General features: G+C 38.8%; 3 protein-coding genes across 6 annotated transcripts; 1 reads left to right on the top strand and 2 right to left on the bottom strand.

Moving 5' to 3' along the window:
- The first annotated feature begins 1715 nt into the window (after nucleotides 1–1715).
- Nucleotides 1716–5698, top strand: LOC104591588 (Zinc finger C-x8-C-x5-C-x3-H type family protein). Of its 2 annotated transcripts, none has more exons than XM_010250475.3 (7): nucleotides 1716–2184; nucleotides 2340–2375; nucleotides 2687–2752; nucleotides 3476–3595; nucleotides 3947–4246; nucleotides 4908–5171; nucleotides 5346–5698. In XM_010250475.3, exons 1-7 carry the CDS (start codon nucleotides 1819–1821, stop codon nucleotides 5544–5546), a joined length of 1353 nt encoding a protein of 450 aa, XP_010248777.1. In that variant the 5' UTR covers nucleotides 1716–1818; the 3' UTR covers nucleotides 5547–5698. The 2 variants fall into 2 exon arrangements, with proteins under 2 accessions (XP_010248777.1, XP_010248778.1); XM_010250476.3 differs by having other exon boundaries at nucleotides 1721–2184; nucleotides 2696–2752.
- On the bottom strand, nucleotides 5434–8813 carry LOC104591981 (RPM1-interacting protein 4 (RIN4) family protein). 3 transcript variants are annotated; one of them, XM_019196811.2, is made up of 3 exons: nucleotides 8577–8813; nucleotides 7523–7714; nucleotides 5434–6309 (listed from the first exon to the last, which is right to left on the bottom strand). In XM_019196811.2, the coding sequence occupies exons 1-3, from the start codon at nucleotides 8583–8585 to the stop codon at nucleotides 6232–6234; spliced, it is 279 nt and encodes a 92-aa protein (XP_019052356.1). In that variant the 5' UTR covers nucleotides 8586–8813; the 3' UTR covers nucleotides 5434–6231. The 3 variants fall into 3 exon arrangements, 1 of the variants encoding a protein (XP_019052356.1); XR_016085553.1 differs by lacking the exon at nucleotides 5434–6309 and adding an exon at nucleotides 8209–8361; XR_016085552.1 differs by lacking the exon at nucleotides 5434–6309 and adding an exon at nucleotides 8209–8361 and having other exon boundaries at nucleotides 8524–8808.
- Nucleotides 8814–13201: 4388 nt separating this feature from the next.
- On the bottom strand, nucleotides 13202–124163 carry GSL8 (glucan synthase-like 8). Its single transcript, XM_010250479.3, has 51 exons — nucleotides 123664–124163; nucleotides 107434–107531; nucleotides 107092–107255; nucleotides 106864–106987; nucleotides 104034–104144; nucleotides 103566–103691; nucleotides 100678–100767; nucleotides 89247–89344; nucleotides 89046–89163; nucleotides 88245–88373; nucleotides 86871–86947; nucleotides 86684–86768; nucleotides 71353–71445; nucleotides 71160–71262; nucleotides 70918–71041; nucleotides 70588–70777; nucleotides 70427–70479; nucleotides 63094–63154; nucleotides 62897–62978; nucleotides 61793–61842; nucleotides 58365–58451; nucleotides 58071–58156; nucleotides 57942–57969; nucleotides 55307–55404; nucleotides 55126–55207; nucleotides 54873–55033; nucleotides 54631–54751; nucleotides 52176–52273; nucleotides 51960–52050; nucleotides 51711–51871; nucleotides 51503–51612; nucleotides 42893–43027; nucleotides 42566–42634; nucleotides 42305–42482; nucleotides 41831–41948; nucleotides 40665–40784; nucleotides 34378–34493; nucleotides 34209–34292; nucleotides 19589–19701; nucleotides 19298–19350; nucleotides 19031–19207; nucleotides 18876–18923; nucleotides 18260–18418; nucleotides 17833–17946; nucleotides 17646–17734; nucleotides 17366–17524; nucleotides 16677–16779; nucleotides 16042–16161; nucleotides 14524–14574; nucleotides 14213–14395; nucleotides 13202–13572 (listed from the first exon to the last, which is right to left on the bottom strand). Exons 1-51 carry the CDS (start codon nucleotides 123869–123871, stop codon nucleotides 13336–13338), a joined length of 5733 nt encoding a protein of 1910 aa, XP_010248781.1. The 5' UTR covers nucleotides 123872–124163; the 3' UTR covers nucleotides 13202–13335.
- Between the last annotated feature and the right edge of the window lie 7105 nt (nucleotides 124164–131268).

Genomic DNA, 131268 nt, shown 5'->3' with positions numbered 1-131268 from the left:
ACGATTAAAATGCCTTTGTCAACAAACAAAACATAAAGAGTAAAAGTCTTAATAGAGGAAAAATGCTTCTTATAAAAGAACATAAATAAATGCATATCTAGGTATAGCTATAGACTTGTCATGATACCTGAAACTCTGCGGTCGAATCCAACATCCGATCCAATTATCTCAAATTCGAATGATGTATTTATATAATTGGATCAAATTTGGATTTGACTCCATTTGATTCAATTAAAATTTAATTTATTTGATTTTAATATATAAATAAATTTATATAATTATATTTAAAATTTAAGATATATATTTTTATATGTTATATTATGTATATATATATATATATTATAATAAACTTAGTATGTTATATTTACATTAATTCATTTCATTATATACAAAACTTGAAATTTGAAAATCTGACCTGAATCTATTAGGATTAAAATTTGAATCCGAAGTTTTCAAATCTGATCAAGTTTTAGATTCAATTTATATGCAAGCTTTCGGACCTGATTCGGATGTAGTGGATCTGATCCATTTATAACCCTACTTGGATAAATATGGTCCTATCAAAAGAACGAGACAACATTACACTGCCATATTTCCTTTTTTGTCATAAGAACAATATAACATTATTTGGTTTATTATATTTCTTTGATCCTTAGCATGGTTTTCAAAACCTGGTCGGACCGGATCGGACGGTCGGACCAAAAAAACCAGGAACCGATCATTTGACTAGTTCTGTTTTCCCCAAAAACCAAACTTCCCCCCAAAACCGTTGATTTTGGTCAGCGAACCATTAAACCGAGCAGTTAACCATTCAAATGGTTTTGACCGTTTTTTACTTTTTTGAATTTATTTTATTTTATTTATTTTTTTGTCAAAATGGGTTGAGCATTCGGTTCAAATAGTCAGACCGTTGACTGGTTCGGTCACCGGGTCGGTTTTAAAAACCTCGATCCTTAGGCTGTGTTTGGTTGCAATGCAAATAAATTTGCATTGGTACAAAACCGTGGGAGTGCAAATGATTAAGTGTAAATTTTGACCTATTTTTGTTTCAAATTTTAGTTTATTTTATTTGATTGCAGTACAAATGAAGTAAATTAAGACATGAAGCAGAATAAAGTAAAATCCAAAACAAAATTAAACAAGAATTTGCATTTTTTACATTTGCACTCGTATGCATTTATATTAGTACAAATAAAATTGCACAACAGCCAAACACAGCCTTAGCATATGAGTAAAAAATCCACAGGCGGAGTGAGTTGTTTTGGGTAAATTGGGTCGTAAAGTGGTGGGCAGTATTGGATTGGACCACAAGTACCTTACCCACGACCCACACCCACCAACCAACTCGTATGGTCTTGGGTACTGGCTGTCTGACATGGAAAGGGTCGGAGAACGGAGACAAATCTTTCTTTTCTTCCAATACCAACCGTAAGATTGAGATATGCACCTCACGACTCGCGTATATGCGTACATGTATACAAGGAGTCCGGATCTGCTGGTCGCTAGCCTTGCTGGCTATTTCATCCTACCGCACATCGGGAATAACGGCAATGTAAAGTACAATCGATGTTCTCAATGTGCGGCTGGATGAATGTGCCGAGCAAAGTATGTGGTGGTCAGCAGATTCGAGCTAGTAATATAGGCACATACACACGTACTCTTCGTCAACCAACCATTATGAGTTATGACGACGTATATAGGCACATACCTAGCGAAAGAGATACTCAATTCCTTTGGACTCTCTCTCTCTCTCATAACACGCTTTTTCACTCCCTACCTCTTTCCCAAGCTGATTAGGGTTTGAAATGTGGAGGGATAATGGGAGATAATGAAGAAGTTTCAGTGTTGAAGACTGAGGAATCGCCTCTAGGGTTGCTTTCCTCCTCGCCTTCATCTCCATCGTCTTCATGTGTTCCTGATGATGTCCTCAGTAACACTGTCGCTGTCGAAACCCTAGAAGGAGAGTTTCAGAATTTAGCCTTGGAGGAAAACACTAACACTGACAATAACAATGAAGATAATGAGAATGTCGGGGGCGATTCCGATGTCAAAGAGGAAAAAATCAATACTTTTCAGTATCCCCAGAGATCCGACGAACCAGATTGCTCTTATTATCTTCGGACCGGGACATGTCGCTATGGATCAAACTGTAGATTTAATCACCCTATCAGATGGAAAAATCAGGTATTTTTATCGGTTTTGCACCTTTCCCTTCTTATTATCTTCTAACTTCGCCTACTTGTCTTGGTGAGATTGTTAAAGGTTCTTTTTCGTCCTTTCCTTTTCCGAACATATTTTTTTATGATGCTTAATTGATGCAATTAAACTACTTGTCGCAGGCATCAGGGTCATCGGATCCGCCGGAATCAGTTCAGGTTTGATTTTATTAGCTTTTATAAGCTCTTTGTTTATTTAGTTTTTGTATTATCTGTAGACGAAATTTCATGGAGACACTACGCAATGAGTTTGGTAAAGTAGTGGTAAGATGCACTGAGATGGTTTTATTCTCACCGCCAAGGGGATTGCTGTGACAAGGAAAATGTTTATTGGGTTGTAGTCTATGAGTAATTTGATCACTCCTGCTTGCGAGTATTCGTCTCTGGTTATTTCATTATACTGTTGACTTTTACTCTTTTGCGTATGTTAAATTTTTTGTAGTTTCTGTAAATGATTTTGCTCTTTCAAGGTTTCTAAGGAAAGGGAAAAGGAAAATGAAGGATCTCCAGAAAAGACTGGGCAGACAGAATGCAAGGTTAGTAGTTTTAAAGCTCGTATTTTGGCGGTTTCGTTTTTGCCGTTTTGGTACATCTTACACTTATTTGATATTATTTACCTGCTGTTTCTAAAAATATAAGCAATTTGACATTTGTATTGCACGGGTTCTTTCGTTCGAATATTTATCTCATCTAAGTGGTTCTTATATGTAGTGTCAATAATTTCCTAAGGATGCTGATAAAAAAACAACAATTTCTGAGGGGCTTGGCATGCTTTAATCAGTGAAGCTTAGTTCCTAGTCCTAAATTTATTTATCTCATCTAATGACGTTTTTTTAATGAAAACAGCAATCCTAGTGTTTTTTTGATAAAACAGGGGAACCTAGATTGTAGTCCTAAGTTTATTTTCTTGAGTGCTTTGTTGCTCCGTTAACTGAATCCTCTTCATATTTAATTTACCATGGTATGTTTGTTAGAGCAACAATGGCATGGCTCGTGGGATCCATGACATATATCATTTCTATGTACTCAAAGATATAAAAACTACTTATGGTTCTATTTATTACATTCTTTAACTTGTACCCCTTTCTCTTTCTTAAGCAGGAATGATTTTGTAGTTTTTCCTTGGTATTTCTAGCAAGGATCTATGATTGATATTTTTGTAAACCCCATTATTAATTTGTTCTATAAAGGCAATTTTCCATGATTCATATGTTCAGTAATAAAACTTGGCATATTTATTGTTCTGCTATTTGTTGCAGTATTACTTGAGGACAGGAGGGTGTAAGTTTGGGAAAGCTTGTAGATACAGTCATCCTCGAGAAAAAAGTGTAGTAGGATCTCCTCTAGAGCTAAACTTCTTGGGCTTGCCAATCCGTCCGGTAATACTTCTATTTTTATGCTTTTAATATTCTTAGTTTTTGGTAATTAATATTTTTAAGCATTGCAGGCAACTAAGAGACTAATGATTTCTGCAAAATGCAAAATTGCATGTATTATAATTCAGACAATTATGTTTCACTCCAAAGATGTTTTTTTCTATATACATCGTTTATGGGTTTAGTAGGGAGATGCCCATTCATGGAAGTAGAAGATGTTTGGGTATATTCTCCCAGTCTTCACTCTCGATAATTCAAATTACCCACAGCTGTGGTTGCAAATCAGTTGCTTGCACTAGTGCATAATATATACAAGATAAATATGTCTAATGAAGATATTTCTTTTTCCTACAGGGAGAGAAAGAGTGCCCGTATTATATGCGTACTGGTTCCTGCAAGTATGCAACTAACTGCAGGTTTCATCATCCTGATCCTACTGCTGTGGGAGGGAGTGATCCTCTTTCTGGTTACAATAGAAGTGGATCTGTCTCATTGCATTCATCAGGTGCATCACAACCAGCATTAACATCCTGGTCTTCACCTAGAACCTCAAATGATTCTGTTCCTTATATGGAGGCCTCCACACCCTATGTACCAGTGGTGCTCCCACCACCTCGAGGAGTTCATGCAAATTCTGAGTGGAATGGGTATCAGGTAACTATGTTTTATCGATGAAATTGCATTTTTCATGTGTATTTCAAAATTTAGAATCTTGTTTTGTTTTTTGGAAAATTGTGGTTTTCTTGTCCCCTATCGTTGGAAGGCATTTCCACGGTTCTGTCTTGTGTGTTTCTGCCCTGACACTTATGTTTGGATCAGATCTGTGTTGTTTGGTTCAGTGCATCTTTTGCTGTTCATCTTCCTTTGTCATTTGTGTTTTTGTGTTCCATTCAAAGTTATGGTGACTGCTCTTCCCACCTTAATTGGTTTTTGCTTCAGGTGACATGAAACAGATGTTTTGTTTTCTCTTCATTTTTTTTTTAATACAAGAAGCATAACGTTGTTGGACAAATTCAGACTTCAGAGCCTTGTAGTTATTAGTAAAATAATGACTTGTAATGTTTAATTGGATAGGAATGTTAATGGGGGGTTTTTCAATCTTATGTTATTTCTTGAATATTTTGATCAAAACCGATTTCATTTTGACAGTGCTTTGCATTTGTTTAAATAGATATCTATTGCTTCAGGGAGCAAGAAAAGTAGGTTTTTTCAGTACTAGTTTTAGTTATTTCATCAATTTTCCAAAGTTCATTTTATGGATTATGAATATTTCCCCTGCCAGTTTTTCCTATAATGACATTTATTTATTATTTAGGCCCCAGTATATCCACCAGAAAGGTGTATACATCCTCCATCAGCCATGATCCTGAATAATCCAACAAAGATGGTCAATCCTACCACACAACAGCAGACGCATGGTGAAGAATTCCCTGAGAGACCTGGACAACCTGAGTGTAGTTATTTTATGAAAACTGGGGACTGTAAATATAGGTCAGCATGTAAGTACCACCATCCGAAGAATCGAGCCCCCAAATCATCAGTTTGCACTCTTAGTCCCATGGGCCTGCCATTGAGACCTGTAAGTTATATTACTCTCAAAGCATTGTCATGTGCTGCTGTCCTTTCCATAACGTATTTGTGTGCATGGTTTTCAATTTTTATTGGTAATAAAAAAGCCCATTAAAATTATCACCTGACCTGCTTGCGTAGGTATATTTTCTGTTTCTGAACACTATTTCACTTGCCATTCCAGGACCAGAGCATCTGTACACACTACAACCGCTATGGCATTTGCAAGTTTGGGCCTGCTTGTAAATTTGATCATCCAATAAACTGTGCTCCTTCAACTTCTTCAATCGTATCCACCCCAAGTCAGCCACCATCCTTCGGTGTCTCCTCATCTCTGGACGGATGTGGAAATGGAGGCGATGCTTTGATCCAACAGTCTGTGTGAGAAATTTTGAATCCGTCGCCTTTCTCTAACAAACATGATAAAAGGGCATTGTGCCATTGTGTAAGGTATCGGGATTTTTTTTTCTTGGTTACTGAAAGCTGTTCTGAGGATGACATTACAAATATATGCATATACCTTTTGCTTTTGGAACATCATCACAATTGCAATTGCCATTAACCTTGCACCCCAAATAAATATCCAAACCTCTTTATTGTTTGCCACGTATTGTCTTGGCATTTTTTAGGGGCTCCATCTCTCCTATAAACATGCGCAGCTGCTGCCGCTGCTAATTTTACTTGGGGACATGACTAACACTACAATCAGGGGTCTCGAGGCCCAACAGCTCGGGTCATGTATGCCAAGGGAAGACCTATTTATATGACTTGTGGCCTGTAGCTGTAGGGGTGTCAATGCACTGGTTTTGGATTGGACCCATCCAAACCAAAATCAAAATCAATTCGGATGGGATTGGACAGACCAACAAGGCATTGAATTGAACCAGTCAAGACTTGATGGTTCAAAATATTTATTGGATTGGACCTGGTCCATCCATAATTAATTTATTTATATTGGGATCCATAATGAATTTATTTATATTGGGTTGGGCTGGATTGAGTCAATATCTGATCCATTGATAAAAGATAATAATATAGGTGTCAATGGATCAGGTTTGGTTAGAATTAATCTAAACTGAAGCAAATTTGATACCCCTACTGCGCCTGTAGTTGTTGGCTTTGGTCCTATCCCGGTTTGGCACCCGGACCTGCCAAATCATCCTTATTAATCAGATAGATAAGAATGGCAAAATATTTTTTTTAAGCGTTAAATAATAATAAACTTTATTTCATCCAGTCAATGCAGATACAAAAGCTAAACAAGGATTTTTTTTGAACAATTTCACAGTTTTCATTTTTAAAGTTAACATGTTATTGGCCTGCCTGAATGTTTATTGGGTATGTCAGCTTGGTCCAGACTCAACTGTAACTGACTTTTATGGTCTTCTAAATTTTAATGAACCAAAAATTGAGTGCAAAACTTATGGACTCTGCTAGTAGGGACTGAGCTTGCCGGGTAATCAGGTAATGGAGCATCCACGGTCCTAAAACAAAATGTCCACCACACCGAGGATAAGATGCAATGTTTACCCGCATGAATTTGGCAGTTTTTTCTTCCCCTTGAAGCTCCTGAGTCCTGGCCCCTGCTTTGCTACTAAATATGCATATTGCATTTGATTAGTATCCACTGTCCAGCGAGAGGAATGCGATACAACATACTGAATTCTGTAAATTTTTGGCCGTACATGATATTGACATGTTATAATGCAAATGCAAAATACATAGTTTTGCTTGCACTCTACATATTTGTATTTGTACTCCTTCCAACTGAGCCTAATCACAAACACTAAAACTAAAATCATCCAGCAAGAAAGCTAGTAAAACCATTTTCTTTGTTTCATCCTTTATATATATAACCAAAGCATGGGGGAACAGAAACGGAGGTCAACAGGAAATCAGAAGACGAGTTCACATCTGTGCCCCACAACGTCTTGCAGCACATCCTAGCCGTGTATTGAAAACATCTGCTGATGATAATACTAGAACCAATGATGCCATCATCGGGAGATGTTTCTCTGCAGGGATGTGATGTGGGACGTTGTGGGGCGCAGATCTGAACAAGACACCACCCACCCTGTCAAATCTGTCAAAAGGGGACATTTGCGAATGGGAAGGACCCAATTTGACAAGTTGTATACCAATCAATATCACTACAAGAAAAGTTGTTGACTTCTCATCTCTCCTACGAAGGTTCAAACACAGCAGAACCATCTTTTCTGCACCCAATTTGGATCAAACGTGTTGGAGATAGATTGGTTTTTTTAGAGAAACATAACAATGTAGGTATCCACCCAGGTGCTTAAAAATTAATGTATTCTAATTTCCTTACCAGGTTAAAAAAAAGAAGAAAAAAAAACATACCTTTTGGGGAAACGGAGCATTGCCATTTTTCTTGCAGGCGTCGTCTTTTCCTGGTGACACTGACCCCCCAGCAGTCCCACTGGTCTTCTTCTCATCTCTGGCCTTATTAAATATAACCGTGAACCCTTCGGCTGATGCGGGATTGTTGACATCCCACTCCCCGAATTTAGGCAACGGCAGACCCTTCCCCTCCTGCAATTACAGATTACAACTATAACCATGGTTACTCTGGTCCCTGCATGCGTTTGCAAGGTCAAAATTCTGCAGAATCTATCAGCATCATCATCCCAATAGAAAGTGCAAGTATTCAAGGAAAAGAGGAATGACACATTTAATAACGAGTGTTTTGAATCCTGAATTTGATCTCACAAAGAAGAGAATGCAACTCGAAAAGCAGATAAAATATTTCCATTTTGCTATCTTAAGAAGGTTTAACTATTGAGTAGAAAGAAAATAAACTATTCCTTTCCACAACCAGTAATGGAGAATGATGTTTCAGGCCACAGCTTACGAAGGTGTTCATCGTACTAATTAAATATTTTTCACAAGTGCAACACCTTTTGAACTACTTGATCACACCAAAATATCCTAAAAGGATTGTATTATTGAAACAATTTAAATAACCAATGCGCTGGTTCATATTCCATCTGATTGATCAATAGAATACTCCCATTAACATGCCCTACCTGTAAGCAACAGACCTAAACTTCAAAAGAGACACATTTTGAACCACAGCATCTCCCTCTTCATTTATTTTTGAAAGTCCACCATGGCACCGTCCACTCTATCAAAACCCCCAAATTCTTCACTGTTTCTTTCCAACTTTTCAGCCCCAAATACTGAAAAAAAAAAACATTTAACTATAAAAGAGGCCTGCATATTCATTAATATCTTCCAAGAAGCTAAGCTGTTCTTCCCGAAAATGAAATATCACCCTAAATCTCATTTTAACAATAGATAAATCATAAAATTGAAAGAAAAAGAAAAGGATAGATCAAAACCAGTTCCGATTGAGGCGGAATTTGATTGGAAGTTGGCGTGACGAGTGTCTTACCGACGACATAACGGAAGATCGAAGGAGCTTGGAGTCCCAGAGGAAACCGGAGACGAAGAAGGGACACAGGGGGAGAAAGAGAGCAGAAGTGGAAAAGGGGGAATAAAAAAGAAAAACAAAGAGACAAAGAAGGAAAATTTTGGTTGGACAGGCCAAAGTGGACAACGAGCCGGAGAGAGAGAAGAGAGAGGGAGGGAGAAAGAGCGAGCGAGTCTTAAGGCAAAAGCCCAGGACAGAGGAGATACGCTTATCGCGTAATACGCATTAATTAAACAGCGCTGGGTCCCACATGAGAAATGCCAAAGTCTATCACATCGCTACCCTCCCCTCCCTCGCTCCTGATTAAAATAAGTACAACCATAGGATCCAATACATTTTCTTGCACAATAGCTGGACACACATGGATATATGATTCTTATTGTACCTCTTAATATACTATATCAGTTTTAACTCTACCTGAAATCTGAATTGTTTCCAAAGTCCAATCTACCGGTTTTATAATTCGCTTCCACCTGAAGAGTTCACGAACACGTCACTTCAGCGTTTATTTATTATCTGGGGTCGTTGGGGTTTAGAGTCCATTTTGATTTCAATTATTTGATTGGGTGGAATTGAAATCTGATTTTGATTTTTAATTTTTCCTTTTTTTTTTAATGGGGATGAGAATCCATTCGAGTTGATTCGAATTCTCATTAATGGACCCTTAGTAAAGAATGACCTCTAAAGGGTTGAATAGTTTTTGTTTGGCACCCATTATTAATGTTATAAATTTATATTATTTTCATTTGATTTTTTTTTATATATAGATTTGTTATTTAATTCAAATTTATTTTCTAAACAATAAACCACTTTATGGATTCTACAAGTATACACATAGCATTCTTTTTTTAGATGTGTATGAACTTTACCATTTGGATATATATTGTGGTTTATTGTTTAGAAAATAAAGTAGTTTATTGTTATTTGAAAATAAACGAAATTTATTTTCCTATTTTTTATATATATTTTTTGAAATTAGACATACACATCTAAAAAAAGAATGTTTCTATTTGAGAGTTAAAATAACCACTTTTTAAATATTTTTTATTGAAAAATATGATACCACTTATTTGAATAATAACCTTTGGTTTTGGTTTAAGGGATTTATTTTAGATAGAGAGTTACGTATAAGATCCTACTCAATTTTGAATATCAACAAATCAAAATTGTTGATAGGGTGTCAATTTACCTGTGTCATCTTTGCAGCTAGGGTGTCAATTAGACTAGATTTGGTCCAATTCGATTCAGTCCAATGTAAGTCCATTATAAATGGACCAGGTCCAATTTAATCCAATGAATATTTTGAACTATTTTGGGCCAGTCTAATTTAATATCTGGATCATTCAATCTGTTTAAATTTGTTTGAATTTAGATTAATTTTAATCCAAACCTGATCCATTGACACCCATATTCATATATTTTATCAATGAATCAGATATTGGCTCAATCCAATATAAATTCATTACGGATGGACCAGGTCCAATCCAATCCAACAAATGCTTTGAACAATTAAGTCAGGACTTGTCCAATTCAATATGACTTATTGGTCCATCCAATCCATCCAATTTGGTTTTAGTTCGAATGGATCCAACCCAAAACCAGTCCATTTGACACTCCTTGCAACCCTACCCCAAATTAAATCCCCTATGTGCTCATATCCACTGTTTTCAAAACCGGATGGGATTGGATGGTTGGACTGGAAAAACCGGGAACCGGTCACTTGATTGGTTCTGTTTTCCTCCAAAACCGTTGATTTTGGTCAGTAAATCGTTGAACCGGCCGATTAACTGTTCGAACTGTTTTGACCGTTTTTTATTTTTTTTTTAATTTTTCATTTCTTTTGTCAGAACGGACCGGCCACTCAGGTTGAATGGTCAGACCATTCAAACCGATAACAGACCCTGACCGGTTCGGCCATCGATTCGTTTTTAAAAACCATGCTCATATCAAATGAAATTGCCCAGAAAGTACAGCCGACAGACGTGGATCTGTCATCCTTGTTGTAACTCGTAATGTACTAAATCAATTCTAACTCCATCTGACGCCACTTCAGCTTTTATTTATTTATTTATTTATTGGCAAAGGCAGGATTCAAACCCCGCTACAATTAATCAGAGACCTTATCAGTCGACAGTTTCAATAACTTAAGTCTTAAACATAATAATTAACGAGAGAATAAAAATTAATTACAAAGTAGAACAAATTTGAATGTGTTAACAATCAATATGATTTTATCAAACAAGATGGTGGACATGCGTAGAATGGAATAAAGTTTCAGACGTTCCACCTGTGCCGTGAGTTGGTGTAGTGCTTAAAAAATCGATACATATTAAATCTTTACCTTTTAACACATGAGTAGAACTCAAAAAGAAAATGTGACGAAATGATGCAAGAAAGAAAATAGAAGTGAGAGGTCCATCGAAGGTCGTCATATACGGTTGTTGCACGTAATGAGATATGCGAATTTGAAAGGATAAATTATAAAGACCTCCTTGTACTATACGGGACCTTTTTGTAACGGAATACGTTACAAATATCCCCTTTGACCGTTAAGTCAGATAACGGAATACGTTAAATTATAAAAATACCCTACTAAACTTATTTTATTTTATTTTTTTTCCTGCCCTTTTTCTCTTAAAACCTATTTACCTATTGTTTTCCCTTAATAGGGAATGGGGATGGCATTCCCAAGTGAGGGAGCACACTTGTGTAAAACGAATGGAGGTTTTTTCACTTATGTTTCTCATTCAGCCGGAAGTTGCAGCAGCATCGTGAGAGACGTTTGAAATTTTTGCTGTTCTCTTCGCTGGTTGGAAATGAAACCATTGGCTACCGTTTCTGATGACTGGTTTCAGCCGGAAGTTGAAGCAGCACCGCAAAAGATGTTTGGAATTTTTGCTGCTCTTTTCACCAATTGGCAACGAAACCATTGGCTACTGTTTCCGATTTCCCCTCTCTCGGAAAAGCTTTCAGCTAGAAGTTGCAGCAGCACCGTGAGAGACGTTTGGAATTTTTGCTGCTCTCTTCGCCGGTTGGAAATGAAACCATTGGCTACTGTTTCCAATTTCCCCTCTCTAGGCAAAGCTTACTACCGTTTCCGATAACTGGTTTCAGCCAGAAGTTGCAGCAGCACCATCTTTGCTTCATCCCAATCCACCTCTTTACCTTTGCCGATGACTGCCTGCCAACTGGTTTGGCCGGGTCGGTTCCACCAGCGACACAGATGGCACCGCTTACAGGGGGTTTGGGCGCATGATTCCACCGATGATTGCCTGCCAACTGGTTTCGGCCAGGCCAGTTCCACCAGCGACACATGTGCCATTGCTTGCAGGGGGGTTTGGGCACATGATGCGTTTGATGCAACCGGGGAGTCTTTGTCACAAAACAAAGTACAAGAGGGTCTTTGTCACAGACGCCATTGTACAGAGGGGTCTTTCTAATTTACTCTAAAAAAATACAAAATAAACAGAATTTGACCATCCATAAAAGAGTAAAAGACTACAAATTTAAAAACCAATCTTTTGTATTCACCGATTTCTGTATGGAATCTTGACTGGTGAAATTCACAAAACTGCTCCGACAACTATACTAGAGAAGAATCCAAACAACCTCAACTATAAACCAAGCAAAATGCGCGACTCCAAGTCAAAACCATTGGTCTCTACATTCCTCTCAAGTTTTAGATTGTTTCTATGGAGGCTAGTTACAAATTTAATTTATAATATGGTCAGATTGGCAGACTGGTAGCAATTGACAGGATTTGCTTTTTATGTAGGGTCGAGTAAGAAATGGTTTTACACTTGTTTTGTTCTTGTCCTTTGCTAAGGTTATTTTGGTTGCCTCCCCGTTGGAGTGCGTTGTCATGAGGCCTAAATTGGATCTGTTGCTTTCTTGTTAGCTTTATTGATTCAACCTCAACAAGAAACCGGTCACCTGAACAGTTCTATTTGATCCCAAAACAGCTTTTTGGGCAAATCCTATTGATTTGGGCAACATATCGCTTACTCGGATGATCAAACCATTGACTCATTGGTCCAGACAACAGTTTTTGATCATTTTTTGCTTTTTGTTCTAATTTTTTGTCAGAATGGATCGTCCATTTGGACCGGACAGTTGGACCATTTGACCTGGAAACTGGACCCAGAACGGTTCCCCGTCTGGTCTGATTTTAAAAACCTTGGTTTTTATTGCAACTAAATCATTCATTATGGATGCAAGTTGTAGATGGAAGCATTTTGAAAGTGTAGCAGTTGCAGAACTATTAGCCCTGAATATGGCGTTGGATTTTGCCAAAGAGTATTAGCTTGTTTTGATTTTGTCACATGCTAAGGTTGATACAGACTTTTTGGAATATGGCTCTCCATCTTTCTCTTGGGACACTAATGGTTGGGTAGATAATATTAGGACTCTCAAATTGTCTCTTAATTATTTTTAGTTATGCACCGGGTCCTTAAAGAGGGCTGCGCATAAGCTGGCTTAGTTGACTAAATTTTTTGTGGATTCTGTTTGACGAAACAGCTCTCCTGTTTGTTTAGAGCCTTTTATTTCTTTGTTCCGTTAATTAATGATATTTTACGCATAAAACAGAAGAAAAAGAAAACTTGCAACTTTGCAAATAAGGTACACGGGATATTATAACGAGTAAAGGATTCAAATTACATACTATTTAACTGAAGATAGGATTCCTGCATCTCTTTAGACTGGGCAAAAAGAATGATTATCAAAATTGAGTGTTGGCTTTGTTTCCAGCAAGGATGAGAGATATCTCCAGTCCTCGGCTGAATGCTTGGTTAAAGAGAAGGCGTGACTGGAAGGTGGATACAAATGGGAACCATGACAAAAACGCCACTGGAGCAAATATGAGCACGCCCATTCCAGCATCATAATATCGGGCAAACTCACGAACTGAGTCCCATAACCCCAAAGTCCTCGCAATGTTTTTCCATGTAATTCCCAGCTGCATAGAACAGAAAGTTAAATAGTTAAACAAACAAGACTGCTTGCATCGGCTGAGCAGGTTATTTGCATGATAAAGAGGGAAAGGGTATCCAATTTGGACAGACAATTATGTCTTTCCTCGGAGGTAATTACCAAGGAGCAAATGGAAGCAGTGCACACCAAATGAGTAAAAAAGGTTGTCAAGATTACAATGAATGAGGGGAAGAAGAAGCAAACAGTAACAATACACGCGCGTGCACACACACACAAGTAGGAAGAATGCAGTAGGAAAGCAATATCTAGGTCAAAATCAGTATCCTTATGGCCACACCATTAATTTACTCACTTTTAGAATTACCATTGTGTTGATTTTGGTCTAGTGATATCTCTTGGGTACAGTGGTTAAAAAGGTGTGCTTGGGACACATAGGCAAGGGGCATTTCAAGGGGTGTGCCTTGCCTAGGCACAAGTGCAGCCCCCTTGCAAAGGCTTGCGTCTTGTGCTTTTAAAACACTGCTTAGGTGTGACCAATTGAATGCTAAGACTCAATCATTCCTGTATGCCACATGTACTGCAGTGCAGGGGCAGTTGGTCATCTACAGTATCATAATATAGCCAAAACGAACATGGGCCGAACTCCATGGAGACCATTTACTTACGCATAGAATAGCCCAACCGGTAGAAATAAATGCTAGTATGCTGGCAAAAATGTCTGGAATTGACAGATCAGTGAATGCAACAACAAGACAAAGGGCTGCAAGAAGGCCCAAGGATGTGACTCCCTGTATAAATCGCATAACTAGCTGGAAGTTGGAAGACTTTTTTGGGCTGAAGGTGAATATCTGCACAGAAGTAGAGCATGTATGCTCATAAACCATCAGTTTTACAGGTTAAATCTTAGCAAAAATAAATTCAAAGACAAATGTTTTGGAGGCTGAAAACGAAAAACTTAAGCAAGTGGAGTACAAACCTTGAATATCATGGCAATGCCAACAAGAACAACCCAGGAGAACCCGTAAATCTGGAGAGGGGCAATTATCATTTTAAGGAGAAATGCAACAATTAAAGTATAGGTAAACTGTATGCCATTATTAGGTATTCTTATACCAGATTTTACCATAGCATCATATTCAAATCTAAACCCAACAATGTTATTTAACCCTTCTTCTGATATTTGGAAAACATGAAAAAAACTTTCACAATGATAGAAATGGGACTGCTTTCATTATTTGGGACAAGGTTCTAAATATCGATACGCCCGATATGCCGGTAGGGGCGTATCGGTACTGTTTTTTTTTTAAATTTTTTTTTGAACTTTTTTTTTTTTTTTTCAAATCCAGTTCAGGGGGCCGGTTTAAGGTTCCTCCACCCCCTGAACTGGTCAAAACCCCAATACACCCTCTGTAGGGGCATATCGGGGTGCTCCCGATACAATACGTATTGGCCGATATGTGTCGATTTTTTGAACCTTGATTTGGGACAATCAGACTCAAATAATTATGATGAAGAGACAGCAGAACTCATTTAATTTCATACATTTTTTTTAAGTGTGGACCAATCAGACTCCCCTTGGTTGAAGATGGAAATCAGAATTCATCATCGAGGATTTGAAAATGTGGACATTGACTTGATAATATCATAATTAGTATAATTGGTTTAAACAATGCTAACTCAGTCTTGTCAGTAGGACCAGAAAATTAAAAAAAAAAAGGCTGGAGAAGAGCAGCAGTGTGGTTAGCTCTCAAACTTTATAATCTTGATGATTCTCATTTATTTATAATTATCTAATGTGGATTAGATTTTAGTGATTCTCTGCTCAGTTACCAACAGACAAATCAGAAATGGCTGCAGCATCCCTGGTTCATAAAATAGAAGAAAGCATCCGTATTCTTTCTTCTTAGCCCAGGCAAAGTGAAAATTGGTAGCACAGTAAACATAAACAAATTTCCGTGGTCAATCCTGGAGAAGAAACTTAATGCATCTGTAATATCTATCCAATAAAGATTTTAATTCGTTTATAATTTATGAATCCCACAATACTGTAAGTTACTCATGCAGACATACAAACTAGAAAATTGAACCCGGTTTCATGCAATATAATTTGTATAAATAAAAGAACACATAAATATCACAATGAAGCAGTCAATGCATTTGAGCCTAAGGTCCACAGAGTAGTAAAAGTCAAAATATGCATGCCTAGAGATAGCAACATCAGCAAATAAAATGCAAACAGTCTGGTAAAAAAGGCAATTAATCAAAGTCCATCGCAGCCATCTGGAGTCTAGGGATGGGGTAGACTAGATATGAACCTTAACCTTTTTTTTGCACAAAGTGGCCACTCAACTCAAATATGTGTTCTCATGCTTGTTAGCCTGAGACTTTACCATAATACCAAGCAATGGCCCCTATGCATATATACTCTGGTCTCTGAGTAAAATACGGAACATATACATCTTTCATAATAAAGTTATAGTTGCAGGAAGAATACCGCCAGTGAAGTATCTTTTCCAGTGAGATGTAGTTTGTAGACTATGCCATATTGAAATATGAAAAATCTCAAGCTTAATATTGTTTCCAAGATACGGCCTCTCAATGTTTGGATATGCACCTGCAGATGGAATAAAAGAAATTGTTTAAATTGCATGATGCCACACAAGTCCTAGATAATGCTTAAGGCCTTACGTAACATGTACTTGACATTATGCTCAGTAAAAGAATAGTATTGGTAATAAGAAAGCTTAAGAAGCTTATGAATACAGTAGATTGAGTTTTTAGTCAGAAAGGTTACTTATCGTCGTCTGTAAACCACTAATTTCAAATAAATAGAAGATATTTCTGTACAAACATATCATTTTCTGATTGGTGTTCAAGCTTCCATATTGTAAAGATGCAATGCAAGGAGCTGCAAGGTGCCAACCAGCTGGTTGGTAAGGTCTCCTGCTGGGTGCCCTTCAGAAGATATCAAAAAAGGAGAAGATACAGCTCTAACGCACAAATGAGAATTAAAAAAGAAACCAAAATGGCATAGTAATAGGAATTTTTCTACATGGACCAATGAAAAACCATGTACAACTGTATCCTTATGTTTAGAATGGAAACATGGAAGCAGCAGTCTCTAAGTACCTGTTCTTCATCCCACCAAGATTCCCAGCTATCTTCTCCTATCACCCCAACTCCACCTCTATACAGAAGCCAATTGGTCCAATCATCAAAGTCCTCCACAGTCCTGTATTCCACATAAAATGTTCTTTTATTTGAGAAAAAATAAGGCAACAATATTGTATAGAGTGTTGGGCAGTCAAGAAACAATGTGTTGAAAAAAATGAGTGTAGCAGGCGAAGGAAAACTAGAAAGGAAAGGACAGGGTTGCAGATGCAGTCATTCAAAGGAACCTAGGAGTAACTCCAATAGGTGATAAAATGAGAGAAAGTAGACTAAGATGGTTTGGTCATGTCAGAGAAGACCATCTACAGCACCCATAAGTTACTGTTACAAGTTGAAGAGGCTAGAAGAGCAAGGCACAGACTGAAAAGGGAATTGATTGAAATAGTAAGATTTAAGTGGTCATAAATTAACAATGGATATGGCACTGAACAGAAAAGAATGGAAAAACAGGATTCATGTAGCTAACCCCATATAGTTAGGATAAGTCTTAAATGATGATGATCTGAGAAGAGAAGCACAAAACTTCTGTATGCAGAATGGTTTCAATGATGTAAAACAATCAAGTGACACTATCAATTTACCACCTATGTTTATCAAATTCACGGTGGAAAACCACATGAATTTATCAAATATATTATTGAACTCACTTCTGCCACTCAAATCCTGAAGGATTAAAGATATAAGGAGCAAAGAGCCACGATATGACAAGGAACCAACTACTGAAAGTTAGCAGGACAAAGGAAGCAGAGCCTCCATCTGTATAACCATATGCCATATAAACTATAAGAAGCAGCGCCACCTCAAATCTGCATAGACAAAAATTGGAAATCGAAAAGCAAATGTGCTCAGAACTATTATAGTGAAAGAGGTCAACAAAGAAATATTAAAAAAAAAGACAACCTATAATGTACAAAAAAAAGCACTCACGCCTTGACAAAGTGGCTCCGTGAATAAAGCCTGTAATTTTCTGCAAATTTGATGTGACGTACAACAAAGCCTCTACCAGTTGCTTTGTACTGTTGATGATATTTTACAATGTAAATATCAATATTATTATGTCCTCTAAAAAGTTGCATAAATTTGTAAACAAGTACAACAGAAAAGAAAAACATACTTTTGCACCTCCATGGAGTATCGTACGTCCAAAATAATGAGTTCTAGTTCCTAGAGAGAATGTGAAGAAAACAGAGCACAACTGAAGCTGCATTGTAATAAAACTGAAAACAGCCTGCAACAGTCAAGGCAACATTATGAAGAATTGGAATGAATATCATCCCTTTGATCTTTGGATATCTCAGATTGAGCAGCTATTTTCCCCAGAGAACGCCATTGAGCATAGGGAAAATTGCTTTGTTCATATCTTGACACTAGTATAACTTTTAGAGAATCTTATTCTACCATGCACATGAAATGTAGGACAGAGCACTCCAGGAAATGCAAAAAATAATGTAATCCTAAGATTCTTGTACAATTGTAGCTTATTCATCAATCAGTCAATGAAAAAGCTTATCGGCACTGAGGTGAAAATTAGAATGACAAACCTTCAGTAATCCTTGTTCAAGTATAAAACCCATTATCATTGGGACTGCAGTAAAAACTCCAATTTGGACCAAGAACTGAGCATTTAGAACAGCATCCAGTGCAGTATTACCCAACAATTTAGCTTCCCGGGTAATTTGATAATCAAGTCCAGAAAAAGCCTGAAACATTCAAAGTATCTTGATTAGGAGAAAAAAGAAGGGAAGTTATAATGTTTCCATTGCACAAGGAAAATAGGCCTACTTACTGATAAAAAAGGATAACAGGCCTACAAACACAAATCAAAAACAGGTCTGGAGTATGATTCCCTTTGTGGTTTTCTGGTTGATAGGGAAAGAAGAAACAGAAGAATTTTGAGAAAAGGGAAATAGAGAGGACGATGGCATCGGATCATTGATCTTGAACTGGATGCTTATATGCTGGAGTTCAATGAGTTCAATGAATTTTCTTTTGGTAGTGGTTCTTTGGCAGCTTTGAATTTAGTCAGGATGTATAGGTTTCACTCATATTTTGTTTTGCCATAGTACAAAACTTTGTCTTTGGCTTGAGATTATGAAAAACCATAACTTGAAAACATCATAATAATCAAAGAACAGATAGTAGAGTATGTCAAATTACCAGATAAACCCTTCCATATAAGAAAATGTACACAGTAAGAACCGTCATCTGCATCAGTTAATAACTTGGTCAGAAACATAATATGTTGCAAAGTTAACAGCCTGTGGAGTGAAATTTAGAATGGAAATAAAGATCAGCCTAACAAGAGTACATACCATTGTGCAAACATAATAACCAACAGTTGTAAAGTAGAAAGATAACATTCTGAAAAAGTCAAATAGTTGCCCAAGCCGATATACATCTCTACTTAAGACTTGTTCCCCATTCCCACCAGCAACTTTTCCCTCAAAAAGGGCAATTTGGTTCAGCCCAACATCACGCCCTTTTCCAACCTGCATGGATAGTTATGTTATCAATAAAAAAGTAATGGAAAGATCTATGCTTTGGATAGACAAATACAAGATTCTCAGAAATATGAAAACCTGAATGTATTCATGGTGTGTAATGTTACCCTGCCGTAATGTGGAATTGAAACCTGTAACATTCAAATTGTGGACATCAGTGATAATGGCACTCATGAATCAGGATAGGTATTGTTAGTTCGTTGAGACAAGTAGAAAACTATACATATAGTATCATCCATATGAAGGAGCCACGTTAAACAATGTATATCGAAACAACCTCATTGTAAAGTTAGGGCCATAACCAGGGATAGATTCATGGAATAACATATCAAAACACAGCACAACATACATGAAACATCTTTACCATACCTGCATATATGTCCTCACTGATGTTTATGACACGGGATGCTTTACTAATTCCACCTCGAGATATATGAAATATCCTGTCAAACACATCAGGATGCCCATAGTGCATGCGGACCCTGTAAGATGAAAAAAAAAGAATAAGACAGTAATTTTATCATTGTAAATCTTGAAGGTATGAAAACATCAATTCAACCAATACGAAAAAAATTGTAACTTGATTGGAAAAAAGAGACATTCGTTTCCCTTTCCTCTTAGTTCCGGCTTGGAGGAGAGAAGGTTCAAAGTATCAATACACCTCAATACGCCGCAAGGGGTGTATCGACACTTTGAACCTTGCACTCATATTTTTTTAGTTTTCTTTTACTAAAATATGCCAAGGGGTCAGTTAAAGGCTATTTAACATTTAAAAAGCAAACTTTTGGGAAAAGCCTTGAAAAAGGCATATCAGCCACTTGCCGATACGATACGATATGCCCGATACAGAGTGTATTGTGTTGAAACTTTGAGCCTTAGTCTGAAAAGAATTTCTCAGAGTTCTAAGGAATCCAACAATATCCAACTAAGCCAGGTGGATTGTGAGACCAGAGCAACTAATTGTGAAGAGCATCTCAACATAACTGCAGATATGGAGGAGAGTTGTGTAGAAATATGCTTCACAAAATTTGGGTTGGGACCATATTCTTGCCACAGCTTCATATGAGGTGTATTTATGGAAACATGCAGACATTTTGGTAGCTGACTGTACTTTCAAAATGAGGATGAGTGTTCAAATAAGGTTTTGAGAGGATGCATGGCATTCTGTAAGGAAACATTTTGATGTCTCCCCAATTATCCAAATCCAACCTAAGTCTGAACAGAGAGCTGTATAATTTATGAATGCAACAAAGAAGAGGAGAGCAGATAGAATGCACACCTTTTTGATGGCCACTATGAGGTACTTCTCCAACTAGACTAAGAGGATATAAGGGTGTGGTCTGATGATCCCAAGGGTGACTTTTCAATCAATTCCTTATGTAATAAGCTAATCAGAGGTTCAACAGAGGTAATGACAAGTTTGGAAAAGTTGTGGAGGGAACATAATGTCTCATAGAGTGGAGGTCTTTGCACGGTTAGTGGCTTTACAATAGAGGAAAAAAAAATCTCAGTCAAGATTAGCTCTGGTTGAGAAGGATTCATTTAACAAGTAAACATGTTTTGTGTGAGGAATATTGAATAGACTCTCCTATATAATGTTAGAATTCAAAAGATACTAACTCCTTTAATAATATATATGTTTTTCATAAACAGGATTCATGTAGCCGACCCCATATACTTGGGATAAGGTTTGGATGATGATGAGGATACTTTTTCCATAAATGATTCATGAGTCCATGTTTTTATCATCTTTCTGAGCCAGACTCTAGGGAACATATCAGATTCTGACGCATGTGTCCATGCTCACGTAACATTGATGAGAAGCTAGAATTAGGGGGGTAGAGCCATGGTTCTTCATTTGGGGGGAGGGGGCTCTAGATGGGGTCACTTCCTATTACCCACAATGTATATAAGAGGTGTTTTGAAAACTTTGGTGGGTTCATATCCTCCCTGGCAAGAAAAAGATGCCAACCAATTACTTCTCTTATACATCGTTTTAAGAAGGTATGGGGTTGTATCTTTTTATTCAAATGGATTGAAGACTACCAGACTGGTTTCCCATATGTTACAATCATGACCTTCGATTTCTTTTAAATCTGAAGGAGCGAGCTATTTTATGGAGAACTATTTTCTTTGCAGCACTATGGGACATTTGGGAAAAAGCTCACCAACTGCAGAGAATTTATAAGGATATCAGTTCTTTTATCATGAACTGGGCTTTAGCAGACTATTAAGTAGATAAACAGATCATACTTCAATACAAAGTGGCAAGGGATAGTGAGAAATTGAGCAGAGTTGTCATTGGCCTTTTTGTCATTATATTTTGTAAGGAAAAATAGATGTATCAAGGTCACCTCATCCTTCTTTTCCTTTTCTCTACATGTTACTATAGTTATTAACTTATTGCTAATAACAGTTAATTTTTCTCTTCATAAAAAAAAATAGTACTAAAAATCAGGGTACACTCCAAACTGGTAATGGCATGGTTACTGGATGAGGATAGGAGGAGGTGGAGATACAACAATAAGAAGAAACAATTCAAATGGATCACAAAGGACATGAACTGCGAATACTTTGGGTGAAAAGAATTGCTAATTCGATGGCCAATGCATTAGCCAAACAAGGGGTTGGGAGAAATCAACTATTTTGACACAGTTGTAACTTTTGTTTAAAATCTAAAGGGGAGAGATAAGAGGGTTTATCTCTCACTGATTTTCTATTTGTGCTATTACATCTTAATTGAATGAAATTTACAGTTATTGGTCCGAAAAAAAAATCAGGGTACACTGAATCAGAGACCAAGAGATATCTCAAGGTCACCTCTTCCATTACCTTGGTTCGATAAATCCACAACAAGGGAGAGATTGAGGAGGAAGTTGGATGGGTGCATATGGAGTTCTATGTTATAGGAGAATACTGCTTACACTAAAAGAGTGTTTTATAAAACACTTATAAAGCCAGTAATGTTGTATAGAACAAAGTTTTGGGAAGCCAATAAACAACATGTCCAAAAAAAAGAATGTGGAAGAAGTGTTAATGTTGAGATTAATGAGTGGGAAAACTAGTGTTTTTTTTTTTTTTTTTTGAGAAAGATGAAGTATAAAATAATGATAGGATCAAAAATGAATTTAGCACAAAAAACCTAGGTATAGCTCCAATAGGTGATAAAATGAGAATAAGTATACTTAAGATGAGTAGAAATTGCTGATAACAGTTTCAGATGAATGCCTTGTGAAGAAAAGTAGAAGAAGCTGAAAGGTTTCAATAGTAGAGAAGAAGAGAGAAGAAGAAAAGAGAGTGGGATGTCGCTAGAATTGAATAGATCTGGCCGCCAATCCCTCTTGATTATATACTTAAAATAAAAGAATGGAAGATTACAAGAATACCCTTAGTAGGGCGGCTACTTTAAGTAGCTGAACAGTCACAACTTAAAATAACATGAACTAATGGGCCTAAGGCCCAATAACTTCCTAACTTAACAACTTAAAAATAAAAAATAAAAGGCTGGGCCCAATAACTCAAAATCGGCCCAACTCAACACTCTCCCTCAAGTTGGGAGTAAATGTCACACATTCCCAACTTGTGTAGATCGTGCTCCAGCTTGTTCCTTGCAACACCTTTTGTAAGAACATCAGCAAGCGGCAAATCAGAAGCAATGTATGGGAGACAAACTTCCCCTTGAAGTCACCCTTTCTCATATGAAATGTCTGTCCACTTCAATGTGCTTTGTCCTGGCATGCTGAACTGGGTTGTGGGCAATGTTAATTGTTGCCTGATTATCACGGTATAGCATCATAGGTTCTTCTGCCTCAACACCAATCTCTCCTAACAAGGAACGGATCCAGAGAAGCTCTGAAACTCCATGTGCCATGGCTCTGCATTCAGCTTCTGCACTTGACCTTGTCACAACTGTCTACTTCTTACTTTTCCATGAAACTAGATTACCCCCAACAAGAGTGCAAACTTCTGATGTAGATCTCCTGTCATCAAGGCATCTTGCCCAATCAGCATCTGCATAAGCCTCTAGCTTCAACTATCCATGGTTAGCAAATAGTATGCCTCTGCCTGGGTGTTCCTTTAGATAAGCAAGAATCCTGTCAACAACCTCTCAATGCTGGACTCGTGGGGCATGCATGCATTGACTCACCACACTCACTGCATAGGAGATGTCTGGTCTTGTCATACATAAATATAGCAGCCGCCCCACAAGTCTCTGATATCTCCCAATGTCCTTTACCAACTCACATTCTGATGCATTAATTCTGTGATTCTGATCAATAGGAGTACTGGTTGCCTTTGTTCCAAGTTTCCATGTTTCTTGTAAAAGGTCTAGAACATACTTCCTCTTAGAAATAAAAATTCCATGCTTTGATCTTGCAACCTCAATGCCCAAGAAATACCTCAGCTCCCCAAGATCCTTAATTTCAAATTCTCTGTGCAAATTCTTCTTCAAGCTGTCAATCTCACTCAAGTCATTTCCTGTAACTACAATGTCATCTACATAAACAATCAGAACTGACACCAGGGACCCCCTCTGCTTCACAAACAAAGTATGGTCTGATTGAGTCTAAATGTAGCCAAAAGCAATCAAGGCCTTCCTGAACCTATCAAACTATGCTCTGGGAGACTGTTTTAAACCATAAAGTGACTTCAATCAGCATACCTTCCCCTTTTCAGCATCACTATAGAAACCAACAGGAAGATTCATATACACTTCTTGCAAATCCCTATTCAGAAAGGCATTTTTTACATCAAGTTGGAAAAGGGACCAAGAGTATGTAGTAGCAAGAGAGAGAAGGATCCGAACAGAAGTCATCTTTGCAACTGATGCAAAGGTCTCTAAGTAATCAATGCCATAGGTTTGAGTGTACCCTTTTGCAACCAGTATGGCCTTATACCTTTCTATACTTCCATCTGCCTTGTATTTAACTGTATAAACCCATATGCATCCAACAGTCTCCTTGCCCTCTAGTAGATCCACAATCTCCCATGTTTGATCCTTAATTAAGGCTTCCATTTCTTCCTGCATAAATGTCTTCCACTTAGGTTTGGAGAGAGCCTCACTGACACCCTTGGGTATAGAGACAAAGTCAAGAGAAGAAAGGAAAGCTCGATAAGAAGGAGAAAGTCCACTGTAGGATAGATATTATGAGATACAATGACCAATACACTTTCTCTTCCCTTTTCTCTGAGTGCAATAGGAAGGTTCAAGTCATCTGTAATGGGATTAGTAGAATCAATAGGAACTGAAACATTAGAGGGATCAAGAGGAATACCTGAGTCCATGTCAGCCGAATCTGGAGTCTCCAAGGAACCGATAGGAAGTGATGTGGGTTCTTCTACAGTGAAATCAATCTCCCTGTGAAGTCGTAGGTGCTGTCGTGAGTAACATTGAGAAGTAGGACGCAAGGCGGTGGTAAGCACAGGAGGATCAGACACAAGAGTGGACACAGGGACTAGAACCGAAAGAGGAATAGACTGCTCACTTACTTCCCCAAAACACTCCCCCTGAGAAGAACCCTTCGAGAAAAAGGATGTGGACTCAAAAAAGGTGACATCCATAGTAACATACCAACTTCCAGAGGTTGGGTCATAGCAACAGTACCCTTTTTGATTTTCTGCATACCAAGAAAAACACACTTCTTTGCCTTCGAATCGAGCTTCGAATGGTTAGGACCAAGAACATGTGCAAAGCAAACACAACCAAAAACCCCGAGAGGGATGTAGAACATCTCCCCCTTAGGAAAATGGAGGCTGAATGGGGTGTTGAATCCAAGTACATGAGAGGGCACCCTATTAATTAGAAAGACTGCTGTGAGAACTGCATCACCCCAAAGCCGAACTGGAACAGCATATGTGATCATCATACTTCTTGCAATCTCAACAAGGTGTCTGTTCTTCCTCTCTACTACACCATTCTGCTGTGGACTGTAAGAACAACTACTTTGATGGATTACTCAATACTCTGACAGATACAAAGCAAGGTTCTTCTCAAAAAATTCCTTAGCATTGTCTGATCTAAACACCTTCACTCGTACCCCAAACTGTCTTAGCACCATCTGATGAAACTATCGAATCAATGACGGTACCTCATCACAAGATCTCATTAAGTAAATCCAAGAATACCGAGAATAATCATCCACAAATAAGAGAAAATATCGATAGCCACCCATAGAAGGAACATGATATGGTCCCCACACATCAATATGAATAACATCAAAAGCAGATGACCACCTTTTATTACTAGCTTTAAACGAATGTCTACAATGTTTTCCAAGCTGACAGGTTTCACACTCTAAGCTAGACAAATTAATAGACTCAAATAACTTCGGAAATAAGAAATGTAAAGAAGGAAAAGACAAATGTCCCAAACGATTATGCCAAAGCATAATCTGACCCACAGACTTTGGCTCAAAATCCCTACTAACATGATGACTCTAATGATGAGGAAGCACATCTAGAAGGTAGATTCCATTCACCTCACAACCACTCCCAATCGTCCTCTTTGAAACCAGATCCTGCAAAACACAATGGCCAGGAGAAAAAATCACTAGGCAATTCAAGTTCTTAGTTAAACTACTAACAGATAATAAGTTAGTACTTAATCTGGATACATGAAGGACAGAAGGTAGGGAAATGGAACCAGTAATCTTGACAGACCCCTTTCCAGCAATGAGAACATGAGATCCATCGACTGTGGAAACTCTATCTTTGCTAGAACAAAGTTGGTAAGAAGAAAAAATAGTGGAACTATGGGTCATGTGCTCTTAGGCTCCAAAATCTATAATCCAAGGAGGTCCCTCCTTACCTATAGTGGAAACATAGTTTGCAGTGGCATGTGAACTACCTGTATGAGCAAAGGAAGTAGAATGTCCACCACCAAAACCACCTGTACCTAGTTGTCCACCTATTACCGGATTAGGGCTGACTATATCTCGCTGAATTAGTAACTGTCCATATCTCTCAAGTTTGGCCCTCACTGCAGCAGCTGCAACAGACTCCAAAGTAGCTGTAGTAGGGGGGCTAGGTAGGTCACCAGTGACTACCATGTTAACATTTGCCTTCATGTTTTTGAGTCTATTCGACACAAGGTGAGGATGAAGCTTCCATTAGGTATCTCTCATGTGTTTCTTACAGTAGTCACAAATCAGATCCTTCTTATCTTCCTTCCTGCTTTCACTACCACCCCGGTCTCCACTCTGTTTAGGTTTCACAGTACTGACCATGGCTGACTGTTCAAGACTCGAATTCCTCATCATCACATTCCTCCTATTCTCTTCCCCTAATACAAAGGCATATGCCTGAGAGAGAGTAACACTATCCTTGAAAAGGATATGTTGACTTGTTATGTCATACTCAGGATTGAGACCAGCAAGAAATTCAAAAACACTATTCTACTCTAAGAGTTTCTGGTAGGCAACAACATCCTTGGTGGTTTCCCAAACCAATGTCTCCAGATGGTCAATCTCTTGCCACAGGGTTTTAAGGGCCGAAAAATAAATAGCAATAGGTTTATCTCCCTGTCTGGTAGCAATAACCTGGTTCCTCAACTGATAGGCCCTAGCAACATTTTCACTCTGCAAGTAGGTTTCTACAACCCCATCCCAAATTTCCTTAGCTGTATTTGCCCACAAAAAAAATTTTACTTGTATGGGGCAGCATAGAATTGCACAACCAAGTCATTACCATATAATTTTCCTGTACCCACCGGGAACTGTTAGTCTCGGGTTTCACTTCCTCACCAATGATATACCCCAATTTCCCATGAGCACCAATGGCCATCTTTGTAGATTGTGACCATTCTAAAAAGTTTGTACAGTCCAACTTAACTGTAGTGATGATCCCAACCCTGAAAAGGTCTCCGACGCCTCCTCCCCCTTATCCTGTTTCACTTCCCGGTTTGTTTTCAACTCTGTGACCCTCCATTATTCCCAACAAAGGGTCAGGAAATCACTTTGAGATGAAGAAAAAAGAAATAATCCCTTTCAGGCACCACATACACCCTTCTGGAACCCTAGGTGGTCCTCCCACAAAAGATTCCCTTTTCGCGGGACGGAAGAAGAGAGAAAAAACAACCACTCCCTTCAGAGACCTCCACAATAGATGGGACTTGAACCACTCCCTTCAGAAAACTCCAAGGAACCCTAAAAAATTAGGGCGCCACTTCCTAGGTCAAAATTGAAGAGTCCTACAAAAATAGGACTCTCCCCCTTTCTGTAGTTCTTCCTGAATTTGATGGGAAACCCTAGACCAGCTACAGGGAAAAACAAATCCACCAAAAAATCTAAAAACTGGGCTTACTTGAGGTCTTCGATCAGCCTCTCATATCACCATGCAATCGGCCGATCTAGGGCTGCATGATAGAGCAGCTCAAGAAACCTTCGGCATGCTCTGATACCAAGTAGAAATTGCTGATAACAGTTTCAGATGAATGCCTTGTGAAGAAAAGTAGAAGAAGCTGAAAGGTTTCTGTAGAGAAGATGGGCCAAATGGCCCATAGGTTGCTTATTCCTTCTTGTTATTTATGTTTTTCTGTAATGGGCCTTATTCTGGGCCCATCCTGTCTATATTAAGTTCTTTCGTAAATACTTGCCCAACTAAGGGCCTCCTTGTAATTATTCAAACATATCTTAATAAAATAGTGTTAGGGTGCTGAGAGAGGGAAGGTTCGAAACTCTCATTCTCAGACCCTCATTGCTGAACTCTCAAGCTCTCCTCTCTTCAGTTTTTCATGGTATCAGAGCAAATCTGAACTTGAATATCCTAGGGCTGGAAGCTTAGTCACGTACTGCCTGATTCTTGGAGGTCATTGGAAGAGCCCAAGACTAGAATCTCTTGGAGAAGTGGTTCGGTGGCCAGGAAGAATCAGAGAAAAGAAAAGGGGGAAGGGGAACAACTCGGTTCTGGTTTGAAGATTCGAAACTGTAAGAACAGCTCGGTTCTGGTTTGAAGACTCGAAACTGTAAGTCGTACTCAGTTTTCTGGGTTATTTTCTGGTGTGTTTGGACTGTTGAAGTGTCCGAAAACTTCTAGTTGTTCTGTACTACCTTCGACTGTGTTTGGACTGTTGAAGTGTCCAAAAGGTTCTAGCTGTTCTGTACTACCTTCGACTGCATTAAATCAGGTTTAACCCAGAAATTTCTGGGCTGGTTTTCTCTTCTTCTTGGACTGTTAAAACCTGCCGAAACATCCTTGTAACAAGGCTGTGTATTGTTACTCATATTTTGGCTGTTTTAGGGGGCTGTAAGAACTGTTTTTGGGGGTTTTTTTCTTCCTTGACAGTTGGGTTGTCACTATTGCCCACACTGTGTTCGTGAAAAGTCCTGTTCAGCAATACCGATTGGTATTTACTCTTCTCGGCTGAGTGCATAGTGCCTAGGAGTTTCTGATTACTTCTTGAAGGCTGAACTTAGTGTATTGACTTCTTGTGGTCGGCTGAACTCAGTTCTTGCTCGTCCTCTTCCATTATACTTGTAGAAGTCATCTGAAATCACACTCGAAGTATTTACATGATGTACTCCTCAGAGGATGAAAACAAAAGTGGTGCTGAATATGGACATGTTCAGGGGACTCCAAGTGGTTCCCTATTAACTGTGACCACAGTTAAACTAGACGGAACCAATTAACTGGCATGGTCACAATCAGTGAAGATTTATGTTTGTAGTAGAGGAAAGTGGGGGTTCATTTCCGGGAGTAAGAAGGCTCCCCCAGAAGATGATCCATCCTACGAGAAGTGGATGCAAGAGAATTACACTGTCATTGGGTGGCTTGTGAACTCCATGCAGCCACAAATCAGCCAACACTACCTTTGGATGAATTCAGCAAAGGAAATTTGGGACAGTGTTGCAGAAACTTATTCTCAAAAACTCAATGTGGCACGAGCATATAAATTGAGAAGTGATGTAAAGAATTTAAGGCAAGGGGAGAAGCCTCTAGTTGTATATTTCTCCACATTGAAGTCTCTATGGCAAGAGATTGACCTAATAGAAGCTGTAACTTGGGACACAACCAATGATGCAGAGACCTACAGAAAGTTGGTTGAAAGGAACAAGGTTTTTGAGTTCTTAACTGGACTAAACCCAGAATATGATATCACAAAACAGAATATTCTTTCCAAGGAGTGTGTTTCATTGTCACAAGCTTATGCACTGGTGAGTAGTGAAGAGAGCAGAAGGGCAGTCCAGGTTCACGGGGCAGATATTAGTGATCACTTTGCCAATATGGGGGTTAAACCTAAAGGGAATGCTGGAACTTCTGGTGGCACAAAAAGGGAAGTCATATGTGAGTACTGCAAGAGGCCGAAGCACACCAAAGACAAGTGCTGGAAACTACATCCTAATCTTGTTCCCATTCGGTTTCAGAAAAAACATGATAGTAAGAAATCAGGAAGTGCAAATGTAGCTGCCGGGCCAGATAGTGAAGAGATGTCTACTTCTGCACAATTGGCAGCCATGAGAGCAGAATATGAAAAGTTTGGGAAGATGATCAGTCAGCTGGGTGATGTGACTTCTCCTTCCAACCCTTCAGGAAACTCTGCTTCTTCTGTTTTTGCTCATTCAGGTATAAGGGCTTCTGCCAATAATGCTACCACTTCAGGTAATCTCAAGATCCCTTGGATTATTGACTCAGGTGCTTCTGACCATATGACCAATCTTTTTACCTTATTTGTTTCATATGACTTGCTTCCTGAACGTGATAAAATCACTCTAGCTGATGGTTCACTTGCCCCTATCTCTGGTAAGGGAACCATCAAGGCTACGAATTCCTTGTTCCTACCTTCTGCCCTTCATGTACCTAAACTAAATACAAATTTGTTGTCTGTAAGCAGTTTAACCAAGTCACTAAACTGTTGTGTAACCTTCTTTCCTTCCTATTGTGTTTTTCAGGATCTGGAGTCTCAGAAGGTGATTGGGAGTGGCCATGAGGCGAACTGAATATACCTGCTTGATACTCCGGAACAATGCACTGATCATTTTGGGAATGTTGCTCTCGGACCTATTTCTTCAGAGTCTGTTAGTCGGATTATGTTGTGTCATCATCGTTTTGGTCATCTGTCTTTTTCTGCCTTGAGTCATCTTTTCCCTGAACTGTTTAAGGGAATTAGTTTGTCTAGTCTTCATTGTGAGTCTTGTGAATTGTCAAAGCATTGTAGAAACAATTATCCTTTGAGTAATAAAAGATCTTCAATTCCTTTTAATATTGTGCACTCTGATGTGTGGGGGCCTTACCATTTACCTTCCATGGGTGGCTATAAATATTTTATCCTGTTTATTGATGATTTTTCTCGGTTCACTTGGATATTCCTGATGAAATCCCGTGATGAAGTTCCAAGACTTGTGAGACAATTCCATGAATTTGTTCTAACCCAATTTGATACCAGGATTAAAATCTTCAGATCTAACAATGCAAAAGAATACTTTGAAAAGAACTTATCCTACTATCTTTCTGACATGGGGGTTATTCATCAAAGCTCATGTGCTAGGACCCTAGAACAGAATGGGGTTGCTGAAAGGAAAAATAGGCATATTGTTGAAGTTGCAAGAAGTATCTTATTTGCCTCACATGTTCCTACCAGATTTTGGGATGATGCTGTTCTTACTGCTACCTACCTTATAAACCGTATGCCATCCAGGGTTTTGGGGTTTAAGTCTCCCTTTAATCTTCTTCATCCAGACAAGGACCTTTTTCCTGTTCCTATTCGTGTCTTTGGCTGCACCTGTTATGTACATGTTCCAAGTGTCCAAAGGCATAAATTTGAACCCAAAGCTCAAAAGTGTATCTTCCTTGGTTATTCCCCCACACAGAAGGGTTATTGTTGTTTTGATCCAAAGTCCGGAAATCGGTATGTCTCAATGGATGTCACCTTTTATGGTTCCTCTCCAGAAGGACATTGTCCATAGGGGGAGGATTTGTCACAGGTGTTTGCTCTTCCTCTTCCTGTCCCTGTTGAGTCTTGTGGTGTGCCTGCTTTTCCTTCAAATGTTTCAAGGGTGGATCAGTCGTTCCATTCTCCTTGTCCCAGTACTCTATCTCCTCGTCCTATCCTCAATCCCAAGGTGTATCAAAGGCAAAGATCCAGAAATGTGCAGGTTGTTTCTCCTACAACACATGAGCCTCATACACTTCCAGTCACAGAAGAGACAACAGGTACTATTTCAGCACCTTTGGATTCATCCTTCCCTGACCTTGATATTCCCATTGCTGTTAGGAAAGGAAAACGGAAGTGCACTGCACACTGCATTTCCAAGCACCTTTCTTACAATTTGCTTTCACCTCCATACTTTGCCTATCTCTCTTCTGTTGCTTCTCATCCTATTCCCAGGTCTGTGTCAGAAGCTCTTAAGATTCCAGAGTGGAGGGATGCTATGAGATCTGAAATCGATGCCCTATACAAGAATGACACATGGGATGTGGTGGTTTTGCCTGAAGGGAAGGATCCAGTCGGCTGCAAGTGAGTCTTTACTATCAAATACCGAGCTGATGGCACCATTGAAACGTACAAGGCCAGGCTGGTTGCAAAAGGCTATACACAGACATATGGGATTGATTATTTAGAGACCTTTGCACCTGTTGCCAAGATGACATCTGTGAGGGTTCTTCTATCTTTAGCTGCTCACTTTGACTGGCCCCTTTATCAGTTGGATGTGAAGAATACATTTCTGAATGGTGAACTACATGAGGAGGTTTATATGTCTCTTCCTCCAGGGATGTATGGAACTGATATGAAAGGGAAGGTATGCAGGCTGAAGAAATCTCTTTATGGACTAAAACAGTCCCCTAGAGCATGGTTTGAGAGATTTAGAACAACACTTGTTAACTTTGGTTATGTGCAGACACAGTCCAATCATACTCTTTTTGTGAAGAGGAGTGGACCTCTAGTAGTATACCTCATTGTGTATGTAGATGATATTGTAGTGACTGATGATGATGTTTCAGGAATTCATGATCTAAAATCTTTTCTCCATACAGAGTTTGAGATTAAAGATTTGGGGGAATTGAGATACTTTCTTGGCATAGAAGTGGCTCGATCCAAGGATGGGATTCTTATCTCCCAAAGGAAGTATGTTCTTGACTTGCTCTCTGAGACTGGAAAGATGGGTGCTAGACCAGCTGCTACTCCTATTGATATGAGTCATAAACTCTCAGCCTCAGAAGGGACATTGTTAGAAGACAAAGAAATCTTTCAGAGACTTCTTGGGAAACTTTTGTACTTATGCATGACTCGGCCAGATATTGCATATGCAGTCAGTTGCATTAGCCAATTCATGCATGCTCCCCGAGACACTCATATGGCAGCAACAGAGAGAATCCTATGTTATTTGAAGGGCTCCCTAGGAAAGGGTATTCTGTTTACCAAGCATGGCCATATGAAACTTGAAGCATACACCGATGCTGACTGGGCATGAAACATTGATGAGAGAAGATCTACTACTGGGTATTGCAGCTTGGTGGCTGGTAATGTTGTTTCTTGGAGAAGCAAGAAACAATCGGTTGTTGCTCGGTCTTCTGCTGAAGCTGAATACAGGGCCATGGCACATGAAGTTTCTGAATTATTATGGCTAAAATCATTGATGGAAGAACTTGGAGTTGAATATGACAAGCCAATGATGTTATACTGTGATAATCAGGCTGCCATCAACATTGCTCACAACCCAGTGCAACATGATAGAACCAAGCATATTGAAGTTGATTGACACTTCATTAGGGAAAGGGTCTCTTCGGGTGAAGTGTGTCTTCCTTTCATCACATCTGAAGGACAGTTGGCAGATTTTCTCACCAAAGGCATTCCCAAGGCAAAACTTCAGCATGATACCAGCAAGCTTGGCATGATTGACATCTATGCTCAGCTTGAGGGGGAGTGTAGAGAAGATGGGCCAAATGGCCCATAGGTTGCTTATTCCTTCTTGTTATTTATGTTTTTCTGTAATGGGCCTTATTCTGGCCCCATCCTGTCTATATTAAGTTCTTTCGTAAATACTTGCCCAACTAAGGGCCTCCTTGTAATTATTCAAACATATCTTAATAAAATAGTGTTAGGGTGCTGAGAGAGGGAAGGTTCGAAACTCTCATTCTCAGACCCTCATTGCTGAACTCTCAAGCTCTCCTCTCTTCAGTTTTTCAGTTTCAACAGTAGAGAAGAAGAGAGAAGAAGAAAAGAGAGTGGGATGTCTCTAGAATTGAATAGATTTGGCCGCCAACCCCTCTTGATTTATATACTTAAAATAAAAGAATGGAAGATTACAAGAATACCCTTAGTAGGGCGGCTACTTTAAGTAGCTGAACAGTCACAACTTAAAGTAACATAAACTAATGGGCCTAAGGCCCAATAACTTCCTAACTTAACAACTTAAAAATAAGAAATAAAAGGCTGGGCCCAATAACTCAAAATCGGCCCAACTCAACATGATGGTCTGGGAAAATGCAAAGAATCCATCTACAGCACAATTAAGAAGTGATCTGTACAAAAGTTGAAGGGGCTAGAAGTGATAGAGGTGGACCAAAAAAAGGGATAGGTTGAAGTAGTCAGAAATGATCGAAGGCTCTATGGTTTAACATTTTGATACGGCACTGAAAAGAATGAAATGGTGGAACATGATTCATTTGAAAAAAAAAAAAAAAACTAACAAGGCTTGGCTTATTTTTTTTAGGAAACAAGGTTTGGCTTATTAATACCAAAGACAGTGTTATTTATCACATTCATCTTGAAGGGACAAAGAAGGGAATTAGGGTAAAGTATCAATAGCATTATTTCCAAGAAGTGACAGTTTCCAGTACACTAGCAAACATTCATGAATTAGAAACATAAATCTCAACAGTTTCCGGTGTACTAGCAAACTTCATACAGAACAAGATTTCTGAAAGTATGATTTGCTAATTTCATTTTTTTTGAAAAAAAAAATAGCATGAACAAATCCTCTAATGACTTCATAATGCAGAATATTGACTAGTTCCTTAATAAAATATACAAATCAAAGAAGTCACGGCTTACTTGAGAGGATTCGCTAGAATGCGCTGACCCAAGGTGACAAAGCTAGTTTCTTGGTTGGACATAAACCAAGCTAATGATGAAACACTGTTGAAACAAATTCAGTCAGCTATGAATAAGAGGTAATGACAATGACCCACAGGAATCATGTTGGCAGAAGTTCATATCCAACCTTCCAGTAAAGACATGCTCTCTTATACCAAGAATAGTTGGACGTCGAAGACCATGATTTCCTCGAAATTCCTCTAGAAGATTTCTCATTTTCATTGCTTCTTCAAGGTAGTTATCCTATATTAAAAAAAAAAGAACATTCAGGAATTTCTTTTGCATATGAAATGCCATAATATACCAGAATAAGCTGCGAAAAAAGTGTGGTGGTTTAAAATATTAGCATAATAGTGCATATAGTGTAGAGAACACTGATGTGGACCCCACGGCTGTGGTCCCCACTGTGTTCGTATGGCAGCACAGCATGTATTCTTTGTTAGTTATGTCAGTGTTAGTTGGTAGTTATTTCAGTTTTGTTGTTACAGCTTGTTATTTCAGCTTTATTATTAGTTTATTTGCCATGTAAGCATTAAGGGCAACTCAGCCTATTTTTACAACATATAAATATTAAGAGTGGGTTGGCAGATGGATTCTATTCGGCCCTTTATCTCCTTTTCTAAAACCCTTCGTGTGCTTCTGCTTTCTCCCTCTTTTCTTCTTTTTCTCCATCTGAAATCTTTCTTTTACTTTCGAATTCAAGACTGATTGTAGTCTTGATCGACTACTTGGTATCAGAGCCAATCTAGGGTTTCTCAAGTGTGTCTAATCCAGCCGACCACATGAGAATTGCCTAGGGCTGGAAGCTTAGAAAGAACTGTTCGTTGACTGATTCTTAGAGGTTACCAGAAGGGTTTAGCAGCTGTCCAAAGGCTTGGAGAGTGTTTTGGTAATCAAGAAGAATCAGAGAAGGTTAAAGGATCAATATTAGGGTTCAGGCCAAGATTGAAGGTGGCGATCAGAGTTTTCTGGGTAAGTTTTTATCTTTTCTTGAGACCGTCATCAGTCAAAGATAGGTTGGACTTATCTAGAAGGAGCGGTTGAGCTTTCCCTTATTTTCTCAGAGGTGATCAGAGTTTTCTGTTTTTTTTTTTTCTAGGGTTTGTTCTTAACCCTACGACCAGACTTGACTGTGGACCTATTTGGAAGGTGCGGCTGAGAATTGTTTTGTTCTCACAAAGATTTCTCCAAATTTTCCTTAACCCTAAATCTGTTTCAGCATTCCAGATTATTTTCTAAGTGAGTTCTAGACTTGTTTCAGCTTCAAAATCTGTTTTTGGGGGTGAGAACCTTTATCAAGAATTAGACTGCTTACAGTCAGAACTGTCGATTGGTTTCAGATCAGATCTGAACTGAGTTCATACAGAATTCTGTTTTTCCCCTTGTTTGTGGAAGACCTAGGCTGGCTGTTATCAGTTGTTTAAGTGTTGTTTTCTATTACAGTAGCTTTAAAAGCCTTTGATTGCTAATTCTTAACCAAGAATGGAGTTCAAGAATCAAGGGGAAGGTGTTTTTGTGAATAGCAATTCTGGTAATATGTCTGAAACTGTATTTCAGATTACAACTGTGAGGTTTGATGGATCCAACTACTTAGAATGGGCCCAATCGGCCATGATGGCTATTGGGGGTAGAGGAAAACTTAGCTACCTATTGGGAGATGTGAAAGAACCATCCAAAGAGGACCAAATGTATACTAAGTGGATTCAGGAGAACAAATTGGTTATGACATGACTGTGCAACTCTATGCAGCCACATATCAGCTGAAACTATATCTGGGATGTCATGAAAGAGACCTACTCCCAATCCCTTAATGTTGCTAGGGCCTATGAATTGAAGTGTGAGGTTAATAACCTCAAGCAAGGAGAGAAACCAGTCCCCGTTTACTTCTCTACTTTGAAATCTTTGTGGCATGAAATTGACCATCTGGAAACACTTGAGTGGGAAAGTCAAAAGGATGCACAGACTCATAGAAAGAAAGTTGAGACTAATAGGGTTTTTGAATTCCTAGCTGGTCTGAATTCTGATTATGATATTGTGAGACAACAGATACTAACAAGGGACAGTGTGACCTTATCTCAAGCCTACTCATTGGTGCATAGTGAAGAGACCAGGAGGAAGGTTATGATGCAGCATCAGCCCTTTCCACCAGCCTTGGCAGCAGTTAAGCCTAAGTCTGAGGGTGATACGGGAAGGGATGTGGAGAAGGAAGATAAGCGGGATCTAGTGTGTGAACATTGCAAGAAACCTAAGCATACTAAAGACACGTGTTGGAAGCTGCACCCTCATCTAGTCCCAGCAAAACTGAGGAACAAAAGGGTAATGCTCATATGGCTATTAATACTGATTCTGCCTCCTCATCGAGCACAAAAGACACGCCTCTAGACACCTTAGCTGCTGTTCGGGCTGCCCTAACAAAGTTGGAAAAGGAGGTTGGGAATTCAGCTCAGTCATCTCAGTCATCATCAGCTCCTTCCACATCAGCCTTTGCTCATTCAGGTACTCGGACCTCAGCTTACCATGCTTTAGCTCCAGGTAACACTGAACATTGTTGGGTAATAGACTCAGGTGCATTTCACCATATGACTAGCTTGCCATCACTGTTCACTACCTATCGCTTATCTTCTGGTAGAGATAAAGTGTCCATTGATGATGGTTCCCTTGTCCCCATTTCTAGCAAGGGAGACATCAAGTTGTCTAATACCATTTCCTTATCCTTAGTTTTGCATGTTCCTAAGCTTGATACTAACTTGCTTTCAGTCAGTAGTATTACAAAACATCAGAACTGTTCAGAAACCTTCTTCCCTAACCGATGTGTTTTTCAGGACTTGGAGACAAGGAAGGTGATTGGGACTGGCCGTGAGACGAATGGGATCTATCTGCTTGGAGAGAGTTCTCATTGGAAAGATCATGAAGATAAGAAGTCTTTTGTTTCTCAATCTGTTAGTCCGATTATGCTTTGGCATAATCGGTTAGGTCATTTATCATTTCAGTCTTTGAAGAGTTTGTTTCCTAATTTGTTTGAGTATGTTCAGATGTCAAATTTGAGATGTGAGAGTTGTGAGCTTGCAAAGCATTGTAGAACATCTTAATCCTTGAGTAATAAAAGTAGTAATTCTTTTGATGTTGTGCACACCGATGTTTGGGGCCCGTATCACATCCCTTCCATGGGGGGGTACAGATATTTCTTGTTGTTTGTTGATGACTATACCCGTTTTTCTTAGGTTTACCATATGCGTTCTTGAGACGAGGTTCCTTCTCTGACCCAGACCTTTCATCAGATGATTTTAACCCAGTTTGGGGTCAAAAACAAAATCCTCAGATCTGATAATGCGAGAGAATACTTTACCAAGCCACTGGCCTCTTATCTACTTGATCACGGGATTATTCACCAGAGTACTTGTCCTGATACACCACAACAAAATGGGGTTGCCGAGAGGAAGAATAGGCACATTTTGGAGGTGACTATCCGTTTCTGGGGCGATGCTATTCTCACAGCAGTGTATCTCATTAATCGAGTTCCTTCACGGGTTCTTGACATGAAGCCTCCGTTTACCCTTCTATACCCAGATGAAGAATTATTTATTGTTCCCTTTAAAACCTTTGGTTGCACTTGCTTTGTTCAGATTCTTGGACCTCATCGTTCCAAATTTGACCCTAAGGCCTCCAAATGCATTTTTCTCGGTTATGCACAAACTCAAAAGGGTTATTGCTGCTATGAACCTACTTCTAGGAGGAGATTTGTCTCGATGGATGTTACTTTCTTTGAGGAGGTTCCCTATTACCTTAGGGTTTCTCCTTAGGGGGAGAGTAGTGAGAATGGGGTTTGTGAGAGTGAGGTTAACTCATTTGAAGTTCCTTTACCCATTCCATTGAGTGATGAGGGATGTAATGGAGAGGGTTGTCAAACGTGTCAGGAGTTGAAAGTCTATCACAGGTGGTGGAGGTAGGTTGATTTCGGTCATCAGCAGTCCAGGCCAGCCCTAGTTCCTTCTGCGGATCCAGATCCAGGTACTATAGTCCCCTTATCAGATCCAGGTCCCACTAAGACACCTTCCACTGTTGCTACTTCACTTCCTTTGGATGACCTTGACCTCCCTATTGCAGTCCGTAAAGGGAAACGACGTTGCACCACATTTACAGCTCGCTGCATTTCCCAGTTTATGTCCTATGATCGCCTATCTCCCTCTTACAGGTCCCTTCTCACATCCATTGCTGATATTCCTATTCCCAGAACAGTGCAGGAAGCCTTGTCAGTTCCTAAGTGGAAAGATGCAATGAAGGTTGAAATGGATGCCCTTCTGAGGAATAATACTTGGGAGCTAGTTGACCAGCCCAAAGGAAAGAAACCAGTTGGATGTAGATGGGTATTTACCGTGAAACATAATGCTAATGGTTCCATTGAAAGGTATAAAGCCCGGTTAGTTGCAAAAGGATTTACCCAGACTTATGGTATAGACTACTTGGAGACTTTTGCTCCAGTGGAAAAGATGACCACTATTCGAGTTCTGTTAACCCTTGCAGCCAGTTATTCTTGGCCCTTGTTCCAGATGGATGTTAAAAATGCCTTCCTAAATGGAGACTTACAGGAAGAAGTCTACATGCAATTACCTCATAGATTTTATGATGTCGAGACAGGTAAGAAGGTTTTCCGGCTGAATAAAGCCTTATATGGACTAAAGCAGTCGCCCAAAGCTTGGTTTGATAGATTTAAACAAGCCCTTGAAAAATTCGGCTATGTACAGGCCCAATCAGACCATATAGTGTTCATTAAAAGAGTGGACTCTTCTTTGACCTTGCTTGTTGTATATGTGGATGATATTGTGGTGACAGGGAATGATAATAGTGAGATTGAGTCCCTCAAACAACTCCTTCATCAAGAGTTTGAGGTGAAAGATCTAGGTGAGCTACAATACTTCTTGGGTATTGAGATTGCTAGATCTAAACACGAGATCTTTATTTCTCAAAGGAAGTATGTTCTAGATCTATTAGCAGAAACTGGAAAGTTGGGTGTTAAGCCTGCAGATACACCCATTGAATAGAATCACAAGATCAGTACAGAGGGTGGAGAGCCTCTTGAAGACAAAGCTATGTTCCAACGGCTGGTTGGAAAACTCCTATATCTTTGTCTCACACGACCAGACATCAGTTATGCAGTCAGCGTTATCAGTCAATACATGCATTCTCCTAGAACTACTCACCTCCTTGCAGTTGAGAGAATATTAGCATACTTGAAGAGATGTCCAGGTAGAGGTATATTATTCAAGAATAATGATCACATGAAGATAGAAGTCTATACAGATGTTGATTGGGCTGGGAGTGTTGATGACAGGAGGTCTACCTCTGGATATTGTGCCTTTGTAGGAGGTAACCTTGTCTCTTGGAGGAGTAAGAAACAAAGTGTTGTTTCTCGCTCCAGTGCTGAAGCTGAATATAGATCGATGGCTAATGGTGGCTAATGGTGTGGCTGAAATCCTATGGCTGAAGTCATTACTTGAAGAGTTGGGTATTGATTATGAGAAACCCTTAATGTTGTATTGTGATAATCAGGCTGCTATTAATATAACTCACAATCCGGTACAACATGACAGAACTAAGCATATCGAAGTTGATCGACATTTTGTCAGAGAAAGGGTTTCATCTCAAGAAGTGTGTCTCCCGTATATCACCTCCAGCATGCAGCTCGCAGATCTTCTCACCAAGGCTGTTCCAAGGAAGAAGTTAGAGGCAGACCTATGCAAGTTGGGAATGACAAATATCTATTCCCAACTTGAGGGGGAGTGTAGAGAACACTGATGTGGACCCCACGGCTGTGGTCCCCACTGTGTTCGTATGGCAGCACAGCATGTATTCTTTGTTAGTTATGTCAGTGTTAGATGGTACTTATTTCAGTTTTGTTGTTACAGCTTGTTATTTCAGCTTTATTATTAGTTTATTTGCCATGTAAGCATTAAGGGAAATTCAGCCTTTTTTTACAATTAGTAAACATATAAATATTAAGAGTGGGTCGGCAGATGGATTCTATTCGACCCTCTCTCTCCTTTTCTAAAACCCTTCATGTGCTTCTTCTTTCTCCCTCTTTTCTTCTTTTTCTCCATCTGAAATCTTTCTTTTACTTTCGAATTCAAGACTGATTGTAGTCTTGATCGACTACTTATAGTTCACAAAATAATTGGGATATGCACCATTTTCTGTATTGTCATCAAATATAAGTTGTAAAATTAAGGTATACAAGGACATATTTGCATTAAACAAGAATATCAACCAATTGCAATCTCTTGGTCACATGTGTTGGTCCAGTTTATCCACAAAGGGAAAAGAAATGAATTGACAATGCTTACCAGTTATAAAAGATTGCATACAACCCAATTACAGAAGTTGAAGGAAATTTACTAATTACAAAGGAAAATAAGTCACCTGATTCATGTCGATAGTTTGAATAGCCTCCCCACGTGTGAAGATTATAGCATGGTTTTGGTTTTCGGGCTTCCCCTCTCCAAGCTTGGGGTCTCCAGGTAGCTTGATGGAATAGACTTCCTATAAAAATAACAGAACAAATATATCAACTTGAAAAAAAGAACAAAAGACAAAAAAAAAAAAAAACAGGAACCTAGTCCATAGAAACTTTATATTGGCCACTTAAGTATAACAAATAGAATTTACCAACACTATCGATTTTTTTATGCTTGTCTGCCGAGTAGCAAGAATAAGTTAACATGCCTCCAAGTATAACTATAAAAAAATACATGCTCAAGGCTTACACTTCCTGCGTTCCAAACTATGTTTCATGCTTCCAGGTAGGGGAACACCTCACCATGCCCCCGTGTTTTAAAACATTGATTTGCATCTTCTTGTACATTAAATTTTTCCATTTATATTTTTTTTAAGTCATGCCTTGCTTTGTGTAGGTGCACAACTTGCCTTGTGCATTGCACCTTAGGCTCTAGGAAACCTTTTGTGCTTCAGTTGCACATCTCATTTTGAAAATACTAGTTAATACTGGTTGTTCATGTAAATAGAAAGCAAAGGCACTGAAACACTGATCTTTATCAGACAGATTCTGCAACTTACTTTAACAATGAAATTGCTCAAGTTACAGAGTACAAAAGATATAACAATTTTAGATGCATAAAAGCATTGCCTTTTGTTAGACTTCTGCTAGGCAGATGTACTGTTTCCATTATATTGATGCCTCCTGTGATTACCCTGTGAAAATGTAGATTATTGCATTTGAGCATATATTAGCATGCATAAGATAGCATTAGGTCCATGCATCTGACAAGTCTCTTAAACCACAAGAGAATACATCACGTCTCCAAAATTTGAGGATTTGAATTTGCAGTCTAAAGTATGCCAGTTCTAACCACATGGATTATAAAGCAACCTGAGAATTTGGGAAAATTATGTGATTAGACAAGGAGGATATTTCTGAACCCCTTGTTGGCTTGTCATATTCTTTACTGTTCTTCACAGAATTTGTGCAGTGCAATTCAATAACAATCTTGCACATGCCAACTGCCAATTGCATACAATAGAACTGCTGGAATAGGGATAAATCATCACCAAGGAACACTTCTGTCTACCTGATCCTTTCCATGTGCATCAGCTTTTACTAACTTTGAATAGAATTCCTTCAAAATCTTCCCATCATTGGCACTACTCTCCTCAACATGTATGAAAGCAACTCGAAGCGCCTCATTCCTGGAAAGACACAAGTAAAAAATAAATAAACACCCAGAGGCACTAAAATATACCAATAGCTAATCTCTCACATGAGATTGCATGATAAACTTGATGCTCATGGAAATTGTCAAAGTGTAGATTATCAAGTAATAAGACACAAACATAAAACAGGCAGGGGATTCAAACTCAAAAAAAGTCAATAAATAATAGGGCTCCATCTTACCGTATATATTAGATGCTATCATTAAGAATATTTTAAATTTGATTTCCAATTAGCTGATTCAAATAGCATGAATAGAGTAAAAATAAAAGGTCATAGCAATCCATGACATGATGTGAGAAAGAAATCAAGGAAAAGTGGAGATGTAAACAACCTCTGTAACAAAAGAGCAATGTCAGCTGCCTCTGGAGCCTTCTTCTGTTTCTGTTGGCCATAAATTTGGCATGATACCACATAAGTAAACTTAAGATCTGCCTGTGCCCGGGATATGCGAGATATCTCAAATCCTTGTGATGTTGGGAGATTGGCTCTTGAATAACCATCTTCTAATTCTACAAGGTGAAAAATAATGTGTCAACACAAATATTTTTTTCCCCGCAGGGAGGGGGATCAAAATGATGGTAACAGAACATACCCCCCAATGCTCTCCTTTCTAGATAACTTTGTAGCATCAGAGCCCTTCTGTAGTACATCATTCCACGCACTGCATTTCGGCAGTGAAAGAAAAAAACACTATCAACAATAAATAACATAAAGAGGTTCTTTCTCATTTTTTCCTCACATCTTCTCCCCCTAAAAGAGTATGCCAATTATCAAATGAAAGTAACATCTAAGAACATATGCCAACAACAATTATAGATTAAACGCTTCACAACACTGGACAAAGATATCCTGAAGTTTCATATACATGATACATTCAAAAACATAAAAGAAATAAGATAAAATATCAGCCAGGTCTAACCAGTTCTAGCTAAAGTCTGGCCTCGATAAGACGCCCAAAAACGAAGTTCTAAGGAATCACTAGAGCTCTGCTGCAGATCAGCATCCCCAGTAGATTCACCTCGACCAATTCGTTCCAAGAAATTCTCCCATTCATCTGAGATGAAAATAGTGTCAGATAATCTACACTAGGAAACCAACAGCATCAATTAGTAAGAGCATCAAAAGCATATAAAAATATAAAAATATATATCTAATATTCAAGAAATTATACTTAATAATACTATTATACAATTTCACATTAGAAAATGCAAGAATAAATATTTAATAAGATAATGAAAACAAAGAAAATGCCAGATGAATGGAAAAAGAGCACTTTGATGCATGTATTTGAATCAAGGGCAATATACAAAGTTGTAATAATTGGTGTGGAATTAAATTCATGAGCACACTATAAAACTTTGGGAGTGAATAACTGAGCAAAGGTTACAACATGAAACAAATATTTCAGAAAACCAATTTGGTTTTATGCTATGGAGATCAACTCTAGAAGTCATCTTTTTATTAAGATTATAGATGGAAAATTTAAGATAGATGAGGAGAGATCTGCATATGATTTTCACTGATCTAGAGAAAGCATATGATATAGTCCTCGATAGAGGTAATGTGGTAAGTTTTGGAAAAGAAAGGAGTTCCAAATAACTATGTGGAACTAATTAAGGATATGTATGAGGGGTGCAAAAACTAATGTTAAATTGGACTAATCATAGATGAATTGACTAAACTTTTTCAAGGGGAGGTCCCATGGTAGTTAACGTTTGTCGATGACATAGTACTAATTAATGAAACTAGAAAAGGATTAAATGCAAAATTAGGGCTATGGCCAGCTGTATTGGAAACAAGAGGTTTTAAAATAAGGACTTAAACAGAATATATGCAATGTGAATTTAATAATAATGGGAGTACAAATCAGGGTAACCTAGGATTGGAGACCAAGAGATGACTCAATGTCACATCTTTTGTAACCTTGTTATTTTTTATAATTAAATGACTTCATTAGGAAAAGAGTGTGATACTATTACAAGCATCCCATAGAGAGGGGGAGGTGTGATCTCTCCCATATTAGTAATTACAATTTCTCAAAAACAACAAAACATTACAATTCAGTTCAGTAAAAATATTCTCGACTTGCCCCTTGTTTGGCAAGAATATCAGCCAATGCATTTGCTGACCTGTCTACTAATTGTATTCTTGTGGTCATGTTCCTTGTTATCCATTTAATTTTCATGAGTAGGTCCTTGTAGGTTCTCCACAAATAGAATCTCCTATTTCTACTAGGCCTGAAAACAAGGCTATAACATTGCTATCCTTATTTCTCAAGACCCCTCCTATACCAGATGGGCCTGGATCACCTTGACTGCTTCCATCAAAGTTCAGCTTTGTAATGATTTATGGAGAGTGGGAGAGAGAGAGAGAGAGAGAAAGAGAGGTACGATTGAGAGAAAAAAAAGATCCAACTGGCTGTCGCCAGTCTTCTATTTATATTAACTTAATAAAGGAATAGAAATTACAAGTATGCCCCTAGCGGCACATCTTAGAACTAAAAATAATAAGGAAAAAAGACAAGTAACTAACTGACAATATCCTAAGAAGTCAGCCTACTAACAACAGCTATAAAGTAACAATTAAATAAGCGTTACAACACTCCCCCTCAAGTTGGGCTGAATATGTCTATCATGCCTAGCTTGTCACATAACTCATTGTGCCGTGAGCATGGAAGCCCCTTTGTGAGAGAACATCAGCAAGTTGTTTCTTGGAGTTGACATAAGGAATGCAAATTTCCCTTTTCTCCAATTTCTCCCTTATGAAGTGTTTGTCCACCTCAATGTGCTTAGTCCTCTCATGTAGGACAGGGTTGTTGGCGATGTTTATTGCAGCCTTGTTGTCACAGTAAAGGGACATAGGACCATGAACAACAACTCCAAGCTCCCCTAGAAGATTCTTTAGCCAAAGGACTTCAGCCACCCCATGTGCCATAGCTCTATATTCAGCTTCCGCGCTTGACCTTGCTACCACACTTTGTTTCTTGCTTTTCCAGGTCACCAGATTTCCTCCCACAGATGTGCAATACCCACTAGTGGACTTTTTGTCATCCACAGCTCCTGCCTAATCAGCATCTGTAAAGACTTCCACCTTTAGGTGATTGTGTTTACTGAATAGTAGGCCTGTTCCGGGATATTTCTTCAAGTATCTAAGAACTCTCTTTGCTGCCTCCATGTGTGGTTTCTTAGGAGAGTGCATGAACTGGCTTAAGACCCCAACGGAATAGGCAATGTCTGGATGGGTCATGGACAAATAAATCAGCTTCCCCACTAACCTCTGGAACTGTTTCACATCTTTCAGGGGTTCACCAACACAGTCACCTAACTTGTGGTCCGCATCCATAGGAGTATCTGTCGGCCTTGCACCTAATTTGCCTGTATCTTGTAATAGATCAAGGGTGTATTTCCTTTGAGAGACAAAGATACCCTTTTCTGAGCGAGCAACTTCAATCCCAAGGAAATACTTCAGGGGGCCTAGATCTTTCACTTCAAATTTAGATGCAAGGAATTGTTTCATGTTCTGTATCTCTGAGCTCCAACTTCATGTAATGATGATATCATCCACATATACTATCAATACAACAACCTGTTCTTGACATCTCTTCACAAAGAGTGTATGATCAGATTGACATTGTTTGAAGCCCATCTGTTGAACTGCCATGTGAAACTTACTGAACCAGGCTCTGGGAGACTGTTTTAAGCCATAAAGAGACTTTCGCAGCTTGCACACCTTATTTTCACTCCCCTTGGCACAGAATCCAGGGGGTTGAACCATGTATACTTCCTCCTCTAAGTCACCATTCAAAAAAGCATTCTTTATGTCCAGTTGATGCAATTCCCAGTCAAGATTAGCAGCTAAGGATAGGAGAACATTAATTTAGTTCATCTTAGCCACTGGGGCAAAAGTCTCATCATAGTCAACCCCGTATACTTGTGTGTACCCTTTGGCTACTAATCTTGCTTTGTATCTTTCAACTGTTCCATCTGCCTTGTGCTTAACCGTGAACACCCATTTACATCCCACAGGGTCTTTCCCCTTTGGAAGATCCACCAATTCCCAAGTCTGGTTTTTGTGAAGAGCATTAATCTCCTCCTTCATGGCATCTGTCCATTCAGGGCATTTTAAGGCTTCTGCAACATTTCTAGGAATAGGGATGCAATCAACTGCAGATAGGAAGGCAGGGTATGAGGGGGAAATGTGATCATAGGAGACAAAATGGGCAATAGGGTGTTTGGTAGTGTATGACTTGACTCCCTTTCGTTGGGCAATAGGAATGTCAAGGTCATCCACAGTAGGAGCAGGGTTAGGGGGTGGACTTACCTCCTAGGAGTCTAATGGTGTCGGTTGCTCCATGTTTGGCTGCTCCATATCTTTATCACACCGCTGATCTCTACGACGTGTACATTGGAAGACATGGAAGGGAGTAAGGTCCAGAATAGAAGGAAGAGATACCTGAACCTGCTTCTCCTCTTCCACACTACTACTCTCCCCCTGAGGAGAAGAAGGGAAGAATGGCTCAAACTCAAAGAAGGACACATCCATAGACACAAAAAACTTACAACTAACTGGATCAAAGCACCAATACCCTTTTTGAGAGGAGGGATACTCCAGAAAGACACAAGGAATGGACCGAGGGTCTAACTTGCCTCAGGATGGAGACAAGTCATGGACAAAGGCACGACAACCAAAGACTCTCATGGGGATGGAAAATAAAGGAGACTGGGGGTACAGTAATTGATGAGGGGCCATGTAGTTCAGCACCTTGGAGGGCATGCGATTGATGACATAAGCAGCTGCAAGTATAGCATCCACCCAAAACCTTTTTAGAACATTCATGTGTAACATCATCCCGCGAGCTACCTCAAGGAGGTGTCTGTTTTTCCTTTCTGCAACACCATTTTGTTGTGGTGTTCTAGCGCATGAGCTCCTATGAATAGATCCGTGGGAGGCAAAGAACTCATTGAGCTCCCCATGGAAGTATTCCTTTGCATTATTGGATTGGAAGATCTGTATTTCAACATGGAACTGCGTAAACACCATCCTCTGGAATTCTTTCACTATCTTTGGAACTTCGTCTCTACTATGCATAGGAATTACCCATGTATAGCGAGAGTAATCATCGATCAATGTGATGAAGTACTTATATCCGCCCTCAGAGATTACATTGGTAGGCCCCCATACATCAGAATACACAACATGAAAATGAGCATTTGATCTTTTATTACTTGAGTGAAAAGTTGTTCTACACTATTTTCTCAACTGACACGTTCGACACATGAACTCTGACACTAAACATGACTTAAATAAAACTGGAAACAAAGACTTTATTATTTCGAAAGAAGCATGACGTAAACGACTATGCCACAAAAAAAAATTGACTCTTATTTGACTGACTATGTGACTCTGAGGATGACACCGAGAGACTAGCTTTGTTGTCGAGAATGTAGAGACCGTCCACTAGGCTTCCTCTACCAATCGTCCTCCCAGAAGTTAGGTCTTGAAAAACACACGAGTCAGCAAAAAATGTCATGTTACAGTTCAAGGAGCTTGTAATGCTACTAATTGAAATCAAATTTATAGGAAGTTGAGGGACATGCAATGCACAATTCAGGTTAAGGCCATGGGAAAGAGATATTGATCCTTGGCCTGCAATGGAGGAAAAAGAACCATCTGCAAGTCTCACTCTATCCCTTCTTAACAAAAGGCTATAAGACTGAAACAAGTTCGGCTTACCGATCATGTGGTTGGAGGCCCCTTAGTCAATGATCCAAGGGGAATCCGTGGGAGTGACATGGAATGCAGAAGTCGTATTACCTGAAGTAGATGCAAATGAAGTAGAGGGAGTACCAGTGACTGAGCTGTCCATTTGCCGCAAAGCCCTACCAAAAGATTCTAGGTGCTCTCTAAAGGAATTCATTATATCTTCCTTGGGGTCAGACTTATTAGGGTGGTTTCGAGTACTACCGGCGACCTGAGTATCTTGTGTTCATTTTCTTCTGACCTTGACCTTTCCCCTGTTCTTGATTCTTTGCTGCTCACTTGGGTTTCCCGTGGATGTCCCAACAAGTGTCATGTGTATGTCGTGAACGCCAACAATGGGTACAAAACAACTTATCTTTATCATCAGTCTTCTTAGTGTCACTTTTCTTTCCCATGGAGTTATTATTCATTGCAGCCAAAGCAACTTGTTGCTCCCCCTCAGCTCTAGCCATTACATTCCGCCTGCTTTCTTCCGATTGAACAAGGGACTATACCTCGTGAACCGTAGGCAACTCTTTGCTTCCTAGGATCTGTACCCTCAACGGTTCATATGCAGGGTTCAGTCCCAACAAGAAAGCAAACACGCATTGCTAAGAGACCAGCTTCCTATAGGCCTTAGCATCATCATCATGTTTCCACTTTATAGCCTGATAATGATCCAATTCTTTCCATATGGAGGTAAGGGCTGAATAATATGAAGACAAACTACGGCTTCCCTGTTTACATGTTGAGGATTCAGCTTGTAACTAGTAAACCTTGGCATAATGCCTCTGCTCAGAATAGGTAGTTTTGGCCTATTCCCAGATCTCACTAGCGATGTCTGCCCACATAAAGTTCTTCTTCACATCAGGTTCCATGACTGCAAGGAGCCAAGACATCACCATACTGTTTTCTTGGTCCCACCTATCATGTTCAGCTGTCTCACCCTTGGGTTCTTTCACCCTTCCATTAATGTAACCAGCTTTACCCCTTGCTGTTACATAGAGTTTTACGCTCTTAGCCCACTCCAGGTAGTTCAGACCGTTTAAAGGGGTAATTGGCATGGGAAAAAACATGTTTTCACCTCCCATACCCGCTGTGCTGAGGGTTGGTGTAGCCCCGGATGAAGCTGATTCATAATTTGCCATCAGATACTACTGAAAAACAATCCAAACACCACCCAACTACACTGCAGCCACAATCAGAATACCAATCCTCAAAGAATTTACTTCTAGGATGTGAGCAAGAGAACAAAAAAACACTACTGAAAACAACTCAGAGAAGGTTCAGTCAACACAACCAGTCATTAAACCAGCCCGGTAATCAGTTCAACACCACCAAGACAGACATTACTATCAATCTGACTGTAGTTCATACAGTCTAACCATCCAACATCCAAACAAATACCTATATAACCAACGAATGAACCCTACACACCATCGGCCAAAGAAGACTGAAACAAAAAACACACCTGTTCAGCACTTGTACGAAGATGCTAACCTGAACTTGACTTCACAGCATCGAACAGAGGAAGGGAGTCTGTACCAGCATCGCCCTTCTCCGACTAGGGTTTTCTTGGTATTACGACCAAGGAAAAAACCACAGAAACTGCCGCCAGAAAGCTGCTAGGGTTTCCACAGAAACTGCTAGGGTTTCGACCAGAAATCTACTAAGTTTCCCTATCTTCCACGTCCAAAACTTTTAAAGAAGGAGACCTTGCTCAAAACAGGAGGGATCGTAGGTCTTTTACAGCCCAGAAAACCTGCTCTGATACCATGTAATGATTTATGGAGAGTGGGAGAGAGAGAGAGAGAGAGAGAGGTACGATTGAGAGAAAAAAAGATCCTACTGGCTGTCGCCAGTCTTCTATTTATATTAACTTAATAAAGGAATAGAAATTACAAGTATGCCCCTAGCGGCACATCTTAGAACTAAAAATAATAAGGAAAAAAGACAAGTAACTAGCTGACAGTATCCTAAGAAGTCAGCCTACTAACAGCAGCTATAAAGTAACAATTAAATAAGCCTTACAACAAGCTTTACAAAACCTTCAGGAGGAGGTACCCATGCTACATTAATACTATCCTTGGAGGAGCTATTAGCCACTGCTGACCAATTCTTCCAAAGAAAAGGAAAAAGGTGGAAGGCATCCAAGGTTTTCAACCAATGTATTACCCTTGTCAAAACACACTCCTTGACTTCCGAAAGGCTTCTCTCCTTTTCTTGGAATGTTCTTGCTTTCATTTCTTCCCAAAGAGTCCATGATAGAGCTGCTCTGTTACATTTCCACATAATTCTCCCTCTCTTTGTGGGCCAAATAAAAGTAGACAGACCAAAAAGCAGATTTACTTCTGTTGGTAGGTTCAACAGGTGATAAATGGATGCGTGTAAAACTAGGAAGGACAACACCAAAAATGAAGTCATACAAAGAAACCTAAGAGTACCTCCAATCGGTGATAAAATGAGAGAAAGTAGATTGAGATGCTTTGGTGATGTTAGAAGACCATCTACAACACCTGTTGGAAAAGTGATTTGTTACAAGTTGAAGGGGCTAGAAGAGCTAGGGGTAGACCAAAAAGGACTTGGGTGGAGTAATAAGAAATGATTTAAGCACCAATAATTTAATGATGGATATAGCACTGAATAGAACAGAATGGCAAAACAGGATTCGTGTAGATGTCCCCATTTAGTTAGGATTTAGGACAAGGCTTGGATGATGATGATGAAATGAAAGAATACATATTAATTTTCAAAGAAATTTATATAGACACACAAAGGGTTCAACAGTAACCAAAACATTCTTGAGACACAAGAACTATAGCAATGACTATTGTTGGCTCTAATCCTCAAGGATCACAGTGGTGCATGCTACATGCTTCATTCAATCAACAATGGAATAAATGATGCCTTCTTACATTTTGGGTTTTAGTCCCTCATCTTCATTGCCCAGGCTGAGTGGGGTAAGAAGGTGAAGATGTTATGGAGTTGTATCCCATCAATTTGCTGGAACATTTGGAAGGAGAAGAACAGAAGGACTTCCGAAGACAAAGCTTGCAGCCTGGACAAGATGGTTGTGGCTGTGGGTAGATTAGTGATAGATTGGCTGCTGATTCTTCCAGAGTTCAATCAACTAGAAAAAAAAAAGACTTTGGTTTTAGGTTAGGAGAGGTCCTGGATTATCAGATATGTAATGTGGGGAATGTTCTCTAATCTGAAAATTGGTCTTTGTACTCGGGTGATGAATTGTCGCCTTCTTTTGTAACTTATTTTTTCTTTTTAATAAAATTTATTTTACTTATAAAAAAAATAAAGAAGAGAAACATTCCCTGGAAATACAAGGATGAAACACCATGCTGTTTGAACTTTGAAGTCTTGGATGTTTTGGTGTTTCCAATTCTATAACATCCTTCTTTCTATAATTTTGTGATAGATAACAGAATTCATCAGCATGGGGAAAATAGTAATAAAAGGAAAGAAATATTGGCAAACACAGAAATAGCATCAGAACGAATTCAAAAAATCCAATATCACAATATCCTTTTCCAATTTTATAACTTTTAGGGGATGGTTTCACATTTTCATTATTGTACATGGACAAACACTAAACAAGGCATTACCTTGTAGTGATTTCTGTGGCAACAAGTTAAATGAATTCATGGTAATCCAAATGTCAAATAAGAAAATAACAGACTTGACAGCACTCAGGTATAAAATAATAATTACTTGAAACAATAGCATTCCTTACAGAAGGGGAAATCAGCTTATGTACTGAGGTGAGAATAAAACTTACCTGGAAATATCTTCTGAAGATAGAAAATAATAGATATTCCATCCTCATTTTCCTTTTGCAATTCAGACAAACTATAGAGCACAGTCTCGCTGTAGTATGGGGTGAAGACACTATGCTCAAACAAAACAAGAAATTAGAAAAGCATCAGAAAATGACCATAAAAATAACAAAAACACATAATTCCATTAATTCATTTTCTGGTAAATACCTGAAAGGAATCATTTCACTAACAGGCTTTGCTGAAGGCATCTCCATGAATAAAGAGTTTGTAAAAAACTCTAACCTTCGCCTTGCTTCAAGATTCTTGGGAATATTAGCAGCAGAATCTTTCACTGTGAGAAGTAGGTGCAATCGCTTCACTTGCTCCTTCTGTGGTTAGGAAATCAGTTAATTGATTCAGTTAAATGCAATTGAAGAATAAATAACAATGTACAAAACAGATCAAGAAGATACATACAACATCTGGATCCTTTGGCCATTCTATCCTGGAAAATAGACGACCTTCATTTCTAGCTCTGGCTAAAATATTCCACGTATCAAATTGTTCCCTGAATGATGCAAAGGTTCACTATGAACTCTTGAAAGCTTGCATTACATGAATTTAGAGAGAGAGAGAGAGAGAGAGAGAGAGAGAACATATTTGATCAATTATTTTGCATGTATTCTACTGTACCTTAAATCAGATGACAGTAACTCATGTGTAACAACTTCATACACGTCATATACAGCTTTTGCAGCACCTCTAGATAATTCAGGAGTTTCATTTCGAATCTGTCACAGAAAACAAAGAACAGAAATGACATTTAATTTGATCATGTCTACATCAAAACCAAGCCAATTAACTTACTAATTTTCTGGGCCACATGTATAGCATTTCCCTCTGCACTTTTGGTTCTTTGAAACCTTGTAATTTCTTTCAATATAACTTATGCATACTTTATCTTTAGTTTCCATTTTGCCACCAATAAAGAGTATAATTCACTCATAATTAAGGATGGGCATTGCTGGGCCTTAACAGTTTGAGATCAGCATGAACTCAAGGTAATAATGAATTAATATGCACTAATATACAAATATAAAAAATGGAATATGGCATATATAATTAAGTAAATGTAATAAAATATGTTGACAAACAGACTCAATCTCAATATCTAGCACAAAAACATACAAAACATATATGCTTGGGTAGGGGTGTGTTTGCCTTATTCCAGCCCAAAGGTCAGCTTTGATATCATCTTTTGTTTAATACATAAAACATATAATATCAATAGGCCAGGCTGGGCAAAGGTCAGCCTGATTCCAGCCAAAATGGGCCTGCATGTTAACCCAGGCCTGGCCCTATCTTTTCTTATGCTTGGGTAGGGGCGTGTTTGCCTGGTCCTATGCTAATCCTTGCTCATGATCCCTCACTTTGTTCATTTGAGATTGTCTTGTATCAATTAATTAATCCAACTAATTTCAATCATTTTTTGGAAGTAAAATGCATTGTATTCTACGTCAAAAATAGTCCATGCATGCAGAGGTAGAATGAACAAAAACCATAGACAGGCAGCTCAACCCCTAAAGAAAAAACTAATCAGACATAGGGTGCAAAAGTTGCAAGACCATCAATAAATACAGTCAACTGTTAAGAAATCCAATGAATCTACACATCAACCTTACAAGATTCCCCCTGATATCAAATTTTCAATAAGATAGTTGGGGATGTCAGTGGATCGAGTTGAGTAGTAAAACCACATCGACTCAGACCTATCAAGTTAGGGTTGGATCAGCCTTAATTGGGTTTTGGGATAGGTTCAGGTTGAGGTGAACCCAAACCAAAGCCAACCAACTGAAATTGCAGCATTGAAACACCTGTATAGATAATCTTGGATGAATATATAGGTGTACTATATATGGGATGGGTTGGGCTAGTTCAGTATCCTATGTGTTTGGTTGGGTCAAGTTGGACTTGGGTTGAATATCCCAAAAATTAGTGCCAAAGCTGCCAGGCCACCATAGTAACATACAATGCAGGGGTATGTAAGGATGTCAGGTTTGACCATAAGTTTTGATCAACTGAAACCAACCTGAAGTCACTCCAACCGAACCCATCCCCTCCTATCCAGTGCTACAATGTCCAATGGGTTGGGTTTGCACAGGCAAGCGTCAAACCAAACCTGACCTTCATCCAATAGTATGGAAGAAAGTATGATCCTCTTCTACAGAAAATCTTGGGTATTAATCCTTCCACAAACATCTCTTCCCAAGCAAAGGAAGATCTAGATGAAAAGGTAGAGAGCGAAAGCTCTTTCGCAAGAAACAACAGCAACCACATAGCAATAATGCATGGAAGAAGGATTCATGTGTATACATGTGTATGCATGTATATGCAGGTGCATAACACACCTGCGTGTAATGTGTGTAATGCGCGTAAGCGAACGTGCTAATGTGCCTGCATCAGGCTTGAAAAACTGGTGTTTTCAACCTTGATGGGTGAATATATACGCAAAGTATGCACACTCACACACCTGCATCAGGATTGAAAAACTGCCTTTGTTGTTTTTGTTGTATTTTGTTGGAAAGGTGGTATTTTGTTGTTTTTGACAATATATGCAAAGGTGGTATTTTGTTGTTTTTGACAATAAAAAACTGCCTTTGTTGTGAACTGTTATGACAGGACTGGATTTGAATCCTCAGTCCTGTTGGTTAGCTCCAAGCGGGCATTTCACTCACTTTTTGTTGGAAAGACATGGATAATGGGGCAATTTCCTCCAACTTACACCTATAAAAATTATGAAAGTTAAGGCTCCAGAATAGACTATGCTCACTCTTACAAGAAAATTATTATTGAAAAAAAAAACAAAAAAAGAAGACCAGGAATCATTTCAAAGACAAAAGGGGCAATAAATCTCAAACACCAAGTGCCTCATAGTGATAGGAGAAAAGAATATGGAGAATGAGGATTGATTACATACCCAAGAAGGAAAGAAAAGAAGGAAATTTGTTTTTTAGGATAAGCAATAACCTGATATACATAATGCATGAGATACTCAGATGCACCAAGTAGAATATCAACAATACTGCTAAGCTAATTTCCTATAAAAAAAAACAGTGAACAGGATAATACAAGCAAGGATAATAAATACCAGGAGCCCAGTCAATGCTGTAAACCTATTTAACACCACTTGAAGCTTCTTGAGATTTAATGTTATAACAAGTGAGCCCTCCAATATACTGTTATTAATATCACGGAAGATCCTCTCAACCCTACATTCAGAAAGTAATGAGTCAAGTACATAATTTCCAAACCATACAAAACATAATTGGATTTGGACCCAGATGCATACATTGACAAACAGAAGCAGAGAAAATAGCAAAAGATTCATACCATAATCTCCCTTCACCATCAACCAGAGAATGCAAAATTTTTTCAATACTGTAATAGCATTCCTGAACAGCGTAGGCCATATATTCATCCTTAGATATTCGCTTCCATAGATCAGCCTGTGTATCTTTGCAGTCCACAGCTAAATCCAAAGCCAAAAAGATCTGGAAGATTGAGAAAAGAGTTATTAGCAACAAAAGGAAGTTGCTATTGAGATGTGAAGACAAGTGAAAGGTAATGCCTCAAGAAAGAATACCTTACTGCTTAAAAGAAACAAAGGCCATTGAACCAATTTCAAGCTTCCGGTGTTACTTGGGATGGTGAGCAGGTCCATCTCACTGTAAAGGGGAGAAATAACTGAGAACAAATAACGAGAAATATTAACAGTACCAAAGAACCCTTGCTCTACTAGAAACATGCTTGGATACATGATTTACCGATTACTAATATAATCTTCTTCACGCAAGCTTTTGATGATATCATTCCAAAAAGGAGAGAAGATAGCTGCATATGTCTTGTTCATGTCCTGGGAGTCCTAAATCAACATGCAACAGTTCATCCTTAATGGGTAAGAAAACATTTACATTAACTACAAAATAAAGAAAATAGCACTGAACAAAGCGGAATGGCAGAACAGGGTTCATGTAGCTGACCCCATATAGTTGGGATAAGACTTAGTTGAGTGAGCAAAATATAAAACAATGGAACCTGTGGACGTACCACATAGATAAAGCATCCAGCTGTATTTTTTTCTTGGTTGGTTGAGATGAGAAGCAAAAAAAATATTGAAATGAAGTACAAAAGGAGAAAATGGTATTGAGAGAACACCTAAGAAAACAATGTCTCCAAAGAGAATATACAAAATACATACAAGGCCTATACATCATCAAATAATTTTCCCTTCATGGTCCCTAAAAACTCCCATAACACCCAATTGACCTGGGTTGCAAAGAAGCTGCCATCAAAATTCAATTCGATGCCCCCCCCCCAAATCAGGTGCCTTAGCACACTGTAGTTATTTCATGCCTCCAAAAATAGAATCTATTGTGATACCTCTAAATTCTTCTCTAATCAGCACCCAATAGGCTGATTAGAAACGACTGATGATGCATCTGTATCTAGACATTTATTCTCAAAAATCTTGTATTACTCACACAATATGATGCCCCAAAGAACAGCTGACATTCTTGGAATGTCCCCAAAGGCCCTTCAATTTACAGTGCAGAATCATGTGAATATGCCTTGTATACAATGTTTTTTAGGTGGTTTCATAGCAATATTCCTGAGTTTCTCAAAATCAAGACACCTTTTAGAGGTGTTTGAACTGGTTCCTATCAAAGCCATATATTGGATATAGGACTTTGGCCTTCAGATGCATTTTAGTTGCCTTTCTTCTTAAACAGTGATATTCTATTGCAAATTCTTGTCTTGCCAGGTTCCTAATTGCCCCTGCATTTCCTCTACTAGTTAGTCAACTATTAGCTTAAATTTGATGGTTAAACCGTAAGGAATCAAGAACCAATAGAGGTAGCAATTTCTAGCCCAACCCAACCCATCCACTTGTAACCCACCCAAGCCCACCCATTTAAGATGTGAGTTCAATATGGGTTTAGTCACCCATTGGGTCAAGTAAAAAGAGTTGGGTTAAGTTGGGTTATGGGTATTTATTTGGGCCATCCACATTAAAGAAGGTTTCTTAGTACTACATGACTTTTTTTGGGTGTAGGTACTACATAAAAATACCTATTCTTTATTCTTCACTCTCTTCCCCCAATTTTCTCTATTCCTGCAATTTACTTTTTCTCTCTACTCCCAATTCCCTCTCCTCTCACTTCTCTCTCTCCCACCCATTCTCTCTCCTCCCTATTCTCCCTCTTATTTCTGTCTCCTACTTTTCCTCACTATTTCCCTCTCCTACTTTTTTTGGGTGTAGGTACTACATAAAAATACCTATTCTCTATTCTCCACTCTCTTCCCCCAAGTTTCTCTATTCCCACAATTCACTTTCTTCTTTCTACTCCTGATTCCCTCTCCTCTCACTTCTCTCTCTCACACCCATTCTCTCTCCTCCCCATTCTCCCTCTTATTCTATCTTCTCTCTCCTATATTCCTCTCTCCTCCCTCCTATGTTTCTCTCTCCTCTCCCTGCGTTCTCTTGTTCCTCTTTATCTACTTTCTCTCTCTAACTTTTTAATGAACTCTAATTTTAATGTTTGGATTGAACAAACCCGATAGGGACATGTGGCATTATACGAGAAACTGAGAATCTTTTTTCTCAATAAGAATGTAATTACACGGAACTAAATATTCACATGCATCAACATGGGTGGGTTCAGTTAGAATGCAGTATGCAACCATCTAATAAATATGGGCGGTTGGTGGATGGGTTGGCCTTCAACCCACATCTAACTCATGCATTTGCCACCTTTACTAACCATCTAAGATTGGAGATGCATCTACAGTTAGCAGACACATGTAGATTCTTAAATCTCTCTAGGATTAAAGAGGCTTATAACTCATTTATAAAGATATTACAACATTGCCACTTGTTGGATAAGATACTTCATAGGTCCATGAAGACCTAGCCACCCTACCAGAGACCAAAGATCCTAGAAACCTAGACTAAACCTTTGTCCAGCTATATTATAGACTTTACTAACTTGACATCCAATAGTCAAGTTAAAGGGGATGTAAGACATCAAAGCTTGTTTGTGTCCTATCAACTGATTCAGTTAGGTCAGAAATGAGGAAACTAATTGGTAGGCTGCACCTTTGAGAACAACAACCTTCACCTCCCTCCCCCCCAAATAAAAGGATGAATTCTTTAAAAAATACTTTAGATAGAATATAATTTTGGTACTTCAAAGAGTAAGTTGAATTTCTGAGACAAGTTGAATTTAGATAGAATATAATTTTGCTCAAAAAGGTAGTGTCTTCCTAGTCTCATTTGAGAAAAGGGAATAAAGAAACCATGACAAAATTAAATGAAACCTTCAGATAGACTCATAATTATCATCATGGCTAGAAGAAAATGCAATCCCCAAAGCCTAAAGCATAAAAATAAAGCCTCACCTGAGCTGATTGCCTATCAATGGGCAGCCTGTTAGTAAAAAAAAAAAAAAGCATAATGTCACCCTAATGAAATGTAAGAGAAAAGCAGGAGGTACAAAATCCACTCTTAGGTGAATGAATAGTTAATACCTTTTTGTCTGGGAAGATACAAGAGTCTTAACAAAGGCTTCTGGGAAGTTCTCAAAGCGTTTATGCACCATTTCAATTGAGCGTATCTGTGACAAATAGAATTTTAAGTCTTTTTTATCAATGATAAAATAGAATATAAGTCATTGCTGGTCTTTTAAACAACTAAGAATCAAAACTATTTATTTAGGAATTCAGGATAATGATAAACAAGTATAAACTGAATATAACCAGCAATACTAAAACTTATAAAAGATCAAGCATAATTAATTTCAAAATAATTGAATGTATTATTACCTCTCCTAAACGAGCACGGGCTCCCATTAGACCACCAACAAGAGCAGATAACACTGTGTACCATATATGGATATCCATAAGATAGATCTAGAAAATACAAGACAAGTGGTTACCAAACTATACAATAAGTAAATGTCCAAAAGCATTAAGTCATAATTCAACAGAACAATCTTTCTTGGTCAAGTAAACCACACACTATAAAATGCATGGAGCAAAAATATTTTCCTTTTGTAGTAAAATGGAATTTCTCAGTAAGGAAAAAAGACAAAAGAATAAAACATGATAAGAAATCACCCAAGATAACAACACATGAAATAAGACAAACAGAAACCCCCATGAGAAAACTAGACACATGAATCCCCCAGATTAAAGCCAGAAAACCCCTTCTATAGTAGTAACTAACCTCCCCCACACCCCAACATCATGCCTTAGCATCTTTCAATCCGAGGAGGTGTAGGCAGGAAGATTGGGTGTAGATCTGGGCCGTAGGAGCAAGCTTGATGAAAAGGAAGAGAACCAGATACGTAATGCAATCAACAAGATATCACATAGTTCGAAAAATCTTAACACAGTATATGTGACAAAGATATTCTCCAGGTTAAAACTTAGTCTGGCGGGGGCAGGCCTCACGTAAAACTACAATGGGTTTATAAGAGGAAAAGATTAAGAGGCAATAGGGCATCTGGCACTGAAAACAGGGGGACAATGATGCAATGCCAGCCTGTGTCCCCCCATTCACGAAAGGAGCAACAGAAGAACAAACTGAGTGTTAATGACTCTGCTTCTGGTAAGAGCGAGACAATGAAAAACAACGATGGCATTGATAACAAGACAGGACATGGGACTCTTCAGAATCTGGTGGGTAGAGAGGTCACAATTGGAAAGAGACTAGGTTTGTTTTTGGGGTGATGAGGACTGAGGAGTTTGCTAGAAGGGCTTTTGAGGAGTTTGAAAGAAGGAAAAGGGAAGAGAAGGTGAGCAAAAACACTCATCACAGAGGCGACAAGCGTTGGGGCAAAGATGTTTCAATCCGGGAGGACGAGTTTGTGGTGGAAAATTGAGGTTTTGGTTGTGGAGCAAGGAGGGTTTAAGTTTCTGTTTAGGGGTGGGTTTGGATGCTTTTGCTCTCATGGGGATTTTTTGGTTTGTTTTCTTAGCTTGCGCTTGAGATTGTTTTAAGAAAAGCTTTAAGTTTTGTCAGTTTTGATTTTTTGGGTTTTAGTATGGGACTCTTGAGATCTTTGTTGGGTTCTTTGGATCTGTTTCCTCTTGGGTGATGTCTTATCACCTTCCTATTGTATTCTATTTTCTTTTTCCTAATGAATTTTTATCTTATTCTTTAAAAAAAAGACACAACTGCCCAAAATTCAATTGAAAACACCCCATATTCCATGACTATCAACCCCACAAAATACCTCCCACCAATCATTCTTCTTCAAACTCCTTTTCAAGCTTCAATGTCACCCCACTTTCTTTTGAAACATCTCCCACATTCTTTATAGACTCCAGATCCAAATAATTATAACTCTCATAGTTTTTATATCTATTTCTGTTTTACAATCGAATCTTTCTTTTTCTTTTTAGGACGTTTCAAGATAAATTATGTGAAAACTTATGTTAGGGGATGCTTGGTATGGACATACTTTTTTTTATAGATAAAAATTCAATTGATTTCATTAGAAGCAGATGATAAATAGTCCATTACAAGCATCCCAATATGAGGTGCAAGGTGCAGCCTCACTCATTAATACAGAAACATCAAAAAGTTACAAGTTGGCCCAGTACAACTGATCCCTAGTTACTCCTTGTTTAGCTAGAGAATCAGCAAAAGCATTTGCCTCCCTCCCCACCCATTGTATAGTTACATCCATCTGCTGAGTTATCCATTTGAATTTCTTCATTTCATTTCTGTAAGCCCAAATCACCGAATCTGGGTTTTTTCCAAATTTTCCACCACCTTGGAGTCCCCATCTATCACCAAATTTTCCAATCCTAACTCTCTTGCAATCTGTACGCCTTGTAGGGCTGTGCACAGTTCTGCCTTTAAGGAGTCTCCATTCCCCACTGGTCCTGAGAAGAGTGCTCTTAAATTTCCTTCCTTGTCTCTGATGACCCCTCCTTGGTATGGACGTACTTATAATATTAATTAGTTAAGTTTTTAATTTAGTTGCTTTATTGAATATTTGTTGTTGCTGCTGCAATATTATACTTGAAACTCGGAAGTTAAAGAACGTATTCTGACACGGGCAATTCCGTGGCTGAAAACTCTAAAGCTCTTTGAAGCATACTCTTTTGATGACCTATGGAAAAGCTGATTAGCAGTGGCTAATACTTCTACCAGGAAGGACAGACATGTGATTGAATGGGTGCCACCAGGGGAGGAGTTTATTAAGCTGAACTTTGATGGAAGTAGCCAAGGAAATCTAGGACCTTCAGGCATATGAGGAGTGCTGAGAATCAAAGACAGTAGCATTATATCTTTGTACTCAGGTCTTGCAGGTGTGGGAGACTCTTTAAGGGCTGAATTACTTGCTGCTGTACAAGGAATCCTGCTTGCAAATCAGCTAGGCATAGAGCATCTGATTATTGAAGGGGATCCCCAGGTGATAGTGGTTTGGCTGAAGGACCCGAACACTGTGATATAGGGTTTTAGAGATCTTCTCAAAAAGGTTAAATGGCTAACAAGGAATATGACAATCAGAGTTCAGTGGGTAGGCAGATCAGCAAACTCAATGGCTGATTCACTTACAAAACTGGGGGTTTCTTTGGGCTACTTTATTTTGGGCTTCTGTGTAATTTCTTTTGTACTTATAATTCTGTAACTAGTTTTAAAGGAAAGGTTGCATCTCGTGCCCTTCCATGGGTTGCATGTAACTCTTATTTGCTGGTTTAATAAAATCTACTCATTTATCAAAAAAAAAGAAATTAATATATTTAAATTTCTATCATCTCATGAATATGACGATTTTTTGTGTCTCAAATTTCATATACATAGTTAATTGATGAGTGTAGTGATGATGATGGTTGGCTAATATGCAAAATAGGAATCAACTTAGGATTTAGAGCTGACTAGTAGTAGATGGCTCCTCCACAGTGCCTTATTGAGCAGGGAAATTGTATATGTTTTTTTAAGTGCATTATATATGTTTTTTGAGTTGACTAATTCAATTCGTTACCTTTCCCTCAAAAAAAAAAAAAAAAAGAAAACTGTGGTAGATGGATAAGACCAGTATACAGAGTTGTGAAGTACATTGTCAGTGCAAGAAGATGAAACCAAGTGAATGGAGTGGATGCTTTGGAGATTGGACGTGTAGGTGGATGCTCAGTTTCAACAATGGCTTTCACCAAGACACACCATCTCACTGGTAGATTCCCTCATAAACTATGAAGCTAAAATTAAAAATAATTAAAAAAAAAAGAATACTTACAGCAACAACAGGTGCCCATAGGCTAGCAATCGTCAAGGCATTACTATTGTCTGCCAAAAATTGTCACAAGCATAAATCAGCAATGTGATGACAAGAAAATTAAGAAAATATCATTATGATCAAGAGACCTGGTGAAATTACACAAAAATCAAATATCATGCAGGTCATTGTAATTCCAAAGTTTGCAAAATGTTTGAGAAAACTGTGATTAATTAGCAAAATTGAAGACAAATTACATATTACCATCTAAACATAAAGGGGATTAAGCTCAGTACAATCACATGCCTTACCAAGTACATACTGCATCAACTATAGACCATTAATGACCATAGAAAAAATGGCAAATTGATAAAAAGAAAAAATTATATCTGATGTATTTCTAAACAAATACTCTGAGCAACAAGTATGACGCCCAGATACCTGCACCAAGGTGCTGTATTGTGTTGGATACATCAATTTTTAGTGTTAATTCTATATCTGACACCATAGCCAAGTCCTTTCCTATCTGGGTAGCATACCAATGACTTCAAAATGGGATAAATGGACATCAGTTCCATTAATAGCTTTGTTCTTTGATGAATGATTGGTCGTTAATCATTATACATCCTCAGTTTGAACATTTGGATTGCTTGGCCTTTGGTGCCCATTTCAACCAACTTAAGACCTTGTAAATGTCGATGCTCAGTGGATTTAATGTACTTGTTTAATTTATTTTGGTTTTCCCTGCTTTTGGCAGAATTTCTTCACCTTGACACATACGTTTGTTTCCCGCTTATGATACTCTAGGTTTTCCATTTAATTTAGATTAAACGCTACAATATTCATTTAATTACCTAAATGGTAAACATTATTAGAATTTTTTTTTAAATATCCTAATTCCTGTAACTGAAATAAGAATTTTGTTAATTGTAGAAAAGAAATAATAAATGATGATGGTGATAGCCTTTTTCTTTTTAAACATAATAATATTCAATATGAATAAAGTGCAGGATCTCGTTAGCAGTATGCACCCAAAATCAATAAGCAAACAATAGAAACAACAGAAAATGAGCACATTTCCTTTTTCTGTTTTTTTTTAGGTGGGTGGGGTTGGATGGGGCTTACTCTTTGAGATAAGATCATGCCATGAGTAGTTTAAGGTTTTGAGGCCCACAATAATATTGGAAGGTTGGACCAATGGTTTAATCTGTCAGATGACACAACAAAGATAGCAAAGTCCATGTTAGCCATGAATAGTACATCCACTTGTTCATACATCTTGGTGATAAAATAAGAATGTAACTCAAGGGATCATAGGTTACCTGGAGAAAGTATGCAAAGGTGAATTTACATGCAAAAATCACCAACCAGAATGAGACATACCTGAATTTTGGATTGAGAAAAAAAAAGATAGTCATTTAAAAATGTTGAAAAACTTATCATTTGCATAACATAAAACCAATGGACCATAACAAGACACCTGAGCTAAAGGACCACTTGCAAATAACCTCTTTACTAACGCATATCATCGTTATGGGCAAAATAAATATAAACCATTAGGAATTAAACATAATACATAGACAATAATACAGTTGAAAATGAGAAATTCCATAAAAAAAGCATTCATATATAGGTAATCGAAAACAAATTGGAGATATAGAACTCTAATGATTTTGTGGAGGCTCTGATGGAAAGCATTGTCATTATATAAAAGGACAGTTAGAAATATATATATGTTTAAATAATAGAGTGGGTAGTTTAATTCTCTCCACTTTCTATAGGTTACTTAAGTAGGGGCTTTCTTGTCCTTAGACTTGTAAGAGAATTGCATATTATAAATATAACTTGGGAGTAGATGGGGAACTGATATTGAACCCCATTGTTCTCTTTATCTCTCCTCTCTTATTATCATTCCTCTTCTCCTTTTGTTTCCAGTTTATTTTCTTCTTTGTTATTATGCTAATATATTAAGATTGATTGTAAGATACATAATATGGCAACAGAGCATCTCTTGTGAGCTGCAATTGATCTTTCCTTTTTCCTTAGACCTGTTGCACATGTATCCAAATCTAATTCTCCTGTAAGGAATCAGATCAGAGGACAGGGAGCTGTAGTTTATCTATGTTCAACTGTGGTAGTTGTGGATTGCATGTGATCAGGGCACAGATCCCTCTATTTGACAGATCAAAGAGGGATATGATTGCTGGTAATAACAAACTTTACAGGTGAAGTTATTCAATGTCGACAAGGTCAGCTAGGAGATGCTATCAGTACAGTTTAGCAGTTGAATGAGATGTTAGTTGGAGGCTTGGAGCAGTACGATCAGTTATTAGTGAAGATTTTCAGTGTTGATGAGAAAGGCTGGAGGTAGAATGCTAACAATACTGGTCAGCAATTGAAGGTGATGATTGCTACAGCAGTTACAAAAATGGACAAGCGCTGGTAGTGTATCGAAGTGACTCGAATGAAATGTGCAGCCATCTTTTCAGTGTTGATTCTTGGTATCATTCTGTTCAAGGAAAATTCTCAGGTCTGTTGTCAATTCAGAGTGGTAAAGAAGTTTTTTTTTTTTCATTGTTAGGAATATGACTGTTAGACAATGTATGCCCTTAGCTCCAATCAGTTTGATGTACAAAAACATTCATTTGTAAATGAATAAAGTACATTATTGTTTCATGTTAATATTGGTATGTTTCTGTGTATAACCCCTTAAACTGGACAATTAAGAGACTCGTGTTAGTTTAGAATGTTAGCCATTGGATAGACTTGGGGAGTTTATCCTAACAAGGCTAACACTGGTGTGTTGCTAAGGAGTTGGAGCAGCTTGTCTCAGCTGCTAGGATTAGACCCCAAGCACAGCCAATGGGAGTTTATTAGAAGCACTAAAACCGGACCAATTTCCAGTTATGCCCTGAACCTTAGAAATAAATGGGCAAAACTGGAAAGTTACACATAACCCTAGACTTGATTATGGTACTACACTAGGTATTGGACTGGGATGCCTTTGATATGCCAACCAGTGAGATTCATTAAGGGTCAAATACCTAGGTATGTTGGGGCAGTCTAAGAATTCACCTGAGTGGATGATCATAGTGATAGGATCGGCCCCTTCGTTAGACAAAATACTCTCTCTGATTGAAAACTAAACTGTCGGCAATGGATTTCACTTGTGTTTGAAATCTGGTTTTGCAAAAGTATTTATGTGTTATTGAGGGAAGAAATCAGTTGGAGACAAAAATCTAGACACAAGTGGATTAAGGAAGGCGATGGGAACACTAGATTCTTCCATGATTTGGCCAATGGGAGACGAAGAAAGAATTTTGTGACCAAGCTAGAGATAGGAGAGGAGGTGATTACCGACCAGGATGACATAGCCAGAAAATTTGTGGACCACTTCAAATCGATTTATAGAAGGCCTTTGAGTGAGAGAACAGTCATGGAAATGGTGGATTGGCCAAGGATTGATGAAGGAGTGGCAAGGTGGCTGGAAAAGGATTTCGAGGAAGAAGAGATTAAGAAAGTTGTCTTTCTAATGGATAGATCCAAGGCTCCGGGTCCAGATGGCTTTACAATGGGTTTTTATCAAGACTGTTGGGAGGTGTTGAAAGAGGATCTAGCTGAAGTCTTTAAGGAATTTGCAGACAATCACACTATAAACCCTGGAATTAATGCCACCTTTTTGGCCTTGATACCTAAGAAGAATGATGCCAACCACCCAAAAGATTATAGGCCTATTAGTATGGTGACAAGCATCTATAAAATTCTGGCTAAAGTGCTCTCATTGAGAATCAAAACAGTCCTCCCTACCATCATTAGTGAAACTCAGGGGGCTTTCATTCAAGGGCGACAAATAACAGATCAGATCTTATATGCGAATGAGAGTGTGGAGGAAATGAAAAGGTCTAGTAGGAAAGGATTCATTTGTAAATTGGATCTTGAAAAGGCCTATGATTTGGTGGACTGGGAGTTTCTATTAGAGGTTATGCGGAATGGTGGTTTTGGGGACAAGTGGTGTAGTTGGATCTTTGGGTGTATCAGTACTTGTCACTACTCTATTCCGGTAAATGGTACGGTGAGGGATTTTTTTCCAGCTTGCAGGGGTGTCAAGCAAGGGGATCCACTTTCACCATTCCTTTTTACCTTAGTAGGTGATGTGATTAGTAGGATCATTACTAAGGCTGACAACGAAGATGCCATCAGGGGTTGGAGAATAGGGAGACACCAAGTCCCCATCACCCACCTTCAGTTTGCAGACAACCTAATAATTTTTTGTGAAAGAGGTCTTAGTGAAAAGGTAGCAAACCTAAAGGAGCTAATAAAAAGGATTTGAAAGTGTCTCTAATTTGAGAATAAATCTGGAAAAGAGTTGCGTAGCAGGTATAAATTTGGAGGTAGGGGAGGTCTAGGCTATTGCGGAGTGTCTTGAGTGTTCCACCTCTGCTTGGCCTATGTCATATTTAGGGCTTCCTTTAGGGGCAAATCCTAGGGAGAGTAGATTTTGGACCCCAGTATTAGAAAAATTTGAGAAGAGATTCGTCTCTTGGAAGAGGAACTATATTTCTTTAGGAGGAAGAATTACCCTAATAAGAGCTACCTTGGCTAACTTACCTACCTATTATTTGTCAGTCTTTAGGACACCAGTTAGTGAAGCTAGGAAGCTGGAGAGTTAATGAGAGACTTCTTATGGGAGCCGAGACAAGAGAAAAATGATCACTTGGTTAATTGGGAAATTGTGTGCAGAAGTAAAGAAGAGGGGGGTTTGGGAATTGGGAGGGTAATTAGAAAGAATCAAGCTCTGTTAGGGAAATGGTTGTGGAGATGGCCTTTGGAAAGAGAGAGATTGTGGCATGAGGTGGTGGGAAGCATTCATGGGAGGTCAGAGAATGGATGGGATGCTGGTGTATCGAGGCAAGCTAACCTAGCAGCACCTTGGAAGGCTATTCACAACACCCTTCCTCAATTCCTCAATTTTATCAGGTATGAAGTTTGTTCTGGCAACTCTATCCTTTTTTGGGAGGATATTTGGGTAGGAGACTCACCGTTAAAGGATTTGTTCCCCTCGCTTTTTTCTATTTCTTTGTTCAAAAAAGAGATGGTCTCAAAATTTGTCTCACCCTTGGGAACACCCATAGATCCTACTTGGGATTTTGGTTTTCGTAGAGGACTTAGGGATGCTGAAATTGAGTCTATTTCTTTTTTGTTTGGGTGTCTTAATCAGGTTTGTTTGGATCCCTCCAAGCCAGATAAGAGGGTTTGAACTCCTAGACCCAATGGAACCTTCACTTGTGCTTCTTTTTTCAAGTCCATCTCTCAACTTTCTACTCACCAACCCTTTCCGTCAAAAGAAATTTGGTGTAGGCCAGTCCCCCAAAAAATTATGGCTTTTTGTTGGGAAGTTTTCCATGGGAAAGTAAACACTTTAGACAACCTACAAAAGAGAAGACCTTTTCTCTGTATTTCTCCTAATTGGTGTATCCTCTGTAGAGCTCACGGTGAGGATTGTTACCATCTATTAGTATCTTGTCCCTTTTCTGCAGACCTTTGGGCTTGGCTACTTTTGTTGTTTTGGGGTAGTTGGAGTCTACCAGCAGAAGTTCACATGCTCTTCAACCATTCTACCTTTTATTGGCCTACAAAAATAGGGAGAATTATGTGGAGATGTGCTCGTGCTGCCTTGACTTGGACTCTTTGGGAAGAAAGGAACAAAATTTTTAAAGATAAGGACAGCCAAGATTTGAAAGACTGTGTGTTAAACAGGGCAATACATTGGCTGAAGACCTTGGAAATCTTTCGTCAATTCTCCTTTAATGACATTTGGAGAAATTGGTTAGCAGTAGCAAGGTGCTCATCTTTAAAGGCCAAATCAATTACAAGCTGGTCTCCTCCACCCGAAGGCTCAATTAAGTTGAACTTTGATGGAAGCAGCATGGGTAATCCAGGATTATCCGGAATGGGGGGTGCTTTGAGAAATGAGAAGGGAGAGATTTTGTTGCTCTACTCAGGTCCTTTGGGAATTGGGAATTCCATCAGGGCAGAACTTTTAGCTGTTGTACAAGGGGTCCAATTTGCAAACCAGCTGGGGGTACAACAACTAATAATCGAGGGGGATTCCAAAGTGGTGGTGGGTTGGTTGAAAAATTCTGAAGAGGCTATGTGGCAATACAAGAATGAAATGAAGAAATTTAGTTGGTTGACAAGGAATATGTTGGTCACTGTACAGTGGGTGGGGAGATCAGCAAATACCTTGTCAGATGTGTTAGCTAAGCAAGGGGTAAATAGGGAAGAATTATTTTGGGCTCAGTTGTGATTCTTGTTTTTCTTTCCTAGTTTACTTGTAAGTTTCAAGGAGGGGTTGCAGTTCGCGCCTCTCACTGGGATGATGTATGAACTCACTCTAATTTGCTTCTGAATCAATAAACTTACTATTATTCATCAAAAAAAATAGTATTTATGTGTTATATATACTACTATTTTATGAAAAAGGTTTGCAAAAGGTTTTAATCCCGTGATCCATCCGAGCAAAGAGTGTAGCACTGCACCTTGTAGCCAAGGGAGAGGTCCTTCCCTGTCAGGTAGTGTTTGATCATTATGAGCCAAGAGGTTAAGTGTAAGAGACCATTACAGGGCTGGTTACCTGATGGGCTTTGTCTTACATGGTTCCATTATCCTTGGGTCTTCATAGGGTGGATGAATCCAAGGATCACTTAGGTGTAAATGTTGGGCCCAAACTAGACCAATGCTGACTGGTTCAGGGGTTCACTACCCTGAGCAGTGAATTTGGCCTAGCCTCTTTCAAAAGTTGGGCCAAACCCATATGGGCTTGTGTGAGATCATTGTAGGGTCCCATGCCATACAATATCAGGCCTAAAGTGGCCATGCAACACCTTGGGTCATGAGCATTTAAAGTAAATGGGCCTAAGGCACAAAATTGATAAGATTGCTCTAGATTGAATTTGGGTTTGGTTTTGGGTATGGAGCACATATCCTCTTAAGAGGATAAGGCTTATATCTTAATAGAGTCCAGAACCAAATCAGGTTTGGATAATCTCCTAATTAGATTAGGAGAGTGCTCCATAAAGAGATAAAAGAAGAAGAGGGTGAACCAAACTAGAAGACCTCTCTCTCTTGTTCTCTCCTCTTTTTCTAGTTTACCAAGAAACCCTAATTCAACCTAGGCTTTCAAAAACTAATTTCTTATCAATTTTCTTAAAATTTTTGCAAAAAAAATGTTGAAGAAGATCAGGCTCACTCACCCCATTCGATCCAAGCAAGTTGGATAGCAGTTTTGGAGAAAATAGTGTTGCTAAATCGGCTTCACCTATACACTACACCATCTTCAGTGAAGGCTGGTTTTAGGACTGATTTTGGTGTGAACTTCCACCTTGGTATCTGCGCTTGTGGTATCCGTATCAGGTATAATTTCCCCTTTTGATTTGGTTTCAAATCTGATCTAGTTCAGTGCAAGATCGATTCGAAAAAATGCATCTTTTCAAAACACTGTGAAATCGGTGCCCAAAAGGGTTAGAAAATTTTTGAAATTTCACTCAGCCATCTAGCATGGTTCGGCCATCCATAAGTTGGATTCTAACCCTTCCAACAATGACAATAGTGTATGAATTCCATATATCCATAGAAGATCAGACCTAAGATATGTCTTTGATTGATGAGTGACTTCTTTGAATGGTGATATCAAGCCTAGATTTGTTATCAGTCCAAACTTTTTTGTAGTACAGGTGGCTTCGGTCAAAGAAATGGGGAGAACTATGTACCAGGATAAGCAAAGTGAAGTATATTACTGAACCTAAACCAGAAATCGGTTCTTCAGGCTATAACAAGTGGGTGCAGAAGAACATTCAGATAATGACATTTGGGAACAGCCTGAACACGAAAATCAGTGTCAACCTCTTCTTCCCAGATACAGCCAAGACATTTGGGAACATGTGACTTGGGAAGCAATTATATTCAGGTCAAAATAATGTGACTCAAGTTTATTAGCTTTACCGAAATTATTTCCTTCTTCGAAAAGGTGATGGAGAATCTTAGAAATGAGCTGAATGTATATCGACCTCTGTCAATAGACTTCAGAGTTCAGCAGCAATAATGGGAACACATAGATGATGGATGCATGCCCCTAGAATTGGGAGAGTAAAACTAGCCAAAAGAAAGACACCAATTAAGTAGGAACCTTTTACTTTGCAGGCACAATGGCCCTTTGGACTACATGCATCATCCAACATGAAATACTAACACTATTGAGTAGAAAACTAAAAAAAAAGTTACAGATCACCAAAAGAGCAGGAAAGGAGAAAAAGGTGGAAAGGATTTATAAGATTAAAAACTAAAACATCATCCTAATTCAGCACCAATGTTCTAGCGAGACGAGAGATACAGAAATGAAACATTTTGTAACACCACCAAAAGAAAGGTAATATGGACAATATTGAGAAAAAAACTTTTAAAAAAGTTACAGCTCATCAAAAGACAGTAAGGGAGAAAAGGATAGAAAAGCTTAAAAACTAAAACAACATCCCAGTGCAGGACCAATGTATTAGTGTGATGAGAGAAAGAGAAATGAAATATTTTGCAGCAACAACACCCAAACAGGCAGATCAGTAAAAAAATATAAAACATTCAATTCAAAGACATGCAACAAACCTGAGATAATCAGTTGTCCTTTCAAAAAGGCCACGTCCAACATAGTATCGCTCCTGAAAACCACACATACAGTGTGACAATAGACATAGAAAACACCAGGAACACATTTCTGAGACAAATCACATTGCAGTGACCAAAAATGAATTTCAGGGAGAACAAACCTGATAAATCCACTTAAAAAATTGAAAGAAGGACCACTTGTCAAAAAATTCTGACACTGAATGACAAGCTGGAAATTTTAGCATTATTGCAAGGAACAAGCGTACGGCAGCATAAACACCAAGCACAATAATATAAATCCGAAAGTAGAAAGAGTCTGAGTTTGGGTTATCTCTCTCCTCCAGAACCTTCCTGCATTTAATTTCAAAAGCAGAAGCTAATTCAGGAAATGAATTCACTAAATATGTCAGAACTTGGAAAGTAAAAAGAAATTGAAGCGATGCAGGCAATTTCACATATCTGGAACAATATTTGAAAGCTGAGCTACTCACAGGTAGACATATGTTACAAATACTGAGCTGATTCCAAACCAAAAAAACCTAATAACAAGCCTTGAGATTGCCATGCCCCTTGCTGTTGAGTATGCCCCAAACATAAGCAGAACATCTAAACAACCTGCAAATGCAGTGAAAATATGATTAGAAAAGGCCAAAGTGGAGGATGTGAAATAAATATTAGATCTGACAAATACTTTCAATAAAACAGAGCTACATAGAAAATAAAAGAAACTTACTCTCAACAAAGTTCAGAATAGCGAATGTTGGCCCAATGCTAAGCAATGTCTTGAAGGTGTTGAGATTAATATTTCTATGATTGAAAGCTATAATTGTCAAACCCTGAAGTCAACACAAGCAAAACAACATTATCAAACGTAAACATCAACGTTTAAAAATGGGAAAAAATCCATGAGGTCTTTAGATATAAACCTGGAACATCAAGATTAAAAAAATCCACAAACGATGGAAACTTCGATATAAGTGAAGAAACGTCCGATGCTCGACAAAAGAACATTTTCCTCTCTGCAAATTTACAATAAGAAAACAACAAATGAATGTAGTCTGTAGTCTGCAAATTTACAAGAACATAACAAATGAATGTAGTCTGTAAGATAAATAATTAAATAAGAATGAAATTCATGAAACACCAGAGGTGATAAACTGATAATGACCAGACCAACCCAGAAGGCCCAAGCCTAGGTTTTCCCATTCAGACCTGTTCAGCAAGGACCAACACTAGATCCAAACATAGGACAATCAAGGTCCAGGCTTCAAACATCAAGTTTTGGTCAATGATATCTAGCCTGGAAAATATACATATCCCATATATAATATAGAAAAAGCTTCCTGATCAAAACAAGTAGGGGCATTTCCTACATGACCCCACCTACTTCTACCATATGAAGGGGATCCTCAGGTGAATCCAGACCATCCATTAGGTAGGGGACCCGCAATTGACGATATCATCCCCATGCTAAATCTTGTATTGGAATTTTTCCCAATCAATACTAGTTCTACATACTCTTAACTTTAATAAATATAAAAGGCATCCATGAAAGGAGGTCTATTTTGGACAAGTAACAAGGTCTTTCAGGACAAAATTCTTTCCATGAAAGAGGAAAAAGGCAACTGCTTTTAAGATCCAACTATTACAAAAAGCGGAGCCACCCATGGATAGTGAATGCAAACCACTTGTTAAAAAAGTTATTTGTCATGTTATGTTCTGTTTAATAGACCTTTGATGTGTTATTGGGTGGCAGGGTAGTTTAGACTTCCCTTGTTTAAGGACACTCCAGCCCATAATTTATACTAAACAAAGCCATGATTGTAATTTGACAATTGTTAGGATTAATATATATGCCCGCCAACTGCTAGGTGAGACTAACTGCACCTGAAATATCAATCAAACCGCAGCATGGGTTTTTTTCCTCTCTTCCACATGTGCACAGTTTCTTCTCCTTTTCTCTAAATGTTCTTGAAGCCACTTCTACCAGTTTACATGGTATCAGTGCAGGATAAAGTGGCCCAATTTCTCTTCGTCTCCTCTCTCCTTGTTCTATTTCAATCCATTTTCTTCTCTCTTTATTTTCTGGTTTTATATAGAGAAATGAGAATCTAGTCAGGCCAATTACTACTTTTTCGGAGATTTGTGATGGTTTTAACCATCACATCAACTGTGGTGAGTGGTGTATGATGTCAGATCCTCTAGTGGGAAATTCCAAGAGGTTGGTGATCATATGTATGCAGGAGTTAATGACTTGTAGATGCATCAAGCGGTGAAGATTATATACAACAGTTTCATGAGTCGTGTACGATATGAGATCCTCTAGTGGGAAATTCCAAGAGGTTGGTGATCATATGTATGCAGGAGTTAATGACTTGTAGATGCATCAAGCGGTGAAGATTATATGCAACAGTTTCATGAAATAAAAGTCTTGATCTTTATGCTGAAAATGAACAGTGAGTGAACTTTTTTAAATGCTCAAACCAGCCTGGTTCTTGATTTTTTTTTTTTTTTGATCAATAACAGAAAGCTAGCCTGGTTCTTGATTTTGTGACTGGCCAATTGCAGTCAAGATTAGTTAACAGATTCTTATTACTTATTTCATTGGAAGTATGATTGAATGGAGTTCAAATTTGCTGTGATGGTATCACCTGGCTTGTTATCCATTCAAATGAAATAAACAGGAAATCCAAAGAGGCAAAGATATTATATGATACACCTAATACAAGGTATATCATATTGATACTTTGAACCTTGGCTAAGGGGTTTACTCAAACTTCTGGAGTTGAATTTGATAAGACATTTTCTCTTGTGGCTAAGATACCATATGTTTGTGAAGCAGAAAATTCCAACACATAACAAGAGGCTTCAGACACAAGTATCAATAAGCAAATAAAGACGAGAAAAATGAAGAGGAAGCAAGAATAAGTTCTATTTTTTTATAGTAAAGTAAAAGAAATTTATTAAAAAATAAGATGGAACAAGCTGATTATAATCAACACCAAGCTGTCAAAGTAACACCCAATCAACAGAAGCAAAACAACACGAATCATCAAGGCCACAAAGCAGGAAAAACAGTCACAACTATAGCAAACTCCTCTCCTCCCCAGAAAAACAGACCTAAGATCTTGCCAACCTTGATATTCCTGTCAGCCAACCCCTCAATCTCCTACTTTCGGTCTTTCCTCCCATTTCCTCCTTGCTGATTGAACCTTCCTCAACATGAACATTCTCCAGATCACAACTACCCTCCTTTTCCTTTTCTATGGCCCTAATAGCAACTCTAGCCCATCTTCAGGTAAAGTCAACAGCTTCAGCTCCGTCCCAACTGAAGCTTGAGATTCAATTCCCTGCCCTTCAGCAATCTCCCTCTTCGAAACCTTGATGATTTTACCCTTCTTATAAACTCTCTTGTATTTATTAGTTGGACCAACCCCAACCAAACCTTCTTTCAACCTTGAAAAAATTAGTAAGATGGATTAGATGAGACTTGCATCTCGGGCTTTCTTCACTGACTCTGAACCGCCATCATCTCCTTCCTTAATAGCACTTGTTCTTTTCCTGCCCAGGTCCACTCTGAGCCTAGCAGCTGGCACTTCCTTTGAACAGACAACAACTTCCAAGATTTTGTCTCCCCACCTCCCATTCCCTTTTCGGTGCCCCCATCCCCCCTTACCACTTCCTCCACTCTGTCTCTCAAACCTGTCTCCTTCTCCTCCTCCCCTCTAACCTTACAACAACCTGATCATCCAAAGCTGAGTACCCCTCCTGTACCATTTCCTTTTGAATCTCAACCAAGAAGGACCTAAAATAAATAACTTTACCTTCATACCAATCAGACTCTACCCTTTCCTTCTCACAACTCTCACTGTGTTACTTACCTAGATCATACAAACAGAATCAGAGCTTTGAAGCCTCTCAGGGCCATCTCAATCTACTACAAACTTCAAAACCAGGCTCTTCTTTCCATTTCTATCATATCTCTCCACCACCCAAACCCAACCTTCAGCCTCTCCTTTTTGACTTTTCAAAATGCCTTTTCTTCTTCTACTCAGGACTGAAGGCTTAGACCCGAAGCCTCTCACTATAATGACCTTTAATTTTTTAAGACAACCATCATTCTTTAATACCATTTTTTTTAAATGACGAGTGGATAGCATTCCCAATGCCTTTTTCACTTAATATCAAATTGCGACCCATTGAAAGCCTCTTATAATCTCCCATCTTCCAAAACACAACCATTTGAACCTTCCTAAAAAGTACCTCTCTACCCCTTGACCTTTCCTTCCTGTCATCTTCAACCTTCAAACGATGATTCACTTCCCATAAATTGCTAGGACTAAGAGCCTAAGACTCCACCCCCTATCTGTAGAGATAGGGATAGTGAGGGCTGAATAGTAATTTTACTGTTGTTGTATCATCACTTTTCTATTCTTTATAGCTTGTACACTACTTTTTGTACTATAAGGATAAAAGTGTCCTTTTACATTCTTTAATATAAATAGTCCTTTCTTGGTGTGGTCGACCATTAGACACCCCAAATCTGTGTTCTTTCTCTTGTTCGAACTGCACTGGCATGGTATCAGAGCAGGTTCGTCCTGATCTCAGACATTATTCATCCTTATTCAGCATCGAGTTGGGTCTACTTCTCAACCATTTCGGACTATCATATCCTTTCTTCTTGGATTGTTCTGTTCAAGACAAGAAATCTGGATTTTCTGGACTGGGACGCCCATCAGGTCAGTTTTTTGAAGTTTTCTCTCAAACTACTGATCCATTTGCTCTAATATTTTAGATCTGGTGTCGCCCTAGACTGTTCTTCATATTGTTCCAGCCTATTAGAACCTATTTCCTTCATTGTTTCTCTCACTCTGGCATTTGAAAGAAATGATGTTCTTCTTGTTAAGTTTGATGGAACCTATGCCTTATGGTAGTTCCATTTTTAGTTTTATGTTGAAGGCAAAGGGTTGTGGGGTGACATCGATGGATCCACCACTATGCCTGAAATGACTGATGCAAAGGGGCAGCAAACTTGGAAGATTAATAATGCGCAGATTGCATCCGGGATTTTGAGTTGAGTCACCTCTGATGTTGCCATCCCTATGAGGAGTCTTCGGGCAGCCAATGAAATGTATGAATATTTGGAGAAAGTGTATCAGTAGTCCAACATCTCAGGCCAGTATCAGATTGAAACTGAGATATTTTCCTATAGCCAGGGTGAAAGGAAAATTCAGGAATATTATGCGAGGATCATCAATCTTTGGAAAGAGTACGAGCTTATTCACAAGGGTGAAATATCCTCAGCTTGCTGTATCAAGACTCTAAAGGAACATTTTGGCAGAAGGAAAGTAATGCACTTTTTGATACATCTCCAACCTGAGTATGAGGTAATAAGATCAAACATCTTATGTAGGGACACTGTACCATCCCTTGATACTATTTTGAGTGAATTACTCCGAGAGGAAACCAGGATGATTACTCAATCAGCAGTGAATGCCAAGAATGATACAATAGATGATGTGTTCTTAGCAACTAACAAGTCTAAACCAAAGAAGGAATTATCTAGGGTGCAATGTTACGAGTGCAAGGAATTCAGCCATGTGATATCTCATTGTAAGAAGATAAAAACTTGTACTTATTACAAAAAATTTGGTCACATCATTACAGAATGCCCCACACATCCACCTAAAAGGAATCAATCTGGGGCGAAGAAGAGTAATCACAAGGCATATCAGACTTTGGTTGAAGGATTAGATGATGTTTCATCCTCCACATCTCAAACCAAGACTGACACTGCAAATATCCTAGTCATCTCTAGATAATAGGTTCTGGTGTTTCCAATCATATGGCGGGAGCTACATGCAGTCAGTCATCTTATCCTCTTCCTTCTAGCAAACACACTATTACAACCAATGGTGAAAAACTTGACTTGTTGGCTGTAACGATCTCACATTATCTACATCTTGCTCTTCCCCCTTCAAGTTACCTCAGACTTTATTTGTTCTTAGACTTACAACAAACTTAATTTCAGCTGAACAACTTGTTGAACACGGTCATACTATCACCTTCTCACCTGATGGATATTTGATACAGGACAAGCGCCCTGGGGAGGTGAAGGGGAAGGGGCGTAGACTACAACGGCTATTCGCTCTGGAATATTAGAAGTGATTTATCTCTCCAACAACTAGTTCTTGTTTATTTTCTACTACTTCCTTATCTTGTAATAAGGATTGCAATATATAGCACTGTTGATTAGGCCATCCTTTTGCAAAGAAATTTTATTTACTTATTTCATCTGGATGTTTACCATTATCTTCTTTTGTTTCCAAGAATATGGATAGAACTTGAATGCCTTGTTGCTTAAGTAAAAGTCATGTTTAAACATTTCGTGTTTCTTCTATCCATGCTTCTACACCATTTTGGTTAATGCACAGTGATGTTTGGTCGTCTCCAATAATTTCCAGGATGGGTTTCAGATATTTCTTAACATTTATTGATGATAATACTCGTTATACATGGATATACTGATATGTCCCAGAAATTTGTCACGCAGTTCACAGACTCACAGCAGAATCCAAACCACTAGTACTTCAACAGGGAACTGATATTCATTCAGAAGAAAAGAAGATCACTTACAGTAGGTCGGTTCTTCGAGAAACCGCCGGCTCTCCCAAGCACTCTCAGAATTTTGTACTCAGCAAAAGTCCCTCTTCTCCATCCCCCAAAGCCCTTTCTTATACACATCTTACAGCATAACTGCCTTCCATAATAAATGCCCAGTTGGCCGAATTATAAATGCCCCTCTTCTTATTCCCAACTAACAAGCTATAAATGCTAAATGCCTTATACTCTTCCTATTCTCAACAAACAAGCTATAAATGCCACAAAAACTCTCCTTATTCCCTCCAGCCATAAATTCCCCCATGTTCAATTATTTCCCCCCCCCCTTGGTTGCTAGCTGTCCTTTCCCCTTCCTGGTGTATGTAAAATTATTTGGGGGCCTATCATTACCCGCCGCCCAAAGTCTAACCTTGTCCTCAAGGTTGAAATGAGGAAATTGGTCGCGAAGTAAGTAAAAATGCTCCCATGAATCTTCAAAATCAGGCAGGTCCTGCCAATGGATAAGCACTTCCGAACCAGTAACTCCAGGCATAGTGGATGGACGCACCCCCTAAACGGCTGCAGGTTCCACCAGCATTTCCATATCAGCTGACAAAGTGGAAGGAATCACGGGAGAAGAGATATGATTGCCAATTGCCTTCTTGAGTTGCGAGACATGAAAAACAAGGTGAATCCTTGCCTCTGGAGGAAGTTGAAGTTTATAAGTCACAGCACCAATTCTTTCCACAACAGCAAATGGTCCATAAAATCGAGGGGCAAGCTTTTCATTGGCTCGGTGAGCTAGAGACTGTTGGCGATAAGGTCGCACTCGTACATACACCGAATCCCCAACCTCAAAATTAACATCACGGCGGTTCACATCAGCCGAGCCTTTCATCTTTTGTTGTGCCTGGTGTAGATGAGCACGCAGCTCCCTAAGTATAGCATCTCACTGAAGGAGCACAGCTTCAACATCAGCATTAGCCGTAGAGCCAAGCTCATAGCGGATTAATGGAGGAGGATCACGCCCATAAACCACCTTGAAAGGTGTCATGCCAGTAGTAGTGTGAAAAGAGGTATTATAGTTGTATTCTGCCCACGATATGCAAGAAGACCAGCGGGAGGGGGAATCAGCCACAAATCACCTCAAATAAGTCTCCAAACAGCGATTAACCACCTCCGACTGTCCATCTGTCTGAGGATGGTAAGCTGAGCTACGATGCAATTCTGAACCTTGCAGGGTAAAAAGCTCGCGCCAGAAGAAGCTCATAAAGACCTTATCACGATTAGATACAATCGAGCGAGGAATGCCATGTAAACGGACTATGTTGTGTAGGAAGGCCTGAGCAACCGTGAGAGCTGAGAAGGGATGACTGAGAGGGATAAAATGGGCATACTTGGAGAGACGATCGACCACTATCATAATTGTATCAAACCCCTTTGATTTAGGAAGAGCCTCAATAAAGTCCATAGCAATATCCTCCCAGATCTGTTCAGGTACGGATAAAGGTTGTAAAAGGCCAGCAGGGGACATGGCTTCATATTTACTGCGTTGACACATATCACAGGCCTGCACAAACTCCTGGACAGAACGCCTTATCCCCCGCCAGTAAAATTCAGCTGCTATGCGCCTATAGGTCCGACGGATACCCGTGTGTCCTCCCACAACTCCCGAATGAAAATCCTTAAGTAAGAGGGGGATAAATGGGGAAGAAGCCGGTAGAACCAATTTACCATGATAATGTAGGTGTTCTCCAACTAAAGAATAGGCGGGATAGGCAGTCAAATCCTGCTGTATGGTATGCTTGATGTTGGCCAGAAAAGGATCATCATCAACTTGCTCCTTAAGGTCATCAAAATCAAGAAAAATAGGTACTGTAAGTGAGTTTAAGTGCATTTTAGCATGAACTCTGGATAGGGCGTCAGCCACGGTATTATCGGCGCCCGGTTTGTACTGAATCTCAAAGTCATAATTCATAAGCTTAAGAAGCCACATATGATGCTCACCTTCGACAATCCGCTGCTCCAACAGATACTTGAGACTCCGTTGGTCGGTCCGAACAATAAAGCGTCTTCCAAGAAGATAGGGGCGCCATTTTTTAATAGCAAAGACAATGGCCATTAATTCCCTCTCGTAGACAGATTTTGACTGTACCGACGGGCTAAGCTTGTGGCTATAAAAAGCTATAGGCCGATTATTCTGCATTAATACCGCCCTGAGGCCTACCCCGAATGCATCTGTCTCGATCAAGAAGGGCTGGGAAAAATCTGGAAGGGCTAACACTGGTACGGTCGTCATAACCCGTTTCAACTCCTGAAATGCATTCTCAGCCTCTGAATTCCATGAGAAAGCATCCTTTTTAAGCAGCTGCATCAATGGCCATGCTATTTTACTATAGTTACGCACAAAACGACGATAATAGCCTGTAAGTCCCAGAAAACCGCGAAGAGCTTTAAGTGAAGATGGTTGAGGCTAGTCAACCATGGCCTGGATTTTAGAAGGATCGGCAGAAACACCAGCCACGCTAATAATATGACCCAAGTACTCAATGCTAGGTTGAGCAAAGATACATTTCTTTGTGTTGGCAAAGAGACGGTGGGTGCGCAACATAGAGAAGTCCTGTCAAAGGTGATCCAAATGGGCAGCTTCAAAAGCACTGTAAACCAGAATATCATCAAAAAATACAAGCACAAAGCAACAGAGGAAATCAGGGAATACAGTATTCATTAATGACTGGAAGGTTGAGGGCGCGTTGGTGAGACCGAAGGGCATGACAAGGAATTCGTAATGGCCCTCGTGGGTGCGAAATGCAATCTTGGGAATGTCCTCACTGCGGACCCGGATCTGGTGGTAACCTGATTTAAGATCAATTTTGCTGAAAATAGAAGCACCATGGAGCTCATCGAGAAGTTCTTCGATGACCGGAATGGGGAACTTATCCGAAACAGTAGCACGGTTAAGGGCTCAGTAATCCACAAAAAAACGCCAACTTCCGCCTTTCTTCTTGACTAAAAGGACCGGGCTCGAGTAGGGGCTTGTACTTGGCTGAATAATACTCGCAGCCAGCATCTCAGAGACGAGACGTTCAATCTCATCTTTCTGGAATTGAGGATATATGTAAGGACGAACAGAGATAGGAGAAGTGCCCTCCTACAAGACAATAGCATGTTCCGTAGCCCGTGTAGGGGGTAAGCCCGTAGGCATGTCAAAAACATCTTTGAACTCATCTAGTAAGGTGGAGATTGGCGGGGCTGTATGCAAGACAGAGTTCAGCGGAGGATCCACTATCTGCAACTGTTTTAATTCTATCAAAACCCCTTGTCCCTCATGTTGTAAGTTACGCATCATGGCATGCAAAGATACCTGAGAGGAACAGAGAGAAGGGTCACCCTGCAACTTTACCAGGACACCTCCCAAATTGAGCTTCATAGACATGTTACCCCAATTCATCACCGAGTCCCCGAGGGATGCTAACCAAGGAAAACCAAGAATGACATCCGTAGAACCCAACTTTAAGGGAAAGAAATCAGCAATGACATCCAATTCGAGTAAGTTGAGGCAAACCTGACGGAAGACTCCGGAAGTTCTCACCTCATCACCATTTCCCATCTGAACTCCAAATTCGTGTGTAAGGGTGCGGAGTAATTTCAATTCTTCCACTAAAGTTTCGGAGATAAAGTTGTGGGATGCACCCGAGTCTACCAATATGACCACCTCACGTGACAAAATGCATCCACGCACCTTAAGGGAATTTGCCGCACACAACCCAACAAGAGACAAGACACAAAGTGCGGCTGATTCTAGAGCCGAAGCAATTTCAGTGTCCCCGGAAGTGCAGTCCCAATTAGACACATCAGAAGCAATTTCCTCCACGTCATCTTGAACCCATAAAACCTGAAGTGATTTCTGAGCACAACGATGTCCCAGGCTGTATTTCTCGTCGCAACGGAAGCATAGACCCTTCGCGCGTTTCTGCTGCATCTCTTTGTCGGTCATCTTTTTGAAAGCAGGAGGTGGGGCTTTAATAATAGGGGCTGATGAAGGAGGAGGGATTGCAGCTCGTGTAGGTCGGGTGACAGCATAAGTAGTCACTTGCGAAACCCGTGAGTTAAAGTGGGTTCTAGAGAGGCCTGATTCTTTTCCTCAATTTTCTGGGCTGCAACCATTTTTCTAATCAGCCCAACGGGTTCCATCTGTCGGAGTTCGGCCTGGATATCTGGGCGCAACCCATTCACAAAGGTTGCTTCTTCAAGGACTGATTCCGGTAGGTCACGTAAGGGGACAGAAAGCACCTCGAAATGGCAACGATATTCCTTGACAGTAGTGGATTGACGTAATGATAGAAGCTGCTCCTGCAAGTTTCCCTCCTGAGTTGATCGGAAATGTTCAAGGAGGAGTTCTGCCCAGCTACGAAAGGGTCGCCGACCATCCTCCCAATAATACCACACCAATGCATCACCCTCTAAACAGACAACTACCGCCCGCAGACGTTCCGCCGGAAGCAAGCCATTAATCTCAAAATAGCGCTCCGCGCGAAAAAGCCAGTCGTCTGGATTTTCCCCATCAAAAATAGGCAGCTCCAACTTTCGAGGAAGTGAATCAGAAGTATGTTCCGGGACTGTCATTGAAGGGGACGTTGAGAAAGCTGCACTCTTCCCTTTGTCAGCCGCACAACTTGATGCGGATACAGGAGGAACATTGTCAGCTGTAGACAAAGGAGCTGACAAGGACTGTTGCTGCAGCAACAGATCAAAACGGCTTACCAAGTCTTGAGCGCCTCCTTCCAGGGAAGTGATCTTCGAAAGTCCAGCTGTTATCTCATCACGCAAGCCATCCACTTCAGAATGCAGAGAAGTCAAGCGTTCTTCGAAACCCTCCACCTACGATGCCACTTCCTTAGCTGTCACCATGGCCGAGGAAAGATGTGCTCTGATACCACTGATATGTCCCAGAAATTTGTCACGCAGTTCATAAACTCACAGCAGAATCCAAACCACTAGTACTTCAACAGGGAACTGATATTCATTTAGAAGAAAAGAAGATCACGTACAGTAAGTCGGTTCTTCGAGAGACCGCCGGCTCTCCCAAGCACTCTCATAATTCTGTACTCAGCAAAAGTCCCTCTTCTCCATCCCCCAAAGCCCCTTCTTATACACATCTTACAGCATAATTGCCTTCCATAATAAATGCCCAGCTGGCCGAATTATAAATGCCCCACTCTTCTTATTCCCAACTAACAAGCTATAAATGCTAAATGCCCTATACTCTTCCTATTCTCAACTGACAAGCTATAAATGCCACAAAAACTCTCCTTATTCCCTCCAGCCATAAATTCCCCCATGTTCAATTCCCCCCCCCCTGGCCGCTAGCTAACCTTTCCCCTTCCTAGTGTATGTAAAATTAATTGGGGGCCTATCATATACTTTCTTCGAAAGAAATCAAATGCATTTGCTATATTTAAACTTTTTCATGACAGAGTGACCACACGGTTTAATACCACCATTTGTACCCTCCATTCAAATTCAATGGGAGAGTATATTGATGGGGAGTTCGAGGCCTACCTTAAACACCATGGTATACAGTCTCAGAAGTCCTGTCCTGGCACTCTTCAACAAAATGGGGTTGTTGAACACAAAAATGGCCATATCCTAAGTATTGTTAGAACTCTCATTCTTGATTCTCATGCACTTACAACCTTTTGGGTAGAGGCGTCCAGCACTGTTGTACATCTTATCAACCTCCTTCCATCATCTGTTCTTGATAATATATCTCCACATCAGTCTCTGTTTAAGACTCTTCCCAACTTATCCATGCTTCATGTGTTTGGTTGCATCTATTTTGTTCATCTTCCTCCTCATGAGTGCACTAAATTGTTTGCGCAATCTGTTTTATGTGTCTTTCTTGGGATATAGTTCTAACCACAAGGGATTCATATGTTATGATCCTCAATCTCGATGGACTAGAATCTCTCAGAATGTGATATTTCTTGAAAATCTTTCATTTTTTCAACATATCACAAAGTATTCTGCTCCTTCAGCTTCTGTTCTTCAACACTTTGAGCCTGTAGGTACCTCAGAAATATTACCCTCTTCTCGTTTGTTGCACCAACTCTATTTCAAGAAGCAACTAGGAGCTTTATCCCCTATGCTCCCAACCTCTCCTCCAAAGCAAGGTATGACACTCACTCCTCCCTCTGTAAGTACACCATCTCCTTTCATTCGTGTTCCTACTTTGTGCTGCTCCACTAGAGTTTCTAGACCACCTGACCGCTATGGTTTTCCTTCAAACCATAGCTCCTTCTCTGTTGTTTTGTCCACTACAGATATCCCCAAGTCTTACCAGCAAGCTGTAGCACACACTCACTAGAAGGATGCCATGGATGCTGAAATTGCTGCTCTTATAGAGAATGACAATTGGGAGTTGGTTCAGCCTCCTCCTAATAGCAGATGGGTGTAATCTGTGAAGTTGAAGTCTAACAGCAACCTGGACAGGTATAAGGCTAGACTTGTTGCACAGGGGTTCAAGAAAGAATATGGGATAGACTATGAGGAAACAATTGCCCCGATAACCAAGATGACAATTGTTCATCTTTTGTTGGCCATTTTTGCAGTCAAGAATTGGGTTGTTCACCAAATGGATGTCAAGAATGCTTTCTAGCATGGGAATTTGAAGGAAGTTTTGTACATGAAGCCTCCTCCTTGTGCCTGGTTTGAGAGGTTAAGATCTGTGATTATTGATGTTGGATTCATACTGAGATCCTCAGACTATTCTCTCTTTACATCTCAGAGTTCTCAGGGGAGTGCATTTTCTCTTATATGTTAATGATATTCTCATAACTAGAGATAAGCAGGATGGTATACATCAGCTCAAGCACCTTCTTAGCCAATCCTTTAAGAAGAAAGATCTGGGACCAATTACATACTTCTTAGGCTTGGAAGTTCACCACAATTCTAGTGGTTATTTCCTTAATCAGCAGAAATAAGACACTGATCTTGTCAGTCTTGATCATCTTACTAATACAAAATTTGTTGATACTCCCCTAGAAGTCACCTTGAAACTAAGCAAGGATAATGGTCCTCTTCTTGAAGATGCCACTTTGTATCGTTAGCTTGTGGGCAGCCTTATATATCTAACAATGACTCACCCAGACATCTAATATGTAGTCCAGATTGTGAGTCAATTTGTTTCTGCTCCACGCCAACCTCACATGATAGCTTTACACTGTGTCATCAAATATATCTGTGGTACACTTTCCTATGGTGTGTTCTTCCCATCCACCTCTTCACTTCAACTCTCTGCATATGCGGATGCTGATTGGGTTGGTTGTCCAGACACCAGAAGATCCACTACTAGGTGGTGCATATTTCTAGGTGATTCTCTTATCTCATGGAAATGCAAGATGTAACAGACTGCTTCCAAGTCACCCACTGAAGCATAGAGCCATGTCCTCAATATACAATGAGATTATTTGGCTCCTCCAGTCACTTTTACATGATTTAAATGTTTCCAAGTCCTCTTCTGTTCCTTTATTGGCTGACAATCTAAGTGCAATCAAGATTGCTTCTAATCCTGTCTTCCATGAAAGGATGAAGCACATTGAAGTGGATTGTCATTTTATAAGAGATCTCCTTACTACCGATCGCATTTCATTGCCTGATTTGCCTCATGTACAATCTAATCTTCAACTTGCACATATTTTCACAGAGGCTATGATTAGGGCCCGACATTCCTTTCTCATGGACAAACTGATGATGATGCCCATCCATCAATTTGATGGGGAGTGTAGAAATAGAGATAGTGAGGGATGAATAGTAATTTTACTTATTTGTTGTATCATCGCTTTTCTATTCTTTGTATCTTGTACATTACTTTTTGTACTATAAAGACAGAAGTGTCCTTTTACATTCTTTAATATAAACAATCCTTTCTTGGTGTGGTCAACCATTAGACAATAAACACCCCAAATCTGTGTTCTTTTTCTTGTTCAAACTGCACTGACACTATCAACTCTCATCTCTCCCCTACCATCATCTCTTCTCTTGACACTATGCCCTAAAAAATATTTGGTCATCTCCCTCTACATAGATCCCTAGCTCGTATTCTATTCCTGCAAATAGGACAACAAACGAACTTTGAATAGTAGAAATCTCCTTTACCTCCTACTCTTGTCATCAGAAACCAAGAACTTACCACAGTACTCCCCAATCATTTTAAAAGAGAAAATGCACCACACATGTAGGGCAATTCCCAAAACCCAATCTAAATCACTCTCCTTTGACCTTGAACCAAACCTACTACCGAAAACCACTGGCTTAATCTAAGATCACAGGTTCTTCTCTTTTTTCTTCCAACTCCAAAACCCAATCAGCATCTTCTCCTATGTAGAACATGAACAAAACAAGCCGCCATTCAACTTTCATGCTCCCAAGACTATCTCCTTTCCACATTCGAAGGCTGCCCAGTCTTCCACATTATCCACCTCCAAATTGATTCCAACAAACCTACCAACTAGGTATGCGTTCAAAACTTTCATCATCTCATCCAACTTCCCGGCCTTCCTTGTGTCAATCCACACCACTCCATTTCGATCATCTCGTGTCTCCAACTTAGTCATCTTTATAAATCTTGAGCTGCATAGTTCAATAGCAAGCTCATTTGTTTTATTCTCAGGACCAGCGGGAGTAGGAGACTCCACCAGAGCAGAGTTTCAGGCAGTCCTACAAGGGTTAAAGTTAGTAAAAGATTGAAACTTTGATAGATTAATTATTGAAGGTGACTCTAAGCTGGTAGTCAGCTGGTTGAAGGACCCAAGCTCAGTAATCTGGCCCTTCAGAGAGGGAATAAAGAGATTTAAGCAGTTAACGTCTAATATGGTTGTGAGGATTCAGTGGGAAAGAAGATTGGCAAATGGGTCAGTAGACTTCTACCATAGCTATTGGCTTCAGAAATAACTAAGGAAACACTTCTGCTTTATTCTCAGGGCCAGCAGGAGTAGGAGTCTCCATCAGAGCAGAATTTCAGGCAGTTCTACTAGGGGTGAAGTTAGCAAGAGATTGGAAATTTGATAGATTGATTTTTGAAGGAGACTCTAAGCTGGTAGTCAGCTGGTTAAAGGACCCAAACTCGGTATCTGAACCTTCAGAGAGGAAATAAAGATATTTAAGTGGTTAACATCTAATATGATTGTGAGGATTCAATGAGAAAGAAGATTGGCAAATGGGTTAGCAGACTTGCTTTCCAAGCAGGGGGTGAATAGGGATTGAATGTATTGGGCACAGTTGTAAATCTTTTGCATATGAGGATGCACTCGTGCCTCTGCTTGGAATGCTTAGCATGTTTGTACTTTTCTGTTTTTAATATCATTGGTAACAAAATTTCTACATTCATTTATCAAAAAATAGAAAAGAAGAATTCTTTATTCAGCCCTTAGAAGGTAAAAATATAATTTTATAACTTTCATCAAACACTTCATCAGTTGCCACATATAATGAGAAATCTACCAAAAAGAACAAGAAACATAAAATATATGATACAATACTAAATCTTAAAGTAAATTTTGTAGAGAATCAGGATTGACTCAAGTTATCACTTTTTTTCTAGTATGCCAAGTAAATAAAACATAAGAAAACATAGTTAGGGGTTGCTTTTGAACCAACCGTTCTCCATTTCTTAAGCTTAGGCTTTGACAAATATTTACTCTCCTTCCTTAATGGCCAACCCAAGTCAAAGCATGTTGGTGACCTAAAGATGCATATAAAATTAGACAATAACAACATTCTACAAAATCATCCATGCAAGTACCAAAGTATAAATATAATATAGTAAAAGCAAAGAAAGATGAACCAGAAATATTCATTGAAGTCATCATAATTCCTCCATGCTGAATGTGCAGCTTTCCCATTGTTATTTCTGGCGGCTTCCTGTAAAAAAGTTCAGAGGCTAAAGTGAAAATGTAATAAGCAAGGCAGAAAACAGAAAGAGAGAGAGAGAGAGAGAGAGATGCTCCAAACACCCACAATAAGGCTTCCAAAGACCAATTATGACATTTCAGACATTCACAATTTCACAATGCTCTGTACTGTTAAGTCTAGACAATTCTATGCAAGCAACCTCTGTAAATGATCATCATCGGTACAGAAGTAAAGGTTGATACAAAAATAAGGTTCTAGAACAACAGTATAAGAGGCATGTGCAGAATAACCCACCTGCATATATCAAGGTCAAGGATGGTTGGCATGAAATGCAATTTCATAAAATTTTACCATTCCTATCAAATAGTAAGGTCGAGCTTTTCAAACAGAAGTTAAAAAGATGGTTCCAGATATCTAACAACATGATCACCAAAATCAAATACAAAATTTTGACCATTTGACCAGACTTAAAGGCTATTCTATTCACTGTAGAGGAATATGCAGCTTTTCATTTGATTCCTCTAGAGTTTTTTTGTTGATAATAAAATAAAAAATATTAAAAAGAGAAAAGAAGTTACAAGAGGACAGGTGAAAGGCATTGCCTGACAGAGAACCCCTAAACACCACAAAGACAGAGCACACCCTCCAACCAGAGAACACCTAACACAACAATTCCCCAATCCTTTACACAACTTCTAAACAAAGCACATCCCGAGACAAAAGTTTGCCAATTAACCCTTTGACCCATCCCCACTTTTTGAAACTTTTAAACAAAAATGAATCCTTCATTTGATCAAACCTCTTCAAACTCTTCTCCATTTTTTTTTTTTATCAATAACATCAAAATTTTATTAAAACACATAAGATGATTGTACTGAGCATATAAGTAAAAAGTGTAAATGGTAAAAAGACAGTGAGAGACAAATCTCTTATCTCTCCCCACACCCAAGTTCCCGATTTACAATTGTGCCCAGAACAAAGTTTCTCTTCCCACCCCTTGTTTGGGTAAAGCATCCGCTACAGAATACTTTATCCAGTTGTTGTAGATTTGTGAAGTTCACTGAATATAATTTTTACAGTAAATGGTAAAGGAATATCAAAATTAACTTAGAAAAGCATGCACAAAGGTTTTAAGGCATTGAAAAAACACCTAAGTACACGAGTTTCACCATGTAAAATTTGCAGGTGCTTATATTCCCAACTTCTACATCAAAGCCATTGGTATTTTTACCCAAACAAACAGGAGAATTGAGTCTGTTTCATCAACACAACAAGCATGATTAAGTAATAAAAAGAATACACTAACCGCTGCCATCGCCTCATAGATAGGAGAAATAATCCGATTGAGGTAAGAAACAGAACCATCTTCTAACATGCAACTTGCAGCTTGTTTAGCATCAGCATGGTCTAATATTGCATCTAGCTCCTTTGCCATCTGTATTTTACATATTAACATGCATGTAAAGATGCCAGGAAAAGTAATAATAACAATAACAACAATAATAATAAATAATAATAATAATAATAACAAGAATAAGAATAATAGAACCCAACTGTATTCACACTTGCCACACCATTTCATACACATAGAATCTGTTGTTTTTTTTTTCCTATTTTCAGTAGATTTACCAACAACAATATAAGGTGCAAGGCATCCAATGATGAATCCTGATCCACCAAATATGTAAAAGGTGGCAAGTCTTGAGGGGCCCAAATTGCACTTGTGGTTACTGTGTCCCTAGATTAAAGTCACTCCCTTATTGTTTTTATAGTCACTGACAAAAAGGGTATGGCTCCAATGAAGATAATAACGATTTCGCTCCAAGACATTGGATAGCATAAAAACATCATTAAACACTGATTTATGCCACAATACTCAAACCAATGACTAGAAGCAGTTATGCAATAACCAGTGATGCCATGCTTAACAAGTAATAGTATTAATACATTATAAGTGAACTATGACTAGTACATAATAAGTGATACTCATCATGCACTGCAACAATTAGTTTACTTGGAAACAGCACAGATTCCAGATAAGACTATGCAACAAAAGCATAAACCATGTTCTAAGGCATGCATTCAGAAATAATTATAGCATACTTACATGGTGGAATATATAGCAAATGCATTCAGGGAGAAAACGAACATTTGCAGCTTCGCCCCATATGAGAAAATATAATGAAACAAACATTATCTTTCTGTCTCTGTCAATTGCTTCTAAACTGCAAAAAATTACAGTATTAGTTTATCAAGGAGTGACACAGGATTCAACGCTCCCAAATAGTTAACAAAATGCAAGAACCACCTGTTCCACACAACACGCATCTGCAAGTACTTGCACCATTTCATGTAGTTGTCCAGTACCTTTAGGAAAACCCCAGTGATAGCTTTCTCATCTATCTTCTGCTTGTGAGAATGAAAATAAGATGAAATTTGTTATATGTTGATCATGTATGAAAACTATTACCAAGAATGCAAAACCATGCTTAGATTTAAATTTCCTCAACACAAAAAACAAAAATAACAAAAATAACCAAAAAAAACTCAGTAACAAATTCTGAATGGCAACTAAGGGTCTGTTTGATAAATGGATGAAGTGGCTCAAATGAATGACTTATTTCCTTGTCTTTTTTTTTATCAATATTATTTCCTTGTTTTTTGGTGGATAAAACATTTAAACTGGGAAACTTTTGAGGCTATAGTAATCAACCAAACTTCAGCTTCAGCCATCAAGGAGCTCACAACCTACTTAAAAATGTATTAACTAAAAGACAAATCAACAAATCATTCAGTTCAGCGATTTCAGCTGTTATCCAATGTTCCCAAAGTGACGGATCAGAAACAGATCAAATCATCAAACAATAGAAATCCAACAAAGATGGGGCTCATCTAAAAGAGTTTACATTGGCACTTCGAATGAAGCTGGAGAACAAATGGAAAAAGCTAAACATCATGATTTAAATACAAGAAGAAAAATAAGTAGCCTGTAATCCTCAACTTTATCGCTTAAACAAGGATTGGAAGGCCAATTAACTTGTGGATTTCATAGCCCTTTTCAGCAAATCAATATTTCACCATTAGATGAGGACATGAGAAGATAAGACCTGACTCTTAAATCCTAATGGCACTTTCATAATCCTATTCTGGTCCTCGTATTAGGGAGGGAGGATTTTTACTCTTTCACATCAAAAACAATATGGTTGCTTAAACAGAGCTCCTTTGGCGGACAAGAACCAACCCAAGTATCCTCCCAAAATTTAACAGAAACCCCATAGCAAACATCATATATGATGAAATGGAGAGAATGAGGCAGAACGCAATGAATAACTTTCCACAGAGAGGCCAGTAGCTATAGTAGATACACCTACATCCCAACCTTCCATGTATGTCAACTATTACATCATGCCACAATCTATCCCTTTTCATCAGCCATTTCCCTAACAAAGCCCTGTTCTTTTTATCCACACTTCCAATACCCAAACCTCCCTCTTGAAAATTCCTACACCAACTTCACATTTAACCAAGTGACCCTTCCTTCCATCACCCGACTCCCATAAAAAATCCTTCATAACATTCTCGATTTTCTTGGCTACCTTTTGAGGGATTCTAAAAACTGACAGAAAATAAATTGGCAAATTAGCGGGCGTAGATTTGATTAGGGTAATCATTCCTCCCAAAGATACATAATTTCTCTTCCAAGCTACCAATCTCTTTGCACATCTCTCCACTATTGTGTTTCAGAATCTCCTCTCTTTAGGGTTTGATCCTAAAGGAAGTCCTAGGTAGGTCAATGGTCAACTAGCAATACGACATTCTAAAATATTTGCAGTGTCATTCAATTCCTCTTCCTCCAAGTTAATCCCTGCTATACAACTCTTTTCAAGATTGATTTTCAGATTAGAAACAAGCTTAAAATTCTTCACCATCTCCTTCAAGTTCCTGACCAAATCTTGCTCTCCTCCCTCACAAAAAATTATAATATCATCCACAAATTGGAGATGAGAAATTGGAACCTATTCCTTACAATCTTCCATCCTTTTATTTCATTCACCCTATCAGCCTTTAAGATCATTCTACTAAACAAATCCACTATTAGGGTGAACAGAAAGGGTGAGAGCGGATCACCTTGCTTCAATCCCCAACAAGCTGGAAATAAGTCTCTAACAATCACGTTAACCAGAATAGAATAGGCAAGACTTAATACAATCAAAGATCCATTTGCACCATCTCTCCCCAAACCCACAATTTTTCATCACCTCAATAAGGAAAGTGCAATCCACCATATCATAAGCTATCTCCAAGTCTAGCTTACTCACAAAGTCTTTCCTTGATCTTTTCAAATCTTCCAAACATTCATTAGCAACTAGAATTTGATCAGTTATTTGTTTCCCCTAAATGAAATCCCCTTGATTAGAGGTGCCTGTAGGCGACCCGTGCTTTTGGCGGGTCGTGTCGTGCCAGTCCGTGGGCTGGGTTGGGCTATGCTTGCTACCTCTAGGTTCAGAGGTCCAGCCCGGCATGGCCCATTGCATGTCATGCCATACCGCAGACTAGGCCAATCCTTAAGAGGTATATTTTTAAGAAAATGAAAAATAATGAAATTTTTAAAATAAATTAACAAAATAGACAAAAGAACTGAAAAAATAAATCTTAAAATTTTATTTTATATGAATTTTGATGTATACAATTGTTTGTATATGCAATAATAAAATGAAATTAAAAAATTACAATACAAATGGAATAAAATTGAAAATAAAAAAATTATATATATATATATTAATATATTATATACTATATATTATTATATATAATATAATCTACCCTTGATTTTGACTGATTAAAGCTGGGAGAACTACTTTTAATCTCAACAAGAGAACTTTGGCTAAGATCTTCTGAACGCTAGTTACTAAACTGATTGATCTAAAGTCCTTTGGATGACTAGCAGCATAAGCCTTCTTCGGGACAAGGGCTAGAAAGGTTGCATTCACCCTCGGACTAACTCTTCTATATTACATAATATAATATATCTCAAATATATGCTATACTTAATATAACACAAAACACTATATAATATAATATATATAAGTATGTATCATATCATATACACAGGTACATGTATACATGTAATAATATATATATATGTATATTTTGGGTCGGGCCTAATGTGGGCTTGGGCCTGGGCCAGGTCTGGACAAAGCTAGGCCCAAGCCCCAAAAATTTGCGAGTGGGGCCAGGCCAGAAATGATCAACCCTAGCTTATTCGCTCAAATTAAAATACATAAGCATAGCATATAAAACAAATTCAAAATGAAAGTGAAAATAAACAAATGTGAAGAAAATGAAGGAAATGAATCAGGAGGGGGTTACGAGCGAAAAATAAACAAAAGTGAAAATAAACAAAATTCATTCGGTCCAATGGGATCAAGTATGTCTACCAGAACCAGGAGGGGGTTAGGAGTGAAGAAAATTAAGGAAATGAATGCTGCCCTATTACAAAGTGGTTCTGGAGGTTTAGCACACAAATGCAACTGTTATGAAAGCAGATTGTTGTAGAGAAATTTTGAATTACAAAATTTAACTGGAATATAGCAAGTGCAGAAGGCCCTTATGGTTGCTCGGTTGGAGGAGTTTTGGAAAGTTTTTTAACAATTTTATTCAAGGTATCTGGCTGAAATTGGGTATGCATGCAAACAAGCCATCTTAAGGCTACTACTGCATTAATACTGGCTGAATATGTTTGAATTCTTGGATGGACTGTGGCACTTTCTGGCGGTCACATGGATTTTAGCTGGGCAAATTAGTGGTGGAGGAAAGAAGAGATTACGAAGAGGAGTTCTCCTCATTAGTGTAATGGAGGAGAGAAATGAATATCAAAGTTAAGAAATTCTGTCTTGAAGAAGACAGAATCAATGGAAGGTGGATTTTAAAAATCAGGGAGGAAAAGAGAGCTACCATCTTAGTAGTTGAAGAGGCGATTGGATGGTTGAAAGGCTTTATGGATGGAACAGTATTTTCCATCAAAAAACAAGGATGGAAAAGTTCAATGGGAGTAGCTGATAATAAATTTGAAAAGGGAGGAGGAATTTGAAGGGTTGGTTTGTGGTGATTGTGGAAACTTTTGGTGATAACAGAACACAGTTGCTGTGTGTACCGGAAGGAAGAAAGAGAACAAGGTGGTGCCTGTTTGCAGATTAATTACAGGAGTTCTTGTTCATTCTGGAAGAAAGACAAAATCAAAAAAACTGCAATGTTCCAGTGGTCTCTGACGAGAAAGGCTTCAGGAAACAGCTAAAGGAGGAAAAATAAAAAAATGGAATCCCAAAAGATATCCTCTGTAACACTATCAAAAATCAGAGGATGTTATCGGAACTGGAGAAAGGAGCCTGGGAGAAAAATGTGATGTTATCACCAGACAAAAGAATTACTGATTGGGGAAGGATCTTGGAGGCGATTGTGGAGAGATTTAGATTAAAGGGCCAAGTGAGAATCAAGCCCTTTGATGATTCGAAGGCGGTGTTATTTGGGTTTGACGAAGACGTTGAGATTACCACTACTTAAAGGGTGGACTCTCCAGATGGCTTGGTGAATGCGGTGGTCTGGCATATATCCTGTAATCAGATACCCATCTCTGTAGAAAATCTTGAGATTAAGCTCGTGGGTCTCCCCTTTAATCTTTGAAACGCGAAAACCATTGAAAATTTGATACAGATTCTGGGTGGAGCATTGATTGCTTATAATTTTCAAGATCTGCACGCCGCGAGACTTAGAATTGCAGGATTGAAGCCTGAAGACATTCCTAGATGCATCAGTCTGCTCGCAGATGGTCTTTGGTTGAATGTCTGGGTTTTATTGAAAGACAAGATGTCTCTATGGGCGAGATGCTCTAAGGTAGAAGACGATGAATTGCTATAGGGATGGGTTACACGTGGAGGGGAGAGGACAGACAACGGTTCAAAGACCATTGACCAAAGTTCAAAGGAAGTTGTAGCGATTACACGTGGGCCTGACGGGAAGGAAATGCCTAATAAAGACTGCAGTTGGGCTTTGTACTTTGATGACCTCTGTTGGAATAATGTTAAAATAACTTAGTTGCAGATGTTAGGGCCTGTTTGGCTAATTAAAGTGTTTTTTTATGTCTGTTATTGTACTCAGGGGCACAAGGGTCTTTTCCCTTGTTATTTCTGTCGCCCTATATATAGTAAAATAAACACTGGTGCCGCCAGTACTGTTACATTGCAAACCTTCTTCTCTTCTCTTCTCTCCCCTTCCACTTATCTCTGGCCGGCTACACTGCCAAAATGGTATCAGAGCGAGAATGCTGATTAAAAGAGAGCAGATCGATCAACCCTACTGTCAAGAGAAGATCGATCAACCCAAAGAACAGATCGAACAGACTAGCAGAAAAGAAATCTGATTCTGGACTACAGAATAGCTACAACTGGTACAGTTCTCCCTATTTTTTCTCTTCTTTACTCTCCTTGGTCATGTGCCGAGTGAAAACCCTATGAATCTGGGGCGGCTGAATGCTGTTGAACCTGTGTAACCCTAGTTTTCTTGGATCGTGTGATCCTGTTCATGTGTTAAGACAACTGTAGGTCAATGCTGACCTGTCTTCTCAATGGTTTGAGTTGACTATAATTAAGAAGGATCTCTCCTGCTGATTAGTGGCTGTTAGACATTCTGGAATTCTGGTAGGTGGGGACTGATAAAACTATACAGGTCTGAAATCTGCCGAATATTACCTCAGTTTTTGTCCGGAATTTAGTACTGTTTGTGCTCAATCTGGTTGGTAAATCCGAGTGTATGGGTGTGAACTGAGTGGAGCATTGTTTTGTGGAGTAAGGAGGGGTCCTAAGTTCGGTGTGTGGGACTGATTAACTGCTTGACCATGTCGACTGAGAATTCTGCTACTTCAGAGATCTCAGGGAGCCACAATTGAGTGAGTGGGGGAATGGATATGAGCTTTCCCATGGCTGTCATTCCCTTTGATGGTCTGAATTACCTTGAGTGGTCTAGGGGGATAAAACTCTACATCACTGCTAGGGGGCGAATAGGATACATCAATGGGAGAGTAAAGGTACCGAAGTATGGAAGTGCTGAGCATGATAGGTGGAACCAAGAGAACAGTATAGTGATGTCTTGGCTCTTGATTTCAATGCTGCCACAAGTAAGGAAGAAATTGATGCCTTACACAAAAATGGTACGTGGGAGTTGGTAGATCTTCCTGAGGGGAAGGAACCAGTGGGGTGCAAGTGGGTGTTCACAGTGAAACACAAAGCTGATGGAACTGTTGAAAGGTACAAGGCTAGACTGGTAGCAAGAGGCTTCACACAGGTATATGGAGTAGACTATGCAGAGACTTTTGCTCCAGTAGCGAATAGGATGGTCTGAATTACCTCAAGGGCCTTTGAGCAGCTCGATAGGAGACTAGTTGCCTCATCTATCATCGCCTACCTCAGTCCAGGGAATCAGTCTGAAGCTTGCTTCTTGGCCAAATGCAGTTCCAGACAAAGATGAGGATCATAGTGGTGAAATAGTAAAGGGAATGAAAAAAAAAATCAGAGGAAAATCAGAGATTACAAGAGGAAGGCCTTAGATATTCAAAGAATAAGGTTTAAGAGAAGTGGGTTGATGGTAAGAAGTGCTCCAAATGAAGTAGAAAAAGGAAGGGAGAAACGTGGATCCAAGTGACCGCCAAGTATGACAAGAGCGGCAAGAAGAGTCTCATTGGTGAAACAGGCACAAATCTTGTGAGCAGCCCAACTAATTTAGCGAATAAAGAACTTGATAGTTGTACCCTAGGTGGCAAAGGTATTGAGGTTTTTGTGACTCCACTGCATCCGAAGTTTCAGATGGGAGAAGGCAGGACTCTAGAAAGCTTGTCGTTTTGACATCGGGAGTGGATCTCCACGTGGGTCAGTGTTCTAAAAGCGCAGGGGTCAATTTGTGCTTGAGGTGCAAGGTGCAAGGTGCAAGGCAAGGCGCACGCCTTTTTAAGCAAGGTGCAAAAATTTTAAAGAAAAGGTAAAAATCAAAAAAATGCCAAAAATTCAAAAAAATGCAAAAAAAAAATCAAAAAAAAATATAAAACATAAACATAAAATGTAAAGCATATTCAAATGAGAATTTAAAAATGAAATCAAACATATAAAACATTTTCAAGCATATAAACCCACAATCTCTTTTTTTCTCAATTACATTACTTCAAGTAGCTAATGTCACATGTTAAATTCCTAATTCTACAAGCCGCCTTTGTGCCACGCCCCTCAAGGCAAGCCCAAACAAGTCCATGTAGGGTCTTAAATTCTTAGATTTCACACAAAAAATTATGATTTTATAGTTTTAATTGATTTTTAAGAAGATATTTTATTAGGATGAATGAATGGACAACATTACCAAATAGGGGGTTCTTGAATTTTCAAAAGGCACACGCCTGGGCTGAGGCACAAGGCACACCAGGCATGCGCCTTCTGAAAGGGCTGCGCCTAGGACCTGGGCAAGGCGTCTACCCTAAAATGCGCCTTGCCTGTGCGCCTAGGCATGCCTTTTAAATCACTGATGCGGGTTTACAAAGGCTAGAAGGGGGGAGAAGGATAGTGGGGAAGGACGTGTCTCTGTAGGTGACGCACATGAGAGAGATTGTGAGAATGAGGGGAAAGGGGAAACAAGTGATAGAGAAGGTGTGGGGAGTCTGGAAGGGAACTTGCATTGAGGATGATTTTAAATCCAAGGAGTTGATGAAAGATAGATTGGGTGACGATCTGGGCCATAGGAGCAAGCTTGATGAAAAGGAAGAGAAGCTGATAAGTGAGGCAATCAACAAGAAATCTTGTAGTTTGAAAAATCTTAGCGTAGTGCATGTGACGATGATATTCTCTAAGCTAAAACTTGGTCTAGCAGGGGCAGGCCCCACGAAAAACTACAAATGGGTTTACAAGAGGAAAAGATTAAGAGGCAGTAGGTCATCTGGTTCCGAAAACAGGGGGACAATGACGCAACACCAGCCTGTGTCCTCTCATTCAGGAAAGGAGCAATAGAAGGAGTCAAGGACAAAGTGAGTGTTGATGACTCTGCTTCTAGCAAGAGTGAGACAATGCAAAACAACAATGGCGTTGATAACAAGACAGGGTGTGGGACTCTTCAAAACGTGGTGAGTAGAGAGGTCACGATTAGAAAGAGCCTGGGTTTATTTTTCTGGGGTGCTGAGGAGTTTGCTAAGAGGGCCTTTGAGGAGATTGAAAGAAGGAAAAGGGAAGAGAAGTTGACAAAGAAACTCATCGGGAAGGGAACAAGCATTGGGACGAAGATGTTTCAAGCCAGGAGGATGAGCTTGCGGTGGAAAATTGAGCTTTGATCGTGGAGCAAAGAGGGTTTAAGTTTCTATTTAGAGGTGGGTTAGGATGCTTTTGCTCTTATGGGGATTTCTTGGTTTGTTTTCTTGGCTTGTGCTTGAGATTTTTTTGAGAAATGCTTTAAGTTTTGCCAGATTTGGTTTTATGGTTTTTAGTATGGAACTTTTGAGATCTTTGTTGGGTCCTTTGGATTTGTTTCCTCTCCGGGCGATGTCTCATCGCCTTCCGACTGTATTCTATTTTCTTTTTCTAATGAATTTTTACCTTATTCTTCAGAAAGTTGGGACGAGAGATGGGATCAAATTTTGGAAGGATGTGTGGAGTGAAGAGAAAGTGCTGATGGAGAGGTTCCCAGCACTGTACATCCTTGCACAAAATAGGGATATGCTAGATTGATAGATGCTTATGAAGTCCAAGATGGGATTTTATCCTGATGTTCAACCTTCAGAAGAAGCCTGAGTGGTTGGGAATTTGAGGACATGGCCTCCTTGTTCAGCCTGCTCCACAAAAATATGTCAAAGCCAGATCAACATGATGTTAGAGGTCGGAGTTGGGAGAAGACAGGGGAGTTCTCGGTTAAATCATTGTATAGAAAGTTGAATACTAGACAAATCCTGGCCTTCCCTCAAAAGGAAGTATGGCTACCCCACGTACCCTCTAAAGCGGGTTTTCCATTGTGGGCTGTAGTGTTGGACAGATGTCTAACCAGAGTGAACTTGTTCAGAAGATGAGTCATCATTCAGTTAGAGAGTAGTGTTCTTTGTGGGAGAGCCAGGGAGACCCCAAATCATCTATTTTTACATTGGACAGTGGTGAGTCAGGTCTATGCTTTACTTCTGTAACTTGCTGAATATCTCCAGGTGTTTCCCAGCACTATTCTCTGGTCACCTATTCTCTTGGAAACTCAAAGGCTTAAATGCAAGATGAAAAATACCATGGGGCACTACTTCAGCCATGGTATCTTGGCACATTTGAAAATAAAGGAACCAGAAAATATTCCAAAATAGGAGTTGCTCTTTGGAAGAGTTAATTAAAAAATAGCAGACCCCATTCATTCCTGGTTGGTGGCTACAGACCAGTTTTCTAGCTTGGATCAACAAAGATGTTTTGATACTGCCATGTTGCTTTTCTAAGGTTGGCAAGGAGAGTGCTGACAGAATATTTGTAAAGAGATACATCATTGTACATGTCTATACTTGTGCATGCCAGTTTTGATGAACGATTATAATACTTCATCTTTCTCTCAAAAACAAAATAAAATAAAGTAAACAAATGTGGCTCATATCAAAGTGTTTCAAGCACTTAACAATTCAAGCATGTGAAACTCTTAATGAATTTGCCTATCCCCTACATGCATTACTTCAAGTAGCTAGTGTGAAGTTAAACAAGGTTCATGTGGAAATTGCCAACAGGACACTTGCCTCAGACCTCTTTTGCACTGCAAGACCATGATAGCTCAACAGTAACCCGCAATTGCCAAAGAGACCGTCTTTTCTTCCTTATTCAAACATAAACATTTAACCCCCCCCTACCTTCAAAATCCCTCAAATACTCCTCAACATGAAATAGTTCTCATAAAGATTCTTTTGAATGAATAAGTGCAGCCTTAAGCCTTTACCAAACCATGACACCAAGGGGGCCTAGTTAGAGAACCTAGGCCAAATTTATGACGGTCTGACCTAGTCACCACCTCTTTGATCAAAAGAACTTCTCTCCTAGTCCACAACCTTTGCCCCATCTGAAAACATCACATATCCAAATCCATCAAATGCTGCTGGTTCGCAACCCCAAAACAACACTTCCTCATCAAAATCCATCTTGCCCAAAAGAAAAAATGAATTTGATTTCAAATCCAAGCCTCAAGAAGAAGCTGATGGGAACCCTCTCCGAGACTTAAAATTCTTCTGAGTCCAGATTGAGACAAATCCGCAATGCTGCTAACTTACCTATCACTATTTATGTCATACTGCCTCTCTGCCCTTCTACTTTGGAACTAAAGCCCCCACAACAAATAACACAACCATGAAAATGCCTGCTAGCTGGCGTGGTCAACCTTGAAAACCTTTGTATCCCACCAGTGATGGAACTAGGTTCAAAATTGTTGCCTCCCAGAGCTACATAATGAAATGAGAAGCACATAAGATCTCACATTGCCTCTCCCCTGGCCATTGTATGTCACCAGATAATCGCCACATAACATTGATTTATTTCCTTCAACCACTATTCAAGCCACAAACTCCACTCCTTGCACTTTGATCTTCACCAGATTTGGGACCTAACTCCACTCCAACCATTACACCATAGGGATCGGATGTTTTGGGGAACTACCAATGTAAGCTGAATAAGTCATAGTAAATATGGTGGTTAGGGTTAGATAGAAGATAGCCTATCTTTCAGGTTTCCCACTTGAAAAATCTTTATGTTTCTTTCCTTTTCCAATCTATTACCATCTTAAACAGTTGCAGCATTTGTAAGAGAAGGGGAATTAATTGATCACTTGTGCTTGCTTTGTCCCATTGAGTGATCCTTACACCACAAAAATTCTTCGGATGTCAGCATCCATGATGAAAGAGTTTTCTTTCAAACCATATATCAAGGCACAGCCCTTAAGCTGCTTTCATTTCTTAGCTTCTTTTGTATTAAATACTAACTGCCTGGAATATTTTTCAATGGGTTGCTAATGCCTCATCCATCCACTTCATATACAACTGCACTGTCAGATAATAAACAATTAAATAATGGCATCACGAAAAATGCATAACGTGACAAGTTTTTATACTAATAAGTCATTAGAGCATGTGTCTTCTTCAAATCATGAACTGTCAGACTATTTAACCATAACTAGTTAAATTACAAAACAATGTTTTTTTTCAATAACAAAAGATATTAAAAAGAAAATGACATACAACTAGGGATAAACCTGAATACAAAGAATGCAAGCTATACAACAGGTATGAGCCCTTTTCTTAAAAATCCCTATACAGTTTTATTTTTTTAATAAGCAATAGAAATTTAATTAGTTAAAGCAAAAGCAAATAAATTTACAATCACAACTTCCCAACTGGAGGCACAAGTTGCAGCCTCCAAAGCAAAAGATAAGTTACACCTGAGCCCAATACAAATGATCCCTACTAACCCCTTGCTTAGCTAAATAATCAGCCATCCCATTTGTGGATCTCCTTTCCCATTGGATTCTTACAATCATGTTTTTGGTCAGCCACTTAAATCTCTTTATAGCCTCCCTATACAGAATTATCCACAAGGACATCCAGAAATCTCCCTTGAGAGACACTCTATACATGCTCTCAAATTTCTTAAGAACCCAATCCAATCAAGGACATTATAAGAATTAAATATAATAATAAAATCATGTTTCCCACTAACCGGTTGAGCTTCAATTGGGATGCCGAGATAAGACTGTTCATTTGCTATACAAAGAACCACATTTTCTCGCTGGTTTCTAATGTTGTCTTTCTGCAAACAGAAAAATCAAACACAAAAGTGCATGATTAACCAAGAGCCACCCAATCAAAGATACACATGCATAATAACCAATATACAACATGACATTATAATTCTTTATCTGTTATAAGGACATTATAACTTAACGACCTATTCCAATGCATACTAATTCATTAGTTCATTAAAAATAAATGAACGTGGATTTCAGAGTACATTGGCAGTGAGAAATTCTGTTACATTGGATGGAGAAGCTAAGTGCTTTGACTAAAATTCGTTTGATCCTATAGAGAACAGAGTACATCTCAACAACCAGTAACAAAGCATTGAATCTGTTGTTCAGTTCATTGAAGTGTCCTATCTTTCTCATATGGAGAAAACCAAGTAGCAGGTTTTTTTTTTTTTTTGAGAAGTAAAAATTCATTAAAATTTCATTGAAATCAATGAGAATAAGCAACTGTTACAAGCATCCCAGAGGGAGGAGCGAGGTGCAGACTCTTAAAGAAAACACAGCACAAAAATTACAATTGAGCCCAAAACAACTGATCCCTAATTACCCATGCTTAGCTAAAGAATCAGCCAAAGCATTAGCCTCCCTCCCCACCCATTGTATAACCAGATTAATATGTTGTGTTAACCATTTGAACTTCTTCATTTCATCTCTGAACACCATATTACTGAATCCGGATCTTTTGGCCATCCTACCTCACCTTGGAGTCCCCTTCAATCATCAGATTCTCCATGCTCATCTCTTTGGCAATCTGAACACATTGTAGGACTGAGTACAGTTCAGCTTTTAAGGAGTCTCCACTCCTCACCAGTCCTGAATAAAGCGCTACTACATTCCCTTCCTTATCTCTTATGTCAATTTCAAAAGGACCTGGGTTGCCTTGATTGCCCCCATCAAAATTTAATTTCAGAAAACCTTCAATGACAGGTGCCCAAATCAACTGTTTCTTAGCCAATGTTCAGAGAACCGGACCGGGCATAGAACCGGAGAAGGGAGAGGTTCACGGGTTAGAGGTACAACCGGGGTCAAACTGGAGGTCGAACTGTGATGACATAATACTATATATAATATATTTACACCTTTTAATATGTTTAAATATGGTGGATGGGTGGCAAGTTCTTTAATTTTTGAAGTAAACGACTAGGGTTCAAGTCTTGTAATTTACATTTTCTTTAAAGTACATGCGTAATAAAGTAATATGTACAATAAAAAGTCATTATTTAACACAAGTAAAGAGGCGAATTAGTGGTAATTAAGCAATATACAAAAACAAGAAGTCATGTGTTTAAGTCTTGTTAATCACATTTTAAAATTTCAATTGTTTAAGGACCTGGGTGGTTTCATGAAACCAGGACCGGTTCGCCAGTTTTCGGTTAAACCGGCCGGTCATTCAGTTTTCACCGGTTTTTTAGCAAAAAACGGTTATTAGGGTATGACCAAATTGGCCAAGGCCCCAGGTCAATGTTTAACCAGACTGACCAGCCAGTCCAGTCCGATTTTCTAAACACTGATTTTAGCCTTCTGCACTGAACTATAAACCACTGAATACCAGCTCCTCCAAATATCATCAAAGGTGAGTTGTCTAAAGTCTAAATAAGTCCAAAGTTAGTAGCCAATGTATAACCCCAGTCACTACACAGTCCGTAGTTTGTTGCTTGCTTCTCTCCTCTTGGAGAGAAGCAATCTTCTTGAGCAGATGGTTCAAAATGCATCAGGGCCACTAATGTTGATTCTATTCAAACATTGCCTTTGGTCATGGATATAATGAGTCTAGTCAACCTCATTGTAGACACAAGAGCCCCACTCGATGTGCCCAGACATTGGAATTTGCTAAACCTAAGCCACAAGCTGCTCACTAGTTGTAATTCAGAATTACCTCTGACCTTTTTAGGTTTAATGAAGGTCCTCCCCCATGTTAATTGTACTAGTAGTAGTGGACTAACCCACCTACAACTTGATTAAATATAACATAAATGTGTTACACTTAGCCTGTTTTATGTAGGGCTGCAGCAAAGATCCAATTGGATCTAGGGGTCTCAATCAAATTCACATTTACTCCGAGCCTGCCCCATTATTTTAAAATAAAAATAATAAGTTAATCATTTTTAACTTGTACATATAGAATATAATTGCATAAATATATAAATGAATTATGAATTATGAATTATATATATAATCCATGTATATGTGTGTATATGAAATTTAATTGGATTGGATAGGGTCAAATCTGACAAATCTGAATATGTAAACAGATTATCTGAATCCAAAATAATCAGATCAGGTGCTGCATTTTTGGACTCCATTAATATCCATTGTTGTGTGTGGTGGACTGGTGGGTGGGGATTATACATTTCAGTATACTGGGTTTGGGTAGGTTGGAATTGGGATTGTTTTCTCGGATGTACCTGAGGGTCTGGAGTTCAATCACCCCCCCCCCTTCTGGTTTATGCGTACTTAAATTGTATATTTTAATAAAATTTAACATAGCAACCACTTCACCTGGAGTAAATTAGGCGATTAAAAGAAGGGAGGAATTGCATTGGCAATTCAGTGTCTGCATCTCATGGTGCAGCAGACAGATCCCTTGTTTCAATATCAGAGAATTATTACCAGGCACTAAGATACCTAAAAAATGCATAGCTATACTATCAGTATGCACCAAGCAGACATGATACAGCCTTAATACAGCCACACCACATCAACCACTACTTAAATTAATGTCAGACAAATAATTAACAACAATATACATCAATGTGTCAAGTACATAGGTTAAAAAAATCTTATAATGAAGTTGTATACAAACCTGAAAACCAAAAGCATACTCCAAAAGATCAAACATATCCAGATTTCGCAAAGCAGGAACCTCAAAATCCTCAGGAATCTTAGGAAAATGTTCAGGATATCTTAGTGCATATATCGCAGCTCTAACCTGAATCAATTATCATTAACAAACAGTCAACTTGATGCTAAAAGTTTTTTTATCAGCAACAGAAAACGGAATTTTATTAAAGAAAAGATATAGCAGTACAACATGATGCTAAAAGTTGTGATTTAGGTAAACATTCATTTCTGGGAAAGAAGCAAATAAAGTGTAGTGTCAAATTGAAACCTATACAAGCATATCAGGAAGAAGCTCATATGAATGCTGAGAACTGGTTAATCATGATTATTGGCTAATGTCTATATTTTTTAACATAGGATGTGCAATACATCAAGCAAATGTGAAGTGTTAAATAAACTTGAGGTATATCAATGACAAGATTGGGCTTACTTCTGGGAAGACTCCAATCGCATTGGTTAAAGATGGTGCATCTAAAGGTACTATATTGTAAGGTGTAAGTTCTCCAGACAATGCAGCACCTGATTTCTTTATCCTTCTTAACTGAAAAAATGGCAAGGTAATCATCAAGTTAGTTGTGGTTTCCAATCAATAATTCATGTCATAAAAATCATTATCTAAAAATAATAAAAATCAATGACTCAGACCATAATGAGTGTATAGATAATAATTAAACACTATAGCCCTAATGGGGAATCTTCTGTAGAAAACAAAAACAAAATTGCCCAGAAAGAATTTACTAATTGTAATGGATGATAAACTGAGAACCAAATTATTACAAGATAATGGATACATCTCAAAGCTCATTTTTGGCAGCACATCAATTCTATTTAGCAAACACTATCCACTTGCATTTGTTTTCTATCAATAACTAAAATGATTTCTTAAATGAAGGTACTATATATTAGTATAACAGAAAATAAGATGTCTCAGGATAGAGTTTCAGGGACTGTTTTCTATACAATTCAAAACAGGCACCATAACAGTGATGAAACATGGAGGTGGTGGATACAGATACTATTAAAAGAAAAAAAAAAAAAAAAAAACAGAAAGGATACAAGGAAGGTGAGCAGAGATCACCTGAAAGAGAGAGAGAGAGAGAGAACTCCAAATCCAACAACCCTTCCTGACACAAGCACAAACAACAAGAAAAGGCAAAAAAAAACAACTCTCAACCCAAAAAAACTAATACAAGCAGCCAAACTAGCTCAAAACTAGTAGCTTCTAGACACCCATAACCCTAGTACCCAAAAAGCGCCAATGAGCCAAAGAAGCCACCAACACCTAGAAAACCAGTCTAGGAACTTTGTACTTCTTGCTTGCAACACCAAAGGGGTGTATGAAGATTCCCCCTTTTTCCTTTTTTGATGAGCAAGAAGATTCTATCTTTCCCTTTTATTTTGATTGGTAACCTTGCTTCTTTCCTTCCAGCTCCCAGTCTTATTAATCCACATGGTAAAGAATGGAGGTTAAGGGTGATTTCAAGGTGCGTATTGTGTGGATGCTTCAGGGGCCATTGCTTGCTATAATGGTGAAGTCTTGGGCAGAAAAGCATGAGAAAGCGGGTTTGAGTCTGAGAGAAGTGACTTTGTGACAAAGGTTAGGTCTGTATCCAGTCCACCCTACTCAAGACCCTAGATAGCTGGGAGCAAATTTGGGTAATGACCTTTTTAGGGTAAATCTATGATGCAAGAAAGGTATAATTCCAGAAGAACTTTGATCAATCAAAACTCCCTCTGAATTTTGATGAAAGCCAACTGATTGACTACAACTTTTATGATACCAGTTGATTGGTTATAAGCTTTTTGAGATATCATGCCTTTCCAGTATCATAGTCAGGCCCATCTTTTTGTTATGTGGCTGCTTTGAGATTTTTGGGTCATTTGGTCCTTCCAAAATCATATCAAGGAAGTAAAGAAACATGGCATCTGAACTGAAATATCATTCAGATGGATCCCATGGTAAACTAATTCTCTGGAATGGCTACTTAGTTGGGATTGGAGTTGAGATGGCTGATCAATGCCACTCGACTATCCTTGAGTGATCTCTCTTTTGTCTGTTTTCTCAGCTTTTGCTTCTGTGCCTTGGGGGCCTCACTTCTGTTAGGACACCTTTTGTTTTATATTTTCTCCCTTGTTGATTCATGCATTCTTTGATCACATTACCATCAAAAGAGTAGTATATTTTAGGAAAACAATTAGAATTTAACATCTCAAAGACATTTCAAATCTTTTAAGCCTCTTATCATCATTTATTCCAGCAATGCTACTTTTGCCAACTTCACCTCCGAACTTGTGGCCCACTAAAACGAAGTTCCTAACCTACTACAGAAACCCAAAGGTGAGAAGTGATAATAGAGCATTCTACCTCTCACCACTCTACCCTCTAATGAAGTTCACTCTATCAGTTCCACTAAAAACCCAACTTCTACTAATTATAGTAAAAGAGAAGAAACAAGAAACAAGAGGATACAAGGCCTAAAAAAATAACAAAAACAAGAAAAAAACTACACACACCCAAGAAGAGGAACCAGGAACACAAACATAAATCCACCAAGGGAATGTACTAGGAAATTTGTGTTTTCCAATACCTCATCAGCAGTCAAATTAGGTAATCTCAAGAACCAGGAGGAAAATCAGGTGCTAAACCGAGAAGCCAGTAATCCAGCCTCATAAATGAAGTGATGCAATCTTTAAGGCCGGATAGTGGCCCATTCAAAGATGATCCAAGAATCTATCTCCATTAATATCCTCCCTAGACCCAAAGGACCATGAATTCTCAACCTCTGTAGAAAACTAAGATTCAAGCCCTTGCTAAATCACTAGTTCACTAAGCCTCCTACATAAGATATCTACAACAAAGACCATCATTACCCAGTTCTTAAATGAGAATGTTCCCAGGCCTATCTAAAAGGAAAATAGCATTGTCAATTTTGAAATCCCTCATAACTCCTTCCCAAGCCAATTCCAAGAAGATCAGAAGCAGCAGTTAACATGCAAGACCTCAAAAGGTGGATATAGGGCAGTCCAGGAAATAATCTCTAATAACAAGGGACTCCCCACCAAAGATCATTCTAAAAAATCTTACCTTATAGCACATGACACTAATCCAAGAAGGAGATACAAACACTGTTATAAAGAAAACTAATGAACCAAAAGAGATGCAAAATGAAATATCATTTGAGTTACAATTTATACTTAGATGCAAATCATGTATCCTCAAAGCTCAAGCCCAAGTATAAAACCAAGAACATGAAAAATACCTCCTCTGTAATAAGTCTGGCTACCCCATCAGGATCTGCATCTTTGCAAAGTGCCTCCATTACCTCAACTAAGGCCCTTAAAGTGGCAAACACTCTTTTCATTTCCACAGACCTTAGTTCCAACCTGAAACAAGAAGTAAAATCTAGATCAGTTATTACCTTCCTAAAAATTTGTTATCTTTCTTATGTCTGCCAAAGCAAATACACAGAGAGAGAAGCTGAACATACTCCCCAAAGTTGGCACTGAATGTTCCAGATTCCCTCCGTTTCTGCTCCTCTCTTTGGATAGCATCCACCCTATGTCGTTTCTTATAGAGTTGGTAAAATTCCCACAGGCGCTCAAGATCACGATTACGATCAATTCTTGCTCCACCTCTCTTGGCAAGTTTTTGCTGTCATATCCAACAAATAGTTAAACCAAAAGATAATCAATCCAACAGATAGAAAAATATAAAAGTAGTGAAAAAAGAAAGCTAATTGGATTCACAATTTAGCTGAAAATTTATAGACACTACCAACAAACTTGCATAGAGACATTGTGCCACTCAAATGTCAAACTTGCAGTAATACCTTAATTACGGACATTAAACCAGTTTTGAACTGTAGTACACCTCTACCCTCACTGTTTGGATCAAGGTTCTGTGCCATTGAATATGCTTGCTCGCACACTAAACACCAAATGAAAGATTTTGTTTGAATTATAACCATGAAAGTAATAAGAAGCAAAAAAAATCAAATAAAAGAAAGAGCTTTCACACCAAAAACATAAAGGAAAATGGCACGAACCCCACTACCTTCGCTGAGAGATATGAACCAATATTTTTTTTGATAAGTAGATATGAACCAATAATAAGCATAACTTTTTGTAACATGCAGGACAGATACACAAGTAAAAGATTGAATCCAAGTAAAAGTTCATAATGGACCTAGATCATACTAAAGAGAAGACATAATCAAGGATCAAAATATGTATCGTATCAGCAGGTCACCAGTACTCTAAATAAGGGTCTTTTGGGGTTTTAACCAATTTCAGGGATAGGCAGGCCTAAGACTAACCCCCCTGGCCAATTTTGACCAAAAATAAAGTATTGTCGGTTGAACTGTCAAACACCTAATACACAGAATCGTGGACTTCAGGTGTATCGATACTTTGTACCTTAAGCATAATTAACAATCGAACACTGACCAAGTCAGATCCAGAGTGTCAGTGTTAACTTGCTCAGTAGTTCTTCATCAGTCATTTCTTCTCTCCTTTCTTGGCCTCCTAGTTCTTTCAACAACAGTATTGTCTTTTCGTGCAACATCATTCCCAATGCAATATGTTGGAATATTAGGATGAAAGAAATAGTAGGATCTTTGACAGAAAGCAAAAGACTTTTATGCACCTTTATGTGGATTCTTGCAACTTCATGATGGATTTAGCTTTGACATTAAGGCTGTGTTTGGTTGCAATGCAAATAAATTTGTACTGATATAAAACTATGACAGTGCAAATGATTTGAGTGTAATTCTGATATATTTTTGTTTCAAATTTTAGCTTATTTTGTTTGATTGCAGTACATGAAGTAAATTAAGACATGAAGCTGAATAAAGTAAAACCCAAAAATAAAATTGAACGACAATTTACATTTTTTTTCATTTGTACTCCCATGCATTTGTACTAGTGCAAATAAAACTGTACTGCAACCAAACACAGCCTAAGGGATTTAGCACATTTAAGATGATATATTTTGTCTTCGGTTGGAATGCAATCTTGAGAGTAGAGAGTCATAGTTTTCAAGGCGCCAAGGCAAGGCTAGGTGACTGGTGGCGCCTTATCGCCTAGGCGATGGATTTTTTTATGTTAAAAGCATAGATCCTAGGGTAGTTCCCTAGGCACCATAACCATATTTCTTTAATAATTTTTCATGATTTTCATAAGAAAAGTATAAATTTCATATTAAAGTATAGAAAAATCAACATATTCATGAAAAGAAAAGGAAGAAGGAAAATAAAATTCAAAAAATATAGGGGCTGAACCCTTATTTTTTTATAGGAAAAGAAGAAAATAAAAAGTATTGGTAGTAGTAGTAGTAGTAGTAGAAGAAGAAGAATGTAGAGAAGATGGGCCGAATGGACCATAGGCTGTTTATCCTTCTTTATTTTTTATGTTCTTTGTTGTAATGGGCCTTAATCTGGGCTTTATTCTTTCTTGCTTATGTTTTTTAATTTTCTGCCCAACTAGGGGCCTCTCTGTAAATTATTAAAGTTTAACTTAATGAAATGGAATTACGGATGTAAGAGAGAAGGTTATGTCTTCTTTTGATTTTCTGCAACTTTTTAAACAGTCCTTTCTTTTCAAAAGGCTGTTTTTCTTCTTGGTATCAGAGTAGGCTCGACTTTTCACTCTTTTCACCTCTTTTTTCCCATGCACAATGTGTATGGAGAACTGAATCGAATGAATAGTTAAAGGAACCTATTTCAGCCCAGTTGTTACTAGTTTCTAGAGAGAAGGGGACTGGTTTTGTCTTCTTCCTGACAAATTCAAGTGTGTTGCCCGAAACCCTAATTTTCTGGAGAAATCTAATTGCGGGCCCCATAGGGAGTTTGACCTAAGCGCTCAGTGACTGAAGGTCTTCTCATCCTTCATCTTGAAGATCAAATCAACTGGATTGGTGTTCTGTGAAGTCTACAAGGAGCAGTTGAGATTTCTCTGTTTCTCCCGGCTTTCGGGTGTGACACAAGTACCTGGTACGACTGCATAGAGGTTGGCTCACAACACAGTTTTTGTTCTGTCTTCATTTGTCGTTATTCGAAGTTGTTAGAAGTTATTTTCGAAGTATTTAAGAAGATGAACCCTTCAAAAGTTGAAAACAAGCATGTTACTAAATCCAGACAGGTTCCAGGAGCCTCTGTAGACTCTCTAATGGCTGTGACCACAGTCAAGCTGGATGGAACTAATTATCTGGCTTGGTCACAACCAGTCAAAATTCATATCTGCAGTAGAGGCAAATGGGGCTTTATCTCCGGGAGCAAGAAGGCTCCTTCGAAAGATGATCCATCATATGAAAAATGGATGCAAGAAAATTATACTGTTATTGAATGGCTTGTGTAACTCAATGCAACCGCAGATTAGTCAACACTATTTGTGGATGAATTCAGCAAAGGAAATTTGGGATAGTGTTGTTGAAACCTATTCCCAGAAATTAAATGTGGCCAGGGTTTACAAGCTGAGAAATGATGTGAAAATTTTGAAACAGGGGGAAAAACCATTAGCTGTATATTTCTCAATATTGAAGTCTTTATGGCAAGAAATTGATTTGATAGAAGCTATAACCTGAGACACCACTAATGATGTTGAGACCTACAAGAAACTGGTTGAGAGAAACAAGGTGTTTAAGTTTTTGACAGGGCTGAATCCAGAGTATGACATTACAAAACAAAGAATTTTATCCAAGGATAGTGTTTCACTGTCTCAAGCCTATGCCTTGGTAAATAGTGAAGAAAGCAGGAGACTTGTCCAGGTCCAAGGGGTTGGTCTAAATGATCACTTTGCTAATATGAGAGTGAAACCCAAGGGAGCTACAGGGACCCTAAGTAGCTCAGGGAAGAAAGAAATTATTTGTGAGTACTGTAAGAAGTAATAAGCCAAAACACACTAACGACAAGTGTTGGAAATTGCATATTGAGCTTCTTCCTCTTCGGTTTCAAAAGAATTCCGATAATATGAAGGCAGGGAGTGCCAATATTGTTGTTGGTCCAGATAGTGACAGATACCAAACTAAAGAGATTGACTGCTAGTGAGCAGCTAGCAGCTATGAAAGCAGAATATGAGAAGTTTGGGAGGATGATCATTCACCTAGAGGGTGTGGCCTCTTTTTCCAACCCTCCAAGAAATTCAACATCTTCTACATTTGCTCATTCAGGTATGCAGGCTTCTACCAATCATGCAACTATTTCAGGTAATCGTAGGATCCCTTAGATTATTGATTCTGGTGCTTCTAATCATATGACCAGCCTTTCCACTTTGTTTCATATAATTTACTTCCTGGCCGTGACAAAATCACCCTAACAGATGGCTCTCTTGCCCCTATCTCCGACAAGGGAACCATCAAGGCTACAGATTCTTTGGTAGTTCCTTCTACTCTTCATGTACCCAAGCTAAATACAAATTTGTTATCTGTAAGTAGCCTAACCAAGTCATTGAACTGTTGTGTTAACTTCTTTCCTTCCTACTATGTTTTTCAGGATCTGGAGTCTCAGAAAGTGATTGGGAATGGTCATGAGGTGAATGGAATATATCTGTTGGACACTCATGGACAGAGAAAAGTTGCTTTTGGGTCTACATCTACAAAATCCATCAGTCGAGTCATGTTATGTCATTTTCGTTTGGGTCATCTTTCTTTTTCTGCATTAAGTCATTTATTCCCAGAACTGTTTAAGGGAATTAGTCTGTCCAGTCTTCATTGTGAGTCGTGTGAATTGTCAAAACATTGTAGAAGCAGTTATCCTTTAAGTAATAAAAGATCTTCTCATTTTCATATTGTGCACTCTGATGTGTGGGGGCCTTACCACTTACCTTCTATGGGTGGTTACAAATATTTTATCTTGTTCATTGATGACTTTTTTCGGTTCACTTGGATATTTTTTATGAAGTCCCGTGATGAAGTTCCTAAACTTGTGAGGCAATTCCAAGAATCTGTCATAACTCAGTTTGATACCTGAATTAAAATTTTCAGATCCGACAATGCAAAAGAATATTTTGAGAAAAACCTGCCCTGCTATCTCATTGATTTGGGGGTTATTCACCAAAGCTCTTGTATTAGAACCCCATAACAGAATGGAGTTGCTGAAAGAAAAAATCGGCATATTGTTGAAGTTGCAAGAAGTATTATATTTGCCTCACATGTCCCTACAAAATTTTGGGGTGATGTTGTTCTCACTACAACCTACATAATCAACCGTATGCCATCCAGGGTTTTGGGGTTTAAGTCTCCCTTTAGTCTTCTTCATTCGGGCAAGGATCTTTTTCCTATTCCTCTTCGTGCCTTTAGCTGCACTTGTTATGTACATATCCGAAGTGTCCAGAGACATAAATTTGAACCAAAAGCCCATAAGTGTATCTTCCTTGGTTATTCCCCCATACAAAAGGGTTACTGTTGTTTTAATCCTAAGACTGACACTCGATATGTCTCAATGGATGTCACCTTTGATGAGTTATCTTCCTATTGAGATTCTTCTCAGGAGAGGCATTGTCCAAAAGGGGAGAATTTGTCACAGTTATTTGCTCTTCCCCTTCCTGTCCCAGTTGAATCTTCTGTTGAGACTCTTCCTCCTTCAAATGAGTTAAGGGAGGATCAGTCATTTCATTCCCATTCCAGCGTTCCTATCCCTCCTCCTTTACCTCCTCGTCTTCTTTTTAATCCCAAGTTGTACCAATGGCAGAGAACCAAAAATGAGCAGATTGTTTCCCCTACAACACATGAGCCTCCGGCACTTCCAGTCACAGAAGAAACAACAGGTATTGATACAGCCCCTTTGGAGTCATCCTTCCCAAACCTTAATATCCCCATTGCTATTAGGAAAGAAAAAAAGAAGTGTACTGCACATTGCATTTCCAAACACCTTTCTTATAGTTTGCTCTCTCCTTCATATTTTGCCTACCTTTCTTCTGTTGCTTTTAACCCAATTCCTAGGTCTGTGTCAGAAGCTCTTACTATTCCAGAATGGAGGGATGCTATGAGAACAGAAATTGATGCCCTGCACAAGAATAACACTTAGAAAGTGGTTGATTTGCTTGAAGGGAAGGATCCGATAGGCTGTAAGTGGGTTTTTACTATCAAATATCATGTTGATGGCACTATTGAAAGGTACAAGGCTAGGATGGTTGCAAAAGGTTATACACAGACATATGGGATTGATTATTTGGAGACCTTTGCTCCTGTTGCCAAGATGATTTCTGTGAGAGTTCTGTTATCTCTAGCTGCACACTTAGGCTGGCAACTTTATCAGCTGGATGTAAAGAATGCATTTCTGAATGGAGAGTTACATGAGAAGGTCTATATGTCTCTTCCTCCAAGGATGTATGAAACAGATATGAAAGAGAAGGTCTGCAAGTTGAAGAAATCTCTTTATGGACTTAAACAGTCCCCTAGAGCATGGTTTGAAAGGTTTAGGGCTGCCCTTGTTAGCTTTGGCTATGTACAGACACAGTCTGATCATACCCTCTTTGTGAAGAGGAGAGGGTCCTTCGTCGTTTACCTGATTGTGTATGTTGATGATATTGTTGTGACTAGTAATGATGTATTAGGGATTAATGATCTCAAATCTTTCCTTCATACAAAGTTTGAGATCAAAGATCTGGGGGAATTGAGATACTTTCTTGGCATAGAAGTTGCTAGATCCAAGGACGGGATACTTATCTCTCAGAGAAAGAATGTACTTGATTTGCTCTCTGAAACAAGGAAAATGGGTGCTAGACCAATTGCTACTCCTATTGATACGAGTCATAAACTCTCTGCTTCAGATGGAATATTGTTGAAAGATAAGGGAGTCTTCCAGAGACTACTTGGAAAACTTCTCTATCTATGCATGACTCGGCCAGACATTGCACATGTTGTCAATTGCATTAGTCAATTCATGCATGCTCCCAAGGATACTCACATGGCAGCAACAAAGCATATTCTGTGTTATTTGAAGGGTTCCCCTAGAAAGGGAATTCTATTTGCTAAGCATAGCCATATGAAACTTGAAGCCTACGCAAATGCTAATTGGGCCGGAAACATTGATAACAGAAGATCTATGTCTGGGTACTGTAGCTTGGTGGCAAGTAATATTGTTTCTTGGAGAAGCAAGAAACAATCAATTGTTGCCCAATCTTCAGTCGAAGTTGAATACAGAGCCATGCCTCATGGAGTTTCTGAACTACTGTGGCTTAGATCCTTGATGGAGGAACTGGGTATTGAGCAAGATAAGCCAGAATCAGGCTGCCATCAACATTGCTCACAATCCAGTGCAACATGACAGAACTAAACATATTGAAGTTGACAGACACTTCATTCAAGAAAGAGTGGCTTTTGGAGAAGTGTGTCTACCTTTCATCACTTTTGAAGGACAGTTAGCTGATTTCCTCACCAAGGGCATTCCCAAGGCTAAACTTCAGCATGATTCTGGCAAACTTGGCATGATTAACATCTATGCTCAGCTTGAGAGGGAGTGTAGAGAAGATGGGCCCAATGGCCCATAGGCTGTTTATCCTTCTTTATTTTTGATGTTCTTTGTTGTAATGGGCCTTAATTTGGGCTTTATTCTTTCTTGTGTTATGTTTTTTAATTTTCTACCCAACTAGGGGCCTCTCTGTAAATTATTAAAGTTTAACTTAATGAAATGGAATTAGAGGTGTAAGAGAGAAGGTTATGCTCGAAAATCTCTTTCTCTGAACCCTAGTTGCCGCCCCCTTCTTCTTCTTCTTCTCTCTTCTTGAAACCTGATTTCTACTACTTTCTTTTGATTTTCTGCAACTTTTTAAACAGTCCTTTCTTTTCAAAAGGCTGTTTTTCTTGTAAGAAGAAGAAGAAGAGGAGGAAAATGTGCTGATTAGATAAAACTTTAAGTTCTTCCTTACTTATTGGTTCAGGTTTTTAAGCCTTTGAGGGTTCAATACAGCATTTAGCAATGTTTGTGTTGATTAAACCCTAATAAATAAGAAAATAATAAAAAGAAATTAGTATATAAACACACAAAATGATTATTTTAGTTTAATAATGTCTATTTTATAATTATAATCTCAAAAAAGAATGAATAAAAAAGTATTTATAGTAGGAAGTAGAAAACTACTTGGCGATTAGGCGAGGCGAGCCTCAAAGGGCACCTTGTCGCCTAGGCATCACCTTGACAACTATGTAGAGAGTTATACACTTTAAGGGTTTTTATGGGAAGAATATTGGTCTCTTGCTTTTGGAAAATATGGCACTGAAGGGGATGACCACACCAATTATCGATGGCATTTGGTGTTGATGGCTGGCGATAATCGATGGTAACCAGTGGGGATGACCGGTGATAATCGAAGGCATCATCATTATTTCCCTCGGAGGTTTAGAGAGTTTTGAAATCCTAGGGGAAGACAAGAAGAAAGAGAGCTCTCAAACCTCCAACGATGGCCAACCGGAGGGGCAGTTAGAGTAAAGGCAAACCTCGAATCCATTTTCCTGAAAGTGGACAGTGGGAAGGTGGAGGAGAGATTATGTGGAGATGTGCTCGTGCTGCCTTGACTTGGACTCTTTGGGAAGAAAGGAATCTCAGAATTTTTCAAGATAAGGAAAGGAACAGCCAAGATTTGAAAGACTGTGTGTTAAACAGGGCAATACATTGGCTGAAGACCTTGGAAATCTTTCGTCAATTCTCCTTTAATGACATTTGGAGAAATTGGTCCACCCGAAGGCTCAATTAAGTTGAACTTTGATGGAAGCAGCATGGGTAATCCAGGATTATCCGGAATGGAGGTGCTTTGAGAAATGAGAAGGGAGAGATTTTGTTGCTCTACTCAGGTCCTTTGGGAATTGGGAATTCCATCAGAGCAGAACTTTTAGCTGCTGTACAAGGGGTCCAATTTGCAAACCAGCTGGGGGTACAACAACTAATAATCGAGGGGGATTCCAAAGTGGTGATGGGTTGGTTGAAAAATTCTGAAGAGGCTATGTGGCAATACAAGAATGAAATGAAGAAATTTAGTTGGTTGACAAGGAATATGTTGGTCATTGTACAGTGGGTGGGGAGATCAGCAAATACCTTGTCAGATGTGTTAGCTAAGCAAGGGGTAAATAGGGACGAATTATTTTGGGCTCAGTTGTGATTCTTGTTTTTCTTTCCTAGTTTACTTGTAAGTTTCAAGGAGGGGCTGCAGCTCGCGCCTCTCACTGGGATGATGTATGAACTCACTCTAATTTGCTTCTGAATCAATAAACTTACTATTATTCATCAAAAAAAAGGTGGAGGAGAGATTGAACTTCCTACAATCTTGCTTGGTGGGAACATTCGATTGGAAGGATTTTTGGTAGACGAAATCCAAGTATGAAAAAGCCTATGATCATGTTAATTGGAATTGTTTAGACAAAGTCCTGGAAAAGATGAGTTTTGGGCAAAAGTGGAGAAATTGGATGAAAGTTTGAGTTTCTTCCCCCCAAGTTTTTTATTCTGATTAATGGTCAATCTGCAGGCTTTTTTGAGAGCTCTAGAGGGTTAAGGCAGGGAGACCCCCTTTCTCCCCTTCTCTTTATTTGTATTGCAGAGATTCTTACTCTATTTAGTCAGAAGGCAGCAGCTTCTGGTCTGTGGGAAGGGTTTGTAATTTCCCCAAGGGGTGAAAAAAGTGAACATCCTTCAGTTCGCGGATGACACCTTATGTTTTTTAGATGCTTCTCTTGATCAGTTGGATAATCTACTAGGGATCCTCAGTTGGTTTGAAGTTGTCACAGGTTTGAAAGTCAACCTTAACAAAAGTCAAGTCATCCCAATGGATGATGTCCCTAACCTCGAAGTGTGCTACTGTTTTGGCTAGCCAAGTGGATCAGCTTCCAGTTAAGTATCTGGGCCTTCCATTGGGGGCAAAATGTTCCTCTGTTGCCATATGGGATCCAATTATTGAAAGATTGGAAAAGAAGTTGTCATCTTGGAAGGCTAAAAAGTACTCTCTCTAATCTCCCTACATACTTTCTGTCCCTTTTCCCTATCCCAAATAAAGTGGATAGGAAAATAGAGACTCTCCAAAAAAACTTTTTGTGGAGGGGTTGGGAGGAAGAAAGAAAAATCCACCTTGTGAATTGGAACCAAATCTGTCTTCCTAAGGAAAAAGGGGGTCTTGGTCTGAGAAGAATCAAGGTGAAAAATTCAGCTCTGTTATGTAAATGGATCTGGAGATTTGCCACTGAAAGAAGAGCTTGGTGGAGAAGCCTAATTGCATCTAAATTTGGGGTTGAGTGGCGTAACTGGAAAACTAAACCCCCCCCCCCTCCTAACTGGAGTTATTCCTTGTGGAAAAATATCATGAAAGTTGCTCCCTTGTTTGATGGGGGAATCAGCCTCAAAGTCAGTAAGGGGACAAAATCAAGTTTTGGAAAGATCATTGGTGTTTGAATCATTCCTTGGCTAAAGAATTCCCTCTTATCTTCTAGTGTGCCTCCAACCAGGATGCCTCAGTTGCTGAAACTTATTCAATTTTGGGTAATGAAGTGATTTGAGCTCCTCAGTTCAAAAGAGGTTTTTTTGACTCGGAAGTCTAAGAAGCTTCAAATCTGTTGGAGACTCTACAGGCTCAAATCATTGATCATAATTAGGATGACCAGTGGAATTGGATTTGGTCCAAGGATGGTGTTTTTTCAGTCAAATCAATGGCTAATAAGCTTGGTAATAGAGTGGCAATGGAAGGTTTCCCTGCAAAACAGATTTGGAACCCCACCTACCCCTCTAAAGTTAATTTTCTAGTCTGGACAATGGCTTTGGACAAATGTCTGTTCCGAACCAATCTTGAGAGAAGAGGGTTGCAGATTTTTTTTTTTATCAATAACGTCAACTTCATTAAATTAAGAGAATAGAGGGAAAAGAATACAAAGGGAGATAAAATAACTTAGCTCCCCAAAAACAGAAAACACAGGGAATGCAAAGAAAATTAAAAACTAGCCCAAAAAACAGCCTCCCTATTCACTCCTTGCTTGGCCAACCCATCCGCAAATGAGTTGGTACTCCTCTTCACCCAGCTGTACTGAATCTCAATGTCCCTACCTAGCCATAAGAACTGTTTTTTCTCATTGTTAAAGTTCCACAAACCACTGTCCTCTGTCTTCAACCAATTAACCACCACCTTTGAGTCACCTTCCAGAATCAAACGGCTAATATTTAAATCTTTTGCTCTTTGAATTCCTTCAAGCGCTGCAAGGATCTCAGCCCTAAGAGAGTCACCTTCTCCAATAGGGCCAGAGAATAAAGCAGTAACAATCCCTTCATCATTCCTGAAGACTCCTCCAATCCCAGAGGGCCCTGGATTCCTTACACTGCTGCCATCAAAATTCAGCTTTATAAAGCCCGAGGGGGGAGGGGACCAGGACGGACAAAGAGTCATCTTGCATCTAGCAGTGAAAGCAATCTCTTTCCAGTTTCTTAGTAAGTCATCCATAGGACAATCTGAAAACAACTCCAAAGATTTTAACCAGTGGACCGCTCTTATGAGGATTCGACCAAGAGGGTTGCAGATTCAGGATAAGTCCAGTGTCCTTTGTGATGATCATCTGGAAACTATGGACCATATATGCATTCATTGCCCTTTTGTTGCTCGAGTGTGGCATCACTTCTTGAAGACAGTGGGGATTTGTTGGGTCATGCCTAAATCAACTAAGGAGTTACTCTACTGCTAGAAAATCAATAATTTGAATAAAAGAGGGAAATTGGTTTGGACCACTATTCCGGCAGCTGTGATTTGGGCCATTTGGCCTGAGAGAAACAACAGAATTTTTAATCAAAAAGTGAAAGGGGCTGAGGATATAGTTCAGCTGGCTGTTAGTAAACTGCTTTCTTGGATATCAGTCACTCCTGAATTCAGACACTCAAATGTAACTCATCTATTGAGAACTCAGTCAATCTGGTGCTTGTAATGGGAGTCCCTCAGGCCTGTCCATTTGTGGGCAGGTTCTGTTTTGTACTTTTATGAGTCAGTTTTAATAAATTTATCTTACCTTTTCAAAAAAAAAGTATGGGTTACCAGAGCGTGTGACTGTTTTCAAAGTGTCGATGTGAGGCAAATTGATGGTGAAAGGTGGTTGTTCGTCCTCTCCTCTGAGGAAGAAGCCTGGAAAATTCTAAACATTGGTTCAGAATGCAGCAACGGGGGCCTTTTTCCATCTCGAGACTTGGTCTAAGAACGTAGAGTTTGGCATAAGGAAGAAGATATCCAAGGCCACATTTGGATAAGAGTCTTTGGTTTGTTGTTACACCTGTAGAGCAATGAAGTTGCCCGGAAAATAGGAGACCTCTACGGTGGTTTGTGGAAGTAGATGATGGCAAAGCTTACAAAGAATCTTTCGAGTAGCTAACTTGTTTTTCAAAGAAGTTGTTCGGTTGCATGGATTGCCAAGATCTATCACATCAAATCATGACACAAGATTCCTTAACCACTTTTGGAGAACTTTATGGAAGTGTATGGGTACAACCCTACAATATAGCAATACATTTCACCCACAAACAAATGGACAAACTGAAGTGGTTAACCGAAGCTTAGGCAACTTGTTGAGGAGCCTAGTTGGAGACTACTTAAAGCAATGGGATCCTATCCTACCACAAGCTGAATTTGCCTTCAATGATTCAATTAATAAATCTACAAGGAAGACTCCTTTTGAGGTTGTGTACGATCGGTCACCTAAAAGTGTTGTTGATCTAGTTCTTATAACAGGGTTGCGGCGAGTGAGTGATGATGCCGAAGCTTTAGCTAAATCCATCAAGAGATTCAAGAGAATGTACGATAGAAGCTGAAAGAAAGCAACCAAAGGTATAAAGAAGCTAAGGATAAGCATCTTCGGATGAAAGAGTTTCATGAGGGCGATCTAGTCATGGTTTATTTGCAGCCTGAGAGGTTTCCCATTGGGACCTACCATAAGTTGAAGCAAAAAAAGATTGGTCCATGTCAAGTGCTAAGACGGTTTGGTGACAATGCATATGAAATTGAGCTACCAGCTAATTTGTCGATTTCACCCATTTTTAATGCAGCAAACCTCTTTGATTGCCATGGGGATCTAGAACTAGCAACGAAGGATGGGCGAGGACAAGCACAAAGGGCCAGTAGTTCTAATGAGTTTGACCGAGTAGAGGGTGTAGAAGATGTTCGAGTCACCAACACTTGAAATGGGACTTATTTTGGGTTATTGGTCAAACGGAAAGGGAAACCATCAACTGAGAACTCCTAGATTAGTGAAGAGGAGTTTATGAAGCTAGATGGAAACATGTGCAAGGCTACTAAAATTGTTGCTTGCATAGGGTCGAGCTCTTTTTAACCCGACGGGAATGATGAGGCAAAAAAACAGTGTGGATGTATTCTGTTTTGCATGTTTTTTGTAATGGGATCCCAAATTGTTGTCTTTGGGTAGCTTTGTTGACAGTTTGGGTCCAGGGGTATTTTCGTCATTTTACAAGTCAAGTTTTTTGTCAAGGGCAGTTGGGTGCATTTCTGTTGGGTTTTGGTCTCTTGGGTCTTTTTTGTAACAACACTTATCTTTTGAGGGCTCATTTGAAGTTAGTTTTGTTCTTAAGGCTCCGTTTGTTTGCGATGTATTTATGTACCCCGGTTCGCATTTGCGAGCGTTTGTTTGAAACGTAAAAAAGTAATCATTATCATAGCAAAAATATATTTTCTGACACTTTTGTACTCTGAGAAGAGAGCATTACTGTACCTATTTTTTTATGCAATTTTGTGTTCTTTTGATAATTAACTTTTTGACAAAACTTAATGCATTGGAGCATAAGATAGTTGGAGCATTTAATGATGGGCCCACACTTTTGCACCGAATTCAAACAAACAAGATGAATGCAAAAACGGTTTAAAATGTGAACCGTGTTTGCATTCATGAACCAAAAAATGGGTAAATATGTAGTGTACATATTTGCATTTGCATTGCAACCAAACGCAGCCTAAGGAGTTGCTTGTGAGAGGGAAACATTCTAGGGGCTTATGTGTAAATATTTTAACTGGCTTGTCCAGCAAGCCAGTGGGTCTTATAAAAGAGAAGGGGGCTGTTTCTATAGGGGTCTTTTTTGGTTCTTTCTCTCTTGTTTGAGTTGTAGCTCAACCCCAAATAGGGTTTCAAGTGTTGGGAGCTTGGGTTTTGAAGAGTCAACCCATTTTTGGCACCTTCCAATCCCTCTATCACTGCGCGTCCGTGCAGGAGGCCAGTTTGTTGCCATTATTACTATAGCGAACTATTCCACAGTAGGAGTTTTACTTCAGGCTCAGGTCTGAAATCCCTAAACATCCAACTTATTTGTTGTTTTCAGCTTGGTATTTCTTGCATTTATTGCTGTATACTTGAGGTACTTGTAGAGATGTAGAGTGATAATTATTGCTGTTGTTTTATTTATTGTGGTCCTCACTACTGTTGTTAGTTAGTTCTCTTTATATTTGTTGCTAGGTTGTTGTTAGCAATGTTAGTTTATTAGTTATTTGCATATGTAAGCAGTAGGGTCATTAATGTAATTGCCATCTTATTTTTTGATGCTATTATAAATAGATAAGTGGGGCAACAGCTAAGGCCTATCACTCTTTTCTCTCATCTTTCTCCTCTCTCTTCTTTCTTCCTTTCTTCTTCTTCTCCAATATTTTTTCCTTTTAATTTGCATCAATAATTGGACTGATTACAGTCCAGATTTGCCTACTTGGTATCAGAGCCAATTTAGGGTTTCTCATGTGTGTCTAATCCAGCAGACCACATGAGAATTGCCTAGGACTGGAAGCTTAGAAAGAACTGTTCATCGGCTGATTCTTGGAGGTTACCAGAAGGGTTTAGCAGCTGTCCAAAGGCTTGTAGAGGCTTGGAGAGTGTTTTGGTAATCAAGAAGAACCAGAGAAGGTTAAAAGGATCAAGATTAGGGTTCAGACCAATATTGGAGGTGGCAATCAGAGTTTTCTAGAGTTTTTTCTAGGGTTTGCTCTTAACCCTACAACCAGACTTGACTGTGAACCTATTTGGAAGGTGCGGCTGAGAATTGTTTTTGTTCTCACAAAGATTTCTCCAAGTTTTTTCTTAACCCTACGATCAGACCTGATTATTATCACCTTTTGGGTGATTCCTAAATCTGTTTCAGCATTCCAGATTGTTTTCTAAGTGAATTCTAGACTTGTTTCAACTTCCAAACCTGTTTTTTGGGGGTGAAAACCTTTTTTGGGGAATCCCTTTGCTGAGAACTGGTTTTTCTTGATAGACATATTACAGAAATGGCAGGAGCTGAGTTTAAGACTCAAGGGGGAGGTGTTTTGGGGGATGGAAACATGGGACAAAACAATTTTCAGATCACTACTATTAAATTTGATGGTTCTAATTACTTGGAATGGGCTCAGTCAGCCATGATGGCGATTGGGGGCAGAGGGAAGTTAGGTTATGTGAATGGAGATGTAAAGACACCAGGCAAGGAAGACCCTTCATATGCCAAATGGGTTCAAGAGAACTATTTGGTCATGACTTGACTGTGTAACTATATACAGCCTCATATTAGCTGCAATTATTTGTGGGCAAAAACAGCTAAGGAAATTTGGGAAGTGATGAAGGAAGCCTACTCTCAGCCACTCAATGTTGCTAGGGCTTATGAATTGAAATGTGAAGTAAATAATCTCAAACAAGGAGAGAAGCTGGTTTCAGTTTACTTTTCCATCTTGAAATCCTTATGGCATTAAATTGATCATCTAGAAACTATTGAGTGGAAAGTCAGAAGGATGCAAAAACCTATAGAAAACAAGTTGAGACCAATAGGGTTTTTGAATTCCTAGCTGGTCTGAATTCAGAGTATGATATTGTGAGACAACAATCACTCACAAGGGAGAGTGTAACCTTATCTCAGGCCTATTCTTTAGTGCATAGTGAGAAAAGTAGGAGGAAAGTTATGTAGAAGTTTCAGCCTATGGAATCAGCCCTGACAATGTTCCTGAACAAGAGCTGGTAATAAGAAATCACCAAGGAAAGACTTGCACCACCTTGACTTCTCAATAATTCCAAAAATTATATCACCTTCCCATCAAGCCATGAAACATATTAGTCCAGTTTTTTTCAGATTTTTATTCTCTCTCTCTCTCTCTTCTAACTTCAAAAAGATTTTTCTTGCACATTCTTTCCCCCTAGAAAGAACAAACAAAAGACTTTTTTTATAAATAAGAGGTTTTATTAAATATGCACAAAAAAAAAAACCATTTACAAATGAAGCATCCCTTGAAGAGGAACAATTTTCTGCCTCTCATACACAGCACTACATTACAATTGAACCCAATACAACTTATCATTATTAACCCATTGCTTGGTTAATGTGTCAGCTAGCCCATTTGCAAATCTTTGTATCCATTGTATGCTTATCTGCATAGTCCTTGTCTCTTTGTTAACCATATCTCTTTTACTAACTAACCTACCCATATTCATATCTTTTGCTGTTTGTACTCCATGGATTGCAGCATAAAGTTCAGCCCTTGTAGAGTCTCCAGCCCCAATAGGATCCAAAAACAAAGCTACAATATGACTTTCATTATCCTTAAACACCCCTCCAACTCCCAAGGGTCCCAAGTTTCCAAAGTTACTCCTGTCAAAGTTTAGTTTTATGAAACTATCCTCAGATAGCTCCCATTGCATTTGAACTATCATCTTCTTTGATGAAATTGCAACCACTTCCTCCCATTTTCTTCAGATGCCATCATATGAATAAGGTGAAAAGATATTCAAAGCTTTAACCCAATGTATAGCCCTTCGAATCTATGACCAATTTAGCCATGTTGGTGGATGAAAGAGACGCTCTTTTCTATGACTCTTTTGATACCCTCGATAAGCAGCGAGGTGTATTGGGTAATGAAAACGGACCTGTCAAATAATGTACGAACTTGCTGAAGTGAACTTCTTAGGAATAAACCTTTGTAAGCATAAGTAAGCTCAATAATAAGCACTAAAACAATTCAAAGCAGCATTCCAGTTTTGCTTTAGTCAGTTGAGATCTTGGATAGAAACAGATTTACTTATTAAATAGCACGTTTAATAGTTTGTTCTGCGTTAAGAAAAAAGGACCAGAAAAAAAGAAGTAAACGAATGAACTTACTGATCCTCGCAACATTCGGGTCTTCATCCTGTATCTCATCAGCAGCCTGTAAGATCGCGTCTATATTAGTCGTCCTCCCAAGAGATGGAGGAACAGCACCAGCAAGCCCGCTGGAGGTCCTTTCGTGCCCCTGCCCGGTACTACGAAGCTGCTCTCTCTGTAAGGTCACTCGAACCAGTCGCTCCCAATTATCAAAAACATTTGCCATTTCATCAACCTGGAAATAGAGCCCTAACTCTCGGAGAATTAGAACTCCGGAACAGATCTAGGGCGAAAATTGACCCTTTTTCTTTGTTTCAAGCAGGTTTCATGGATTCCGGGGCGGTAGAACAGTATACACAGCAGGGTGGCAGACACGGTGAGCGAAGACAAAAAGATGAGAATAAACGCGGTGTTGAAAACTTGAAATGGAATGGACACAACTCACTCGAGATCGCAAGGAAAAGAGGAGAGGGGACAGAGAAACAAGAGAGAGGGTCGTTCCTATCATCCTATCTTTCTTTCTGGGTTGGTTTGTAACTTTGTAATGATGAGTCCGAATTTCCTACCCACAATAACTCTACTCACACCTACCGACATAACATCGCAGCACACAGATCAACATATCATCTCATCTTCTCACATGTTAATGTTATGATGCACGGGGAGATTTTTTTTAAAGGTAAATAACTACATTAAACAAAGTGAATATCTACAATGTTGTCAACTGTAGGGATCCCGGTAGGGTAATCAAGTAAAACCAAAAAAAAATATATTGTAGATGAGTTTTTGCCATCTAGGATACCTTATTAAAGTTCCTATTTACAAACGGAAAATTAATAATAGAGTACATATTTGAAACTAAATTCCTAGTACCATCTGTTGAGCATCTGAACATATGAAAATATCCTTTTGATGCCAACTTTGAACTTATGGAGTTTTATTAAAGTCTACATAATTGCAAACAATTCTGCTTGGTCAATAGAAGTGGGATGAGAAGTTCGGCCTCCATTAATTTTTAAACAAATTAAATTTACAGATAATATAATAATACCAAAACTAAATAGTGAATCAGAGATTTTCCCTGCATCAGTTAATATAATTAAATCAGTAGCATTGGAAATGGATAATTGTATTCCACGGAAAGTATTGATTGAATTAGGTTCATGCAATAACTCTATGGACCAAAAAAAAAAGTTTGGTTGACCATATTAGCAATTGTATGTGGTAAAAGTTGCATGCTCCTAAATCATTTTTTATTCCTATCATACCATATGTAATAGCAGGCTATCCATCCTAAGATTTTCAGAAACAATTGATTATCATAAATTTGGTTAGATAAATAGTTAATGCATGAAATCCAAAATCCTTGAAAAATGTTATACAATCGTAGGTTCTAAGGATTCCCAAACAAAATGGCTTGAGAAAATTGACAATGGACAAATAGATGAGTGAAAGATTCTTCTTCCTCCTTGCACATAACACAAAGTTTATCTGAAGAGTCCATAAAAATAAAATTTTTTATTGGTATAAAGTCATTAATTACTCTCCATAAAAAATAATTGATATCGAAGAGGAATAGTAAGTTTTCATATTTTATATAAACAGAAGTTGAAATCATATGACATATTTGGAAGGAGAATTTTAAAGGAAAGGATATCCAGTGAAATTGATGATTGAGTTGAATCCAAGGAACTTGATGAACAATAAAGGAAGAATTCTCATTAACAAGATGACCAATTTATGAAGCTAATTCAATAATTTTTTGACAAATAGCTTTCCAATAGATTGATCCTGAAGAGGTCGTTGAATATGGTATAGTGTTGTGATTTTTGAGATACTTGGACTTCCAAACCTGGGCCCATAACTTATGTTGCACATTTAAATATTTCCAAGCTACCTTCTTGAGAAGGGCATGATTGACTAAATTTAAATTCTTGAAGCCTGATCCTCCATAAAATTTGGTAACATAAGAGTGTTCCAGAAGCACCAACAATAATGTTGTTTTCTAGAAAATGAAACCCCCTCCAAAGATTTCTTATTATTTTATCCATATGATCTATGGTTTTATGAGGAAATTTAATAAGGCTCATTGAATTGATAGGAATAGTTTGAAGAACAAATAGGATTAAATTTTTTTCCCCGCTTGACTAATTGTTGAGGCTTTCCAATTGTTTAATTTGACCTTAAGATTTTCAAGAGCATAGTTGAGCTTATCATGCTTATTACGGGACCAAACGAGAGGAGGACCCAGATATTCAGAGTTCCTATTAAGAGGGCCCATATGCAATTGCCTTTAATCATGCATTGATGTCTTTGGTCAATATTTTTACTACAAAAGACACCAGATTTTTCCATGCTGATCAATTGGCCAGAAGCAGCTTGAAATTTAAGAAGATTTTGGTTCAAGTTATCTATGTCTTCTTTATGGGCTCGGAGGAATAACATCACTTCATTTGCAAGAATATGTGAGAAATTTTTGAGGAATAAGGGATTATTGAGATACCCTGCAACTTTCCTTCTTGCTCCGCCTGAGACTGAAGACAGGATAAGACCTCCATTGCTAGAATAAATAAACAGGGAGACAAATGACCTCCCTATCTAAGACCTCTAGAGGGACAAAAATGTCATTCATAAATACCATTAACCAATACTGAAAAGGAGACTCAGTAAATGCACTCCTCAATGATCTGACAAAATTCTTCTGAAAAGCCAAGAAGATATAAGATTTATAGGAGAAATTTCCATTCAAGATGGTCATAGGCTTTTGACATATCTAAATTTAGTGCGATAAAGCATGTACCTCATTTTTTGTGCTCGAGGTAGTGGAACATCTCCTGAGTGATGATAGAATTGTCAGACATGTGACGACCTTGAACAAAAGCTACTTGATTTGGAGCAATACATTTATCTAAAAGAATATGCAATTTGGAAACTATTAGTTTATCTATCACTTTGTAAATAACATTATGTAAACTAGTAGGTCTACAGTCATAGACTTTTGTGCAATCTACCTTTCTAGGAATAAGACAAATGAATGTGTGATTCAACATTCTCAGAAGTTTCTTATTTTGAAAGAATTCTTGGACTACTTGTACTGTTTATGACCCCATCAAGTCCCAACATTCCTTAAACACTAAGGCTGGCATTCCATCTGGCCCGGGAGTTTTAAGGCTTCCAATATTAAAAAGAGTTGATTTAACTTCATAAGGTGAAGGAATATTTAGGAGCATGTTATTTTCCTATTTAGTAATAATTGATTAAATAAATGTGAAAATTTCTCAATTTCTTGGGTCTCTTAAGTTGAATAAAGATCTAAAAAGTATTTTACACAAATGTGGGCAATATCGTCATGGGAAGATTTCCAATTATTCTGATCATCCATGACTCATTCAATGAAATTAATTTTATTTCTAAATAAGGTGCTCTCGTGGAAGAAATGTGTGTTTTTATCTCCCAAATGTAACCAAGTGTGGCAATATTTCTGTCTCCAAAAACTTTCAATTTGCCATATAGAAATTTCATACTCTATATACAAGCTAGTCAAGATGGGGGAATTCTCCAATTGTTAAGCCTGGATGATTTAAACTTCTAAATGTTTTATTTTGTCTTTTGGCTCTATAAAGGACTGTCGTCTCCATTTGTTTAAATTATTTTTCATTCTATTCAATTTTTGGGTTAATTTATAAGCCGCATATCCATTGATTTGACAATTCCAACCATCCTCCATGACTTGTTTGCATGAGTTATCAACTAACCACGTCTCATAGAATCTGAAAGGTTTGGGCATATTTAATATATGAGGGTGAAGGTTGAGAAATAGGGGATCGTGACCTGACCCCCATTTAGAGCCTAAAGATAAGGTTGCATTAGAAAATAATTGTAACCAGTCCGGGGAAATCACAACTCTATCTAGTGTTCGTTGGATATGTCATTTACTTATTTTATTTGACTAGGTAACACCTCCTCATTGAATATTTAGTTCTAATAGGTTTTGATGCAAAATCAGATTTCTGTATTGCTTAGAAGTTAAAGAAGAAATATGATGAGTTGAAGTAGAAGGATCTAGAGAGTCTAAAGAAGTTGCTTCATTAAAATCCCTTTTTAGCACATAAGGAAGACTGATAGTTTGGAGCCTAGTGTTAAGGTCTGCCCAAAATTATTTATTTGGTGTTTGATGGAAGGACCATAAATAAAACCTATAAGCCAAGAAATAGAACTTGAATTAATTTTGAGGAAAACATACATTGAATGTGATTGAAAAACTGACACCTCTAGACCAGCTTTCCATAAAATCGTGAATCCCCTTGCTCTCCCTTCAGGAGTAATCACATAAGAATTATGATAACGTAGTTGATTTACTAATTTATTTATCTTATCATTATGAATCTTTGTCTCACTTCAAAATAAGAAATATGGATTTAAATGATAGGCAAAATCTCTCAAACCTTGAATTGCATTGGGACGCGCACCCCCGGTAGTTCTAGCTCATGATTAACATTGATAGGGGTGGGGCTAAAAAGGGCTAGCTCACGGGGAGATGCTCCTAACGCAAGGAGGTAGTGTTTTGTGGGTAGGCATAGATGGAGTTCTTGTGGGTAGGAGATTTGGATTCGTAATGATCAGGGCATACTCGTTTTTTCCATAAACCAAGACGGTGTTTGAATCCATATCATTGTGTTTTTCATTTGGACTCCATGTGATTTGACTTCAAAACACAAGAAGTTGATTAGCTAAATGGGATGATTTGGTTTGAAATGGACATACTTATTTGAATTTGCATCAACACCCCATAGGTGCCCTACATGCACATCTCAGCGTGCATTGAGAACATCTCTCATACTTGTCATGTGGAGATGTTCCCAATACACGACTGGAATGGGGTCGTGGGGCAAGTGGGACACATTCAATGGGGCGCTAATCTAAGCTCTTTTTATATTACATTTGATTATGTCAACACTCAATATAGGGGGTTTTCCCGCTTTGCACTAGTGATAATGTATATCTATATATATCCATATACTATATCAAAGTGGGAATGCAATTTAAAACATTTTTGGACTAAAACTACCATTTACTTCTTTGTTTGAGAAAGTGTATAAAAGCCATTTTATTATAGCTTTAATGTCGGCTTTAATGGCTACTAAAATGCCCATAATTGCGTGTTTAGTTCATCTCTAATGGTAAGGGTTGAAAATGTAACTTCAATTATTACTTCCCACTTCACTTAATCCATTCTCATTAAGTTTTATAATTAAATTATTAACTCCTATCTTCTCTTATTAAATATAATATTTAAGTTGTTTTTTACTAATAATTGCCACTAATTAGGTCTATGCCAATATTTTTAACAACACAAGCCCATATATTTTAAAACTAGCTCAAAAACAAAATCATTTTTTGTCTAAGTGGTGGCTAAGAAATTCAACCATCTGAATCAGATTGATCAACCTATGAAGTCGTAGTTAGGTAATAAAATTCTTAAAATAGGAATAAATATAGAAAATTACCAAAACGTAAAAAAAAAATAGACACTGTTAACAGGTGTATTAGATGTACTATACACACGCTTAGTACCCATAGGGGTATTTTTGTAATTCTGTAGACATATTGTTATGTACGGCCAAAATAGTATAAATATAATGCTTCACTTGATTGAAGCTAAGCTTTGTTGAGGCCTTAACTTAGTTGCCTCTTGTTGTTCTTCTTCTTCTTCTCCTTCTTCTTCCTTCTTCTTCTTCTTCTCCTTCTTCTTCCTTCTTCTTCTTGGTCTCCTGCTCAACATGGTATCAGAGTAGGACCGTCCAGGCCTAGAAAACAACTAGCTGAGGTCTCTCTCCACTGTTGTGTAGGAGTTATAGTCCTGATGCTAGAAGACAAGGAAGAGGAAGCTTTTCTAGTGCTGCGGTCAGTCTCCACTGCCGAGTAGGGCTCTACTAAAAGTAAGCTGACTGTTCAACTTCCTAGCGCAGAAAAAGGGTTCGGCTACATGTATTTTTGCTGGTAATTGGTAACTGAGGTTGCTTCGGCTAAGAGGATTGTAGGAAACCATCCCAGATGTTCGAAGGATTGTAGGAAACCATCCCATGACTGTACTGCCTATTCACAGTTCGGGTGACCTAGGTACTGAACTGATTTTTTTTTCTGTATATGGTTCTCTTCTTGCACGACTGTTAATGCCCCAAAATCTAAGTAGGGACTGTTCCCCTACCTCCGATTGTATGATGCCCTAATCAGCTCTCTAAGGGGCTGTTGATGAACCCTAGAACTTGAGTGACTGTTCAGCTGCCCTGGAAAGTGGATATCAGCCGATTAAGTGTGGTGAATCATCACTCGTATTGTTGTTCCTACTGTGTTTTTTCTTGGGGCTAAGAAGCTGTATCAAGTTGCGAAACTGTAGGTCATTCAGACCTGGTTACACTGCATGTGTAGTTCGTATATTATTCTGTGGACTCCTACACAGTGTAGGCCATAAACCCTAGTACTGCAGCTGCAGTGTTTGTGCTTAGTTCTCAGTGAGCCCGAAAATCAGCAAGTGTCTAGTTGTGGATTGTTGCAGCTCTGTAAAACTGTGCTTTGGTTTTATGTACTTCTAAACTTAGAATCATGAGTAGTGAAGATTCAGCTACATCCAAAATCTCCACAATGCATAATGGAATGAGTGGGAACAGTGACCTATCCTTCCCTATGGCTGTTGTTCCTCTTAACGGGTTAAACTACCTAGAGTGGTCAAGGGGGATCAAGCTATACATAACTGCAAGGGGAAAAATAGGCTACATAAATGGAAGAATCAAAGAACCACCTTCTGGAAATGCAGAACATGATAGATGGGATCAGGAGAACAGTATGGTTATGTCATGGCTTTTGATCTCCATGCAACCACAAATAAGGAAGAACTTCATGTGGGCTGAAACTACAAATGAGATATGGGATCAGGCAAAGTCCACATATTCTGAACTTCAACACTATGCCAAGATTTATCAATTGCAAGCAGCTTCATCTATTTGTAAACAGGGGGAGAGGAATTTATTAGTTTATTACTCTGACTTGACAACTGTTTGGAAGGAGCTGGACCATTACCAGAATATTAAGTGGAAGTGTGAGGAAGATGCAAAATTGTATAAGAAACTTGTCTCACAGCAAAGGGTGTTTGCCTTTTTACATGGTCTCAATCCTACCTATGAACCCATCAGGGTACAAACTCTAAGTTCTAAGGATCTTCCTTCAATTCAGGAGGTCTATGCTTTTGTCTAGTCTAAAGAGAGCAGAAGGAACTTGATGAACAGCACCGGAGGGGATGCAATTGTGTTGGTGGCAAAGGGGGGTCTCTCTACTAGTGGTGGACCTTCTGTCAAGAGAGGGGATCTCTAGAAGAAAGCAGAAGATAAGGAAAAATTGTGGTGCACTAATTGTCAGAAGCCCCGGCACACCAAAGATACTTGTTGGGATCTCCATGGAAAACCGAAGTGGGCTCAGGATTTTCCTAAGAAGCAAGGCTCAGATGTTATTAGAAGACCCGGGCAGCAAAGTACCAAGAAACACCACATGGCCCATATGGCTACTCGGGAGAATCAGCCCTCCACCTCCACTGTGACTCAACCACCACATGGCCAACATAACTACTCT

The sequence above is a fragment of the Nelumbo nucifera genome, chromosome 4, assembly GCF_055504915.1.
Source record: "Nelumbo nucifera cultivar China Antique chromosome 4, China Antique-T2T, whole genome shotgun sequence".
In the NCBI taxonomy this organism is placed as follows: Eukaryota; Viridiplantae; Streptophyta; class Magnoliopsida; order Proteales; family Nelumbonaceae; genus Nelumbo; species Nelumbo nucifera.
This window is presented reverse-complemented; position numbering and strand designations above follow the sequence as displayed.

Bases quoted from the DNA above. Each gene is read 5' to 3' on its own strand.
- LOC104591588 (XM_010250475.3), top strand. From the start codon at position 1,819: ATGGGAGATAATGAAGAAGTTTCAGTGTTGAAGACTGAGGAATCGCCT. The intron at 2,185-2,339 runs GTATTTTTATCG...TACTTGTCGCAG, and splicing joins CTATCAGATGGAAAAATCAG to GCATCAGGGTCATCGGATCC. The intron at 3,596-3,946 runs GTAATACTTCTA...TTTTTCCTACAG, and splicing joins TGGGCTTGCCAATCCGTCCG to GGAGAGAAAGAGTGCCCGTA.
- LOC104591981 (XM_019196811.2), bottom strand. The intron at 6,310-7,522 runs GTATGTTTTTTT...ATGATTTGGCAG, and splicing joins ATGCTCCGTTTCCCCAAAAG to GTCCGGGTGCCAAACCGGGA.
- GSL8 (XM_010250479.3), bottom strand. From the start codon at position 123,871: ATGGCAAATGTTTTTGATAATTGGGAGCGACTGGTTCGAGTGACCTTA. The intron at 54,752-54,872 runs GTATGAATCTTT...TTCTGAATGTAG, and splicing joins GATGGTGAAGGGAGATTATG to GGTTGAGAGGATCTTCCGTG. The intron at 14,575-16,041 runs GTATTCTTCCTG...GCCCCTCTCCAG, and splicing joins GAAAAGATACTTCACTGGCG to ATTTACGGGTTCTCCTGGGT.